The sequence below is a fragment of the Canis lupus genome, chromosome 20, assembly GCF_003254725.2.
Source record: "Canis lupus dingo isolate Sandy chromosome 20, ASM325472v2, whole genome shotgun sequence".
Taxonomy (NCBI): domain Eukaryota; kingdom Metazoa; phylum Chordata; class Mammalia; order Carnivora; family Canidae; genus Canis; species Canis lupus.
The window spans coordinates 45,405,415-45,512,472 of NC_064262.1; the positions used below are offsets into that span (position 1 = coordinate 45,405,415).

General features: G+C 51.9%; 2 protein-coding genes across 5 annotated transcripts; one reads left to right on the top strand and one right to left on the bottom strand.

The window, feature by feature from the left end:
- Positions 1–9,395: 9,395 nt before the first annotated feature.
- MAP1S (microtubule associated protein 1S) lies at positions 9,396–24,129 on the bottom strand. 4 transcript variants are annotated; one of them, XR_003140949.3, is made up of 8 exons: positions 23,983–24,129; positions 22,568–22,669; positions 21,028–21,110; positions 20,085–20,225; positions 17,080–19,414; positions 10,455–10,690; positions 10,005–10,090; positions 9,396–9,640 (listed from the first exon to the last, which is right to left on the bottom strand). XR_003140949.3 is itself a non-coding variant. In XM_049097720.1 (8 exons), exons 1-7 carry the CDS (start codon positions 24,104–24,106, stop codon positions 10,079–10,081), a joined length of 3,033 nt encoding a protein of 1,010 aa, XP_048953677.1. In that variant the 5' UTR covers positions 24,107–24,129; the 3' UTR covers positions 9,525–9,640; positions 10,058–10,078. The 4 variants fall into 4 exon arrangements, 3 of the variants coding, with proteins under 3 accessions (XP_025313780.1, XP_035558475.1, XP_048953677.1); XM_049097720.1 differs by having other exon boundaries at positions 9,525–9,640; positions 10,058–10,090; XM_025457995.3 differs by lacking the exon at positions 10,005–10,090.
- Positions 24,130–40,934: 16,805 nt separating this feature from the next.
- Positions 40,935–101,300, top strand: UNC13A (unc-13 homolog A). The gene is given in 46 exon segments (XM_049097812.1): positions 40,935–41,124; positions 50,428–50,457; positions 51,318–51,417; positions 53,300–53,417; positions 54,720–54,843; positions 55,490–55,563; positions 56,527–56,581; positions 58,680–58,715; positions 61,590–61,797; positions 65,521–66,060; positions 66,296–66,404; positions 68,773–68,819; positions 71,561–71,639; positions 71,801–71,806; positions 72,255–72,326; positions 72,641–72,860; positions 73,342–73,569; positions 74,481–74,622; positions 74,747–74,916; positions 75,528–75,643; positions 76,718–76,881; positions 77,281–77,431; positions 78,048–78,116; positions 78,649–78,738; positions 78,956–79,090; positions 81,057–81,190; positions 82,500–82,585; positions 82,773–82,899; positions 83,665–83,761; positions 84,128–84,271; positions 85,041–85,124; positions 85,625–85,702; positions 85,925–86,013; positions 86,475–86,627; positions 87,773–87,896; positions 88,847–88,852; positions 90,626–90,664; positions 91,794–91,823; positions 93,216–93,272; positions 93,635–93,715; positions 94,505–94,652; positions 95,653–95,709; positions 98,510–98,602; positions 99,319–99,478; positions 100,875–101,130; positions 101,132–101,300. Coding segments are annotated over 46 exon segments (5,193 nt in total). The 5' UTR covers positions 40,935–41,102; the 3' UTR covers positions 101,177–101,300.
- The last annotated feature ends 5,758 nt before the right edge of the window (positions 101,301–107,058 follow it).

Sequence of the window (107,058 nt, forward strand, 5' to 3'; positions counted from 1 at the left end):
GCTCTACATCTGACCAGGAGCTTAGTTCTTAGTTCCTACACAGAAGCCCTGATCAGTCTTCCTTCCAGCCCAATGATGACCCCCCAGGGTTAGGGCATTGTATTGGGCTCAGCCTCTCCCCCAACAGGCTGGAAGCTTCTTCCTGGGGGCCCTGGCACCACTCATAAGAGCCAACTGCATTTACACTCCCCATACAGGCCTCCCCCAAGCCCCAGCCAGGGTAAACGGGGTGGGGGCAGTGATTCATATTTTACAGGATAGAGGACTGAGGCTCCAGGACAAGAAGCTACTCTCTGGAGTCACACCCCAAAGACCTATCAGAGATAAGACTTGACTCAGGTGCACTGGTGCTGAAGCGCTCACCTGCCCTGACCTTGGATCCTAAAAGGATGCTGTGGGGATGAGGGGACGGGATGCAGAGCTGTCTGTTGGGGAAGGAAACCTGGGGTCCAGTCACTGCCAATACAGCCTGAGGCCACCTGGAGGTTCAGGGCAATTTTCTTATATCTGAGGTAGAGGAAGGAGGGGGCTGGGGGCCCACAGGGAAGTTAAGTAACATCTCCAAGGTCACCAGCAGCACAACCATTTCCTGAGCACCTACTGTGTGCTGGGTGGGGAAAGGCACATATGGTGTGTAGATGGGTGCCCGCCTTCTCCTGTCCTGGCAGCACCCCAGACTATGGACGAGAAGGAAATAGAGGAGGGTGACTTGCTGGCAGACACGGTGACATTTTAAAGGGAGTGGATCAAGAAGAGCCAGAGGAGGGCCTGGAGTAGGGTAGGACAGAACCAGAGGGAGAACAGGGAGGGCTTCCTGGAGGAGGGGCCCCTAGGAAGTGAGGCTTGGGAGATGAGAGCTATTGCACTGCTTTTCCTGGGAGAGGCAACCCCTCCCTCCTCCACCATTACCTCGTAAAAGCCCGCATCTTCCCAGGAAAGTGTCCGAGTCCCCAAGCCTACCGCTGTGCCCCCAGCCCCTGGAAGGGGAAGTCCCAGCTGCTCCATGGGGCATCCTGGCAGCTGTAGGGCCAGCCCCACCCCTGAGGTTCCCCTTGAGGAACTTCAGTATTACCAGTCTTCTCTCGGTTTCTTTAAAGACCAAGCCTGGGGCCCTGTGGGTCCCTCTGCCAGCTGTGTTCTCCCTCTTCCCCTAAGGTGGCTTCATCCTCAACCTCATGGGGCCTCCTCTCATCCCCAAGCAGCAGGTGGGTCCTCCTCTGGCACTGTGCTGCCCCCCACACCCGACACCATGGGTTGTTGTATCCTATGTGTCTGACACCCGCACTTGCTGGTTTGCCCCATGAGGGTGGCATCCAGTATTTGGGTGATGGATGAATGGCTGGGGGTGGCATCCAAGGTGAGGATACCGGGGGTGCAGAAGCCTGGAGGTGTGGTCTAGATGTTGAAAGAACATAGAAAAATCAGGGGACAGTCGTGGCTCAGGCTCGGGGTGCGTATCTGAGAGGGGCTGCCCAGGAGCCCGCTGTGCAGAGTGGGTGCCCGGGCCAAGGTCGCACATCCGGCTCCTGGCGCATGCTCCAGGGCCCCCAGGTGCTTGGCTGCCGCGGAGATATTTTTAGTGCACACTCGAGAGCAGAGGCTGGGCCAGACAGCTGTCAGGAGGGATTGGGGAGAGGGAGGAAGTAGACACAGAGAGACAGAAAAAAAAAAGAGAGAGAGGGAGAGAGAGAGAGGAGGAAGAGAGAGAAGACAGGAGGGAGACCCCAGGCCCCAAACCCTTCCACCTGTAGACACCCCAGAGCAGGAGCTGGCAAGCCACCGCTGAGTCCAAATTGAGCCCACAGCCCCTTTGTGCAGTTTTATTGGAATAGTCATTTCATTTTGTGTTCAGCTACAACGGGAGAGTTGAGTTGTCTGAACGGAGACTGCAGGGCCCGGAACACTGAAACAATTTACTGTCTGGCTCTACAGAAAACGTTTGCCAACTTCCCACCAAGACAAAACTATCTTCGCTGGGGGAACATCAGTGATCAGTTGATTTTTCACCACTATTTCTGATCCTCCTGCATCCAGGTACAAGGGAGGAGTGAACCTCTCAGCTCCTGAATCAGGTGGAGTCATGTGACCTGCTTTGGTCAAGGACATGAGAGAAGTGGGATGTCACTTCCTGGTAGTTAAGCCCTTAGGAACCTGTGCCTGATTCATCATGTCCTCTCCTTGCCTGGCCATCTGATGCTGTAGGTGGTAGGAGTCCTCTAATGCTGAGCTGACCGAGGGTGTTGAGAAACACAGCATCAGAAATCTGAAGGGCAGGGAAAGAACTGCCAAGTATTAAGGGCAAAAGCCCAGACTTCCTCACCTTCACCCAGTTTATTAAAATAAAAATTTGGGGGTGCCTGGGTGGCTCAATTGGTTGGGTATCTGCCTTCAGCTCAGGTCATGATCCCGGAGTCCCAGGATGGAGCTCTGCGTCGGGCTCCCTGCTCAGCCGAGAGCCTGCCTCTCTGTCTCCTTCTGCTACTCCCCCTGCTTGTTCCCTCTCTGTCAAATAAATAAATAAAATCTTTTTTAAAAAATAAAAATACAAAGTGGAGTTTTTTTCTAGGAATGTAAGGATAGATAAGTGTTAGAAAACCTAATAGGGTTAAAAGAAAGATAAACTTATCCTCTCCAGTGGTTCTTAACTTTATTTTGAGGCTCCATTATTAGATGCATACAAGTTTAGAACTGTGTGTAATTCTTGGTGAATTAAAAGCTCTAATTTGATAATCCTTATTTCTAAAAATATACAAAAATCTAACTTTATTAATATAAGCATATCAGCTTTGTTTCTTTAGCATTTCCCAGGTTTATTTTTTTCTCATCTTTTAAAATTTTCAGCATCTAAACATAAGTGTTTAGTTATTTCTTGTAGATAGCTTAAAATTTTGAATTAAAAAAAGATAACAGTCTGACCATCTTTTGTCCTTTAACTTGATCAGTTACATTTATTGTAATTGCTGGCAAATTGTATGTATTTTCATGATCTTATTTTGGGTTACCTGAACCTCCTTTGCTATGGAAGAATTATTTTGGATTAATTCTTTTTAATTCCAATTTTTTGCCCCCTACTAGTTTGGAAATTATAGACTGGCTCTATTTTCCTTGTATTTACTGTAACTATTAATATTTTCTACCCCACTCAACCAAGTAATGTGTCCTACTCCCCTCAAACAATACAGGCATACCTCAGAGATACTGTGGGTTCAGTTCCAGACCATAACCACAATAAAGCAAATATTCAAATAAAGCCAGTCAAATGAAATTTGAGGTCTTCCAGCCAGTGCCTATAAAAGTTATATTTGCACCACACGTAGTCTACTAATTGTGCAATAACATTGTGTCCAAAAAACGCACATACCTTTATTTTTTTAAAGATATTATTTATTTATTCATGAGAAATAGAGAGAGAGAGAGAGAGGCAGAGACACAGGCAGAGAGAGAAGCAGGCTCCACGCAGGAAGCACCATGTGGGACCCGATCCCGGGACTCCAGGATCACGCCCTGGGCCAAAGGCAGATGCTCAACCACTGAGCCAAGCCAAGTGTCCCGAAAAAAGCACATAGCTTAATTAAAAGATACTTTATGGCTGAAAAATGCTAAACATCATTTGGGCTTTCAGAGTTGTAACCACTGATCACAGACCACCATGACAAATATAGTAAGAGTTTGAAACATTGCTGAGAATTACCAAAATGTGACAGAGATGCAAAGTGAGCAGATGCTGTTGGGAAAAAAGTGCTGATTGACTTGTTGAACGCAGAGTTGCCTTCAATTTGTAAAAACCCAGTAAAATGAGGCATGCTTACACAAGGATTTTAAAACCTTACTCCACTCAACTGTTTTTTGCCATTGTTGCCTAATTTATTTACTTTATGTTTTTTTAAAAAATATTTATTTATTTATTGTTTTGAAAGAGAGAAAGCACACGAGCAGAGGGGAGGAGCAGAGGGAGAGGGAGAAGCAGAGGGAGAAGCAGATGCCCGCTGAGCAGGGAGCCCAATGCAGGATTCCGTCCCAGGACGTTGGGATCATGACCTGAGCCAAAGGCCAACAGTCAGCTGGCTGAGCCACCCAGGTACCCCCATTGTTGTCTAATTTAATTGAGACTTTAATCCTCCACGTTGGACATTACAAATTCTTGCTACTGAAAGTGAGGTTTCTTCAGTTGCATTTCCCACCTTTTTGCTTACTCTCTCCTCCTGCATGTCAGCCCTCCTGCCTGATCCTTTTCTTTCTGCCTAAAACAGTTCCCTTAGAATTTTGTTTAGCAAGAGGCTCGCTTCTCTATCCTTCTCAAGAGATATTTTTGCGGGGTGAGCATCTCTGGGCTGCTGCTTTCTCTCAGAGCCCTGAAAGTGGTGTCCCCAGGTCCGGACAGTGGGACTGAGAAGTTGCCTCTCCATCGTCATTCTTACTTTTCTTGGTGACTTTGGTTTTCAGGCCCAAGTCAGCTATTTTATATATATACATATGTACACATATACATATACATTCATATACACACACACACACGTATATACACCTTGCTTGGGATGTGGTTAGCTTTCTGAGTCCTGGTGAATTGGTGTCTTATCAGTTCTGGAAAATTCTCTGCCTTCACCCTCTTCAGAGTTTGCCTCTGCTCTCTCCATCTCTTAACTTTCCCTCTCTTCCCATGTTTGGGAAATTCACTGCACCCATCTTCTAGCTCACCAGTTTTCTCTTCAGCTAGCTCAAATCCAGTTAGTCGCATCCAGCGTTCAAAACCTTCATCATTTGATAATTTCTCTTAGTTCTATTTGGCTCTTCTACAAATGTCTTGCTCTTTGTTCACACCTCAGGGTTAAACACAGATTCTGGGTCTGATGATGCTGACAATGGAAGTCTCTGCTGCCTTAGTGTCCCCTGGCTCCCACCCACAGGGACAGGTTGTGAGTTTCGATGCAGGTTCCTAGTTTCTGGGATGTGATGGGGGTTGAAGGCCCATCCAGCAGACCTCCAGGGTCATCATCACCTTGGACAACTTTAAACCGTTTCGTCCACTGGAGGCCTCTGGCCACCCAGGTAACGCTGGAGCTGCAGACTCAAGCAAGCTCACCATTCACACTAGATTCTTTCCCCTCTTCCTCCCAACAGCCAGGCCAGAGACAACCAAGTTTCCTTTCCATTCCTGGGAAATCTTTTTTTTTTTTTTGAAAATCTTATTTTGATTTTGACTTCACTTTTTGTTGTTGTTAAGATATTCATTCATTCATTCATTCATTCATTCATTCATTCAGGAGAGAGACACAGAGAGAGGCAGAGACACAGACAGAGGGAGAAGCAGGCTCCCCGTGGGGAACCTGATGCAGGACTCGATCCCAGGACCCCGGGATCATGACCTGAGCCAAAGGCAGATGCTTAACCACTGAACCATCCAGGTGTCCCTTGACTTCACTCTTTGAGGTCTTGACTTAACAGACCCACCATTTTGAAGTCCATGAAAACAGAAGACCAAACCCACCTCGTGTAACACAAAAGCTGCTTCCTTCCTGGGGCTCTTGCTTCTTATCCTCTGGTGGCTCACTGACACAGTAATCAGGATTTAACTCATTTTTACCCAGCAATTTTCATTGTTTTTCTTGGATGATCAGCATGAGAATCTAGTCTACGATATGGTCAAAAGCAGAAGTTTATAATATTTCTTAAAGATTTTACTTTTTTAAGTAATCTCCACATCCAACATGGGGCTCAGATTCACAACCCCGAGATCAAGGGATCACCTGCTGTACTGATAGAGCCAGCCAGGCGCCTCTGTAGCATTTCTTTTAGCGTGTGTTTGGGCCCCTTCTGTGTAGTTTCTAGAACTCTAAGAGGAATGAGCATGTGAAAACAGCTGGGAATTTATGAAGGGAAAAAATAAAATGAAGGAGAAAGAACCTGCTGAGGACCTATTAAGACACACAGGGCTACACCAATGAAATAGCCTGGAGAGGACCAGAAAAGCTGGTGATGGATTAGAGCAGATGCAGAAACAGACGCCGACACACTAGGGTCTTATTCAGGGAGGAGGGAGTGTTTCAAACCTGTACCCAGCCTGGGGACAATCAGATGGCCCTTTGGGCTGGAGCAACCCCTCCATCTCTCTTTATTCCTATATAAGTACTAGTAGGATAAAAATAAAAGTTAAAATTATAAATAGAGAAAAATATCATGGGAGAATTTGTGCCAGCTGCAAGATAGGCCTCTCATAGTGCAAAAGACATTTAAAAACCATGGTTTGAAAACCATAAAAATAAAATGTTTACAGAAAAAAATGATCATGAAATTGAGGTCAATCTGGAAAAAAAAAAAAAAGCTTACCACAAAAGCTTAATGGTTAAGATGGTAGGGATCCCTGGGTGGCGCAGCGGTTTGGCGCCTGCCTTTGGCCCAGGGCGTGATCCTGGAGACCCGGGATCGAATCCCACATCGGGCTCCCGGTGCATGGAGCCTGCTTCTCCCTCTGCCTGTGTCTCTGCCTCTCTCTCTCTCTCTCTCTGTGACTATCATAAATAAAAATTAAAATAAATAAAAAAATGGTTAAGATGGTAAATGTTTTTTTAAGCACAATTAAAAAAAATTTTAAGTGTATTTAAAAAACAGAATTATGATGTATAAATGAGGAAAAGACATACATATAAAACAGTGGAAGCAGCTTATTATGGATAAATTCATTTTAGAAAACCTCCTGGTAATACACCAGATGAACTGAGGATGGGAGGCAGTACCCGTCACTGGACAGTTTGGCCAAAGTGCAAACTCGGCAATGTGGCCTCCTGTTTACAGAGACCCACCCTGAGGCCCGGGGCTCAGAAGCCCACCCTTACCTGGCAACAGGAAAAAGCGGGCAGAGGGCTATAGCCTGCCTGTCCTGGAGTAGCAGCAGCCATGCCGGCTTTACTGGACACGAAACACCTGGCCGGGTGTGGCACGAGCACTCTCGCTTCCCTGTAAGTGTGGTAAGAGGCAGGTGCAGGGGCAAACAAGTGGGTGCAGGGTGGCAGACCCAGGCCCCATGTGCTGAGCAGCACCCCCAGACCGCTGCTCCCTTTCCCGCTGTGTGCTGTGTGCTGAGCTTAGCCGTGGCATCACCCACGGCACCCTGGGAAGTTCCGTCCCTGGGGGGTCTGGTGTGGGCACTCCTGAGGTCCGTCTGCGCTTCCCGCCTGGGAAGCCTGGCCCCATCCAGCCCCAACATGCCACATGATGACAGCCAGACACCTGGCCCTTACAGGAAGCAGTGAGGTCCCCCACACCAATCCTTTGTAGCCATCTCCCCACCTGCTACCGCCCTGACAACTCTGGACTGAACTGTGTGTCCTGTGGGGTGCGAGCCCAGTCCATTTTTTTTTTTTCCTTCTTGTAACACAAGTGTCTGACTTAAGCTTTGAGTGCCCAGGCATCTGCTTCAAAGATGGCTATCTGGAATAAACCTGTTTGTCAGCCACACTACTAGATAAAAAGAGCCAGGTTGCCTCCCCACACTGAGGCTCCTTTATTTGAGGGGTCTTGAGTTTTTTATTTTTTGTTTTCTTAGGATTTGGCAGAGAGTGAGAACACACAAGCAAGGGGCAGAGGGAGAGGGAGAAGCAGACTCGGAGCCTGACACAGGGCTCGATCCCAGAGCTCTGGGATCATGACGTGAGCTGAAGGCAGACACTTAACTGACTTAGCCACCCAGGCGCTCCTTGGTTTTGATAACTGGCCCTTGGGGCCACTTCTTTTTTCCCCCCTTCTGGCATTTTACATTCCCACTCCTATGTTTAAGGTTTATCAATAAACAATGAGCCCTGGGAGACCCAGGCTCCCATTGTGAACCCCAGTAAAAGCAGAGGCCCAGCCAGTGAACAGGTGGCTCTCTCTCTGTTCTCCACCTCCTCACTGTGTGGCCCTGGGGTGCTGTACAATCTTCCAGGTCTTGTAAGGAATGAGCCTTTACTTTTTTGTTTCCTGATGGTTGTTGCTGAAGGGTGTCCTACAGTCAGCACCACAGAGGCCAGTCCAAGCACACACTGGATATTGACAGGTTGGGACGTAACCAGTACAACCTCCCACCTCTGCCAATTCCTATGTTTAAGCCCTACTTCCTATCGTGAGGGGGGTCTGTGGATGTGGGAACTTTGGGAGATCATCAGGTAGTGGAGGTGGGGGGCTCGCACTAGGATTGGTGCTCTAAGAAGAGGTATGAGAGAATGTGTCCCCACATCCCGTCCCTCTCCACGTGAGGACCTGGCCAGAAGACAGCCAGCTGCAAGCCAGGAGGTATCCTCAGCAGACCCCGACTGTGCTGGCACCCTGACTTCCAGCCTCCAGGGCTGTGAGAAGTGAGTGTCAGTGTTGAAGCTGCTGGGGCTTTGGTTCAAGCAGCCTGACCGTGCTGAGCCAGTGCCGGATGTGACTGCAGGGAGGAGTCGGCTGTAGGAGGCCATAGGCAGCCACAGGTGGGGATTTCAGGCCACCACATCCAGGGAAGAGAGTGGTGTGCCCGCCACTCTGGGGCCACTGTCACAAATGGCCACAAACATTTCACTCTTGAGCACTTCTGGAAGAACAACTCCGAAATCAGGGTGTCAGCAGGGTCAGTTCCTTCAGAAAATTCTAGAGGAGGATCACTCCTCACCACTCCGAGCTTCTGGAGGCTCCAGTGATCCTCAGCCTGTGGCCCCTGGGCCCAAAATCCACCTGGCCTTCCTCTCTCTGGCTGTGTCTCTCCTCTTTGTCTCTTATAAAGACACCTGTCATTGGATTCAGGGCCCATCCAGATAATCCTAAGGCCCTTCACTTAACTGCACCTCTCTACATGGTCACACCCCCAGATACCAGGAGACAGGACTCAGGCATATGCTTTCTGGGTCAGCACGCACGGCATCTTCTCTAATGTTATGGCCAGGTATCATCATACATGCAGAGAAGGGGGCCTTCAGGCATTGATGCAGTCTACCCTTTGGGCTTCAGATTCTTCTTTAAGGGCTCTCTGTAGTGTGTGACTCTCCTGCCATGAGCATCAATTATCTCTAGGAACAGAAAGTAACCTGTTTTCTAGCTTTGGAGCATGGGGCCCCTGGGGTTCAAATCTCACCTTGGTCACTGATGCATGTGTGTGTGAGGTGGGGGTCCAGCGGCTGCCCAGGGGAACAAGCTTCCCCACTGGTAAAATCAGCCTCTCACGGTCACCACCAGGTCAGGCTGGAGGCCACAGTCAGCAGCATTTCCAGAGAGGCCACCCTCCCCTGGGCCGGGGTTTTCCCATCTGCGAGGTGGAGGTCAGAGTGTGCCTGACCTGGGCATCCCCTGGCTCCTGGGGATCCCCCAACCTGGGGGCCTGGGCAGTGGTGATGACTGTCCCAGATGCTGCCAAGTCTCTTGTCAGCAGAAGGAACCAAGGCCACAGCTGAGTGGAGTACCTGGTTTATTTCTGATGCAGGGGAATCTCGGGACAGTGGCAGATTCTGGGCTGAGGGGGTGGGTGTCGGGAACGGAGCTAGAACTCCACCTTGCAGGCGGGGAAGGCCTCGTCCTGCATGGACACGGTGCTATTGCTGCCCAGCACGGTGATGCCCAGCGCCTGGTGCCGAGCATGAGTCTCCTCGTACCACTCGTGCATTGCCACTGAATCGAAGGTGGGGATCAGGGTCACCTGCGGGTGAGACAGATGGACTGACAGTGAGGGGGTGCACCCTCCCCTCCTGGCCCAGCCCCTGCTCCACTCCTGGCACCCAAGGCCCTTCTCTGAACCCATTTGCTCTGCTTCCTTTCTCTGTCGCCAGGACGATTGTAGCTGGTGGCCAGTCCATCCCCAAAGTCCCTTCTCTTCCCCACGGCACCCCAGGGACCCTCTCACAACACAGGAGACTAGGCTCCCTCTGGCTCCTCCCTTGCCCATAGCAGGCTTTTTCTACTGCCACCCCGTGCCTCAAACTCTCCCTCCCAGCTCTCTACAAGCTGCAGGAGGAGCAGGGGCCATGTGGGTTCCCCGTAAGGCTGGGAGTGGGCTCACTCACACCCTGCATGGGTGGCCAGGTGCTCGGAAGCTCCTGCTTCTTCCCAAACTTGCCTTATCCTCCAAAGATCTGCTTCAAGGCTTCCTCTGGAGACAAAGCCAGCCCACAGTCAATTTTCAACTTTGTCAACTGCACAGACATCACCTATTCCTTCTGGCTAATTCTCACAACTGGGATGATTGAGGGCCCGGAGGGTCAGGGGAGGGGATCACACCAGCCCTGCCCTGCACCCAGGCTGCTGCAGACAAAGTGGAAGCAACAGGAAGAGTCCTGGTGGGACTTTGACTCTCACCCTCATTTCTGTGGCCTTGGGGACACAGCTTTGTCTCCCTGGGCCCCAATCCCTCTGTGGGTGGGTGAAGGTCACACAGACCTCCTAAGACTAAGTTCGACAGGAAGATCAGGAGGCCTCGTGCTAAGACTGTCTGAGACCCTGGGGTGGTCACGTACCTGGAGGTCACGGTCCCACTGCTGCTTGCCCGCAAGTAGTGCATCCAGGACGGCCCGCATACCCTCTTCCTTGCGCTGGTCCTGGCCACTGATGACATAGCAGAGTGCACGCACCCGCCGGAAGAATTCCTCGTCCACTAGCCGGGCACTGCTCCCGCTGGGCAGATAGGCCAGGTCAAGGTAGACGGGGGACCCTGGAGGGGCTGCTGACCCACCTGGCCGGCTGCCAGCTGACCCTGTGGGCAAGAAGGACGGGGTCAGTCCTGAGCTCCTGGGACCAGGAAGAGGCTGAGAACCAGAGCCCAGGGAGAGGCTCCCAGCTCTCCCTACACCTCCCCCAAGTAGCTCCCCCTCCCCAGGAGAAGGCCTGATCTATCTTATAGTTGATTAGCTCTCCTTGGCATGGGAAGTTACTCAATGAACTCTGCAAATACCCATGGTCATACCCTCAGTGCCTGGACCCTCCCTGGCTAGTCTCTGGTCACAGACATACCCAGGGCCAGAGGTAAGGGAAGGTATGAAGGGACAATCAGGGAGGGCTTCCTGGAAGAGGAGGTTTTCAAGCTTAAGCTCCCAAAGCAGCCAGTACCTAGAACAATGTGCTGCTTCTGCAGCGCCCATCTGTTCAACTATTCAAGGAACATTTATCAAGCCCTCCTGGGCATCAGACATTGGGGACATGGCACTAACCGAGAGAGACAAAAATACCCGTCCTCAAGGGCAATGGGGAGATAGAGTGGGTGTGGGAGGGGCAGAATTGCAAGAGGGAGACCCAGGATGTGGCACGGCTCTCGCAAAGCCTCATCTATGGCTCTGAATCCAGAGCCTGTGCAAAGAGGATGAGGCCACCAGTCCCAGGTGTGTCTCAGAATCAACTGATTGAGGACATACCTGGATCTTGGGCATAGGAACCCGGCCAGATGCTTGGCATCTTAGAATCATAACATTGCCAAGCTCAGGGTATGCATCCAGAGGCTGTCAGGGCACTTGCAGAATGCATGAATCCCTCAGCTTGGGGCCAGTGACCTCCCTCACCCATAGCTAGGTGCAGCGGTGGTGAGGACCTTAAGACTCAGGAAGAGAAAGCCACCATAGCTATGGAAGGCACAGGGGAGACAGGAGGCAGAGAGGTAGAACAACGAAGAGAAGACTAGGGGAACATGGGTAGAAGCCTCAGCGCAGGAGGGCAGGGGTAGAGCAAGGACAGCCAAATGACAGCACTGCCTGCTTTTGGAAATGTAGTTTTACCAGGTTGCCCATTTGGTTATATACTAAGCTGCGGTTATGCCAAAGGGCAGAGCTGAGTCGTTGGGGCAGAGACCATCTGGCCCGTAAAGCTTCCGGCCTTCTGAAGACACAGTTTGCTGACATTAGCATGGAGGGTCATTCTATCGGATCCAGTAGGAGGAGGAGACCCCAAGTGGCCAAGTGCCCCGGCAGACAGGGCCTTGGAGGACTCAGCCTCCAGCTGCTAGCCTTGCCCACAGGCTGGGGTTGCCATCTGCTGCTGTGCTGGGGACCCCCGACCTGCTTAAGCTCACAGGGGCCCACTAGGTGCCTGTCTTGGAATGAGCCCAAGAAGGATAAGAGGTGGCAGCTCAGATGGACACTGACGCTAAGAACTGACAGGGCGAGAGAAGCCAGAGACATGGTCAGCTTCTGTAGGGCAGGGCCACCCACGCACCTGGAATAGGTGAGAAGCACTCAGGGACACAAGCTCATGTTACTATCACTGCCAACCTTCATCGCTGCCCACCCCCCACCCCCCACCCCCCGCCCTCCAGCAGGGGTCACCAAGCACTAGAATGGGGCAGGTACTAGCCAAGATGAGCTGGGCGTGCAAAGCACATGCCAGGCACCCAAGACTTAGTGTGGCAACAAGAAGAGGAACTAGATAGTAATTTTTCATATGGAGGACATGGACACGTTGGAATATTCTGATACAGTAGCACGCAGGGCAGACTGAACTCAGCAGGATTCAGGGATGCTGATGCGGCAGGAAGCAAGGAATCTGTCTCCTGACCCAGACAATAGTCATACGGGCAGCCCCTCCTCCTCTTATGTGAGACTGAGAGGACTGGGAACATTTTTCCTCCCTCCCACCTCCCTTCATTTTTTGTTTTCCCCCTTCGGGAGCCAAACACGTAAGGACTATGCCATTCAAAACCCACTGCATTAAATCACTGTATTGTACATCTGAAACTAATTTAACACCAAAACTAATACAATACTGGAATTAAAACATTTAAAAAGAGATTTAGGGTGGTCACCATGCACGTGGAGAAAGGTGCAGACTCAGAGAAGACTTGAGAAGACCCTTGGTTTCCACCTCAGACTGACCCTCAGCACAGAGGCAGCACACATCAATTAACCAGAGAAGCCACACAAACCTTCCTCTGGGAGAGGGGGAGATTTGGATCTCCAGAGTTAATACATTATTAAATTTGAATGTCCAGTTTTCAACAACAGCAAAAATCACAAGGCATACAAAGAAACAGGAAAGGCAAAACCTAGTCAAAGGAAAAAAAGGGGAAAAAACCCCAGAAACCACTCCTGAGAAAGGCCAAATGGCTGGCTCATTGGATAAAAACTTTAAAACGATTTTTTTTTAAAGATTTTATTTTATTATTTATTTATGAGAGACATAGAGAGAGAAAGAGAGAGAGAGGCAGAGACACAGGCAGAGGGAGAAGCAGGCTCCATGCAGGGAGCCCGATGTGGGACTCGATCCCGGGACTCCAGGATCACGCCCTGGGCCTAAGGCAGGCACTAAACAGCTGAGCCACCCAGGGATCCCCTAAAACGATGGTCTTAAAGATGCTCACAGAAAGAAAGGAAGACTGCAAGAGAATGCTGCATGAACAAAACAGAAACATTAAGGATATAGAAAATGTAAAAAGTAAATCCAAAAGAAATTCTGCAACTGAGAAGTACAACTGAAATGAAATATTCACGAGAGGAATTTGATTCATGATTTAAACAGCGATTTTTAATGACAGGACAATGGCACTGATCAAGTCTGAGGAACACAGAGAGTAAGACCGAAGAAAGTGAACAGTGGTTAAGGGACTCGTTGGACACCATCAAAAGGGCCAATACACAGGTCGGAGTCCCAGGAGAGAAAAGGGCAGAATGATTATTTGAAGAAATAATGGCCCTAACTTGCTGTAATTGATGCAAGGCGTGCGTATGAATGTCCAAAAAGCTCAACAGGTTCCAAGTGGGATGACCTCAGAGAGACCCACTGTGACCTGACTGCTGAAAGACAATCTCTGAGAGAAAACAGAGACAAAGGGGAAGTTTATACCTATAAACGTTTATATTAAAAAACATCTCGGGACACCTGGGTGGCTCAGCGATTGAGCGTCTGCCTTCAGCTCAGGGCGTGATCCTGGAGTCCCAGGATCGAGTCCCCCGTCAGGCTTCCTGCATGGAGCCTGCTTCTCCCTCTGCCTGTGTCTCTGCCTCTCTCTGTGTCTCTCATGAATAAATAAATAAAATCTTAAAAAAAAAATCTCAACATGACAACCTTGCAACCCAAGAATTAGAAAAAGAACAAAGAGAAATCCAAAGGTAGCAGAAAAAAATCAAATAGTAAAGATAAAAGCAGAAATTTTTAAAATTGAGACTAGAAAAACATAAAAGATAATCAACAAAACCGCAAGTTGGTTCTTCAAAGAGATTAACAAAATTGACAGCCCTTTACTAGACTAAGAAGAAAGAAGACTCAACTTCCGAAGATCAGAAGAGTGGGGACACTCCTACTGACTCTACAGACGTAAAGGCAGTAAGTAAGAGAGTAGCATGAATAGCTGCACAACCAACAAACTGGATGACCTGGAAGAAATATGCAAATTCCTAGAAACACAAAACCTACTAAGGCCGAATCACAAAGAAACAGAAAAGCTCAACAGATCTATTATTAGTAAGGAGATTGAATCAGTAATTAAAACTCTTCTAGGCTTGGGCACCTGGGTCACTCAGCAGCTGAGCATCCGCCTTTAGCTCAAGTTGTGATCCTGGAGTCCAGACTTCTCCCTTTGCCTACGTCTCTGCCTCTCAGTGTCTTTCATGAATAAATTAATAAAATCTTTTTTATTTTTTTTTATTTTTTTATTTTATTTTTTTTTTAATAAAATCTTTTTTAAACAAATTAATTCATTGGGACGCCTGGGTGGCTTAGCAGTTGAGCGTCTGCCTTCTGCTTAGGGCGTGATCCCAGTCCCGGGATGGGAGTCGCACATCCGGCTCCAGACCCACATCAGGCTCCCTGCGAGGAGTCTGCTTCTCCCTCTGCCTATGTCTCTGCCTCTCTCTCTGTGTCTCTCATGAATAAATAAAATCTTAAAAAAAAAAAAAAAATTAGTTAATCAAGGAATAAAATGTAAGAGCCAAAACCATAAAGCTCTTAGAACAAAGCAAAAGCTTCATAACACCCATCACATGGCTACTATCAAAATTCAGAAAATAGTGTTGGCAAGGATGTGGAGAAACTAAAATCTTTCTGCGTTGTTCGTGGGAATGTAAAATGGTGCAGCCGCTGTGGAAAACAGTATGGTGGTTCCTCGAAAAATCAAAAATAGAATTGCCATGTGATCCAGCACTCCTACTTCTGGGAATATACCCAAAAGACTTGAAAGCATGGTCTCCAAGAGGTATTTGTCCAACCATGTTCAAAGCAGTATGATTCAACCAACAGCAACCAAAAGGTAGAAACAACTCAAGTGTCCATTAACGGGTGAATGGATAAACAAAATATGGTCAGCCACACAATGGAATGTTACTCAACCTTAAAAAGGAAGGAAATTTTTTTTTTAAGACTTTATTTAAGGAAGAGAGAAACAGAGCACACGTGTGCACAAGCAGAGGAGAGAGGCAGAGGGAGAGGGAGAAGCAGCAGGGGGAGTCTGGCATGGGGCTTGATCCCAGGACCATGACCCAAGCAGAAGGCAGACACTGAACTGAGCTACCCAGGCGCCCCAGATATTTAAAAAAAAAAAAAATATATATATATATATATGTATATTTTAAAGATATTATTCATTTATTCATGAAAGATACAGAGTGAGAGGCAGAAACACAGGCAGAGGGAGAAGCAGGCTCCCTATGGGGAACCCAATGTGGGACTTGATCCCCAAACCTGGGATCACGACCTGAGCCAAAGACAGATGCTCAACCTCTGAGCCACCCAAGCATCACTAAAAAATATTTTATTTATTTGAGAGAGAGAAGCATGAGCAGAGGGAGGGGCAGAGGGAGAGAGAGAATCTCAAGCTGACTCCTCACTGAGCACTGAGCCTGATGTGAGGCTTGATCTCACAACCCTGAGATCATGACCTGAGATCATAACCTGAGCTGAAATCAAGAGTCAGACGCTTAACCAACTAAGCCACCAGGCACCCAAGGAAGGAATGTCCTTAAAAAAAAAAAAAAAAAAGGCGGAGGAGGGGCGGGTTATGACGCAGGCTACAGGATGGATAAACCACAGAAACATTCTACTAGAGTGAAATAAGACCGAGTATGAAATAAGATAATAGAGTACGATTCTACTCACAGGAGATGCCTAGAGTACCTAAGTCATAGAAACAGCCAAGTAGAATGGTGGGTGCTGGGGAGGAGGAGAGAAGGAATGGGGAGTTAGTATTTAAGGGGGACAGAATTTCAGTTTTGCAAGACAGAAAGAGTCCTAGAGAGCAAGGGCAAGGATGGCTGCACAACAATGTGAATGTACTTAATACAACTGGCGCCATGTTGCATACATTTCATCACAACTAAGGAAAACCAGGAGAAAAGTTAGCCTGGCATACCTGAGACTGCTAGCCTTAGAAAGGTCTGCTTCCAGAGTGGCCCTTGGCTGCAGTCTCGGGAATTTAAATCTCAGAGAGGTCCCCACTGAGTGACAAGGGTGGCCTGTGTGCTCACCTGTCCTGCAGCACTGCGGCTCCTGCTGAACCCCTGCTCCCCCTTTTCTGAGGAGTCTGGAATTTGGGTGCGTGTCAGGCAGAGGGTGCCAATGTAATCAGCGCCCCCCAGAAACCCTGGGCACTGTGTCTTTTACAAACCTCCCTGGTAGGCACCACTTCACATGGGTCATCTTGGGTCCCTGCTTCGGCATTGAAGCACATGGTGTGACTATGCTGGGAGATAGCTCTAGAAGCCTGTGCCTGGCTTCCCCCTCCCGCCCCCCCCCCCCCAGGGGGCCCCACCTCCGCCTGTGCCCCTTGCCCTCAATGATTCTATTCTGTATCCTTTTGCTCTAATAATACAATTCAGCCATCAGGAGAACTGTCAACCAAGTCCTCCCAGCCAATCATCGAACCTGGTGGTGGTGGGATTGGGAACCTCCACACAAAATGGTTAAATATACTATTAAAATTAATTTCACCTATTTCTTCTTACTAGGGCTCAAGTTCATGACGACAGATATGCCCACTTTATGTTTCCACTGACAGCAATGCTTGAGTGCCTAGGAATTACAAGTGCCTAAACAGTGAGGCAGAATTTCCATTTTATGTGAGAAACGGAGGCCCAGAGAGGATGGCAGGTGTGGCTGAGACCACACAGCAAGTATGGAACAAAGACTTGAGCCAGTAACACTGTAGGATGCCAGCTCTTGGGTACTCACCAGGTGGGCCCCGAGTGGTCGTCTTGGGGACTGAGGACTTTCTGGACAGAGGTGCCCGACCTCCCTTGTCACTGGGCTCACTCCGGGTGCTGAGCGGCCGACTGGCCCTGTCTCCACCAGCCAGTCCCTTGGTTTTGGCAGTGCTCGCTGCAGTGGCTTTGGGAGCAGCAGTGCTGGGGTTGGGGCGAGCCAGGGACTTCCGGGTGCGGCTGAGGCCCTCTGTCAGCCGTGCCTGCTCAGGGGGCAGCATCTCAGGGTCCACCATGCATATGCTGGGTGGGGTGGGCAGCGGTGGGGGGAACTTGAGAGGCTCGGGCAGCGGGTCACGGCGAGGGACCCCAAAGCCCTCCATGTCCTCATCTGAGTCCGCGGTGCCAGAGGCGGCAGGCAGGGGGTCTGAGTCAGACAGGGTGGGCAGGGACTCACTGACGGATGTGGGTGGCGTCTCCTCGGCCCCTGGAGCGCCCGCCCGCTCCTGGGACCGAGCACTGCTATCTGAGCTGCCGGGGGATGCGGGTGCTGGCACCATGGGCACAGCCTTTCGGTGCTCAAACTCGCAAGGTGACACCAGGCACAGGTCCACATCATGTGGGGAGGCTGATCGCCGTACCCGGGGGCCACGGAGTGGGAGGCTCAGCCCAGCCTCGCTCGCAGTGGCAGGTGGTGGCGGAAGCACCTGCTCGAAGGACACGGACAGGGACTCGTCTACCTCTGTGGAGTGTGGGGAGCCTACCTCAGCTGGCAGCGAGGGTGTGGTCACTGTGGGTGAGGCATCTGGCCCAGCCTCCCCGCCGCGCAGCGGGCTCAGTGACAGTCGCCCACTGCCTTCAGTTGGGCCCTGCTGGGCTCCAGTAGGTGAGGGTGTGTGAGGCCGGGGTGTGCCAGCATCCAAAAGCAGCTCCAGGGTCTTCTCCTCCCCGGCTGGGCTCAGCCCCAGCTCCAGGCTGCTCTCCTGGCTGGGTGTGGCCACCAGCTGGGGAGCTGGGGAACTATAGACCTCTGCTGGGGGGCTGGCCTCCCCACACCGGAAGCTGGGGGGGCTGTGGGGCCCATTCTCCATTGGTGGGGCACCTGGGCGGGGGACATTGGGTGCTTTGCGGGGTCTGGGGGCCGCCTGGGCACCCGCCTTCTTCACATTAACAGAAGCGGAGACTGCCCGGCGTACCTCCCGGGGCTGGGTCCGAGGGGCGCTTAGCTTGGGGTCCTTCTTCACCTCCCGGGGGACCTTGGCTTCTTTCTCAGCCCTGCGGGGGCCCTCAACTCGAGGCGGGTCCTTCCGGGCCACTCCAGGGCGCTCCTGGGAAGACCTGGTGAGTGCTGTTATCCGGCCTTCTCTTCTTAAGCTGTCCCGGGAGCCCACGCTTTCCTTGCTCTCAGCTCTTCGAGGCCCCGCCAAGTCCTGGGGAGTCACCACGGGCTCCCGCAAGAATCCCAAGTGCTGCAGGCGGACCAGGCCATCCAGGAGGCGGGCAGGTGGTGTGCAGCCAGGGAACAGCACGCGCACCACCTTCTCAGTGGGGCCTGCGGGGTGCCACACTAGCAGGGCGCACACGGAGGCCAGTGTGTGCTCAGCTCCAGCAGCAGGGGGGTGCAGTACATACATGTCGAGCCGGCCCACGCCCATCTTCTGAAAGAGCACAGTGGGCTCAGCTGGGAGCGGCCCGCGGTTCAGAGTCAGGGGTGTAATGCCCAGCCGGGCCAGGAGGCTCAGGGCCAGCTCTGCCTCGTCCTCGCCGCTCACCAGACGGGAGGTGGCCACGCGGGCATTGAGGAACACGACCCCCAGGTTGGGGGAGATAAGCCTGCGCAGCCGGTCATCCCCGGAGCCCCCACCAGCCGCTGCCTCCTCACGCTCTGCCAGCTTGCGCCGCAGCAGACTGTTGAGGCCTGGGAGGCTGTCGGCGCCTGCATGGGTCACCAGCACAGCATCCACCCGGTCCAGGTGCCGCACCAGCTTCCAAAAGCTCGACTTGGGGTTGGAGCCACCATTGACCAGCACTGTGAAGCCATTGACAGCGAAGAAGGCTGCATCGCCGAGGCCGCCAGGGAAGATGTAGCAGCAGGGCCGGGCGAGCCTGAGGAAGCCCACAGATGCCGGCGGCTCAAGCAGCTCAAAGGGAGATGGTGGCTCCAGGGACTCTGCCACATACTCCAGGAACTCGCGTAGGCCCTCAGACGCCGGCAGCTGCATGGGGGGGTTCCATTGCAGCTGGAGTGCGCTCTGGAGGCCAGGCACTTCAGGTGCCAGCTGGGCCCAGTCACCAAAGGTCGGGCAGGTGATAGTCAGCTTGGGCAGGTCTGCAGGTGGGGGCGAGGATGCCAGGAGATCCCGGATCTGCAAGAGGTAATGATTATTAGCCCCTGGAACCAGGCAATACCCAGCCCCTTAGGAAAACTAGGCCAGGACACCCCCATCCTGCTGCCTCCTGGGGCGGAGAATCCCTTGCCCAACCCTTGTCACCCTTAGGACAAAACCCAGCCCTCCCCCAGGTCCACAGAGACACATGGGCCTGCCTCACCATCTACTTCCCTCCCCACCCTTTCTCTTACTCTCCCTACCTCAGGGCCTTGCACTTCCTGTTCTCCTCCTACAGCACAGCTCCCTCCAGGGAGACCTTCCATGTCCCCTACCTCTGTATGCTGTTCCTATCTCACCATCATTTTGTCATTCTCTATAATGGGAAAAGATGGTTTACCAATTATTTTTCCTCATCTGCTCCACCCAGACTAAAGACTCTAGAAAGGACCCTACCCAACTGAGCCTAGAGCCTGGGGTGCCACTGAAGGTCTCTGGGAGGTCTACTGATCTACAGGCGTAGCTTCAAACCATACACTGTGGTGGGTGAGGAAACTGAGCCCCCCAAACAGAAGGGACATGTATCACTGCTACCATTCCACAGAAGAAGAGATGTGATGCAGGGGAGATATATCCCTAGGGCCACACAGCCCAATGGGTAGGAGTCAGGATTCAGAGCCAGGGGAAGCAAGATGAGAAGGTGGCTTACCTCTTTGTCCCCTAGGACCTGGAGGAAGTGGCGGGGCGAGAAGCCCCCCGTCTGGAGCAGCAGCTCCCCTGTCTCTTCCAAGCAGGGCCCAGCCAGCACCAGCAGCTTGTGAGGGGCAGGGTCAAGCAGAAGATTCCGGAGCTGAGGACGGAGACTGTTAAAGCCCCTACTCTATGTGATGACAAAGCCTGTACACACACCCATGCTGGAATGGACCCCAGCCCCAAATTTACATATAACCACCCCAGCCCAGCACTCAACTAGAAGCCAGAAGCATACCCTCTGGGCCTCCTGCTGAGCCCTGCTCCCCTCACCCCCGTACCCTGCGGCTCATCCTACAAAGCCATGCTCCAGTGCCTCCTCTTCTTAGAAGCCCACCATACCCTTTCTGGACTCCCTCTAGCCCACTTCTCTCTCTGGCCCAGCCTCAATGCCACGGGGAAGAGTATCTGTGTCTAGCTCTATCTCCTTCAGAACTCCTCAAGGACCATTTCTGATCAAAGGGATCAACCCGAACCAGGTTCTTTAGAGGGGTGTCCTGGGGCTCTAGCTTGTCCATCTTTCCCACGGATAACTGGAAGAAAGGCATAGTGTCCACAAGCTACAAGTATTAAGAAGTCAATCCACATAATTCCTGGGGCCCAGCCACGAGGGAGGCACAAGATGCAAAAGTCAAATCCTGACTTCCAGCCTCCAGACATTCCCCACTCTGTTCCTTCCTCCCAAACTCTAATCTTTCCTGACTTCACCTGCTCCCACCATCACCCCTGAGGAGGGAATAAGCTGCAGCTGGGTCCACCTGGGGAGGCTTCCTGGAGGGGGGTGATGCAATGGGGTGTCAAGAGGATTTCCAACAGCACAAAGTCAGGGAGGCAGGAAGTCAGGACTTGGGATGGCTCTGGTCCTGGCAGCCTACTCCCTACAGGAGACAACTATTCCATACCTCATCACATAGGGACTTGTCTGATGGATTTAGGAGGACCAGGGTCTCCAGGGTGTCTCCACGGTGGTGCAAACTCCGCTGGCCTGCGAGGAAATTGGGCACAGTAAGTCTGGGGCTGGGCCATGTGTACCGGGCCAGGCTGTCCCGGTGTTGAACCCTGACTCCCTGTGTGACTCCAGGCAGCCATAAACCCCTCCAGAACTCTGCTTCTCAGGGTCATCTGAGGGTCAACAGCACACGGTAGAGCTATAGGTCAGGATGAGGCAAGAACAGGAAATCTGCCTTGGCAGGCCTCAAACTGGAAACAGCAATGACAACATAGACTCTACTGCTTGCAGGCCCCAATTCACAGCAGTCAGCCCTATGGGGGATGCCACTGTCACCCCCATTTTATAGGCAAGAAGCCTGAGCCCAGGGAGGGCCAATGAGGGATACCAGGAAGAGGGGAGAACATGGGCAAAGGCTCTGAAGCAGGCCTGGGCTCCAAGTGTCTGAGGATCACAAAGTGGCAGGTGAGGTTAGAATAGGGGAGCATGGGGGCAAGGGGGCCATGAAGAGGGGAGTAAGGATGATTCTGGAATCTGAACCTGGTCTGCCCCCAGAGCCCAATGTTTCAAAAATGGAGCACCAGGACTGAGGCTGGAGAGGTAAGGACCTTTTGGCACTGGTCTACTTTTTATCAATTTATCACATGCTTATTATCATGTACGGATATTGCCCCATTCCGGTGGGGAAACCAAGGCATAGAGAGAGGAAATGGCTGCCATGGTCACACAGAGCAGATAGGATTTCCAGCCCCCCCATCTCGTGAGGGGTCAGGAAGCCACCAGGAATGGTTAGGACAATGAGGCGCGAAGGACACTTCCTTCCTCTCCTGCAGCAGCCTGGAGCTGACTCAACGGGCTGGCTGAGGCAAGAGGGACTGCAGGACACACCTGGAACCCGCCCAGCTGCTGCTCTGTGCAGTAGGTCACCCTGCACGGTGCAGAGGTGGTCCAGGCATCCCGACCCCTTTCTCGATCTTGCTCCTTTCCCAGCTCCCCATCTACTGAGCACCTACTGTGCACCCAGTCCTGTACAGGGGTCACAGACACAAGCCAGACCCAGTCCCTGCCACACGGGGCCCACACTCCACCCTCCAGGGCCCCTCAAGCAGCCCCTCACTTTCCAAATATCTTCTCACCTCACCTAGGCCCCTCCCTCCACTTGACACACCAACCCCAGATGCCTTTCATCCAAAGAACCCACTTTTGGAGATCCCCCCGGCCCCTCCCACTCAGCTGCCTCATCTGCAAAATGGGGACAAAAACAGGAGTTCCTGTCTTGTGTATAACTGATGTCCAAGGGAGTTAGCACTGGGTCAGGGCCCACCCCTGCTCTGCAATCTGTAGAGCTGAGCTGTATTATTGCTGTTCTTTACAAGTGTACCTTACCCCCCCTTCCCCCCAATGCCTGTCACAGAGCTCACACTTGGAGAACATATGCCTGGTGAAGCATATGGAAGGGGAGCAGCTGAGGCATGCGGGGTCCCCGGTCTCACCTTTCACGATGCTGGAGAAGGTGGCAGAGTGCCGGGACACAAAAACCTTGAGCTGCTCGTCAAGGCTGCAAATGCTAGGGTCAATGTCCCAGGACCGGATGCCTGTCATGGGGGGAAAGGGAGAGCAGGAGAAGTGAGAGAGGGAATCAGCTGGGCTCCCCAGCTCCCCGGAAATCTCAGTACCTAGCATCTGGCAGGTGGGAGCAATCCCAGCCCCTCCCCTCAACCTGCCTCCACTATGCAACAGCCTGGAGTTTCACAACTACCCAAAGTGCCCCTGCACCCGCATCAAGGAACCCAAAGCGTAACTCAGCATTTCAGAGAAGAGTCACATCAGTACCAAAGCTCCCACCTCCTATTAAACAGTCATCTCCTCCCCTCCATCATCTCCCCGACCCCCACCACTGGTCTCACAGCTCCTCCATCCTGCCAGACAGGCTCCTACCTCTTGGCTTTTGCACCAGCTGCTCCTGCTCTCAGGAGGCCCTTCCATCTGACTACCCTTCAGGTCCTCAGCCCCTTGCATCCTTCTGAGCACTGCTGACAGCTTGTGAGCTTAAAACCTGTTCCACCTCCTCACCCATTTTGGGTCTATCTCCCTACCAGACTGTTGGCCCTGTGAGAGCAGAGCTGAACCTGCCTGTGGTCTCCACACTATCCCTGCGCATGGGCCAGTGGGGAGGGAAGGAGGAGGACTCGGGCGCAGACTGACGACATTCCCGAACACCAGAACAAAAGTGCGCGCTGCCTTCCCATTTTACAGGCGCCAGACCGCAGGCCCTGCCCATCTGATTCGGGGGGGATGAATGGCCTCCAAACACGGTGTGGGGTGCACCACGCCCGAGCCCGCCGGTTCCACCGTGCCAAGTGGCTGCAGGTGAACCTTGCAGGTGCACCCATGACTCACCTCCCCAGATGCCAAATCCCCCGGGCAGGCCGCGCCCGCCCACACCCCAATTAGCAAGCTCCCTGTGGAGCAACGGAATATGGGCCCCGCGGCTGCGGGCCCGGCCTCTCCACCCCTGCTCCCTCCACGACGTCTAGGCTGCTAAGACCAGGGGATTCGAGAAGACCCCCGCTCCCCTCGGCCGGCTCGCTGGGCGGGAAGCGGAGCTATGGTCCGCGCTGCCCAATCACGCGGGTCCTAGAGCCGGGCGCGAGTCCCATCCCTGGGCTGCACCCGAGTCGGGGCGGGGCAGCCCAACAGGCCCGGGCGCCGCCCCCTCCGTGGGCACCCAAGGCCTCAGCCCGCGCCCTGCGCCTAACACGGTGAGGAGGCTCGAGCCTCCCGGCCTCTGGATCCCGCCGCCCCCCTCCTCCCCGCCCCCAGCTCGGCCGCCCCACCCCCCAGCCCTCGGGCCCAGACGCACGGCCGCGCCCGCCTCCCGCGCCCCGCGCCCCCAGGCCGGCCCGACCTCGCTCGAGCTCCTCCAGCACGTAGGCAAGCAGCCCCGAGCACCCGCACTCGCCGCCCACCACGAGCAGCAGCGAGCTCGGCGCCAGGGCAGCCCCGGGACCCGCCGCCGCCGCCGCCGCCATCTTCGCGCCGCACTGACGCTCCGAGCGCCCACCCGCTGGCCCCGCCCCTTAAAGGGGCCGAACCGGAAGAACTGGAGACCCCGCCCGGAAGCCCCCTCGCCCCTCGCCTGCCCCCGGCCGCCCCCCCTTCAGGTCTTGGCTGCTGGGGACGCGGGTACCTAAGTGGATCTCCACTTTGGCCACCCCGCCCCAACTGACCATTCCTTCGTCCATGCGTCCTTCATTCATTCAACAAGCTTTAACTGCCTGCCTGCCACGTGCCCTCCGGGGGCTCATGATCGCAGGGGCCCACTGGGAACCAGGCCCACATGCTCCTAGCTCCCTGGGTCAGGGCTTAACAGAGAAAAGAAAGGTATCTTATAGCTAGGGTTTTAAGGGATGTGTAGGAGTTTGACAGGTGTGAGTGGTGGGGCCAGAGCATCTGAAGCAGAAGTTAGAGCATGTGCAAAGTCTTAGAGGTAGGAAAGTACTTTTGTGTTTGGGGCACATTCCAGAGCACTCTGGGCCCTGGAGCAGGGTGACACGTTTGCACCTATGTGCCAGGCATTTTACTGCATTAGCTCATTGAATAAATTTATGAGGTAGGTGATGTTATTATGCTCATTTCAGAGGAAAAGAAACCGAGGCTTGGAGAAATTAAGTCACCAGCCCCTTAAGTGGTAGAGCAGAGTTGAAGCCAAGTGAGTCTGGTTCTAGAAGCAGCCTGTGGCAGGCACTGACTGCCTGTCTCACATGGGTACCCCTCCCTCCCCAGACAATCTCATTCAGCCCTTGAAGCTATGGTGGCCACTACTTAAAAATATTTTGTTGCATCAAACTTTTCGATGGTTGTCTGTGCCCAGGGAGGGCTGAGCTGTCTCTCTTGGAAGTGAGGTCTCCATCCCTGGAGGTATACAAGACAAATCAAGACAGAAATGGAAAGGCCTGGGAAACAGGATTGGCCTCCTGTCCGCCTTTCGTCATCTGGGGTTGTTTAGCCCAACTTCCTCTCTGGTCAGTGTGTAACAGTCACTGGCCACGTGCTGTCTAACGTTCCAGTACTCCACTTCCTCTCCCTTTTTGGCCCTGGCATTCTTCCTCTATCCCAGTCCCTCCTTCTTAGCTCCCTCCCCCGTGTCCTGGCTGCCTGTGATTTCTTACATTATTGCTTTGAGCAATAATAGGACTGGGAGTGTCTATATCAGGCTCTATTTCCCCTACCAGGCTGGGAGTTGGAGGCCAGGCCAGTTAGAGGCCTCTCTGAGCCCTGGCCTTTTGTAAGACAAGGCTGAGCATCCTGGAAATGCATGATAAAGGCTTGTGGAATGGAGATGAAAAGCCCATTAGTCTACCACTCATTTATTACTTATTCCTTCATGTATATTTACTGGTTAAGACTTGAACCCAGGACCTTCTGACTGAAGTCTATGGTCTTCCTCCTGCCTACGGCTGTGAGTTATGACTGTTGCTATCAATTCTAGTTTGTCTTAAAGGGCCCTGATGTGTGAGGATGTGTCTCCACCAGGGTGTCTGACTTGGGAGGAAAGGTCCTCCCTAAGGACTGTGGGGGCTGATGTTCTGAATGTTCTGGAGTCCTAAGGTTTTTCTGTCATCCAGGTTGATGATGCTTGTATGGGAAATGTGGGGAGCATTTCCCCAGGGATGAAGCATCTGGGTTATCACTTCTGAAATCCCAGGCAGCAGACTCAGGTTACTTCCTTCCTGCCTTTGTCTCCACCCAGCTCTATGCCTGTTTCAAGGTCATCTGTCCCTAGAGGGATCAGATGATACCATTTGTGGGGAAAAATGGAACTCAGCCTTCAGGACTGCTGGGCACTTTTGTTTTCTTACCCTGGCAATTCTTTTCTCTTTTTAACATTTTTCTTGAGGCTTAACATAAGGCATGGTCAAGTTCACAAGTGTCAAAAGTGGTGGTTGACGAGGGCGATGGCACTCTGGTCAGGATCTAGGACATTCCCAGCTCCTGGCAGTTCCCTGGACTCTACAATTGACACTCCCCTCTCTCAAGGCAACCACTGCCCCGACCTCTGTCATCATAGGTGAGTTTTACCTGGTTCTAAACTTCACATAAATGGGATCACAGAGGATGGCCACTCTTGATTCTGGTTTCTCTTATGGTAAGGGGCACGCATTGGTCCTTTTCATGGCTGCGTAGCATTCTTAGGGAATGCTTTTTTTTTTTTTTTTTTTTTTTTTACGTTGTGGTAAAATACATACAACATATAACTTCTTTTAACCATCTCAAAGTATATAATTCAAAGACAGTACAATGTCATGCAACCTTCACTAATACTAGCTCCAAACAACTTGCATCCTCTTAAAAGGAAACCCTATTTCCATTCCATTCCCTCAGCCCCTGGCAACCACTATTCTACTTTCTGCCCCTACAGATTTATCTGTTCTGGACATTTCATACACTGTGTGGCCATTTCTATCTGGCTTCCTTCCCTCAGCATATTGTTTCAAGGTACATCCATGTTGTATCCACGTCTGACTACTTTATTCCTTTGTATGGTTTTACTACATCTTGTTTATCCATTCATACATTGGTGGATGCTGGAGTTGTTTCTGCCTTTTTGCTATTGTGACAAGTGCTGCTGTGAACATTCATGGATACGTTTTTGTTGAATACCAGCTCTCCATTCCCTTGTGTATAAGCCTGGGAGTGGAACTGCTGGGTCACATGGTAATTCTATGTTTAGTTTTTTTGAAGAACTGCCAGAGCATTTTCCACGGCGGCTGCACCATTTCACATTCCCGTCAGCAATATATGAGAGTTCCAATGCCTCTGTGTCCTTGAAAACACCTGGATTTTATCATCACCATCATTACTATTATTGTTATTAAAACCTCTGGGTACCACTTTTTCACTGTTTGTCCATTTCCCCTGTCGGTGGACATTTGGGTTGTTTCCAATTTGGGGCTATCATGGATAAAACTGTTTTGAACCTTTTTTGTACATGTCTTTTAGTGACTATACCTCATTCTCTCCCAGTAAATGCCTAGGGGCAGGATGGCTGGGAGATGGGGTAAGAGATGGCCAGACTGTTTTCTCAAGGGGTTGGTGAGGAAGTCTGTGCTACATCCATCCTCACCAATATTTCAATTTCAGCCTCTTTAGTATTTGCCTTTCTTTCCTCCTTCTATCCCTCTCACCAGTGCTGTACATCTGTGGCATCCATTAAGCATGTGTGTTGAGAACCCTAGTTCTGGGTGCTGGGAAGGGGATCATAACTGTTGGTCCTAGGTGCACATCACTTCCAGTCTGGGCCTGAAGGGAGCCTGAAGTCCCTGGGACTGTATGCTTTATGTGTTCATTTCACCCTTGCAACAATTTGTGTTTATTCTCTGAGTAAACATATTTAATAAATGGACAAGTGAGATTTGGAGAGGTCAAGGAACAGATTCAGTGTTTAGCACCCTGGCCGGGATGTGAAACCCAGGACCTCTGATGCCAGGCCCTGCAATATTCATTCATCATTCATTTGTTCATTCATTCCTCTGCAAGCAATTTTTTAACAACTTCCTGTGCCCCTGAGAGGTCTCAGTCCTGGTTCCCAAGGAGATCTCAGTATGCCGGGGAAAGAGCTATCCATAGATGTTCCCCCAGCCCTGGGGCGACAGGGTTGGGCTGAAGGGTGGGTCCCAGAGCTGGAAGGGTTAGGAGTAGAGAAGTAAGGGCTTTGTCTGGGGAAACAGGGAAGGTATCCTTGAAAAAGAGACATTGGAGCGAGGCTTTTGAGGAGTGCACATAAGGCAGATGATATATTCATTAGTTCAACAAACACTTCCAGCCTGAATCCTCTGCGCCAACCTCCCCCAGCCTGGTCGCAAGGAGTCCCCAGGCTGGAGGAGTCAGAACCAGACACAGACTCCCCAAAAGGTCATGGATGAGCTGCAAGGAGAGGTGGAGTATAGAGATGCCCTGGAGGGGAGGGACATGGGTGATTTTCAGGGGCCAGCAGGTGTCTCCTGGATAGAAGCTGTGGCTCCAATTTGCTCTCCCAGAGCAGAAGCAGCAGGTACTGAATGTTTTTACTTTGGAATATATTGCTTGGGTTAAATGAGGCCAAGATGACATGGTTCTGCCCAGAGAGATGCTTGGGCCTGTTCCAAACCACTTCCTTGCAGTGGAGCTTGTTTCCCCAGGTGAAATATGTGGGAGGAAAAACAACTTTCCCCACCCCACCTCCATGGGCCTGGTGGAGTGGTGGTGATGGAGGACTGATTTGTTGCTTGTGGATAGAGGTCCATGCATGTGAGATATTTGAGACCTGTGAGTAGAACAAGGAGGTCCCAACCAAACCTGGAGACATCTAGGAGGACTTCCCAGGGGAAGCAACACTTGAGTCAGAACCTGATGGAGGAGGAATTGGGACAAGTATGGGACAGTGCAAGGAGCACCTGAGGAGGAAGAGCATTTCCTGTGGAGGAAAACAGCATGTGCAAAGGCCCTGAGGCCAGAACAGACTGGGTGTGCAGGAAGACTAAGAAGACCACAGAGTGGCTGGATGGGGTAACTAGGAAATGCAAGAGGGTGTGGCCCGGGAGGCTTGTGGGGGTTGGGCCACACAGGGCCTCCGGGTCACAAGAAGGTGTGTGGATTTTAGTCTGAGGGCTCTGGGGACCCATGGACAGTGTGGGGGCAAAGGGGACATAGAATGTGAACTGTAAAAACAATCATGAGCTGGTTCCAAGCATTTTATGAGATCAATGTGCATCACTACCCATTCCGTTGTACAGGTGGGTAAGTGACGTGCCCAGCATCACACAGCACGTGGCAGACCTAGGATTTGAATGCCCTCAGTTTTGGAGGCTGGCTGGGCTCTTGAACACTTAGCTGGGAGCAGCCGGGTCCAGACGGTGGCCCGCTTGCCATCAGTTCATCGTGCCAAATCGCCAGGGTGCGGCGGCGGGAGGGAGGCAACTGTGAGTGGGGGAGGCTGCATTTTGTTCGTTCCTAGCCCAGTCCTCCGCGAGGACCCTCAGCCCCACCCGCAACTCCCCCCAATCCACGCAAAGGCGCCGCCTGAAATGGCGATTTCCTGCGCTCGGCTCCCACCTGCCCCGGGCGCGCCCTAACTCCGCCCCCAGGGCGGATTGGACGAGGCCGCGCGGCGGGCGCCCAATGGTGGCTCAGGATGCAAGTTCCCGCCCCTTCCTCTCCCTCAGGCCACGCCCCCAGCCCCGCCTCCGGGCCGGCCCTGGGTCTTGAGCTGGTGGAGGGAGGTGGCTGGTTGGACCTGGTTAGGTCCCTGGGGGCTGCAGAGGATCTTGGAGTGGTGCTCCGAGCCAATATTGAGCACGTCATCTCCAGAAATGACGTGTGTCCCTTCCCTCCTCCCACACACGTGTGTGGAGCGCACACTGCGTGCCAGACCCTGTCCCAGGCCAGCAGCGGCCCTGCCTTGAGGAGCTCCCAGCTCAGTGTTCTCAAGAGGCCCGAGGGCTCCCTAATTGTTAATACTAGATTCGTTCATTCATGATTCCGCTTGACATGTTTCAGGAGCACCTAAGCACGTACTATACACCAGGCAAAGGGGAGACAGTATTTTCTGGGATCTCGTCCTGGCTTTTAAGGAGCTTGCTGACCTGATTGGGAGACAGACAAGAAAACTGGTATGATGTGGAGAACACAGGGAGTTCTCCACCCAGCCTTGGGGGTCAAGGAAGATTTTCAGGAAGAGGGGGCATTTCAGCTGAGAGCAGGAAAGAAGGCAGCTCATCCAGGAGAAGAGAGAGGAAGGGGGTTCCTGGCGGTGGGAACAGCAGCGTGCAAAGGCCAGCAGGAGAGTTGTGTCGGAGGAATTAAAGACATCCAGGAGGACAAGTCTGGAGGAGGATGCTAGAGAAGATAGGGAGGCCAAGGCAGAGGGGGCGAGGCTGGGCGGGAGAAGGGGGGGCACAGAGCGACTGGAGCCTGGTGGGTGGGGGGAGAGAGAGAGAGAGAGAGGCAGAGACACAGGCAGAGGGAGATGCAGGCTCCATGCAGGGAGCCTGACGTGGGACTCAATCCCAGGTCTCCAGGATCAGGCCCTAGGCTGAAGGTGGTGCTAAACTGCTGAGCCACCGGGGCTGCCCTTTTTTTTGGTTTCTTAAGATTTTATTTATTTATTCATGAGAGACCCAGAGATAGAGGCAGAGACATAGGTAGAGGGAGAAGCAGGCTCCCTTTGGGGAGCTTATGCCGGACTCGATGCCAGGACTCCAGGATCACCACGTGAGCCAAAAGCAGAGGCTCAACGACGGAGCCACCCAGTCGTCCCTGAATTTCATCTTTGAAGCCCCGATCTGATCCAGAGCAGGAGGTGACCTGCCTGGGTGGCTTGCAGTCTTGGGAGCTGGTTAGAGGGGACAGAGATGGGTCCACCAGGCTTCCCACCCCAGGCAGCACCATGTCCTTACATCCACACCCGAACCAAGTCAGACAGTCACCGTCGTACTCGCATCTCCCATCCCACTAATGACTGGACAGGAAACACAAGGCTGAGGACAACACGGAGGTCAAAGGTTCGCCCCCCAAGCCTGGTGGGTTTCAAATCCCAACTATGTCCCTCCCCAGCTTGTGACTGCTCCGTGCCTCAGTTTCCCCATCGTTTGAACCCCTATCATAACCGCCTTCACCTAGGAGGGTCTCTGTGGAGATTAAATGATTTAAAACGTGCAGGATCCAGCCCAGCATGTGCTAAACTCTCACCTGGTTAGCTATCCTGTAATTTATTGTTTTCCTTTGGAAATCGATTGGCCACAAGTAGCTCTCTTCAGTAGACAGCTGGCAGTGACCCAGCTGGGGTCTTCCCAGCAAGACCACATCCCACCCCAGACCTGTTTTCTGATGCATCAACTTTAATCCCAATAAAGCTGACGCCCTGTTCCTGAAAATTAAACATTGATTCATTTGAACTTTGCAGTTTACCTTTTGCATTCCGAATCAGTGTGTATGAGTCTCAACATTTTCAGAGGACCCTAGAGTCCTTGGGAATGCTGGGTGAGAGGGGTTGACACAGCCCTGCCTGACAGTGCCTTCATTAGTATTCCTAGAAGCATGAGAGCCCAAAGCCCTGAGTTCAAGTCCAGCTGTGCCTTATATTGCCTGTGTATCTTGGGCAAATACCTTGGTGTCTCTGATCTGCGGTTTTCCCATTTGTCAAAAGTGACAGCATCAAGGCCCCTAGTCGAATATTCTTAGCCCCTCATACCCCCCACTCCTCCACATCTGGGTACAAGTCCAGGTCATCTGTGGTGGGAAAGCAAGATCCGAAGGGGTGGCATAAATGAGGGTGCAGCCCTGGCCTGGGGCATGGCAAGGGATTTATTTGGGAGCAGTGGTGGCTGTGGGGGTTTGGAGGCTGGAGAGGGCAGAGGCTCCAAGTTCCTACTGATCCCTCCCCTGAGCTGGACCCAGGGCCAACAGTGGACGAGCCTCACATACTCTTGACATTCTCACATTGGGCATAGAACCACCTTGGCTCCCAGAGTCCTTTGTTTGTGCTTCAGTTTTCCTCATCTGTAAAATGGAAATGATTGTACATACCTGTGGGATGGCGTGTAAGGTACACAGGAAGAGCTCAATAATTGTTGAAGGGAGTCCTTGTTTTGTTTTAAACTATCATTCTAGGAGGATTTGGGAGTATAGGGATTAAGGATCCCAGTGACCTGCCTAGATTTGAATCCCAACTCTGCCTCTCACCTGCTGTGTGACCTCGGGCACATGGCTTACAGTTTTGCTCTGTTTCCCTCTCTGTAAAATCAGTTAAGGGGATTAAAGGAGTGAACACTGGTAGAGTTCTGCGCAGTCCCTGGCTCCCTTTGAGAGGGTCCCTGACTCTTGAGAGGGTCCTTGCCTGCAAGTGGCCGGCTTGCAGCCTTGCGATCGCCCTTCGGCCCAGTGCTGCCACCTGCTGGTACTCTGGAGGTGTGAGCTGAGCCCCGCTCCCACTCCCTCTGGACCTATCGTATCTCTTGATCCAATCATCCTTTTATATTGTCCGCCCTCCTCAAGCCAGTCCAATTCCTTGCTTCTTTGAATGAGTCCCTTGCTAGAGCCCTGCAGGTCACGGCTGGGACCTTGCAAAGGGCCAGCACCGCCCTCGTCCCATTAGTTCTCTAGAAAATAATTACTGTTTTTAATCCCTGTTTTATGTGATAAACTGAGGTTGCCCTCATTGATTTCTCTTTGTGACCACTGGCCTGAGGGTCCCAAGTAGATCCAGCAAGAGGTCCTCAGAGCCTCAGAGCATTTGCATTCACAGTGCCCTTTGCTGGGAATGCCCTTCCTCCAATTCCTATTGTCCCTAGCAGGATGTCCTCGCTCTACAGCTTCCACTCTTCCAGCAATAGTTTCCCAGCATCCCAAGCAGAGCCTCCTTCCCTCTAATCCCTCTCCCTTCCTTTGTCCATGCCCTGCCCTTAGATATTGGGTTCTGTTGCCCCACATCCCCTTCCAGACTTCAGATGGTCCCCCAGACCCTGGGCATTACATGCACATGGGTATGGATCCAGGTTGTGTTCATTGAATGAATGATTACACAAACAACTGTATTAAAGAAATGGCTTATTCTGAGAGTTGGTACAGCTTCATTTCACACCCTTCCAACCTCTCAGGAACTCGGTCTTCCTGTCTATAAAATGAATATACTATTGCACCCACTTTATGTTTCAAAGGATTGGGGGAAATAGCACTTATCAGGCATTCAGCACATTGCCAAGTACACAGTAGGTTTTCTGGAACCATATGAGTACTGCCTTTCTTTCCACTCAGGACACCTTTGAACGCAGCATCACCTACTTCTATCTACTTCATCTCCCTCAGTACTCCTCCACCCCCACTCACTCCACCCCAGTACCCTAGGCCATTGACCACAGAAATGTGGGGAGAAGAAGATAAGAGTATATGGTAATCACAAGGGCTCTGAATTCCATGTTCCCTGCTCTTACCATTGCCTGTTGCCCTGATATCAGGGACTATAGTTGGGGATGGACAAACATGTGGAAGTGGACCCCTCGGTTTGAAGTCTTGGTTTTGGTCCTGGAGGCCAGGTGGCCCTTCATGCTCTGTCTACATTCTGGCCCCAAGTGGCCACACTCCATCTCAGGTTGATTCTATCCCATTTGTATCACCAGCCCAACCTATCCTCTGCGTATCAGACTCAAATATCCAACTGTACTGGGTATTCTCATTGGGCGTCTTGAAGGCATTTCCAGCTCAGCAAGTCCAAAGTACAGACCTGTTTTTCACCCCAAGATCTGCCACTTCTCCATCAATATGATGGATGGCTTCACCATCTCCCAGCCTCCCAGACCCCAAATCTGGTCTCATTCTTGTCACTTCTCTTCCCTTATGCCTGCTTGTCCAGTTCATTGGCTGGTCCTTTAGGCTCAGACTCCAGAATGAACCTGAACCATTCCTCATTCTCATAGACCCTGTCATCTGCCATCTGGATGCTGCCCTGGCCTCCTGTCACCCACACTCCTGTCCCAACCATCCCTGCTCCCTTGGCAGTCTCAGACGGATTTTTTTAAATTCAATTAGCCAACATATAGTACATAATTAGTTTCAGATGTAGAGTTCAGTAATTCATCAGTTGCATATAATAGCCAGTGCTCATCACATCACATGCCCCTCTTAATGCCCATCACTGTCACCCCAATCCCCCCCAATCCCCCAACTCCCCAGGGATTCTTTTTTTTTAAAGATTTTATTTATTTTTTCATAAGAGACATCAAGAGAGAAAGAGAGGCAGAGACATAGGCAGAGGGAGAAGCAGGCTCCATGCAGGAAGCCCTATGCAGGACTCGATCCTGGGACTCCAGGATCATGCCCTGGGCCGAAGGCAGGCACAAAACCGCTGAGCCACCCAGGGATTCCCTGGAATCTTAAATCATAAATCAGGGCAGCCCTGGTGGTGCAGCGGTTTAGCGCTGCCTGCAGCCAGGGGTGTGATCCTGGAGACCCTGGATCGAGTCCCGCGTCAGGCTCTCTGTGTGGAGCCTGCTTCTCCCTCTGCCTGTGTCTCTGCCTCTCTCTCTCTCTGCATCTCTATGAATAAATAAAGTAGAATCTTTAAAAAAATCATAAATCAGATTGTGTTCCTTCTCTGCTCAAAGCTCTCTCATGGCTCCCATTGCCCTTTGAATAAAACCCACACTCTTCCCTGTGGCCAGGAGACCCCACATGATCTGTACCTCTGTATCCCTGCCCATCACCTCCTCCTTCCTTTCTCCCTCCCTCCCTCTGACATACTAGCTCATTCACATTTATGAAATACCTACTGTGTGCTTAACCATTCTTGGTACAGGGTGGTCGCCGCCCCCCCTCCCCCACCAGTGCAGGTGGGGCATTAGTAAGGAGTCTGGGGGTGGGGGAGACATGGGTAAGAATGAGGCCTCAGTGACAATAAGATGCCTATAGAGCCTCAGGTCCTGCTGGACTTATGTTCTTCCCCAAAAAGTAAAGGCCCAATCTCTCCTTCTCATTCACAGTCTCTCTCTCTTTATTTCTCTCTCTGTCTCTGCATCTTAGACCTTTACCCATATCCCAAGCCTCTCACTCATCTTCCTTTTCTCTCACTCTATTCCAGCCACACCAGCTTCTTTGATATTCTTCTAGTACACCAGGCATAGTCCTACCTTAGAGCCTTTGCACCTGCTCTGCTGTCTTGAATGACCCTCCCCCAACTCTCCCCAGGCCTGGTCCTTCTCCTCTGGGCCTCAGCTCATGTGCTATCTCCTCCCCAAGGCAATTATCCCATCCTCCACCATTCCTTTCTATCAGGGGACCCTCCTCATATTCTTCATAATTTTCCTTGATTTCTTCTGTGTATGTTTACTTGTTCGTTTCCAACTTTTGTACTAGAACCCATGTCACCCAGTGGAACCTGCTGATAAGAGTAATTCTCAGCATCCAGATGGTGCCAGCAAATGCTTGCTGAACAAATTGATTGACATCTGATTCATATCTTTCCCCCCTGTGGAGCTTTGTACAGTGCCAGAAACATCAGACATACCCAGTAAAGATTGGGAATTTATTCGATGACCAAGCATGGTTGCCCTGGGTTTGGGGCTCTAGAAGCAGCTCTGCTCATTCCCCATTAAAAAGTTGAGCTCGGGGATCCCTGGGTGGCTCAGCCGTTTGGCGCCTACCTTTGGCCCAGGGTGCGATCCTGGAGTCCTAGGATCGAGTCCCGCGTTGGGCTACCGGCATGGAGCCTGCTTCTCCCTCCTCCTGTGTCTCTGCCTCTCTCTCTCTCTATGTCTATCAAAAATAAATGAATAAATAAATAAATCTTTAAAAAAATAAAAATAAAAAATAAAAAGTTGAGCTCAATAGGTGCTGTGGGTGGGGCTATGCTAAAGCTCTTGGGATAGGAAATGGACAAGTTTGGGCTGTTGGGGATTGCCAGGAGCTCACTGGCTGGGAGGTGTGTGTGTGTGTGTGTGTGTTTGTGTGCACATGTGCACGTATGAGTTTCTTCCTTTTCTTCCTTGTGTGTGTGCATGGACTTGTATTTCTCACCAGTCTGTGTACTATCTGCCATTATATGTGTCTTTCAATGACTTTTCTCTGTGGATTCCATAAGATGGTAAAGAGAGTGAAACATCAGAAGCCAAGAGAAGAGAGATGGAAAGACAGAGAGTAGTATGAATTTGCAGAAGATCTGAGTGTAGATGCATAGTAAGAGGAGTCAGGGAAGGAAGGGGCTGCAGAGAAGAGAGTGCAAGAGAAAGATGGAGGCAGCATGGCATAATTAAATAGAGGGCTGAGATAGCTCAAATAAATAGCTTTGGAAGTAACAGAGCTGTTGGTGGAGCAAAATGGGCCAGTGGGGTTTAAAAATTAATTGGATCCGAATGATCAATTTATCAGAGGCTTTGGCAGATAGAGGGGGATAACTTATGAGCAAAAGAGAGAACAGGAGAGATTAATGCATATCAAACATTGAGAGAATATAATTCACATTAACAGATTAAAGAGGAAAAGTTATACGGGCAACCCAATTGATTCAGGAAATGTAATTGCTAAAATTTGCCACCCATGTTTGATAAAAGCAAAAAATCTTAGCAAAATGGAAATAGAAGTGGACCTCTTTAACTCGATTTTCTATTAAAACCCCCCAGCAGATATCACATTTAGCAGTGAATATTGAAATGTTCTCTTTAAGCTGGGCAGACAAGGCAAGGATGTCAGTTACCATGGTATCTGAGATTGTACTGAAGGCACTGGCCTGCATCCTAAGGCAGGAAAAAGAAACGAAAGTTCCAAGAACTGGTATGGAGGAAATAAAATTGTCTTTTATTTTCTTAACTGCAAAGGAAAAGATTAAGTTGAAGAATTTTATTTATTTATTTATTTATTTATGATTATTTATTTGACAGAGAAAGAGCATGAGCAGGGGGAGGGGCAGAGGGAGAAGCAGACTCCCTACAGAGCAGGGAGCCCAATATGGGGCTCAATGCCAGGACCCTGAGATCATGAGCTGAGCTAAAGGCAGATGCTTAACCGACTGTGCCACCCAGGTGCTCCTAAATTGAAGAATTTTAAATTAAATCCATAGACACAGAAAGCAGATTGGTGGTTGCCAGGGCCTGGGAACAGGATATGGGTAGAGACTGCCAATGGGGATATGGTTTCCTTTTGGGGTGATGGAAATGTTTTATTACTAGGTAGAAGTAGTGGTTGCACAACATTATAACTGTAAAAAATTGTACACTTCAAAATGGTTAAAATGGTAAATTTTGTTATGTGTATTTTACAGCAATAAAAAAATTTAAAATTAAGTGCTTCCTAGATACTCCTGCTCCAGGAAATGAAGCATAATTCCTCACCATGAGGGTGGGCTGGGCTTAGTGATTTGGTTATAAAGAGCAAAATAGGAAAAGATAAAAAGAATAACTTGACAGTGGATAAACTTGGCAGACAGCATGGGAGATGGCATTTGCCCAGCTTGGCAGATGATCAAAGTTAACATCCCCTGTGATGTCATGTAGGCATCAGGGACCTTTGGTGACAATGAAGGAACCTGATCTCTGTGATCTTCCCCCTAAAGTCCATAACCCCAGTCTAATAATGAGAAAACATTAGATAAGCCCAAATCAAGGGACTGTCTGCAAAATTCCTGACGAGTACTCTTTAAATACATTGAGGTCATAAATGATAAGGAAAGACTAAGAACTCACAGATAGGCGGAGACCAAGGAGATAGGATAATTAAATATAATGTAGGACCCTGGATTGGATGTTGGACTAGGAAGAGAACATTAGTGGAATGCTGTGAAACACAAAGTTTACAATTTAGTTAATAATAAGTGCAAATGTAAATGTTTTACTTTATTTTTAAAGATTTTATTTATTTATTTATTTATTTATTTATTTATTTATTTGAGAGAGAGAGCACAAGCTGAAGGAGAGGCAGAGAAAAAAGCAGGCTCCCTGCAGCCCCCACAGTGTGGGACTCCATCCCAGGACCCTGGGATCATGACCTGAACCGATGGCAGATGCTTAACCACTGAGCCACCCAGACACCCCTAAATTTTTCCTTTTGACATGTATCTCCTGTAACCACATGTTAGATGGCAACGTTAGGGCAAGCTAGGTGAAGAGTATACAAAAACACTCTATATATTTTTTAATTAAATATTTTATTTATTTATTCATGAGAGACACAGAGAGAGAGAGAGAGAGAGAGGCAAAGACACAGGCCTAGTGAGAAACAGGCTCCATACAGGAAGCCCGACGCGGGACCCGATCCCGGGTACCCAGGATCACACCCTGGGCAGAAGGTGGCGGTAAACCACTGAGCCACCCGGGCTGCCCCAAAAACACCCTATACATTTTTACAACTCAATACCTCTACAACTTTTCTGTATATCTAAAATTTTTCCAAAATATAAAATTTATTTTTGGGATCCCTGGGTGGCGCAGAGGTTTAGCGCCTGCCTTTGGCCCAGGGCGCGATCCTGGAGACCTGGGATCGAGTCCCACGTCGGGCTCCCGGTGCATGGAGCCTGCTTCTCCCTCTGCCTATGTCTCTGCCTCTCTCTCTCTCTCTCTGTGACTATCGTAAATAAATAAAAATTTTTAAAAAATATAAAGTTTATTTTAAAAAATTAAGAGCTTTTGTTTAGAAAATGATACCAGAAATAGAATGAAAACAGGACACAAAATTGGAATTTTTTTAAAGTACACATTAAACCAACAAAGGATTCATATCATTTTTTTAAGGATTCATATCTAATAAGGTTAATGAACTACACATCAGTAGGAAATTATTATTATTATTTTTTAAAATATTTATTTATGAGAGACACAGAGAGAGAGACACAGAGGCAGAGACACAGGCAGAGGGAGAAGCAGGCTCCATGCAGGGAGCCCGACCTGGGACTTGATCCCGGGTCTCCAGGATCACACCCTGGGCTGAAGGTGGCGCTAAACCGCTGAGCCACTGGGGCTGCCCCAGTAGGAAATTATAACCACATTTCATTTATTTTTTAAAGATTTATTTATTTATTTATTTGAGAGAGAGTGAGAGAGCATACAAAGCAGGGAGGGGCAGAGGGAGAGGGAGAGAGAATATTAAGCAGACTACCCTGCTGAGCTGGGAGCCCAGTGATGCCGGGCTCTATCTCACAACCTTGAGATCATGGCCTGAGCTGAAATCAAGAGTCAGACGTCCAACCTACTGAGTCACCCAGGTGCCCCAATAGTCACATTTTAAAAAATGGATAAAAAGGGGCGTCTGGGTGACTTAGTTGGTTAAGACTCCGACTCTTGACTTTGGCTCAGGTCATGATCTCAGGATTGTGAGATTGAGCCCTGTGTCAGGCTCCATGCTCAGCATAGAATCTGCTCGAGATTCTCTCTCTCTCTCTCCCTTTCCATCTACCCCTTCCCCACTCTGCTCACATGTACTCTCTCTTTCTCTAAAATAAATAAACAAACAAATAAATAAATAAAAAAATCTTTTTAAAAATGGATAAAAAACTTGAACAAGCATTTCACCCTAAGTAGAAATCAATAATTACGTGAAAAGGTCCCTCTCAAAAGCAATAAGAAAGCAAATCAAAACCAAAATGAAGCACCAGTTCTCCCCCTCCATTTTGGCATGATCCAAAAACTGAGAGTATTCCAAGTGTTGATAAGGGTGTGGAGCAACTGAATGCTTATATGGTACGGGTGTGATAAAAATAGTTGGAGGCATGTCAAAAAACAATTTGATGTTATCTCGTGAAGCTGAGCGTGTGGGTGTCCTATGATCTAACTGTCTAATCCATGTGCACCAGCCTACATTTCTGAGAATGATTATAAAAGTTTTTTTCTAAATAAACTCAAAGTGGAAGCAATCTTAAGGTTCCCCAACTAGAAGATAGATAAATAATCAAAAGTATAGTAAATCCAGAGGATACTGTAAAGCAGTGAAAAATTCATGTATTACAGCCCCATGCAGAAATGTGGATGAATATCAGCAAAATCATGTTGAACAAACAGAAAAGGTTAGTAAGATATGTAATAATTTTATTCTAGTTACATAAAGTCCAAAAACACACAAAACTAAACCACGTGTTGTTTGTTGATAAATATGTGGTAAAACTGTACAGAAAAATAGAACAAAAAACAAAATTTGGGATAGTTCTTTCTGAGAGGAGGGACAATGAGATAGAGGAGAGGCCATGGGGTCTTTGTGGTGATAATGTTCTTTATTCAAGCGTGTCATTGCTACCCCTTATTCCTTACCTAGAGATAATTGATACGTAATAGAAATTGAAAAAGCAGTGAGAGTTAACAATAAGTGACAATATACATTACTATTCCAAGTTCTTTCAGGTATTAGCTTACATAACATCTGTAATTCTGTGAGGCAAGTCCTTTTATTGTCCCCATTCTGTGGATAGGGAAAATGAGGCATAGAGTGGTCACATGACCACTTGCCCAAGATCATGTTAGGGATTAGAGACAGAGTTGGGTTTTAAGTATAGGCCTCATTTGCAACTGACAAGTCGTATTCATTCTGTATTCATGAAGCTCCTTCACGTGTGCTGGGGGCAAAGGACTCTGTGGGGTTCAGCTTCTAGTGCCATTCTACATAATGAAGATGACACAGTGAACAGGTTTGTAGGACACTGGCACACATGGATCTGCCCAGGTAGATAAGTGGGGACAGGGCTAGAGAGCAGAGATGTGTGGGGGTCAGGGCTGAGCCAGGGGAAGAGTTGGGGGGCTGGGGGAGTCCAGAAGACAGGGTCAGTGTGGGGGAGTCAGGGAAGGCTTCCAGGAAGAGGGGGTGTTCAAACTGGGTATTGATGGATGAATAGGAGTTTGTTAGTTACACAAGGGAGTGAAGGATGGAATCCAGTATGAGTGTGTGCAAAGATCCACAGGCTGAGTGGCTTAAAGAGTGAAAGATTCTCAGAAGGAGGCCTAGACAGGGAGTGGCAGAGACAGAGACTGGATAGAGAGAGGCTCAGAGGGAGACACATGACCAAAAGAGACGAGGAGACAAAAAGAGTAACAGAGAGACGCAGGGAGAGAAAGAGAGAGAGAAACAGGCAACAAGACAGACACAGAGTTAGAGGCAGAGGAAAAGAGGGAAAGCCAAGAGACAGCAAAAGACTCCAGAGAGAGCCAGAGAACCCACAGAGAGACTCCAGGAGAGATGGCAACACGCAGAGCCAGTAGGGAGGCTGAGGCTGAGTGGGGCCGTTCTCTGTCCTTTCGGTCCCGGAGCCCTGGGGGCGGGGAGACCCCACCCGGCGCCGGCCCTTTAAAGCTCCCCCAAGCCTGCAGCGCCCCCGCCCCATCAGGCGTCCCCGGCTCCGCCCGCCGGCCCCACAGCGGCACCACGTCAGGAGCTGTCCGCACCCCCGGTGCTGAACCAAGATGGCCGGCGGCGGAGGCCGGGCCCCGGCGTGAGCTGAGCGCGGGCTGCAGCCCCGGCCATGCCCCAGCCCAGGGACTGCTAAGCTCTGCCTGACGGAGCCGGCCCGCCGGCGACCCCGGAGACATGTCTCTACTTTGCGTAGGAGGTAGGAGGCGAGGCCGTGGGGCTGGGAACCCGAACTGGGCTCGGGGTCCGTGTGGATGCGGCTGGGCTCCAGAGAGGATGACCCGAGTCCACGCGGCTGGACTTTTGAGAGGGGCGCTAACCCTTGTAGACGCGTCAGGGCGCCGGAGGGGGTGATCCGTGCAGATGTAGCTGCATTTTCAGGGGGTCCTGGTGGGGGTCGCTGGGGGTCCTACGGACGTGGCTGAACGCGGAGGCCCATGTGGACGCCAGCAGGCACCTGAGCCTCTATCCGGATCCCTAGTCTAGACTGGGGAGTCTGTGTAGACCAGGTGTGGAAGAGCTGGGTTGGGTAGTTCGAATGGGTCCTGTAGGGTACTTGGAAGGAGTCCTGTGCAGTGAGCTGGGCTGTGGGTTCTCAGCGACGTGGACTGGGCTCCGAATTCGAATTCGAAGAGGAGTGCAGAGGGAGGGGTCTCCAAGCCCTGGGCACGTAAGATTTGGGTAAGGAGACTTGACCATCAGGACCTCGGGGAGCTCTAGGAATCTTCCAGCCTTGGGTGTGAGGAGTCCTGCGGAGGGGCTGGGGAAGACCCCTCCGTCCTGAGAGGGTTGTGATTGGGGTCTGGGGGCGCTTTTCCCATTAACTCTTCGGACTCCCGAGTGGGGGCTGGGGAAATCGCCTGAGGGCCTCCCCACTCCCCGCCCCCTCCAGCACTCTGGGAACGCGTAACGGGCGGGCCTTCTTCGTCGGGAGCCGACCCCTCCAGGGTGCAGTGCCCGTCTGCGCCCCTCCCGGCATGCTCACCTCACCCACTTTGCGCCGAAGGGAGGGAGGGAGAGGTGGGGTGGAGCTATTTTGGGGCCTGAACGCCATCTGCACCGAGGCCCACGCCCAGGCCCACACTCTGCGTTGGGGTTGGGGGGGAGGAGAACGACACAGGAGGGGGGCATGATCCCTGCCCCTCACTTCTGAGGCTGGAGTGGGAGTGAAGTCAGCCCACCGGTCAGGCGTTCCGGGCATTCCTGCTGAGAACTCAGGCTCTGGGAGACCTTAGGCGGCGACGGTGGTGGCAAACAGGGGCTCAAAGCTTATAGAGGTCTCAACCTTGGGTTTTGAGGACTGGGGTCCATCCCCCCTCATTCACACCTACTCGCCCCAAGAAGGCTGAGGTCGGGAAAGAAGTGTGATGGTCAGGCCTGAGATGTCAGGCTTCGGGAGATCTTAGGCAGCGGGGACTGTGTTGAGACAGAGAGAAAGAGAGAGAGAGGGAGAGCTGAACCCCGGTTTCCGCCTGGACCCCAGGGAACAGGCCCAGAGCTGGGAACCGCCCCCGCCGCCCCTCCTCCTTCCTCCCCTCCCCCTCTGTCGCTCCATTCACAAACCCGGCCCCGCCCGCCGGCTCCCTGCCGCGGCGACTTCCAGAGTGCTGTCGCGCGGGGCTGGGCAGGCGTGGACGCGGGTGTTCTTAAAGGGACAGGGACCTGCTTTCCCTGAGCTCATTCCTGACCGTGGCTGATGGCGACAGAAGGGCCTATAGATTGAAAGCAAACTACCCCCTGACCTATGGAGTTAAGGGAATGGGGAGGTGGAGAGGACCCCCTGGAACCGCCACGGGCTAGGCCTAAGAGAAGGCCGAGGTGAACGTCCAAACCGTGTATTGGCCTCTCTTCCCCTCCTCTAAGTCGTCTAGCAGTGAGGGCGGGGCGGGGCGAGGGGCTGGCCCGGGAGGAGGGGGCCCACGTGAGTGTTCCTGGCTGATTCTCTCCTCTGCTCCTCCCACCCCACCCCATCCTGCCTCACACCCTCCAAGTTGGGTTCCTCTGGAAGGTTTGCCTAGTTGTGTGTGTGTGAGGGAGGGTGAATCTCACCCTTCACTCTGACGCAAACTGGAGGCTGGACTGCGGGGGTGGTGCGAAGGGAGGGGGGAAATAAGAAGAGTGAGGCTTCCAGAAATGGAGGCCTGGGGGAAGAATTGTGTTGGATGATTCTGTGGAACTTACAGGAAGGGAATCACCAGCAGAGTGGAGGGGTGTTGCTGGGAGGGGCAAGGCCATGGGTGGGGTGGGAAGTAAAGCCCTGAGATATATGAGGGATGGAATAACGCTGGGAGAAGCAGAAGGGGAGATCAGAGAAATGGAGAGAGGGTGAAATACAGGGAGGGATGGTGCCCAGAGTGGAGAGGCCAGGGGGCTGAAGGGGTGAATGGGAAGGGAGAGGGGGTAGGGGAGCAGTGGAGCTGGGCTGAGAGGGCTTTCCATGGATCTGAGCTTATTCTTGGGGATGGGGAAATACCTACATCCCCAACCAGAGGCCCATTTACGTTTGCCCATATCTGTATACACATGCACTGAAACGTTCATACACACACTCATTCCATGTGGACAGAAATGCCCAGGATCCACTATGGCTCCAGGAAGACCACATGCCTGTGAATGCAAGCTCATGGACACATGTGCACATTCATATGTGAACACACACATGTATACAGAACACAGCCATTCTTCCACACAGAAGAAATATATGCATGTGTGTCCACCTGCATGTTTGAGGACATGGATGTATCCAAACATGTTTGATCTACTCATGCCCTGACATACAAGCATGTACTTATGGAAACCCGTTAGGGCCCCCAATCCCAAAAAATACACATGTGTACACACAAGCACATGCCAAGGCCACGTGTATATGTGCATGATGACACTTGCCTGGACATTCAAAGCAGCCCCTTTGAGCAGGTGAATGATGATGTATACACACAAGTAAATAAATACACTTTCCATACAAGTGTATAACACGAACACATATACACACACCATGACATATGTTTCTAATTAACATATCACCTGCAAGCCCTCACATACCTAAACTCATGCATACTAGCATGTCCCACATACTGTCCCACATACTGCACCCCCAACACATCTACAGATCATCACCTGCATTCAGAGGGTATAGGTAAGCTTATGACCTTATACACACACACATACACGTACACATACACCTGCCTGCCCTGGTAACGCTAGCAAATACACACAAATGCAAACTCTTGCATATATACCTGACAGCAACACATAGGAGACCACCTTTTACAGGTCTTGCCTCTGTCCCCTCTCATTTCTTTGTCTACTTGGAGTCCCATTGCCTCCTCCGCCCACCATCCACTTGCTAGGGCTTGGCAGAGTCCTGAGGCTGCAAATACCAAGTGTCACCTGGTTCCTCCACGAATTCATTCATATATTTACTCAGCAAGAATTAGTTGAGCACCTACTCCATACTAGGCACTGTTTCTGGAGACCCAGGGCTATTCCTGGCCTCATGCTGGAAGGGTCAGAGTGGGAGGGACAGGGACAATCTGAGGGAACCAGGGAAGGTGGTGTCCAGGGTTCTGTTCCTTTGGGAAACCTCCTTTTACCCACCCCCACCCTCACCCAACACTTGCCTGTGTTTCAGAAGATGAGGGGGAGCTAAGCAGAAGGGACATGGTGCTCTAGGTGGAGGGAATAGCACACACGAAATCATAGTGGTGGGAATGCTGGTCTAGAGCTTCCTATATGCCTTACAGCATTTTGCCGGGCCACTCAACGTTTTTAAAGGCTCCATAAATATTTGATGAATGAATATTGCATATAATTAGCAGATGCATGTGAGGGTGAGTTTGCCTCAAAACTAATAATATCAACAACAAGCCCCATTTATCCAACAGTCTACAAGTATGGTGTTGACGACTTTAATCTCCATTGCCTTATTTAATCCTCACAGGCACCCATTTTATAGATGAGGAAAACTGAGGCTCAGGGAGGTTCAACAACTTGCTTAGTGCCACAGAGCCAGAGAGGTAGCTGTCTGACTCCACGGCTTACTGGGAGTTGGGGGTGAAGGTTGAGCTTCTTCTTGGAAGAGGGAAGCCAAGTAAGTCTGTTTCATGGGTTAAGAATCTGTCCTGGAATCACCTTCCTTCACCCACTCAATAAAGAGACGTGTCATTTCTCCCCATTCACTGTGGCTTTTCCTCTCTCCTCTCCCAGGAAGGCTTCACAAATCCCTCTGCCCCTGGCTGCCCTGTTTCTGATACCATGTAGCCAGGGGAGTGGGTATCTGGGTCTTTGCTCTCACTATACTCATAGGATAGTCTCCAGGGTTGGCTCTGATTCATCTTCAGGGCTGCAATCTTAGCCCCTTCCCTAACCTGTACCTCGCTTTCCTCCCACATATAATGGGCTTTCTCTGTGAGGTGCCAACCAGTATATCCCTGATCCAGAAGGCCTGGGTTTGAATCCCTAAAACCACCACTTCCTGGCAAGTCCTGTACCCTCTTCTTGCTCAGTGTGCCCATCTGTAGATTGGACACACTAATAACACCCATTGCTTAGGTTTGCTAGAACTCTCCAGTGAGATGAGGCACACAGAGCCCTTGGCCCAATGCCTGGCCTGTGGAAAGGTTCCGTAAGTGTGAGCCAATGACAGGAAAAATCAATGATGGTATTTTTATTAATGGGGACTAAAAGCTTTCTGGAAGGAGGTCCGTGGGTGTAGGACATTTCCTGAGAGCTCACTGCGTTCTCAGGCCTGAGGAGAGCTCAGTAGTATACAGGAGATAAAAAGGCGTGCCAAGTTCATTGGAGGTAAGCGGGCGGGGCCGGGGGTTCAGCACCGTGGACAGAGCAGGGACAGCGTGTGCCGCACCGTGGACAGCGCCCGCCCCGCCCGTGCAGAGGGGTCAGATCTCAGGACAGGGCCGTTGGAGGAGGAAATCACGTCATTATTTCACTGAACGCTATTTAATGAGCACCTACTATAGGTCAGGCTTAGTTCTAAGTGGCGGCATCTGGTAAACAACACAGAAAGAAATCCCTGTCAAGGGTCTTGGTGCATTTGTGTTTTACACTGAAGTCTTCTGTCGGGCTCTGGCTTATTTCTGTCAATGGAGGGTAAGCGTCCTTGCTCTCACATGAAAGCCAGTGGGGCCAGTGTCTTTATCACAAAGCTCATGTAGGCCATCGACATCACATATAAAACGGCTCAACATCTTAAAATCAATTTCTAAATTCTTAAAGATTCTATTTATTTTTTAAAGATTTATTATTTTTTTTAAGATTTTATTTATTTATTCATGAGAAGCAGAGAGAGAAAGGCAGAGACACAGACAGAGGGAGAAGAAGGCTCCATGCAGGCAGCCCGACATGGGACTCTGGGACTTGATCCCTGGTCTCCAGGATCACGCCCTGGGCTGAAGGCGGTGCTAAACCGCTGAGCCACCCGGGCTGCCCAATTTCTAAATTCTTGATGTTTCCCTTCCCTCCTCCCCAGTCTTGTGTCTTCCGACACCCCATAAGCACATCACGAAGGGGGGCTTTCAGATGCTTCCCTCGGTTGGAATCTACTCTTCACCCGCCCCCATCCCAGACCTGGCAGGTCCTCGAGGAGGTGCCCAAAGACTGGAATTCACCTCAATTAGAATCTAGTGTCATCCAGACCCGGGGCACAACCAAATAATACAAATAGTAATGATCCTGGTAATGGTAATGGTAATTGTAAATATAGTGGTCATGAGAGTATAATAATGCCGGTTCTAATAATGATAAAAAATAGAAAGGGGAGCAAGAAGAGGAGAGAATAAGAGGGGAGGAGGTAGGGATGAAGGCTCTGCTTTGCTCCATTTCCCAGATGCAGAAACTGAGGCCCAGAGCCTAGCAGAGCCTGTGGGAGTCCCGAGCCTGATCCCCTGCTCCCACCTTTCACCAATTCTGCCCTGGCCAGCAACTGCCTGTGTAACCACGTTAATCAGTCCTAATCAGTCCGCGCGGATGCTAATGGGCCCCCCAGGGCCGTGCAGGCAGTGGGCACCTCCCCCACCCGCCACTCCCAGCTGTCGCGTCGCCCACGCCCTCTGTGCCCACTTTATAAATAGCCCTGTGCGTGTGACCAGGAGCTCGCGGGGGGGAGGGGTGGTGCTTCCGCCCCGGTGACCCCGATACTGCAGCTCCGTGCCAGCAGCGCCACGAGAGAGAGCAGGGGGAAAGTGGTAGGGCAGAGATGTGACGACTATGGTGGTGAAGGCGACAGTGACTCGTTTGCTGACAAGGAAGACAGAAGGAGAGGGACTTGGTTCCTTCTCGGAGCCCCACCAGCCCTTCCCTGAGCCCCCTCCTTCCTTTAAACCCCCTCCTCCTCTGAGCCCCTCCCCGATGACACCCGCTCCTCTGCCTTCCTCCACCAAGACCTTCCTCCAGCTCCGGAGCTTCCTTCCCTAGTCCTCTGCCCTCCACCCCTTGCTCCATACCCCACACCCCCTCTGCATCCTCCTCCCCATGCTGCCGAGCCCCTTCCTCAATTCCCCATTTCTCTCTGAGGTCCCCTCTCTCACCCTGAGTCTCCCCCTCCTCCCTCTGAGCTCCCAGTGATGAACATACACTGATGTCCTCATCCTGGACTCACTGAAGCAGCCTGGGAGCTAGAGCCTGGCCTCAGCTGTCAGAGCTAGAGCCCCCGGCAATCACTCCACTGCTGGTGGGCCCCCGTGGAGCTCATTACCTCTGGCCCACTGAGGCTTAAGGAGGAGGAAAGTGGGTAATCTGAGGGAGTGAGAACAAGACAGAGACTGAGACAGATGGGGGAGAAGGGGAGGAAGAGAAACAGAACCAGGAGGAGGGAGACAGAGAGACACTCCATCCCCCACCAGGAGGAGTTGGAGGACAGACCTTGAATGACTGACCTCCCCTCTGAGCTCTATCCCTGGTCTGTAAAAAGGGACACAGAGTAGGAGCTGCAGGCCAGGGCCCAGGCCAGGCTAGGCTAGACACCAACCAGCCCCTCATCTCTCCCTCCAACCCTTGTCTCCCAACTCTGCCTCTCCTTTTTGCTGGCCCTCCCTAGTGGACATCTCCGTGTCTCTTTCTTTCTTTCTGTTTCTCTATCTCTGGTTCTCATGACTTGTCTACCCCCTCATCCTCCTCCCTCTTTTTATTTCTTTCCGCATGTTGATCCCTCCATGTGTTTGTGTCTTCCTCCCTGCCCAACCCCTGCCTCTGCACCACCATCACTTCCACTTTCACAGTCACCAGGTGTTACAAGTGGGAGCTCCCCGAGAAGGGAGGTCTGTAGTTCCTGCTGGGTACAGTCCTAAAGATCCCTGAGCTTCACGCAGCCCCAGGGGTGAGAGGCTGGGTGCTTGAGCTCCCTATGGGCTGAGTGGGGCTGAGGGTGTGAGGGGAGGCCAGTGGGATAGGAGCTGAGCATGCCTTCAAGAGAGGGGCCTTTGCACTTGCAGCTATGTACCTTGAATGAGAAGGTGAGCAAGACAGCACATGGTGACTGATTTTCAGATGCGAGAGAAAGGGAGACAGAGACACAGAGATAAAATACAGTGGGAGATAGAGAGGTAGAGGGAAAGCTAGATCTAGAAAAACAGAGAGAGATGGAGTGAGAGAGAGATGGAGGCCCAGAGAGGGGGATTCACTTGCCTAGGTTCACACAGCACTATAAGCAGAACCTGGCTTCACCTGATTCCATGCTGAACTGGCGCTCATCTCTCCCAATGTCCAGCCAAGGGCTCCCTCTGCACGCTAACCTCCCAAACCCAAATCTGGATGTGAGAGTATGATGTACAACCCATTTGCATGTCTTCTTGGGAGGGGTGTTGGCATTGACATAGAAAGGTGATCGTTCTCTTTCCTCTGCAACTCTGGGGAGCTCACTTGGTGCTTCTGGAGGCCAATCCCCCCCACCCCACCAGACACACACACCATCTGTCCGCAACAGGAACAAACAGTATTTACTGAAAAGTATTTAGAACTACTCTACGTCCCCCACCCTTGATGGGAATTCTCTCTTCACCGGTTTCACTCGGGTGCTTTTGCAAGACAGAAATTCAAGCAACGAGGACAGACAAATGAACTCAAGATGGGAAGCCATGGCATTTGCCCAGAAAAGTGCTGAACTTGACTCTCAAAAGAAAAGAAAGAATAGAAACACAATTTTGCTTCCAGGAATTTATCCTTCAACTTACTTGCACGTACTCTTCAAGACACACCAAAAAACAGAACGTTTCCACAAAGCGTGTAGAATACTGTCATTTGTGTAGGAAATTACGCACACATGCATATGCGCTTGCTGAATCAGAAACTGTCTATCTCTAGCACTACGAGGAGCTGGTAGTGCTGATTGCACAGGGTGGGATCGTGAGGGTTGGGGTAGAAAGAGCCTTATTCTCATCGTATGCCGATCTCGTTTGCCTTGGCTTTTGTGAAATGGGCGTGTATCGCCTCCCCAAACAAAAATGTTCATTGAAAAGGAGAAAGGGAGATGAATTGTGGAAAGCAGGAGAAAGAGCTCGGTTTGGGAGCAGATACAGAGTGAGGGGTGGAAAAAGATGCTGGGGGCAGCTGCAGGGTGCAAGAAATTTTGAAAGTTTAATATCCTGTGAGAAAAGCCAGTAAAGAGTGGAATTGCTTTAAATCACTTGGGACTGTGGGATTATGTGAACAAGACTGGACCACGTGGAACCCTGACATATATTTGGATTTTGCCTTTCATAAGCAAGTTGGGCTGGGCAGGCTCTAACAACCTTCCAGCCAGGGGTGGGATGTCTCTGTGTGTGCTATGGAGCCACCTCTCTGGGCTGCTCTGTTCCACCTAGCCCAGTCCCCTATGAATATTAGACCTCAAACTCCTGGAGCATTTGGTAGGACAAACTGAGCTGGATAATTGGGGGAGAAGTCTCACTGGCCTGACAGGGGGAGGGGGTCACTGGAGATTGTCTTTCTCCTCTCTCTCCCCACCTCTTTCCCTCCCCAGCTGTTCTCTCTCTCTGCTGCAATCTTGGAGGACTTCCTGTGGGAGGCCTCTCCTGTCCCCTACCCAGCTCCTTCTTTTGAATCTTGTTCAATTGTGGGTAAAGGCACAGCTGGAGGTGGGGGAGCTTTGGAGGGGTTTGATGGGGAGGAAGGAGGGGGAGAAATTACTCTTAGGGTCCAAATTTCCTTCAACCCCTAGGTCTGCCTGTGCTCATCTATCTGATGGCTTCTTTTTCTCCCTCTCATCCCTGCCTGTCTCTTCTCCTTCCTGTTTCTCCTCCTCTTCTTGTCTCTTTGTCTCTGTCTCTGATCTGATCTCATCTCTCTATCTTGCTTTTGTTTTTGTTTTCTGTTTGGTCTCTTGATCTGTCCCTTTACTCTCTATCTTTGCTTTTCCTCTTTGTCTCTTTGTTTCTATGTCTCTCTCCTCCTGTCTCTCTTGTTATATTTCTATTTTGGTGTGTCTCTGTCTCTCTCTTCTCCCTACTCTCTCCCCATCTCCCTTCCCTATCTCTATCTCTCTCCACAGTAAAAAAAGCCAAGTTTGATGGTGCCCAAGGTAAGTGCCTCTATTCCTGCTCTGTCCTGTGTTGTCTGTCTGTCTGGGTCTTGGAGAGATAGGGGAGGAGGTCTGAGCCAGTGACAGGGGACTTGGGCTACATGTCTTCTGAGCATCACAGAGTGTCAGACTTGGCCTATGATCCCAAAGTCTCCCCAGCCATCTCCTGGAGAATCCAGCGGAGTGGTGCTCACCCTGAGTCAATGGCTCTTCCCAGGATCCTAAGGGACAGGGTGGGGGCTCTTAGATCAGGCTACAGGTGGGAAAAGTGAGGCTCAGAGAAGTGAGGGTAGTTTCTCACAGTCAATTTTCTTCCACTACCTGGGGCCTGTCTTCCCAGCTAAAAACCAAGGTCATTGTACATAGTCATTTCTTAAATTTTTTTTTAAATTTTTATTTATTTATGATAGTCACAGAGAGAGAGAGAGAGAGAGAGAGAGAGAGAGAGGCAGAGACATAGGCAGAGGGAGAAGCAGGCTCCATGCACCGGGAGCCCGATGTGGGATTCGATCCGGGTCTCGAGGATCGCGCCCTTGGGCCAAAGGCAGGCGCCAAACCGCTGTGCCACCCAGGGATCCCTACATAGTCGTTTCTAAGCAGCAAGATTAGGCATCCCAAGAGTCCACATCTTCCTGAACCGAGGCCCTTCCCTTGTGCTCTGAGGGACTGGACGGGAGGGACTTGGGGAGCTGGCCTGGGGTATAGGCATAGAAACAGCTCAGTATATTGGATCTGGTTACTGGACTGTGGTCTCAAGCACTCAGAGATCCTGAGGGATCATAGCAGGGTCATCTAGAGCTTAGGAAGGGGCATGGGGGGTCCCTGAGCCACTGTACTGACTCCTGTTCTCACCACCACAGAGAAATTCAACACGTACGTGACCCTGAAGGTGCAAAATGTCAAGAGCACGACCATCGCAGTGCGGGGCAGCCAGCCCAGCTGGGAGCAGGATTTCATGTTGTAAGTCTGCAGTGACCAGGCTAGCATGGCCTGGCACCTCGATGGTCCCACAGAGCAGAGCTGGACACCTGCATGTCGTCTGGGACTCCACTTCCTCCTCCCTCAGTCCCATGTCCAGCCATCAGCTTTGCCTCCAAAGCACTTCCTAAAGCCAGTTGCTTCCCTTTATCTCCCTGGCCACCAGCCAGGTCCCTGCTGCCCGCCAGCCTCCGCCCCTGGCCTCCTGCTGCTGCCTGCCTCCTGCCTCCTAGCAATCTGTTCTCCTCCAGGCAGTCAGGGGGATATTTTTAAAACTGCAAATCACATCCTGTCACTCTCTAAACTGGCTCATGGCTCATGGCTTGTGAACCTCAGAACAAAACCCACACTCCTCTCCAAGATACCCTCTTTCTAGGCCTGGCCCCTGTGACCTGCCAGTACCTCCCTCCATCTCTCCTGGCTCACTTGCTCCAGCCACCTCCACCTCTGGACCATTCCTCCTACATGTCCAGCTTGTGTCTGTCCCAGGGCCTTTGCACTTGCTCTTCTCACCTCACCCCCTCCCAGCAGGCTCCTTTTCATCCTTCAGGTCTCAGCTGTGTCCCCTCCTCAGGGAAGCCCTCCCTGACCACCATACCCAAAGTGCAATTAGAGAGTAATTTCAGCCCTAGTCACCAATTATTATTTTAGTCATCTGTGTAATTTCTTGACACATTTCTGGCCTGTAGCCCTGGACTGTGAGCTCTAGGAGCCTAGGGTCCAGTTGGTCTCTGTCTCCACTGTGAGTCCCGCTCCACATGCCAAGGACAAGGCCTGGCACACAGTAGGTGGTTCAATAAATATTTGCCTGATAACTAAATGAATTCATGACCTGGACCCTCCCCCCAACCTGGAGCCACTCACGGCCTTGTATTACATCCCATCTTCTCTGATGATGACCAGCAACCTGTGCCATGTCTTCTTCTAAGGCTTTAATTAAATCAAACTTTCCCACAGCCCTGGGATGGAGGATGCTATTCTAATCCTCATTTTACAGAAGAGGAAACAGAGGGCCAGAGAGGCAAAGCCAACTGCTCAGTGTCACACAGCCTATACTTGGCAGAGCTGAGATTTGGACCAGGCATCCCACAAATCCATCCCTGAGCAGAGTTTACCTGGGCACTAGTAGTGGTAGAGGCCATGAGACAACTCAGTTGGAATCTTAGAGCAAATTGGGGAAAGAGGGGAGGAGTTGGCCCTACAATTTTAGGGAAGATGTGAAGGGAGAGAGGCAATGTGGTCCCCAACTCCCTGAAAGCCAGTTACTGAATGATCAGGTCATAGATATATGCAAGGAGAACATTCCTTAAGGTAAATCTTTGGTAAATTGGTGAATTCAGTGAACTGGATGTTCACCAAGGATTTCTCCCAAATCTGCATATTTCCAGGGTGTGGAAAGTGCTTAGAGGTGGTATCATTCATGTTCTCAGGAATGTCCCATGTGATTGGATAGAGGTGAGCCTGGGAAGGTTGGAGGCATCCTGAATGCCCTTATCCTGGGGTGACAGGGAGCCACAGGGGGTGTTTGAGCCTCTTCCTCACTTAGCCAGTATGCTCAGGGTCTGAGGGCTCAAGGAAGGGCCAAGGGGAGTTGGGGGTGCAGGAGATGTGTGATATCTTCCCCCACTCCTTCCTCCCAGCTTGTAGTCCTATTCTGCTGTGATACCCTGAGCATGTAACTTAACCCCTTGGCCTCAGTTTCCCTCTATAAAACAAGAACCACTGTGTTACCTTCCTGATAGGACTCACCCAGGCCTGGGTTTGAATTCCAGTTGGCCATGTGTCCTAAGGCAGGTGAACTGACTTTTCTGAGACTTCACCCCTTCACTCCTACCTCTTCATGCTCCTCCCCGTCTCTCCACAGTGAGATTAACCGCCTGGATTTGGGGCTGACGGTGGAGGTGTGGAACAAGGGTCTCATCTGGGACACAATGGTGGGCACCGTGTGGATTCCCCTGCGGACCATCCGCCAGTCCAATGAAGTGAGTGGTGGACCAAGGGTTGGGGAGGAGTGACTTGGAGGAGCCCAGAGGCCAGTGGCCTACACAACACGAATGTGTATCTCTATCCTCCAACAACATTTGTGATGGTGGCTCTGAAGTAACCAGGGCCTGAACTCCTTCCATCTTGTTGCTCTGCCTTTCTCCCTGGGCAGCTCAGGATGGCTGCTGGAGGATCCCCATGACATCTGCATTGCTGTCAAGGGAAGAAAAGGTGGCGGGGGCGGGGCGGGGGGGCAGGCACCCTCTTGGTTAAGGACCTAACCTGGAAGCTGCTCACAGCACTTCACTCACATCCTATTGGCTAGAACTTAGTCATGTGGACACTTAGCGGCAAGGGAGTCTGGGAAATGTAGTCTTAAGCTACACAGCCCTGGGTCCAGCTAAAAATGTATTTCTATGGAAGGGAGGAGAAGGGGTATTGTGGGTAATTAACACTTTGTGCAGGGGGAAGGCTACAACAGACTGAAGGTAGTAGACAATGACCTTGGCCTCCTCTCTGGCCTCCTGGCCTTTTGTTTCACCCCTTCCACTCAGACCCTTCATGCTGAGCTCAGCAGGATCTTACCACTCTAGGACCTTTCCTTGCTGTCCCTGTTCATCTCCTTTGGGAGGCCCTCTTGATGGCACTCGCCTGCATTGCCAGCCTCATCTCCACTCCCCACCCAACATTCACCCTTTGTAGGCCCCAAAAAGATGACCTCTGAACCTTCACATGTGCTGTTCCCTGGGCTTCAAGTATCCCTTCCCATCATCCCCTGAGCCCAGCTCCCATGCTTTCTCCTCCAAGAAATCTTCCCTCATTTCCCTCTGAATACCCCAACCCCCTTCCTCTCTCTGGCTCTGTCCTGACCTCTCCAGGCTGGAGGTATCTATATCATGCTCTGTCTCCTGTGACTGCAGGACTGGTTTGTTCACTTGGAGTGGGGGGTTCTCCCCTGGATGGAGATCAAGGATTTTATTTGAAGCCAGGGTCTCATATGTCCATGAGAGATGAGGAATGGCTGTGTAAGCTTGGGACTACCCCTTTATGGCCCCACAGGGCCTTCTCTCTGGGTCCTTGCCTCTGAGTTCCTTGGATTCACCATGTTGTCCTGGACTGGAACCTTCTCTCTGAGTCTCAGTTTCTTTGTCTGTAAAGTGTGAGCATGACCCTGCCTCTTGGGGTGTGGGTGAGATGAGGGGAAAGGCATCTTCTGTGAGAGTAGGGGCCCTGTCAGCATACAGCAGATCCCTGCTCCCCCCGCATCACTTTGGACCCTGTCACCCCACCCCAACCCCCAGGAAGGCCCTGGAGAATGGCTAACATTGGACTCTCAAGTCATCATGGCAGACAGTGAGATCTGCGGCACCAAGGACCCCACCTTCCACCGCATCCTCCTTGACACCCGCTTCGAGCTGCCTTTAGGTGAGTGTGGGGCGCACAGGACCCTCACTAGACCCAGGAGCATGGCCAGGCCTGAATGGGTTCAGATTGACCTGCATTCTGAGGACAAAGTTTCTTGTCCCCAGAGGAGAGAGTTTCCCAGCTGCAGTGAGTCAGCGGGTCATGAGCCTGCCATGTGCAGAGTACGCCCCTGCCACCCCTCTCCGTCACCAATGCTTCTTAACCCTTGGGGCTTAGGTCTGAGCTGCCCTAGGCTGATCTTTGGTGAGGTCTTAGGCTGTGGGGTCAGCTGGGGGTAGGACAAGAGGCAAACAGGGACAAAGAGACATGTAGAAATAAACAGCAGCAGAGACATAGTGAGGCCTGTGGAAGCAGCTCAGTTCTCTCCACAGCATCTTTCCAAGAACCCATGGCTTCCCCGCCCTTGTAATGCTAGGATCTGGCTCCTCTCTCATCCTCTCTCATCTCTCATCCTCCATGCATTCCCAAGGCAGCTCTGGTGGGACGGTGGGGGAGGGGGGGCAAGGGGGGGAGTGGGACACCATGCTGCCCTCCCTTCCTCTTCCTCCACCCCCTTGAGACCAGCCCAGAGGCCCACAGGATGCACTGGATGAAGGCTGAGGGGCAGGGAGGGGTTCCGGACTCACAGCCAGGGCTCTGCTTCCAGACATTCCTGAGGAGGAGGCGCGCTACTGGGCCAAGAAGCTAGAGCAGCTGAATGCCATGAGGGACCAGGATGAGGTGAGCACTGGAGGGGGGAACGCTTTTCTTCTTGTGCTTATCTCTCTGTCTCCCCATGTCCTCTACTCTCTGTATCTGCTTCGCTCTCCACTTGTTGCCCTCTGTCTGTGTCTCTAATTGGACTAAATCAGGGTCCCATCTCAAAGCAATGATGGCATCAGAGAACATACAGTCCACCACGGACAAACTATTTCAATCGGCTCAAGTCCTGCCCTTCCCAGGTACCCTCATGGAGACACAGGGGCCCCACACCCCTCAACTCCTTGAATTTCACTTTCAGATTTTTTAAAGATTTTATTTATTCATGAGAGACACACACAGACAAGCAGACACATAGGCAGAGGAAGAAGCAGGCTCCCTGCAGGGAGTCTGATGCAGGATTCAATACCCGGACCCGGGATCATGCCCTGAGCCAAAGGCAGAAGCTCAACCCCTGAGAGACCCAGACGTCCCCCACTTTCAGACTTTTTAAACTTCTCCCCCACCAGCCCTGGCCTCTGTACCTGTTCTTCCACGACATTTCCCTTCTTCTCCTTGGCTCTGGATCATCACAGGGCAAAGACCCAGTGGGGCCCAGAAGATAAAGGCCAGGAAGAAAGAAAGGCAAGACCAGAGCTCTCTTTAGTGGGAGTTGGAGTGTCAAAAGGCAACACTCACATGATAACAGAGCAATTTTTGTGTAACCTCATTTCTGACCTTCTTCTTTATGCTGCTCCCTGCCTCAGTTTACCCCGCTGCCCTCTCTTTCTCCTACTTCTATTTGTTTCTTTCCTTCGTCCGTGTTTCTCACTGTGGTGTGTGTGTGTGTGTCTTTCTCTGTGGACATCTGTATCCCTTCTCCTGCAGACAGAGCGGATTTGGGAGGCAGGGGGTAGTCAGGATGGAACAGAGCAGAGGACCATCTTGGTCCCCTGCACTCTGGCCCCTCCTGAGAGGAACCCTCCCTCCTTCCCTCCCTCTCAGTATTCATTCCAAGATGAACAAGACAAGCCTCTCCCTGTCCCCAGCAACCAGTGTTGTAAGTACCTCTTGATTCCTCCCTGGGCATCAACCGAAACCTCCTCCCTCCCCCACCCACGAGGGTTCTGTGTAACAGGCCACTCCCCTCCAGAGGAACAGGTCCTAGGAGTGCACAGCGTCTGCTCACAGTGCAGTGGAAAGAAAAGATCTGGGGCTTGAATGTGAGTCCTGCCTTACTCTGTGGTCACAGCCATGCCAGTGTCCCGCTCTGATCCGTAGGGTCCCCACTCTGAGAGCTGTTGAAAGGAGTCCTTCTAGATGTTTGAAAAACACTTTGCAGACTCTTTAATTCCATTCATCAGATCCTGGATGAGGACCTGTAACTCATTCAACAAGCTTTCACGGGGGTCCGCACGGACTCCCCCAAGCAGCCCACAGTCAGATGGTGCAGACAGTCCTGCTAACACAGGTACAATAGGCACACCATCCTGGTGTGCAGTGGATGAAGGCTGTTTCATTTGCCTGTTTTCTTAGATAGAGAAACTGAGGCCCAAGAGGAGAAGCGACTTGCCCAAGGTCACACACCCAGTAGGAGGCAGAGCTAGGATTTGAACTCAGGTCTGAAGGACTCCAACTGTGCTTCTCTTTCCACTGCTCTGCATCTATTGATAATGATGATGATGATCATGTTCCTCTGACTGTCCCTCCATCGAGGCTAAGGCTAAAGTTTTCAGGAGTGTTTATCTTCCTTGGCCTTGTGGTTATTCCGACGCACCCAGACCAGTTCTACATGGGCCAAGGAGATGTCTGTCCGCTGAGAAGTGCCCTCCGAGTCCTCCGGAGTGGGAAGGAAGTGTCAAACCAAACAGCCTCAGGACAGAGCCCCCACCCCCAGACATTTTGACTCCACCCCACCTTTCGACTTCTTTCTCCTCTTCCATTTGCTTCCCCATCCCCCTTTCATCCCCCTTCACAGTCTCCCCTGTATCCATTGTCAACCCCCCTACATGCCCAGGATGGTAATGATGGAGCCTGGTGGGTGGAGGAGCTGGGGGACTGCAGTTGAGGGGCCCCGTTTCTACCTTAATATGGGGGTACTATTGAGAAAGTCCTCTGACTTCTCTACCGGGGAAGGAGTCCTCACTGCCCTGAGTAATTACTAATCCCCTCCCTGGTGAGTGGAGTCACTGAAGGATTGGGGTGGAGACAGTAAGAAAGTGGAGGCAGGAGCAGATGACAAAGAACAAACACCTGGAGAGGTGGACTGAAGTGAGCGGTGGACTCAATTTGAGAATGGAGACCTCCTCCCAGCATTTACCTCTGAGTTCTTTCAAGAATGTTTCATCACCTCCATTTCTATTTTTTTTAAAGATTTTTATTTATTCATGAGGCACACACACAGAGAGGCAGAGACATAGGCAGAGGGAGAAGCAGGCTCTTCACAAGGAGCCCGATGCGGGACTCGATCCAGGATCCCCGGATCAGGACCTGAGCCAAAGGCAAATGCTCAACCGCGGAGCCACCAAGGCGTCCCTCGTCACCTCCATTTCTTGGAGGGGGCAACCAAGCAGCAGAGGAGATAGGATTCCGGTCCAAGGCATTTTTCCCCCCAAGATGCCAGGTTCTGAGGATGAACAGATGGGGGAAGATGTGGTCCTCTCCCTGGTCCTGATGCTTGAAGGCTGTGTGACTTTAGGCTGCTCACTCTACCTCTCTGGGCCCTGTTTCTTCACCTGCAAAAGGAGCAGAATGATTACAACCCACCCATCACGGGTGTTTCCAAGTTTAGATCGCCAGTTCAGCGTTTCTTTCCTTGTATTCCAGAAGGGGCAGGGAAAGAGTAGGGCCTGCTGACTCCAGAGTTCAGAGTTGGAAAACCCTGGACCCAAGTGCCCCCTTTATTATTTTCTGGCTGAGCTTGCAGCCTCTGTGCAAAATGAGGCTATTCTGACTCCCTTCCAAGGTGATGATTGAAGGTGTCACGAATGTCAGGGGTTGAGGTGATATTCTGAGAAGATACTCAGGGCAGGAGGGGATCGGGGTCCTGGGGTGTGAGGAGGAGATGGGGAAAATGAGGAAGATGGGGGAGTACCCCTCCCCCTACCCCCCCTCCGCCTCCTGCTCCCTTTTATTATCTCTGCCCCTTCTCTTTGTAGGCAACTGGAATTATTTTGGCTGGGGTGAGCAGCAGAGTAAGTACTCAGTTTGATGTTCTGGGAGGCCGTGGGGAAGTGGGTGCCTTGGCAACCCTGAGGCCCCCATCCCGCCACCGGGGAAGCAGGGAATCTATGGTGTGCACACCAGGGCCTGACGACTGGCAAGGCCCCTCCCGTGCCCGCCTGTCCCCTGACCATTAACGTCTGTCCTGGGGGTCCTGCTTTGTTTTGTGGGGAGTGGGCACTATTACTGGGGTGGGAGGGATTCAGCTGGGAGGAGTGGGCATTTAGACCAGAGACCTGCCTGTCTCCAGCTGGGCGCTGTGACCCCTTCCCCCACTCCCACCCGCGTTCCCCATGTATAATGTCATCTCCTCTCCTGTGACTCCTTCCTCTTTTTGTCTCCCTGTCTTCCTCTTCCACCTGGAAATGAGCCCCAGTGTCACTCAGAGGATGGTAGATAGGGAGTGAGAGGGTATCAGAAGGAGCAGCAGGCACATAGCATTCCAGAGACCTCAGCTCCCAAACCACCCCCACCCCATCTTCCTCCAATTTAACCCCAGAGGAAGGAGTCAAGACACCTCCTACCCCACAACTGGAGGCTCATTTACCTCCCTGAGGAATCGCTCCCTTTTCTCCATGTCCTGCTCTTCCCAGAGAAATCCAGTCTTCTAGCCTGAGCATGAATCTTCCTCCTTCCCTCTACCCCACCAGCTGGGAGCTCCTCCACCCGGTGCCCCCCCCCCCATATCCTGATGGACAACCTCCACTATGCCCTCCCTCCAGGACCAGGGAAACTGTTCACAAATACTTTGATCCAAAACAATTTGTCAAAAACCAATTTAGCCAAAATAGGCATTTGGCAAACAAGAGGGCTTGGTAACAAACAATTTGCCACCAACAAATAGTACAGTTAAAAACGAAGACAATTTTGGCTGAAACCAGTTTGGCGAAAGCTGATAAATTGGATCAGAAAGAACAAAGACAATTGGGTCAAAACAAGAGTGGTTGAAAATACCTATTGGGAAGCAGGCAATTTGGCAAAAAGCTATTTGGTAAAAAAGCAGAGTCTGGGTAGAAGCAGAAAGAATCCAATAGGAAGCAATTTGCTCCCAAAACAAGACAGCTTGTCAGAAAAAAATTAATAATACACCCACAGCCTCATGCAATTTGGTTGGAAATGTCTTGGCCCGGTCAACAACAGTTTGGTAGGAAGAATGCCCATTTGCCTAAAGACTATACACCCAGGTAATTGGATAGAAAACCAGTTGGTCAAGGGAGCAATTTGGTGACACTGACAAATTGTCCAGACTTCCAGGGGGTACTGTCTGGGTTTCAGATCCCCCACTCCAGGCTCTTATGGCCTCACAGTTCCACCCCAATGCCTGCGGATCTGAACCATGGAGATTCACATCTGCTTCTGCCTAAAATGCCAGCATTGATGATGGCACAGAGCGCATCAATCAGATGCTGGCCACGTATGACAGGGACAGGATAAAAAGCTTGTAGGTCACAGTGGTCCAAGTCAGATGAGAAACCAGGAAGCCAGAATCACCTTGGTAAGGCCAGCTTTGCTAGCTGAAAATGAATGTAAGGTTTCTCAGAATGCTAAATAAATAAATAAATAAATAAATAAATAAATAAATAAATTTGATGTGGTAAACATTAAAAAAAAAAAAAGGACCTGCTTGTCAAATATATAGAAACAGACACGACTAGCTGGAAAAAACTTAGAAGGTTAAAATAATAAGGCAATAAAAGCACACAAACATCTGGGAAATGAGCCAAAAAAACTTAACAGGCGTAAAAAGGGGCAAGCAACCTTCTTGGTATTTAATATCACCAGTAAATTGATGCCATTGCTGAGAGTACCATAGACCACCTAGTCAGAGGTTTAATTTAATTTTTTTTGCAGCCCATTTATTTTCAAGTATTGCTTTCTATTTTTTTTAAAGAGAGAGCATGCACACGCACACGTGCCCAGGGTGGTGGTGGGGGGTTGGTGCAAGGAGGAGCAGAGGGAAAGAATTTCAAGCAGACTCCCCACTGAGCCAGACACAGGGTTTGACCTCACAACCCTAAGATCATGACCTGATCCAAAATCAAGAGTGGGGTATTTCATGACTGAGCCACCCATGTGCCCCTCAAATGTCACTTTCTAAATAAATGGAGTCTCTCCCGTCCCACTACAATCTAACATCCTTCCACACTGTTCTTTTCTTATCAAGGAAAATAAACCAAACTAAAATGTCCCTTAATTCTCATAAAACACTTGAAGTTCAGCAATTCCACCCTTTTCCATTTTAGTGATAGATTCTGAGTGTGTGGCGGTCTTGCTAACTAAGAATGCAATCCTTTTTGAGGACTATAGTATCTGTCAGAGCCCCTTCTTTCTTCCCACACGTGAGTTCAGACCTAAGATCCACACCCTTGGATATCAGGAAATCTCTGAGAGTTAAAGGAAATTTATACTCCACCTTGTCCTCCTGACTTCCCTCTAAACTTTTCCCTGAGTGTGTGACTCCTGCTATGGGAAGCTCACCGTCTGATGGAAAAACTCCTCTTGTTTTCAGAGAGCTTGGACTTTAGCAAAGTCCGTGCTCACATTTGAGCTGAAGGACACCCTCCAATTTGTCCTTATCCTTCTCACATTGTAGGACCTACTTTGGACCCAAAACTCTGAGTCCAGTCTGACTGGCAGAGTTTTCCCCTCCCTTATCCTAAAGCTTCTACTTCTATTAACAGGACCCAAGGTCTTTTATTCATTCTGGCCAAGATTCCCCTGCTTGGGTTAGCAGCCACTGAAGATTTCCCTAGTCTGAGGAGTCTGAGAGATTGGGATTGGCTTTCATTGTGTGTTCTCTCTCCCTCCCCTCCTCACTCTCTCCCCTCCCCTCCTCTCTCTTCTAGATGATGACCCTGACAGTGCAGTGGACGATCGTGACAGTGACTATCGCAGTGAGACAAGCAACAGCATCCCGCCACCCTATTACACTACATCCCAGCCCAATGCCTCAGTCCACCAGTACTCTGTCCGCCCGCCACCCCTGGGTTCCCGGGAATCCTACAGTGACTCCATGCACAGTTATGAGGAGTTCTCCGAGCCACGGGCCCTCAGGTAAACACCGCGGAGAAGGGGATCGATGCGTGTGCATGTGCGTGTATCTGGCTCTGGGCCCCAGAGTGGAGAGAGGGGTAGAGGACCCAGGGAAGCTGGAGGTGGAGGTAAGTGGGTTTAGGAAAGCAGCATTCATACTTTCTGGTGGGTAATAGAGCCCTTTCTTTCTTTCTTTTTTAAAGATTTTATTTATTTATTTATGAGAGACACAGAGAGAGAGGCAGAGACACAGGCAGAGGGAAAAACAGGCTCTCTGAGGGGAGCCTGATACGGGACTCGATCCCCGGACCACAGGATCACGACCTGAGCCAAAGGCAGACGCTCAACCATTGAGCCACCCCGGTGCCCTAATAGAGCCCTTTCTTTACTCTTGATCTTGTAAGAAAATCTCATACGCTTGGTAAAAGATGATCCGTTTTGGCTGAAGAAAGAGGGCTAAGTCAGAAGGCCCCTGAGAGCTGCCCCTGAAAATGGGGGTGCCTTGGCGCTCCCTTTAAGGGCACTGTGTGCTCTCTGACTGGGCAGGGGAGGGGTGGGTGGAGGAAGAGACGAACATTCGTGGAGGGTGGTGAAGCATAGTGATGTTGGAAGGACGCCCAGCAAGCAGCCAGCTGGTGGTCCTGGCATGGTCCTGCCCAGCCCTCCCTAATGGCCTGACTCTGGGTTTCTGAATGGGAGCCATGGGCACGGTGACTTGGAGCTGCCCCTGTTCAGTCTAGACATCATCACTAGTCCCTTGAAAGTAGGCTGTCCCTAGATCTGTTCAGTAGGTGAGTCCCCTGGTGCTCATGGACCATGGCACCTCTCAGTGCAGGTGCTGGTCCTCAAGCCTGAGAGGCTGACTCTTGTGCGGGCCCTCCTCGCTGACCTGATCACCCCAGCCCTGGTTTCCAAACAGAATGATGACGAACATGATATTAAGCAGTTTGAATATTTGTAAATATTCCACTTAGGGTGGTGTCTGAAAGTGCTACACAGTGACCGTTAGGTACACAGCACAAATAATGGCGTTTGGAGCTAACCATGTGCCCAGTGCTGGACCAACGCACCTTCCCTTTGTCATCTCACTTAATTCTCTGAGTGGGAATACTATTAGTCCTATTTGGCAGATGGAGAATCAAGGCACAGAGAGGTTAAGTCCTTTGTTTGAGGTCACAACAGCTGATAAGTCATAAGGACCAGTGTTTATTTTTTTTAATATTTTATTTATTTATTCATGAGACGCACAGAGAGAGGCAGAGACATAGGCAGAAGGAGAAGCCTCTTCTGTGGGGAGCCCGATGTGGGACTGGATTCCAGACCCCAGGATCACACCCTGAGCCGAAAGCAGATGTTCAACCACTGAGCCACCCAGGTGTCCCAGGACTAGTGTTTAGGGTGAACCAACTGGGTACCAAGTAGTGGCCTGGTGTGGTTTTTGGCTGTGGATCTTTTTCCAAAATATTTGTTCCCCAAAGAATACATTTCCTTCACTAAAGCATCACTCGCATTCATTCGCATACTCGAGCTGGCTTTGACATAAGCGATTATGGGAACAAAGTTTCAACATGTTGGAAATAGCTAAGAGTAAGATATCAAATATTAATAAACTATTAACTTTTTAGAAGAAGGAAAAGTCTTGTTTTGGAGAAAAAGCGCTGGAGAATGACCCTAGCAGCAGACCCAGAGAAAGTGCCAGGAAGTGATTGGTTGGAGGAGTCTGTCTACTGTGGGCATTCCTAGGAGGGAATGGGGGGGCAAGGTTGGGGAAAGAGGAGTCCCCTCCTCTCATGCTGTGGTCAAGCCACACAGGGATGAGGGGAGACATTTCAGAAGGAGAAGATGCAGAGGCAGAAATAGCCTGCGTTCCCCTGAGAGTGACTCAAGCTGCACTTCCCGGGCATCCTGGCTGTGCTGCCTGGTGCTGGGTGTTCTGAGAGGCTGGGGACACAGGGCCAGACACAAATATCCCAACCCACAGGTCAGGCTTGGCTGGAAGGAGGGACAGGAATGGACACTATAACAGTGGGCAAGGGTAGGGAGGGCTTCCTGGAGGAAGGCGCCTGGGAGATGGTCCTTGAAGGATAAATGAGAAGTCCGATGAAGGGAATTTCAGGCAGAGGAAACCGCTCAGTCACAGACTGGAGAGATTCGAGGTGCCAGATCATGCAGAAGGCCCTTGGGTGGCTAACTCAGGGGCATGGGAGCCAGGGGAAGCATCCGAGTGGGGTGAGAGCTGTGTTGGGACTCAGTATGTCAGAGCCAGACTGCGAGGATGAACCCAAAGCCACACCTGAGGCAATTTCTGTGGTGCCTAGGGTTGCAGGTGGACCTCAGGGGTATTCATCAGCAGAGAGAGCTTGGAGTCCTTTCCAGCAAGGAAATACCTGCTGATCCCCCACCTGTCTCCTGCCATCTACAAGGATGGGCACTAAAAAGCAATCAACTAAACTCATAAATTACTAAACAATGGCTAGAGGGAGAAACCCCCTTTTGATTCCACAGCATCCCTGGAACTGGGAAAGAGGTCCCAGTCACTGAGAGTGGAGTAAGTATTTAAGACAAGGAATGATGCCTGTTGAGTGACTGAATGAATGATTAGATTAGAGGGATGCATGGTGGCCCATGTGTCACGCTGCCCACACTCAGGCAGAGATAGATGTTTCTTCTAGTCATGTCCAGCACGATCCAGGGGGCATATTAGGATCTGACTTGGCCAGAGGGTGGGGGAAACTCTCTCAAAGAAGTGACATTTTGATGGGCACCAAAGGATTTTGCCAGATAAAACAGGTGAGGAGAGGGGTTCCTGGCAGAGAGCACAGCCAGGGCAAAGGCCCAGAGGGGGGCACGAGTGTAGGGTTTTGGAGGAACAGTGAGAAAGCCGATGTGGCTGGAGCAGAGGGGAGGGCAGGCAGCACGGAGAGAGATGAGGTTGGGAGGCTGGAGGGTTTGGGCCACACTGGGTGTGGGGCACGGCACAGATTTTATTCCCAGGGCTCTAAGGAGCTACAGTGGGGTTTGGGGCAGGGAGGTATGCGATTGCGCTTGTGATTCCAAGAAGCTCCTCTGTGGTTCCATGGGAAGCAGGTCCTGTTGGGGGCAGGAGTGGACGTTGGGGCTGCATCTGGTGGAAGTGGCAGAGCCTGGACTAGGGTGGGGCCCAAGGCGCCAGGCAGTAGCTGCATTTTGCAAATGTTTTTGAGGTGGAGCCGAGGAGCTAGACTGCAGGGTGGGCTGTGAGTGGAGGTGGAGGCAAGGAGTGGAGGCAGGGAGGCATGGGTCCCTGGTGAATGGAGGAGGCTTGGTGGTAGGAGGACTGGGTTGAGGTTTGGGGACATCAGGAGCCAGGCGAGGCATGTTGAATTTTCAGGAGCACGAAGCCTCCAAAGACTGGAGGTGAGGGTGCTGAGTGGGGTCCCCAGCATGTGAGAGGAGCATTTGCAGCCTCCACAGTGCGTGGACAGGATGAGGCACCGTGGGTCATCAGTGATCACTGATGTCACCCTTCCAGTTTACTGCCTGTACCTCCAGACGGGAAATGCCAGGAGTTTTTGTTTCTTTTGTTCATGGCTGTGTGTCCGTGTCCCCCCAGCCCCACCCCCCGGTGCCTAAGGCACAACCTGGTGCACAGCAGGTGCTTAACCGATGCTGAGTGGATGTCTGGGTGACGGAACCTGTGTGCCTGGGGCTGGGTCAGGCGGTGGCTCCGTGCCTCCGCTGCTGAGCCCTGGCTCGTCCCCACAGCCCCACTGGCAGTAGCCGCTATGCCTCCTCGGGAGAACTGAGCCAGGGCAGCTCGCAGCTGAGCGAGGACTTCGACCCCGACGAGCAGAGTCTGCAGGGCTCCGAGCTGGAGGACGAGCGGGACCGGGACTCGTACCACTCCTGCCACAGCTCAGTCAGCTACCACAAGGACTCGCCGCGCTGGGACCAGGACGAGGAGGAGCTGGACGAAGAACTGGACGAAGAGCTGGACGAGGATCTGGAGGACTTCCTGGAGGAGGAGGAGGAGCTGCCCGAGGATGAGGAGGAGCTGGAGGAGGAGGAAGAGGTGCCTGATGACATAGGTAGCTACACCCAGCGTGAAGAGGTGGCCGTGGCTGAGCCCAAGGACTTCAAGCGTGTCAGCCTCCCGCCGGCGGCATCTGAGAAGGAGGAGAAGGCTCCGGCTGTACCTGCTGAGGCCCACGACGTGGCCAAGGCGGCCCCTGAACCAGCGGCACCGGAGGAGGTGCCCACAGCTGAGCGGGCACCTGAGCCGGAACCCCCCAAGTCCGAGGAGAGGTAGTGAGAGGGGACCGAGGGGCTGTCGCGGGGTCAGCGGTGCTGCGATGGGGTCAGCATGGACCTGGGGAGTGGAGGGGAGTTTGCCACGGGGTCATGGGTTGGGGAGCGGAAGGGGTACTGAGGCCCATCACAGGGGAAGGGCCAGAGAGGCCACGGAGGGCCTGATGTCACTCGGAGGGCGGAAGGTCAAGGGAGGGCCGTTCCCGGAGCCTCACGACGCCCCTTGCCCCAGTTTCAGGCGACGAGAGGATGAGGAAGGCCAGGAGGGTCAGGACTCCATGTCCAGGGCCAAGGCCAACTGGCTTCGAGCCTTCAACAAAGTGCGGCTGCAGCTGCAGGAGGTGAGTGAAAGCAGCCGCCCCCGGGGTCAGGCCCATGCCCGCCCACACCCGTGCGGGGTCGGGGTGGGGGGGTGGGGGGGTGAGGTGGGGGGTAGGGGATCAGTGCTCCCACTTCTCCAACACGCCCATCATCCACCCGCTCTGGTCCTTTCCCAGGCCCCGCCCACACGACCCATGACACGCCCACGGAGGGCTTGGCCACGCCCACTCCCATGCCCCACTCTGGGCTTTCCATGGCTCCGCCCACGCCCACCTGGCCCCACCCACACCGTCCTAGTCGTCCCCCCATTCCTGGCCCAGCCTCTGTCCGATCGGACCCCTCCCTGGCCCTAGCTACACCTTGGCTTCGTCTGTTCTCACCCAAGCCTGCCTGTCCTCTTCCCCAACTAGTTGCCCCCACCAAGGCCCAGCCCAGCCTCCCCCATGCCATGCTGGAATTCTGAGTGGGAAAGAAGAGGTGAGCTGGAACCTGGAGCCAGGTCATAGTTACAGCCATTCAGAGGTCAAGTTCATGGATAGGGGTAGCAGTTAGGGGTAGGAATAGAGGTCAGAGTTAGGGCAGCAGTCCTAGATCAGAGGTCAGGGTTAAAATTGGTGTTAGGGGGAGGAATCCATGCCTGGGTCACATTGGGTGCCAGTGTCAGGGTTGGGGAAAGGTCTGCGGTCTGGTCAGAGAAGAAATTAAGTGAAAGATTAGCGTTAGGGTCAGGGTGACTGCTCAGATGGGCAGGAAGATTGAGGCCATTCATATATCTCTTCAGTTGCTCAAGCCACCCTGGGTTGGCGCCAGAACAGTGCCCTTATGCAAGGGGACCTTCCAAACTAGGGTGGGGGTGGCAATAGGAGGTTCTAAATAAACTCCCAAAGTCCTAGACCATCAAACATCAAAGCCACAGAAATTTCAAGTCAAATTTCTTACTTTTTTAAAGATTTTATTTATTAATTTGAGGGAGAGACAGAGATGGTGACAGAGATAGCGACAGAGTTAGCGACAGAGATAGTGACAGCATGAGCAGGGAAGAGAGGGAGAAGCAGGCTCTCTGCTAAGCAGGGATCCATCCCAGGATCCATCTCAGGATCCAGGGATCATGATCTGAGCCAAAGGCAGACGCTTAACCCACTGAGCCATCCAGATGCCCCAAATTTCTTATGTTTTTTCTTAATTTATGTTTTAAAACTGAATTTTAGGGGTACCTGGGTGGCTCAGTCAATTAAGTATCTGTCTTCGGCTCAGGTTATGACCCCAGGGTACTGGGATCGAGTCCTGCATCAGGCTCCCTGCTCAGTGGGGAGCCTGCTTCTCTTTCTCCCTCTGCCATTCCTCCTGCCTGTGCTCTCTGGCTCTCTCTATCTCTCTGTCAAATAAATAAAAATATCTTTTTTAAAAAACCCAGAATTATATTTTTTAACTAAATAATAGGTTCACATGATTCTAAATGCAAAGGGGAGAAAAGAAAACACAGCATAAAGTCTGTTGAATAACTTTAAGTCAGCAAATTAAGTGAAAAAAACAGCAGCTACCCTTGTAATGAAATCAGTAATATGACAATAAATAAATAAATAAACATGGGCAGCCCTCTGGGTTTCACAGAAGGGGTGTAAAGCTATTCCAAGACAGGAAAACTTCCTGGAGGAGGTGATACCCAAAATACTTCAATGATACTTCAGAAGAGAGAGCTGGACCCCTCCCACTCTTCCATCACCCTGCCACCCTTTAGTTATATAGGAGGTGGGGGAGTCAGCCCTGGGTCTACACTGAGATCCGAATGATAAATGGAAGCTGGTCAGGTGCAGTAGGTGGGAGGGCATATAAAGAGCTAGCACAGGGACACCTGGGTGGTGCAGCGGTTGAGCATCTGCCTTTGGCTCAGGGCATGATCCTGGGGTCCTGGGATCAAGTCCTGCATCGGCTCCCCACAGGGAGCCTACTTCTTCCTCTGCCTATGTCTCTGCCTCTCTCTTGAATAAATAAATAAATCTTAAAAAAAAAAAAAAAAAGCTAGCACGGTTCAGGCAAAGGCCCTGGGGTCTGAGATCAGATGAGCAGGTGAGGCTGGAAGAATGACACTATTATGAGTGTTTGAGTCAGCCCCGGAGAATCCCAGAATAGAGAGCAGGAGCTCTTGTTGGAGTTGATACCAACACATCCCCGTTCTGATAGACAAGGAGACCGAATTCTACTGAGATTGGTGATAAAGAGGTGCTCTTCTCTCCCTATTTTACAGATGGACAAACTGAGGCCCAGAGAAAGCTTAAGAACACACAATGAGGACTAGGACCCAGCCCAAAGGGGAGACAAAAGTGGGTGGGGAGCCTAGTCTGGCCTGAGGAGAGGCTGTCACACTGATCATATCTGTCTGTCCCACAGGCCCGAGGAGAAGGAGAAATGTCTAAATCGCTGTGGTTCAAAGGCGGGTGAGTAATGGAATTGTGGGGGTAGAAGAAACTTTTGAACCTAGAGCTTGAGACTGCTTTACCTCATAGCCTCTGCCCCATGAGGGCAGCAAGGGGTTCCATTTAGACAGGGGACAGACTGAGTGACAGGTCAGGTGAAATAATGTGCCTCTATCCTAAGACATTCACTATAGACAGAAGCCAAAGACAGTGACACATTGAATCCTCATAACACACCCACGGGAGGCCGGCTACTCCTATTTTACGGGTGGGGAAACTGAGTCCAAAGAGGTACATGCCTCACCCCAGCCGCTTGTATTACTCAAGACCATTCTCCCCTAGAAATAAATATAAGATAAAGGAGGAGCCTATTTCCGGCGGCAATACCTCTGTAATCCTGGAGTGCATTTTTTGCTTTGATTCCGGTTTTTAAATATCCCAGATCATCGCTGTGGTTGCTGGGTCTTTAATGAGAACCATTTGGGCTTCCATGGAGCATTTTGTCATATCTGACTTCTTAAGTTTCTAATTTTCGGGGCTTTCTTTTCCTTCAGCATCTGAGTGGTGAGGTTAGAAGATGTGAAAGATATTTTTAAATTCCACTAATGTTTTAAAATTAGCAGCAGGAGGGTGACCGCCTTCCCTTGTACGTCCTCTGCACACAGAGGCGCGGAGACACAAGCTGTGACTCCCAGATGAGCAGGTGTGCTGGGTGGGGAGCCCCGGAAGCAGGGACCGACACGGGGATACACACATGATTTATGGAAGAAGCGCCCTCAGGAGAAATGTGTGAGGGAGGCAGGGGGAGGCAGGGGGAGCAGCCAAGCACAGATGTCGTTCAGGAGTCACTGTGCCTCTGCCTGATTCTGCAGGGAGCTCTGGCACGTAAGTAGCACCCCAGGGCTTGTCCAGAGTCATTGGCTGCCAGGCACTTCTCTCACCGGCCCATGGGAAGCTTCTGGAGAGGAGCCACCCCTGAAACTTCTTTGGGATGAGAGCACCTCTCAGTAAAGTGAATTTGTACAGGCCACAGTGGCCTCCGCCGCAGGGCTCATTCAGATCCACCAGCTACGCCAACACTGCCAAGAGGCAACAGCGCACATTTCCAGCTCCCTTGTTCCCATGAGCTTTGAAGTCACTCCTTCCAGAATAGATTTTAAAATTTCATTTATTTATCTGAGAGAGAGAAGGAGAGAGCGAGCATGAGGGGTCGGGGAGAGAGACAAGCAGACTCTCCGCTGAGCAGGGAGCCCGACGTCTGGGGATCATGACCTGAGCCGAAGGCAGATGCTTAATCGACTGAGCCACCCAGGCGTCCCGTTCCAGAATAGATTTTATTTATTATTTATTTATATATATTTTAAAGATTTTGTTTATTTACTCATGAGAGACACACAGAGAGAGGTGGAGACACAGGCAGAGGGGGAAGCAGGCTCCATCCAGGGAGCCTGATGTGGGACTTGATCCTGGGGACTTCAGGATCATGCCCTGGGCCGAAGGCAGATGCTCAACCACTGAGCTACCCAGGCGTCCCTATTTATATATATTTTTAAAGCTTTATTTATTTATGAGAGACAAAGAGAGAGAGAGAGAGAGGGCAGAGAGAGAAGCAGGCTCCCCGCAGGGAGCCGGATGCGGGACTTGATCCCGGATCCTGTTATCATGCCCTGAGCCAAAGTCAGATGCTCAACCGCTGAGCCACCCAGGTGTCCCCCAGGAGATTGTAAATCTACATACCTATTTCCAATTTTGAGCAGAGGAAAAGACTTCATGAATATTTTAGTATATTATTTAGATTTGCTTTAATTCAAATTTTCATTCAACTTGGGCAACTGGGGCACCTGGGTAGCTCAGTGGTTGAGCGTGTCTGCCTTTGGCTCAGGTCGTGATCCGGGGTCCTGGGATCGAGTCACGCATTGGGCTTCTGGCAGGGAGCTACTTCTCCCTCTGTCTATGTTTCTGCTTCTCTCTCTGTGTCTCTGTGAACAAATTTTTTAACAAATTAAAAAAACAAAACGTGGGCAACTGCGTCATCTCCCGTTTCCCAGATGAGGAAGCTGGTGTCCAGTGTCTTCATCTCCTAGGGCCACTAGGACAAACTATCACAAATGAATAGCTTAAAACAACAGAAATAGGGACTCCTGGGTGGCTCAGCGGTTGAGTGTCTGCCTTTGGCTCAGGGTGTGATTCCGGAGTCCCAGATCGAGTCCCACATCGGGCTCCATGCGTGGAGCCTGCATCTTCCTCTGCCTGTGTCTCTGCCTCTCTCAATCTGTGTCTCTCATGAATAAATAAATAAAATAGAAAAACAGAAATAGATTCTCTTATAGTTCTGGAGATCAGAATTCCAAAGTCGAGTTGTTGGCTGGCCCACACTCCCTCTGACACCTGTACGGGAGAACCCGTCTTTGCCTTGCTAGCTGCTGGTAACTGCTGGCAATCCTCAGGGTTCCTTGGTTTGTAAATGTGTCACTCTAATCTCTGTCTCTTGTCACATTGCCATCTCCCTTTTTATAAAGACACCAGTTATACTGGATAAGGGGCCCACCTACTCTAGGATGACCTCATCTTAACTAATTATATCTGCGATGACCCCACTTCCAAATAAGTCCACATTGTGAGGTTAGTGGGGGGGGACTTAAATGGATCTTTTCCGGAAATACGATTAATCCTGGGGGAGATCAAGTGATGTCCGGGCCTCAAGTGATGTCTATTGGAGGAAGAGGGAAGCCTGGGTTCTTGACATCCTGTGTGTGTTGCAGCCCTGGAGGTGGCCTCATCATCATTGACAGCATGCCAGACATCCGCAAGAGGAAGCCCATTCCACTCGTGAGCGACCTGGTGAGCCCCTGGCCCTCTCCTCCCCCAGCAGAGGAGGACTGCCATAGCAGTGCTCAACCTATACAACTGCCCATGGCAGGCCTGGGACTGGGAGCTGGCAAAGTGTTCTCTGGAACTAATGTAATCTGATTTCTACCCTATCTGCTGCACGGACACCTTAGGCCATGGTGAGTGATGGTAACCTGGGCCTCCAATCTCCATCTCTTCCCCAGACCACCCACCCTGCCACTAGGATCTTTCAACTGGCCCCAACCCATGGGTTTTGGGGAGAAGGACCCTCCATATCCTAAAGTTTATGGGTGGGGGAGAGAGCAGGTGATCCCTGACCTTGGTTCATGGGGTGGCTGGTAGTTTTGTTCTGTGGCTGGCAATCATGCCAAGTGCAGCTCTTGAGTCTGGTGGGGGATGGGTGAGTCAGGGGTGTGAGGCTGCACACTTCTAACCCAGAACCTGTAAAACTTTCCAATTCTTTCCTGGTTCTGCTCCTGCTGCTCTGACCTGTTTTTCCTATTCGCGGCTGTGGCCCCAAACTGTGGCTGTGGATTCTGCTTGTGGTGACAACCCCTTGGGTGTGAATCGACCCCTGTGACTCCCTGGATGATCTCCCTGCCCCAGTCCCTGGTCCAGTCCAGAAAAGCAGGCATCACCTCAGCCTTGGCCTCCAGCACTTTGAACAACGAAGAGCTGGTGCGTGAGGGGCCTCCCATTCCACTGGTTGAGGGCTGGGCTGGGCTGGGGGCTCCTGGAGGAGGAGGAGGAGGAGGAGGAGGAGGAGGAGGAGGAGGAGGGGGAGGAGAGTGTGGTAGAGACGCGCATTCCTCGCTCTCCAGAGTCTGGTTTCCAGAATTGGGTTGTACAACATCTTGCCAACTCGATCTGTGCAGGGAGCCGTGGTCCCACAGCCTGGGGGCAGGGGGAGGGACTGAGACTTGACTATACTCAGCAAGGGGATGAGCGCGAGGCAGGACAGAGCCCCACGCCGCCCCCCTCCCTCCCCTCAGAAAAACCACGTTTACAAGAAGACCCTGCAAGCCTTAATCTATCCCATCTCCTGCACGACGCCGCACAACTTCGAGGTGTGGACGGCCACCACGCCCACCTACTGCTACGAGTGCGAGGGGCTGCTGTGGGGCATCGCGCGGCAGGGCATGCGCTGCACCGAGTGCGGGGTCAAGTGCCACGAGAAGTGCCAGGACCTGCTCAACGCAGATTGCCTGCAGCGTGAGCGCTGGGCTGGAGGGGCGGGGCCCCGCGGAGGTGGGGGCGGGGCTTCCTGGCTGCAGGATTGTGGGGAAGAGGGGGTAAGGGATGTGACAGGGTCCGAGAGGGGCGGGGCGGGACCCAGGAGCTAGCTAACCTGCAAGGGATGGCCTTACTGAGAGTCAGCGGTTCCCCTGGAGAAAATTGGGTTAGGGTTAGGGTTGGCTCCCGAGGAAGGGGGTTCAGAGTGGGGGGAGGAGTCGCCGAAGGGGCGAGGTCTAGGCAGGGGGGACTGAAGGGTGGAGGGGTAGAGGATTCAGAGAGCAAGTAGAAAGCTCTAGCAGCTCCAGCTTTGGGGTGAGGGTGAGTCACCTGAGCCCCCATGGATTAAAGCACCCTTCGCTTTAATCCATGCCGCCGAGGAAGCTCTGGAATGGGAGTTGGGGTTCTGGCTCCTGAGAGGGAGCGCGCTCTGGACGGTGAGTGCTGTGTGCGTCCGCAGGGGCTGCAGAAAAGAGCTCCAAGCACGGGGCGGAGGACCGCACGCAGAACATCATCATGGTGCTCAAGGACCGCATGAAGATCCGGGAGCGCAACAAACCTGAGATCTTCGAGCTCATCCAGGAGATCTTCGCCGTGACCAAGACCGCGCATACACAGCAGATGAAGGCGGTCAAGCAGAGCGTGCTGGACGGCACATCCAAGTGGTCGGCCAAGATCAGCATCACTGGTGAGGCCGCGGGGGCTGGGGTGGCCACAGGCTCCCTTCTTCTCAGTCCCCTGTGCGTCCTCCTATGGCTCCTTTGCTGAGTGTACTCGAATGTGTCCATGTCTTTTCCCATGTCCATAAGTGAGTGTGCTCACAGCGTGGGTGGGCATGAATGCCTCCAAATGTGAGTGCATGACTCTCTGTCTGGATGAGTCTTGGTTGGTGCCTTCCCAGAATCAGACCCCAAAAAGAGGAATTGAGGGCACATTGTTTATTTGGGGGTGATGCCATGGGAGTTGAGAAGTGAGCCTGGGAGGGAAGGAGACCCATACAGGGTGCCAATGATCAGGCAATGCTGTGGAGGATTGGGGCTCAGTTCCCCCCGGGGACCACTGGGGGACAGTGTGGAGCTCACACAGTGGAGTGGTCCTGCCCAGGGGTGGGAGTCTTAGGCTGTTTATCCATGCCCAACCTCATTCAAATTTCCCTGAAAGCAGACCTCGAGATGAGGATTTCAGGGCAGATGGATATCCAGGAGGTGGCCCCAGGAAGCCGCAGTGCTAGTGGAGACATGAGTCTGGGAGCAGGAAGGGAAGGAGCCCTGCAGGGGACACCAGTAAACAGGTGACTCCATGAGCAACTGTAAGCTCAGTCCTGCTGGAGATTTCAGGACAATGTATAGAATGTCCTACCTCGGAGTGACCCTGGGGCACCTTCGCATTCTGCATCAGCTGAGGGCTCCTTGAGTGTTAACTCTCTACCATGCCCTTCACGTCTTGTGGGTGTCCCCATGGACTCCTTTGATCAGAACAAAGCCCTCAAGCCATGTCACAGGTGTCCCCAGTAAGCAGCCTGAAGCCCATGGCAGTGACTGTTCTCAGCATGTGTCACTCCTTGAGCTCATATTTGTATTTGTCCTTTGTGTCTTACAGTGGTCTGTGCCCAGGGTTTGCAGGCAAAGGACAAGACAGGATCCAGCGACCCCTATGTCACTGTCCAGGTTGGGAAGACCAAGAAACGGACAAAAACTATCTATGGGAACCTGAACCCTGTGTGGGAGGAGAACTTCCACTTGTAAGTGCCTGGTTAAACCCCTGGCCCCCTCAGCGGAGCTCTCTGCTGGGGCAGCTGCAGGGGGCTCCAAGAGCAGCGTATGCCGGCCACCTGACTCCAGCCTCTGCCTCCCCCCACCCTGCAGTGAATGTCACAACTCCTCAGACCGAATCAAGGTGCGGGTCTGGGATGAGGATGATGACATCAAATCCCGTGTGAAGCAGCGGTTTAAGAGGGAATCTGATGACTTCCTGGGACAGACGATCATCGAGGTGCGGACACTCAGCGGCGAGATGGACGTGTGGTACAACCTGGGTGAGCATGGGTGGTGTTCTGCAAGGGACAGGGAGGGTGTTCCAGAGAGCCAAAAAGGGAAACCAGGGTCAGGAGGAATTAGTCTAGGAGCCCAGTCTGAAGAGGGAGGCAGCGTCTATGAATCCCAATCTGATGTGGGAGACAAGGACTGTGAGGCCCAGTCTGATGGAGGAGGCAGGGTCTGTGAACCCAATCTGATGGGGCAGAAAGCAAGACCTGAGGATCCTAGTCTGAGGAGAGAGGCTCCAGCCCAGGAACCCTGTCTAAGATGAGTGGACTCTGCAGATCTTGATCTAATGGGAGAGGCAGGGCCTGAGAGCCCAGTCTGGGGGGGGAGAAGCAGGGTCTAGGGCTCCTGGTTAAAGAGGAAGATGAGGACTCAGGAATTTGACCTGAGCAAGGAAGAAAGATCTGGAGTCCTAGTTGAAGGAAGAGACAGGGCCTAGCGAATTCTAGGCTAATGGGAGAGGCACAAGCCTAGAAAGCCAATCTGAGAAGTTACCCAGGTCTTAATCTCAGGGAGTCCAGGAGGGCTACAGTCATGCATACATTAAAATATCCCAGGCCCAGATTGGAAAGTTCTGATGCAGCCACTCCTTTCTGTTCTGCAGACAAGCGGACTGACAAATCCGCTGTATCGGGTGCCATCCGGCTACACATCAGTGTGGAGATCAAAGGGGAGGAAAAGGTGGCCCCCTACCATGTCCAGTACACTTGTCTGCACGAGGTGAGGCCCACCACTCCTCCCTGCCTTCAAAGCTCACAAGATCTCCCACATTGCCCCCACTTGCCATTTCTGCCTGCCCTAGCCCCACTTTCCTCTTTCCAGCCACACCATCTACACTCCCTGGGCCTCCAAGACTGTCCCCCATGCCATTCCTTCTGCCTGGAAAACTACCCCCCCATCCGTCTAGTTTCAGGGCTGCCTCCTCTGGGAAGCCTTCCCTGACCTCTAGGCAGACTCTCACTACCCAGCTCCAGGCCTTCCATCTGTCCCAGACCCGAACAGGGGGCCTCTGGAGAGAACTCAGTTTGTTGAATGAATAAATGATTAAATGGACAAATTGATGATGAGTGGTTAAAAGGATAAGTGGATGGATAGATGTGTGGTTGAACTATTGGAAGTATAGATGGATGGATGAGTAAATTTGGGGGTGGTTGGATTGGTAGTTGGGTGGAAAAATAGATGTCAGATGAATGGATGGATGGATGGATGGATGGATGGATGGATAAATTGATGGGTAGATAAATAGGAGATGGATAGTTGGATGGGTTAATTGCTGAATGGACAGATTAAGTTGTGGGTAGATATATGGAATGGATGGATGGTGGTTGGATTATTAGAAGGGAAGATTAGTGCATGGATGAAGTTTTGGGTAGATGAATGGTGGGTGGGTGGATGAGTGGATGAATGGGCAGGCAGACAGATGGAAGTTTAAATAGACGGGTGGGTGGATGGATGGATAAAAGGATGGTTGGATGAAAGGATAGAGGAGTGGACAGGTGGATTGGGGGTAGCTGGATCAATGGGTGAATGAGTAGATGGATAGATAGATGGATAGGTGGGTAGGTGGGTGGACAGATGGATGGTTGTATGGTTAAAGTGTTACAAGGATGAGTGAGTGGATGGGTGAAATTTTTGGTAGTTGAATGAATTGGTGGGTGGTGGATGGATGAAAGAGTAGATGAATAAATTAATGAATAAGTGTATGGGTGATGTAAGCTGCCCTGGACCTGGGATCTTTCTAACCCCTTGTGCCTCAATGCACTCTCCATGATGCCTTCTCCCTCTTGGTGGCAGAACCTGTTCCACTTCGTGACAGACGTGCAGAACAATGGGGTTGTGAAGATCCCAGATGCCAAGGGTGACGACGCCTGGAAGGTTTACTATGATGAGACAGCGCAGGAGATTGTGGATGAATTTGCCATGCGCTATGGCGTCGAGTCCATCTACCAAGCCATGACGTGAGGCTGCAGGCTGGGGTGGACATGAGGGCAAGGTGCAGGAAACTGGGGTGAGGGGGTCACCAAGTAAACACTGGCAGACCTAGTGGTGGAAGGGTTCTTGGGAGAAGGATCCAAAGAGGGTGTGGGTGTGGTGGGCATTCTGTAATCCCTTGGAGGTTAGGAAAGTACCACTTCTGGGAGTTGAAATAACAGTGTGAGAATCAGAGTTAGAGGCAGAGCTAGGACAACCCATAGAGGAGACAGAGAAACTTGGAAAACAATCTGCCAGAAAGAATGGTTTGGAGGTTAGAGGGGGCCACTCACAGATGCTGTCTTGGAGGTATTCTGGGGGGAGGGGGGATCACTGCCTGTCCTGGCTGGATGCCAGGCCTAATTTCTCCCATTCCCTCCCACCAGCCACTTTGCCTGCCTCTCCTCCAAGTACATGTGTCCTGGGGTGCCCGCCGTCATGAGCACCCTGCTTGCCAACATCAATGCCTACTATGCGCACACCACCGCCTCCACCAACGTGTCCGCCTCTGACCGCTTTGCTGCCTCCAACTTCGGGGTCAGTCCCAGAGACCGGGGCTGCAGGAGGAGGGAGAGCCCAACGCTGTGCTGGTCATACCCTGTGTGACTCCCTGGTCTCCAATCTGGACCTGACTTTTTGTGTGACTTTGCACCAGCCACTTGTCCTTCCTTCCTTCCTTCCTTCCTTCCTTCCTTCCTTCCTTCCTTCCTTCCTTCCTTCCTTCCTTCTCTCTCTCTCTCTCTCTCTCTCTTTCTTTCTTTCTTTCTTTCTTTCTTTCTTTCTTTCTTTTCTTTCTTTTAATGTATTCATGAGAGACACAGACAGAGAGAGAGGCAGAGACACAGGCAGAGGGAGAAGCAGGCTCCATGCGGGAGCCCGATGTGGGACTCGATCCCGTGACTTCAGGATCATGCCCTTGGCCAAACGCAGGCGCTAAACCACTGAGCCACCCAGGGGTCCCTCACTTGTCCTATCTAAGCCTCAATTTACCCCTCTGTAGAATGGAAATGAATATTACAGGGGTTCAGTTCTATGGTGGTTGGGGGGCACTTAGTATATAGTAAGTACTCACCCAATATGGCAGCCACTTTTAGCTGCTACACTTGACCCCCATGTCCCTGCTTCCATCCGTCTTTCTCCTCTCCTTCCTCAGAAAGAGCGCTTTGTCAAGCTCCTGGACCAGCTGCACAACTCCCTGCGGATTGACCTCTCCATGTATCGGGTAAGAAGTGCATGCATGATGACTTGCTTGCTTTTACACATATGTGTGTGCCCACTGGGGAGAGCTCCCATCAGGCGTGTACATGGGAGGACCCATATTAATATGTGGAATGTGTTCCTTTGACATTTGTACACATATGTGGGCAGCATCTGCCCAACATGCTAGATACATCCAACCAGACTCCCCCAGTTGCTTCAAGATATTCTCATGGACCTTCACATATTTCCTGAAACTTGGGGGGGCTCTTGTATTTCCTCTAAAACAGTGCTACCCCACCAGACTCCCCCAGTTGCTTCAAGATGTTCTCATGGACCTTCACATATTTCCTGAAACTTGGCGGGGGGGGGCTCTTGTGTTTCCCCTAAAACAGTGCTACCCCACCAGACTCCCCCAGTTGCTTCAAGATGTTCTCATGGACCTTCACATATTTCCTGAAACTTGGCGGGAGGGGGGGCTCTTGTGTTTCCCCTAAAACACTACTACCCCACCCAGCCTTCTTCCATAATCTTACCCCTCTTCTCCCTTCCAACAGAATAACTTCCCAGCCAGCAGCCCAGAGAGACTCCAGGACCTCAAATCCACTGTGGACCTTCTCACCAGCATCACCTTCTTTCGGATGAAGGTAAGAAGGAGACCCAGTCCCATCAGCCCCCTGAGGGGCATTTTCTAGCACTCTTAGCTCCTAATCAAGCAACATTTCACCTGGAGAGTAGTGCCCTTTTTCAATGACCCTCTGCTTTCATGCTGCTACATTTCCTTAAACTCATAACCACTTGTAGCCACTTCCTGGGTCCTCCTGTCCCAGACAGGCCAACTTGTGCCTGTTTCCCTCCCTCTAGGTGCAAGAACTCCAGAGCCCACCCCGAGCCAGCCAGGTGGTGAAAGACTGTGTGAAAGCCTGCCTCAACTCTACTTATGAATACATCTTCAACAACTGTCATGAACTCTACAGTCGGGAGTACCAGACAGACCCGGTAAGGACTCCAGATAAAGCAGAAAGGAATAGGGGTTACCAACCAGACCCCAGCCCAAATCCCAGGTCTGCCCCTTCTAAAGTGATTTAACTGAGCCGCAGTATCTCCCTCTGTAAAATGGGGTCATGAATCCATATCTCTGGATTGAGGAGAAAATTCAAAGATGCTATCTTTAGATAAAATGTAGGTAAGTGCTTAGCACCTGATAGACAACAGATGAGCAATAAATTCAGTTTTAGTTAAACTCAGTTGAGTTTGGCATACAGTGTGCTCCCATAGAATCACTAATGGAATCGCTATTCAATAAATGTTGAATTTAATTTCTTGAGTAGAGGTCAGTTTTGGTCATTTCAACTCAATTTATTTGAGATTTTTTTAAGATTATTTATTTATTCATGAGAGACAGAGAGAGAAGAGGAGACATAGGCAGAGGGAGAAGCAGGTGCCTCACAGGGACCCCAATGTGGGGCTCGATCCCGGGACTGGGATCACACCCTGAGCCTAAGGCAGTTGCTCAACCACTGAGCCACCCAGGAGTCCCTATATGAGATCTTTCAACATGTGTTTATCTACACATATAATTCCAGGATTGTCAATAAGGTTTCAAGGAGCTTATTCCCTTTTAAAAGGGAAAGATAAATAGATTGAAACTCAACCTAGGGTGATTAGCCCTGGGATGGAGGAATTGCAGGAGACTGTGGGAGCTAAGGTGGCCCCTTCCTCACCTTGGGTTTCTGATAGGAGATAACACATTAGCTCAATTTAGTGAGATTTTTATTTCATTCTGTTAATTTACACTCAGGTTGACTTCAAGTTGAAGTCAACCTGAGTTTAAATCAAGTCACTTTTATTTATTTATTTTTATTTTTTTATTTATGATAGTCACAGAGAGAGAAAGAGAGAGGCAGAGAGAGAAGCAGGCTCCATGCACCGGGAGCCTGATGTGGGATTCGATCCCGGGTCTCCAGGATCGCGCCCTGGGCCAAAGGCAGGCGCCAAACTGCTGCGCCACCCAGGGATCCCAAATCAAGTCACTTTTAACTGAATTGGGTTGAGGTGCAGTGGATTAAATTGGGTTGGGTTTAGTTCAACTATAAAGAGTTGAGTCCCATTTATTTCTATTCAGGTGATTCAACATTGCTCTTGGCTAATTACTGAGCAAAACTGAGTTGGATTAGCAGGGTTTAATTGAATAAAAATCCATTTATTTCTATTCAGTTGACTTGAAGTTATTCTTGACTGGGTTGAGTGGGCTTGAGTTAGGATGAGATGGGTTGTTAGGTTAGGCATAGTTGAGTTCAAATTAATTAGTTTGAGTTGGACTCATTTCAGTTGAATTAGCTACATTCATTTTCACTGATTGGCTAAAGTTGGATTGAACTGGCCTGAGTATGTTAGATTGGGTTGAATAGATAGCATTGGATTGGATTGATTCAGTTGACTTGAATTAGATTGTTAGGTTGGGTTGAGTTCAAGTCGATTTATTTCCATTATTCTGACTTAGGATGATGTTGATCTTGGATGAGTTGATTAGGTTCAATCCAATTGAATTCATTTGAGTTTAATTCAATCCAGTTAAGTTTAATTCCACTCCATTCAGTATAATTGGCCCAAGTTCCGTTTCATTGAATTAATTCTGAGAACCTCCATCTGTTAAGCTAAATGGGCCTGATTGGCATTCATTTCAGCCCCATTTGGTTTAGTGGGCTTCAGTTTTTTCCAACTAAATTCAGTTCTATTCACTTTTATGAGTTGAGTCTAATAAAGCTTTGTTGAGCTGCATGGACATGACCTCTGTTTGGGCCAGTTTACATGAACTCAGTTCCTTTTCATACAGCTCTCCTACCTGAACCACACATGTGTTAATGGGACCCCTTCCTCACTAACCTCCTGTCTCACAATAATGAACTAACCAAGGCACCTATCCCTGAGCCCCTTTGGCCAATGTCTCCACTGCCCCTTCTAGGCCAAGAAGGGAGAAGTTCCCCCAGAGGAACAGGGACCCAGCATCAAGAACCTTGACTTTTGGTCCAAGCTGATCACTCTCATAGTGTCCATCATTGAGGAAGACAAAAATTCCTACACTCCCTGCCTCAACCAGTGAGTTGTGTTATCTGTGCAGTTAATTTTCCGGAGGTCATTATGTGCGTACGTATGTGTGCACAATTTTGTGTCTTATGTGTAAAGATGATCATGTCTAATTACACATAATATGATGTCTATCTAGAGGCAACTGTAGGTATGGTTGTGCCTGAATGAAATATGGCATAGTTTACAAACATATACATGAAACTGTGTGTATGTATACAATTGCTGGTGTAATCAGGCATATATTTTGTATGTATTGATTTGTGTGAATAACACTGTGTACATATGTATATAATTTTGAATGTGTGTGCAGGTTCATAAGTAACAATAGACATGTTGCTCAAGTATTTACTATATGCTAGATACTCTACTAAATGTTTTACATTTAAATTGCATTATATCTTGTGTGTAGATCTAATTCATTGTATATTGTAGCCTATGGGTTTAATTGTATATATGCATACAATTGTGGAATGCACTTCAATATACAATATTGTATATTGTGTAATTGTGTGTATGTACATAGTTTAGGTTTGTAGATTTATACATTTGTAGAGTTTTCATCTCTGTTAGCTAAATGAACTGCTGTGTCTTATTTCTCTCTGAGTGCTAGAGGGGCTCCTAACTCTGGTGTGCCAATATCTCTTGGTTAGTTAGATATTCAGTTAAGATCAGGGATTTGGAATGGATGGGCTAAGGGTGGATGCATAAGGGTGGGCAGATGGATGGAGATATGATTGAATGGAGAAATGAACAGATGGGTGGGTAGATGGTTGGATGAATAGGTGGATGGATGGATGGATGGATGGATGGATGGATGGATTGGTTGATGGAAGGATGAATGAGTACATAAAGGAATGGATGGATAGCTGATTGGATGGAGAAATGGATGGATAGATGGATGGATGGATGGATGGATGGATGGATGGATGGATGAGTGGGTGAATAGGTGGATGAATGGATAGATTGGTGGAAGGATGAAAGGGTAGATAAAAGAATGGATGGCTGATTAGATGGAGAAATGGACTGATGGATGGATGGATGGATGAGTGGATAGACAGATGAGTGAGAGAATGGATAGGTAGAAAGGTGGATGACTGGGTGAATGAATGGATGAAGGGATGGAGAGATAGATGGGTGGAGGCTCATGGAGAAGCAGGGCTTCAGTTCAGAGTCACTCAGCAAGTCAGTGGCTTTGAGGGAGCTTGAACCCAGATCCCCCTGTCTATCCTGCACTACCCTCTGGGATGGGAAGGCCAAAGCAGCCTGTGCCATCTTGCTTCCATCTGGCGAGGTTTCATTGTTCTACGACCTTCACCAGGTTTCCCCAGGAGCTGAACGTGGGTAAAATCAGTGCCGAAGTGATGTGGAACCTGTTTGCCCAGGACATGAAGTATGCCATGGAGGGTGAGTACTCTCATCCCCATGTCTGCCAATCTAGCTATAAAGGTAGTTGTGCTTCAGTAGTATCCCCTCCGAGGCTGTGAGTGCCCTCAGGCTTGAGGTTGGACACCTGTGATGGCCAGGGTAGGTGCTGCCAAGACAGAGGGTGGAGACCCTCCTGACTGAGCCACTTCCATTCTCACCCTACCAGAGCATGACAAGCATCGCCTATGCAAGAGCGCTGACTACATGAACCTACACTTCAAGGTTAAGTGGCTGTACAATGAGTATGTGGCAGAGCTTCCTGCCTTCAAGGACCGCGTGCCTGAGTACCCTGCGTAAGTCCCTTGCCCCAAGCCAGAACTATAGCACTGACAGATAGACTGAGGCCCAGGGATGAGAGCTGACCTACTCAGGGCTCCCTGGGCATCAAGGGCATAGTGGGGTTCAAACCTAGTAGTCTCTATTTTCAGCCATTGGACTATGGATTCCTATAGCCCTGACAATTAATATTTATAAGTATCAGAAACTGCACTGAGCGGTCCTATGTGCCTTTTCTCATTTAATCCTTTTGACAATTCTATAAGATGGGAGCATTATAATTCCCATTTTGGGGATGAGAAAATGGAGAGTTTAATGCTGAAGGACTTGCCCAAGGTGACATCCAATAAGTGACGGAGCCAGGATTTGAACTCTGGATGTCTGACTCACGGGCTGTGTTGGAGAGCAGGATGGTGGTCACCATTTACCGAGGACCTACTATGTGTTGTGTCATTCACTGCTCACAGCAGCACTGTGGGATAGATACTCCTCTGTTGTACAGGTAATGGGATCCCACAGAGGGAATCCACTTGCCCATGGGTAGTTTATCTGAACCATGAGCCCTGCGAGTATGAGCCTTGCCCTAACAGTGGCCACGAGGTCAATTTCGTGGCTGAAGTAACCGAGGCCTGATGGGTTAGGGAAGCAGGGGGGTACCCACCCAAGGCCACAGGATGAATTCAAGGGAGAGAAGGACCTGCCCAAGTACCGTTAAGAACCAGGCAAAGGAGAGGGTCAGGGGATGAGAGGTGGCAAGACCCCACTCCTGCTCTCCATTCCAGGTGGTTTGAGCCCTTTGTCATCCAATGGCTGGACGAGAATGAGGAGGTGTCCCGGGATTTCCTACATGGGGCCCTGGAGCGAGACAAGAAGGATGGGGTGAGGACACTGGCCCATGATCAAGGCCCTAGAGTGCCCACAGTGGTCTCCCTCTGAGGCCCATTGGGATCCAATATGAGGTCAAAAATTGCCCTTGGGATGAAGCCAGTCTGAAAGATGGCCACCATTTTCATCTTGTTCATAGTGTTGAAAGTGTTCATTCAACAAATGAATGAAAATTCATCAAGCTGGAAGCCCCACACTCCCCATAGCCTCTGTGTCCACATCTAAGTCACCCCTGCACACTATTCATTTCACTCCAGGGCAGTTGGTCTCTGGCTTTCCCCATGGAGAGCAGGGGGGTTGGATGCTGGGACTGTCTGGCTCTGACCCCTCTCTTCCTTTCTGGCCTCCCTCCCACTACAGTTCCAGCAGACGTCAGAGCATGCCCTATTCTCCTGCTCCGTGGTGGATGTCTTCTCCCAGCTCAACCAGAGCTTTGAGATTATCAAGAAACTCGAGTGTCCTGACCCCCAGATTGTGGGGCACTATATGAGGCGCTTTGCCAAGGTATGGGAGTGCAAGTGGGATTAGGGATGGAGTCCAGATGAGGAATTGGGATAGGGTCAAGGTTGAGGTTGCAGTTGAAATTGCTATTGGGATCAAGGTCAAGACTGGGGTTAAGGTTGGGATTGAGGTCAAAGCTGGGGTTGGTGATATCAGTGAGATAGGGGTTGAGGTTGAGATCAATGTTGGAGTTATGATTGGGAACAGCATTTAGGTTGAGTTTGGAGTTGATGTCAGGGCCGTGGTTAAAGTTGGAATTGAATTTGGAGATGGGGTCAAGGTTGAGGATGGGATTGAGCTTGGGTTTGGGTTTAGGGTTACTATTAGTATAGAAATTCAATTTGGCATTGAGGTTGGAGTGAGTGTTGGGATTAATGTAGAATTATGGCGGGCCTTGGGGTGAGGTTGGAGGTCGGGACCATCTAACTGGCATTGAGGGTTCCAGCTAGTTGGCTTTAGGCTGAGTTGAACTTGAGGACTGTAAGTAGGAATTGAGATTCTGTCTGGGATCCAGTCATGCTTGTTCTTGGAGCTGGGTTAATATGATGGTTGATTGCTCTGTGAAAGAGCTGACTTTACATAAAATAGTCATCCTTACCTGGTGGTGTCTCCTCTTGGTTGTGAGGGTCATCTTGGGTAGAGAATTCACCCATTCAAGTGGTCCATCTTAAGTTCTCTTAGGGGTTTGGGCTCATCCCTGATCTCACTAGTGACTCTTGATGGGCTTGCCCAGCCCCAGCCCCCATTCTCACTCCATCTGTGTCCTCCCCAGACCATCAGTAATGTGCTTCTCCAGTACGCAGACATCATCTCCAAGGACTTCGCCTCCTACTGCTCCAAGGAGAAGGAGAAAGTGGTGACCTGTGGGGGACCCTATCCTGTCCCCTCTCAGCCCCATTCTGTACCCCCAAGGCTCCATCCTTCCCTGGGCTCTGTGTCTATGTGTCCAGCTGTGTGTCCGTGTACCTGACTGTGTGTGTCTGGGGGGATCTGGAGGTGAGGGCACATGCCTTCAGTGTGTCATTGTTGCGAATGAAGCCTTCAGGGTGTATGGATGTAAGTGTGCAAAGCTTTGAGCCCATGTGGGAGAATATGGGTGTGTGACAGGAACTCTCCCCCTTCCTGCTACTCCCAGAAGCCTAGCCCACCCTAGGGAAGTTACTTAGCCCTGTTTCCCTCTGCCAGTCTCGAGACACTCCCTTCCCCAACATTCCCAGAAATCTGGTCCCAAATGCTGTCTTTCATTCTTCCTCCGGACTCAGACCCTGAAACCATCCTGGGGTCCCTGGCAGTGGATGGGGGAGGCTCTGGGGAAGGGTACTGAGCCCTGACTCCCTGCTCTTTTTGCATCCCTAGCCCTGCATCCTCATGAACAACACTCAGCAGCTCCGAGTGCAGCTAGAGAAGATGTTCGAAGCCATGGGAGGGAAGGAGGTGAGGCGAAGCCCAGGCAGGGTCATCACGTACCCTGCATCCCTGTAGGCCCTTGATGAATTCCCGCTCAGCTACTCCCTCTAACCCAAGCAAGCAGCTTCACCATCTGTGCCTGTTTCCTCCCCAGCCCCTTGGGATCTCTTTCCCTGTGTTGGATGGGTAAATACCCCATTTATGTGGATGCTCTATAAACCTGACCTGCTATCCTTTTTCCCTCCTCAGCTGGATGCCGAGGCCAGTGACATCTTGAAGGAGCTCCAGGTGAAGCTCAACAATGTCTTAGATGAACTCAGCCGGGTGTTTGCTACCAGGTGGGGACATCTCCAGGGCTGGGAGCAGACAGGAGGGGGTAGCCCCACACCTCTAAACCTGGGGCATCCAGAGACTCAGCAGATGTAGTGGTGAGGACTTCAGGCTCGGAGTTAGAGCTGAGTTCAATCCTGGCTTCACCACTTACTAGCTATGTAGCCTTGGGTGAGTCATTTAATTTCTCTGAACCTTAGTTTACTCATCTATAAAATGAGGATGATGATAGTAATAGTACCTGAGTAGGACTGTGCAGTGAGATAAATAGCACAAGTGAATGTCTCAGCCCAGTGTCCAATTCTGCTATTACACACCACATCATCCCCTGCTCAGTTATATGCCATGGCTCCTTGATGCTCAGGATAAAAACATAAAGGTCCATGGGTCAGCTTTTGAGACCTCATCTGGTCCTTTCTCTGGGAGGCCTGAAGAGTGTGGTCTGAGCTCCTCCCTTCTATGCCCCCAGCTTCCAGCCACACATTGAGGAGTGCGTAAAGCAGATGGGTGACATCCTCAGCCAGGTGAAGGGCACAGGCAATGTGCCAGCCAGTGCCTGCAGCAGTGTGGCCCAGGATGCTGACAATGTGCTGCAACCCATCATGGACCTGCTGGACAGCAAGTAAGCCAGGCTGGGTAGATTAAGATGGCCAGGAAGAGTTTAAGGATGGGGCCTCAGAGACCTAGGGCTGGCCTGGAGAGGACATTCAGGGCATGTTTGCCGGGCAGTGGTTGTATGGTTTGGAAGGGTGGGTGGGTGGAGGTATGAAGGGATAGAAATATGGGTGAGTAAATGGTTGGAAGGACTGTGAGTAAATATTTGTATGGGTGAATGGACAGTGGTTGGATGGATAGATGACATGAGAAATGAGTGCGCTGATTGATGGGTAGATTAAAAGATAAATGCTTGGAAGGCTAGATGGAGGGTAGATGGATAAAAGGAGGGATGGATGGGTAAATGAATAGTTAGGTAAGTATTTGGATGGATGGATGGATGAATAACCAGATGGATGGATGGACGAGTGGATCAATAGATTGAAATAAGGAAAAATGGATGGAAGTGTAGATGAGAGGATGGATGAATGGGTGGAAGGGAGGGAGGGAAGGAAAGAGGGGATGGAGGATGGATAGAAAGTTGGATGGGAAGGAGGGAGCAAGGGAGGAGGGGAGAAGAAAAAAGATGGAGGGGTCATTAAATTTGGGGGGAGGATAGTTTGGAGGATGGGTGGGTCAGTTGTTGGATGGATCATGGTGGATTGATTACTCGGTCTCCTTGAACCCTCATATATCCAGTCTCGAATTCTTGTTTTCCCTCTCAAGTTTGCCCTCTTCCTATACCATCCCTTCCCCTCTGCCTGAACATGGTCCCAGCCCACTCGCAGTCCCTAGTCTCCAGCCTTCCTCTTCCAGCTTACCCTCCACGCTTCTTTCGAACAGAAAAGTCTGACTATGTATCTCATGAACACTCCATGGTTCCTCACTGCCCTCATGCTGAGGCCCAGGCTTTCCTCCCAGCCAGTGTTGAGTCCTCTTCCAGCCTGGCCCCTGCTGACCTGTCCAGTCACCATTTACTCCTCATGTGTGTCATGCTTCATAGCCCCATCAGATCATTCTGGTCAATGGGATCCATCTGGCCCCATTCAGGGGTCCCTGTACAGGCTCTGTGCCCTCTGGAGCATTTTCCCACCTTGCCCATTTGTTGAGGAAAGGGGGCTCTGCAGGTTAGAGCCAGCTGGGCCATCTCTCAGACCTGCCCTTCATCTCCAGCCTGACTCTCTTTGCCAAAATCTGTGAGAAGACAGTGCTGAAGCGGGTGCTAAAGGAGTTGTGGAAGTTGGTCATGAACACCATGGAGAAGACCATCGTTCTGCCGCCCCTCACTGACCAGACGGTGAGGCCCACAGGGGGCCAGAGGGGATTCCTGGGCAGCCTCCCCTGTGGGAGCCCAGAGAACTTGATGCCAAAGGCAGTGGGGCTCAGAGGTCAGTGGGGCCATTCAAAGATTAGAGAGGTCACCTATGGATTAAAAGTCACCAAAGAGTCAAATAGGTCATTCATGGGTCAGATATATAAATGTCAAAGAGGTCACGTAGAGTTAAGAGATGTCTAAGGGACACAGAAGTCATATGTGGATCAATAGGGCATACAAAGGTCAGAGATCACCCAGAAAATAAAGAGGTCAACTTGGGGATCATGGAATCCATGGATCACAGAGGTCATATGGGTCAGTGGGTTCATCAGAGGGCTCTTTGGGGTCAATCACGAGACAAGGAGGGGAGATACCATGGACTTGGAAGATCAGAGACCAATAGAACACAGGGCTCCCAGAGGTCAGCCAGAGGTTACAGAGAGCATCCAAGGTCAGAGAGGTCAAGCAGAGGTCAGCATTCATCTACAGGCCAGGACCATGCCTCTAGAACCCTTTGGGAAAAGCCCAGAGACCGTGATCCCCAGGGATCAGGCTTCCAGGTGGGATTGGGTGAACCACAACATCTGCGGAGGGGTGTGGCTGGGTGTGGGTTCCTCCAGGGAGGTGTGCGGGCCTGAGGACGGCAATGGCACATGGGTTGATGGCACAGTACAGAGTGAGAGGACGTTCCTGGGTGGTTGGGGGAGGCTCGGAGAGGGTGGGCAGGGCCGCCAAGAGGCACCGATGGTGGGGGATGGTGGGGGAGGCTTTAGACCTCCCGTCACCTGTCACCTGCCTGTCTCCTCTGGGCTGGGCAGGGGCACGGGGTCCGCCCCTCGGTGCTGTCTCCGCCCCCTCCCTGGCCTTCCTGGGAGACTCATGGTGACTTATTCCCCCCTCCCCCACCGCCCCGCCCCCATCTCGGCTGACAGATGATCGTAAGTAGAGGCCCTTCTGTCCGTCTGTCTGTCCGTCCGCTCTGTGTCTGGACTCGGCCCACCGCGTGGCTGCACCCACCCCACCCAGTGCCCCCTCCTCACCCACCGGCCTCCCACCCACTGTCCCACTTCCCGCCTAGATGTGCCTGTGTCTGTCTGGGGCGGGGCATGGGGAGGGGGCGGGGCCTGGAGGGAGGGAGGCCACGCCCGCCCACCCCGCCCCATTGTTAAGTACCCAGGAGGTGCCTTCGGGCTCCCAAACCCCGAAGCCTAAGACCAGCATCTTCACATCTGACTTCATCCCTTACTTGGGATTCACCCTCACCCCCATGCTCAGACTCCAGCAGGATACTGGTCCCTCTCTGAAGCTAGAAGGAGGCTAAAAGTCAACGGAGTTCTCGAACGTCTTCGCTGGCTCTCAACTGTTAACAGCCACACAAAATACAGGCCCCCACCCCCCGAGTCCCTACTCAGCTGTTAGGCACAGACCCCAACCCCCACCACCACCACCCCTGCCTTCCCACTCCCACCGCAGGATCACATGAATCCCAGACACACACCCAGGCACCCAGGTGGGAGACAGCATTTGTGACTTTGGTGGCAGGCAGACCTGGCGTCAAATCCCAGCCCAGCCACTCTGTGACCTTGGGAAGTCACTTCACCTCCCAACCTCCGGTTCCTTGTCTGGAAAAAGAGGTTACCTGTAGTAACTCTCGGAGGGTTGTTGTGAGAACCAAACGGGATGATGCATTAAAGTCTCATCTCTGTGACTACCTGAGGCAGTGCTCACTAAATTAGAGCTGATATTGTTGGTGATGGTAGTAATATGTAGACACACAGGAGGGCAGAGATCAATAAAACCACTTCAGAGTCCCCCCCCCCCCCTTTGTGGACAAGACAATTATAAGATTTCACCTGTCAAAAGTTCACGAGCGTTCATCTCACTTCTTGGTGGCTGCAGTCTGGGTCTTTGGCTGTAACCATCTGGTGGCAGGATACCCAACAACAGTGTGTTTATGGGCAAGGAGCTAAAGGGATTCACATTTATTGATGATTCTTTGTGGGTTTTTTGGTTTTTTTTTTCTTTAAGATCTTATTTTTGTTTATTCACGAGAGACAGAGAGGCAGAGACATAGGCAGAGGGAGAGAGGTACAGGGAGCCTGATGTGGGACTCGATCCCGGGACCCTGGGATCACTCCCTGAGCCAAAGGCAGACGCTCAACCACTGAGCCACCCAGGCGTCCCTATTGATGATTCTTTGTATGCTCGACCTCGTAGTTGCTGTACAGCCTACATTCATGACAACCCTTTGAGTGAGGTGGATATTATTATTCCCGTTTCACAGAAGAGGAAAGCTGAGGCTCAGAGAGGAGGAGTCACTTGCTCAAGGCCACATAGTAAACATGCCAGAGTCAGGTTCCAAATTCAGACCTACCTGAATTTGGAGCCTATTTGATCACCTGTTGACCCAAGAAACAAGATCCTCATATATACAGTAAACATAAACGGATCATACTTTGGCAGTGACTTCTTTCTCTCTGGCTCTGTATTTCTATTTCTCCTCTTTCTCTTTCCTATCTCTCTGACTCTTATAGCTTTTAAGAGTTGGTCATAAAGGTACACACACATCCCTCCATGCAACCCAGCCATCAGCGCCCTGTGCGGTATAGATGCCCCTTACCTCCTGTCCCCGTGAGTACATGTGTGATCACCCTGGGTTCCCACCACACATGGCTTGCCAGGTTGATCACCCTGTGACGTTGTCTCTGCAGGGCACCCTCTTGAGAAAACATGGCAAGGGATTAGAAAAGGTAATGAGGGCCTCATCTGTGCTGAGGTCCTGAGCTCTGGTGTCTGGGTGTGTGTGTGCATGTGTGTGTCCGTGTACATGGGTAGGAAGGTCAGCTGGGATCACAGGTAAAGGCAGGTGTCTTAGCCAAGTCCCAGAAAACCAGAAGTTAGAGATGAGTTGATTCTCCAGGGTCATGGCTTGGAGTAGGTGTCCATGTGTGAGCAAACATTGGCACAAACGGCTCCCACCCTCTTATAACAAAACCCAAAGGGCTTATCTCAGCCCTGGGCTCAGCTGAAATTCTGTGGCTTTGAGAAGGGCCCGGACCCTGGACTACTGCCCTGGACTGAGACACGTGTTGTTTTTCATGTAGATTGTTGTTGTTGTTGTTCTAATGGGTATTTGTTGTAAGGAGATGGGAGCTGTGGCAACACATGAACAGTTGCCCTTGCTGTGCATTCATGTAGGAACTATCATACCTGTGAGCACACAAGCTTCCCTACTCACTCATTTAGCCCTTTGAGGAGGGGCGCATATTCAATGTGCCAGGCACCATATACATGTAAGTGCATCCATGTAGGGGTGAGTGTGTGAGCTTATGTGTGTGACTGTGCACACATGTGGAAGTGTTTAGGGGTCCATGTGTGTATTTTAATGTGTGAGTTCTTCTGTGTGTATGTGTTTTTGTGTGCTGATCCAAGTGTGTATGCGCGTGTGTGTTAAACTTTCTGCACCTGTGTGGATGTGCTCGGGTGTGTGTCTCCACATTGAGGGAACTTGTGATACCTATAAGTACATTTCTTTTAGAAGCAGCCCTGTGGGAAAAAGTCTTGGGAGTTGGGGGAGGAGAGAAACCCAAGCCCTTTCTCTTCTCTCCCCCTCTCCAAGGCACCCCATCCCTAGGCAGGCTGTCCCCAGGTGATGGGCTGGTTGTAGCCTCCTGGCAGTCGGGGAGTCCAGCCAGAGCCCCCAGTGGGAGACAAGGGAAGGTGCCTAGCTGGGGAGGGGGCCCAGTGTTAGACTCAGGACCTGGGGGGGCAGCTTGTGGGCTGGGGAGTGGGACTGTGCTTTGAGTGGGCAGGGAAGCCCCAGTGAGCATCCTCCCAACAGCCACCCAAACTCTGACCTCCGCCTGATTCTCTCCACAGGGCAGGGTGAAATTGCCAAGCCACTCAGATGTAAGACCAGCCTCTCACTGTCTGTCTGGCTCCCACCCCCGTCCCCCTCCCCACCCCGTGCCTCCTTCCACCTCTGTGGTCCTTGCCGTCTGGGGGCGCACTGTGAACCCATCTGTGGTCTCTTCTTCCTTTGTCTGTCTGGTTTGCTCGTGAGGGTGGGTGGGGGGGGAGGCAGGAGGGGAGGAGGGTGTGGCAAGGGAAACTGAGGACCAGATAGCTGGGCTCCTAAGTCGCTGTGCTTCAGGACAGCCTCAGGGAATCACAGACAAGGATCAAAAAAGTGGCCACAGCCAGGACGATAGTAAGGATGTTAGTAGGGGCAGCTCCCACTGGCCAGCTGGTAGACCGTCAATGTGATTCCAATCATCTCAGCTGTAAATGGGCCTCCTTCCTGCCTAGCCCTGCTCAGGACCCCAGACCACCCCAGAGTCCAGTAAATGCAGGACCTCATCGATACTTAGGCCTACCCCAGCCCCCGAGCTAGTGTAGGTGCCCCTGTGAACCAGCGAAGGAAACTGAGACCCAGAAAAGTCCAAGGACATGCCTCAGGTCACCTAGCACAGTGATTGGAGGAGGCAGGACTTGTGACTTCCAGGCCGATCATTGCCCCCCAGCACTGCTCATGACCTTGAGGCCAAATGATAATAACGACAGTGAACATTGAACAAAGACACATTTAGCCCCAGCTAAACCATGAAGTAGATATGATTTCCCCCAACTAGATGAGAAAGCTGAGGTTCAGAGAGGTTAAGTGACTTGCCCAGGGCCACATAGCAGAGCTGGGATTTGAACGCAGCCCACCCAGGCTCATTGGAGCCATAACCAGGATGCCATCTTGCTGGTGTCTGTTTTGGGTGGGTGGAGGATGGGTACTGAGGTGTGTGTTGCTTGGGGAGGATTCTTCCTTTTACAAGGTCATACTAACAGCCACCCAGATTACTGGGGGGAAATTCTCCTACAGGGGCATGGGGCCCGGGGAGTGGTGGTGCTGGGGTCACCAGAACCCATCCCACAGTTTTCTTGAAACCCTCTGACTTTGGGCTGCCCAGCGTGTCCCATACTGACAAACACCATCTGGGGCTCCCTGCACCCATGGCTCCTCACTGCCTGCTCTCTTTCTTCTCTGTCCCACAAACCCGGGGTCCTGGTAGAGGTGAGAGGGTGGGTAGTGCGCCCACACTGGGATTTGCAGGGACAAAGTCATCACCTCCTCCCACTCAGCACTTCCTGAGGGGAAGCTCCAGATCTGTCTCTGGGACATAACCATTGCCCTGCCCAGAGCTTCTGGACAAGAACCAAGGTGGTGTCCAGGGCTAGGGTGTCAGTAGGGCTGTGGGGATTGGTCTGGAGGACCGCCCCCCTCACCTCGGCTGTGACTGTTGTTACCTGCAGGGAACCCAGATGATCTTCAATGCAGCCAAAGAGCTGGGTCAGCTGTCTAAACTCAAGGTGAGGCCAAGTGTGGGGGCAGGAGGTTGGGGTGGGGACATTTCCTGGGGGAGAGGTCCCAGAATGGTGACATGCTTAGGGGACAGAAGCCCCACTCGGACTGACTTAAGCACAATTTATTGGATCCAGTGTGTTGGAAAGATGTGCAAAGTTCAGCTTCAGATACAGCTTGATCAAGGGTACAAATCGTTTATTTGACAAATATTGAGCACCTGCTGTGTGCCAGTCACAGGCAAGGCACCAGGCACACAGCAGACCCACTACCCTACTTGTCAGAGTTTTCCATGAGGCCCACCCCAGACAGGCATATCCCTAAGGTGGGGTCTGCTCTGCCCACCTGGGCCCTCTCTCCATCCATCCAGGACCACATGGTACGAGAAGAAGCCAAGAGCTTGACCCCAAAGCAGTGTGCAGTCGTCGAACTGGCCCTGGACACCATCAAGGTGAGAGGTCCCACCCCTGTCCCTTCCCAGGTGGAACAGGCAGAGGGTGTGACTGGTGAGGACATGGACCTAGACTCCCAACCCACCTTACTTTATTCAATTTATAAACACTCCCTGATGACTCCTCTGTCAGTTCCAGGCTGGCTGATGCAGGGTCCCGCGGAGCCCTAGGTTCAGGGGGCCAGCCAGATACAGACACCCCCAGCTCTGGGGTGTCAAGCTCTGGGTCTTGAGGAATGCATAGGAGTTCCAAGCCAGAGCAAACAAAGCATTGTAGGTAGAGGGCCAGCCCATGCAAGAACCCGGGGGCGGGGGAGGGGGCATGAAAGGGGCCGTGGTCTCCATGAAATGAAAAGCATGAAAACTACCCTGAGGGCAATTTTTTTTTCTTAAATAATTATAGTGAAATAGGGTTGGCAAAGTATTAAGGAGGGTGGTCAAGGAAAGCTCCTTGCGATCTTAACCAACGGAGGGAGGACAGGGAACCAGCCACGGCAAAATTAGGTGTTTGACTTTGGGAGGGAGGCCGTCCCATCAAGGAGCGCAGGAAGTGCAAAGACCCTGAGGCAGGTACCACAAGGGGCTGGAGGAGAGGGAGAGGCATGGGTGTTATTTTGAGACTGCCGCTGGCTTTGGGGGCAGGGCTGGAGGTGGGGGAGTAGCAGAGCCGACCAGTGTTCTGAGGCCCCGGGTCATCCAGCACGTCACCACTGGAGGGCAGCGGGGGTGGGGAGGGGGGTATCGGGGCTGCCTAACTAGACTCACCTCTCCCCGCCCTGTCCTCCACAGCAATACTTCCACGCAGGTGGCGTGGGCCTCAAGAAGACCTTTCTGGAAAAGAGCCCGGACCTGCAGTCCCTGCGCTACGCCCTGTCCCTCTACACGCAGGCCACTGACCTGCTCATCAAGACCTTCGTGCAGACGCAGGCGGCCCAGGGTAAGCGGCGGCCTGCTAGCTGCGGCCACCCAGCCCCTAAGCCAGTGAGGCCGCCACCGACTCACCTCCTCTGTGACGTCACGGGCCGGGGCAATTGACAGCCCCCGGGAGCCCGCGAGCTCCGCGCTGGCTCGGGGCCAACGAGTGATCGCCTACTCGTGGGGGCGGGACCTCGACGTCACTGGGCCAGGAGGTGATTGAAAGCTGTGGGGCGGGACCTCTTTGAAGGCCAGGCCCCGGGAGTGATTGAAAGCTCCTGGGGGCGGGACTTGGAAGGATGGGATCCAGGGAGTGGTTGACAGCTCGGGGGAGGCGGGGCATATGACGTCATGCGGCAAAGGAATGATTGACAGCCCCGGGGGATGGGATGGGAGGGACCCCCGACCCGGAGGAGCGGACCGAGAGGGAGTTTCCGTTTCTCAAATTCTGTCTTTCTCTCTCTCTTCTCTTGCCTCTGTCTCGTGTCCCTCTCTGAGTTCACGCACAGCAGCTGGGGCTGGGGAGAGCAGGACTCTAGGGTCCTAGTTCCCCTCCCTGGGGACACCCCCCGCCCCCCCATTCAAAACTGGCCCTAGACGCGGGAGAGAAGTTTGGCCGCTGACCCAGGCGTAGTTCCGGCAGCGGGGTGGGAGGGAGAGCGGCCATCCGGCCAGAAGCTGGGGGGAGGGGAGCGCCCCCCACCCCCATCCCCCCCACCCCGAGTCAGCCCAGGGCCTAGGGCCCTCCCTGGGCGCCGGGCTCCCGTGCTCAGCCTCGTGCCCAGTCCAAGCTGCTGCTTTTAGTGTCCCTGGTGTCCCCCCCGGAGCGGGAGGCTGTCCGTCCGTCCGTCTGCAGCTGACGTTTCTCTCTCTCTTGTTTCTCCTCCCTCTCACTCGCCGCCCCCTCTCCGCGCCTCCCCTGCTCCCCGCCACGCACACTCGCCCTCCATCCTCGCCTCTCGCTCGCTCGTCTCTCCCCCACCCCTCCCTCCCCTCCTTTCTCCACCTTCCCCCGCGATTAGTCCATGGTGGAAAAGGGACTAGGTTTACCCTTAGTGAAGACATTTATCCTGAGAAGGGTACGTGCCTCCGCCGCCCGCCCGCCCGCCCGCCCGCGCCCGGTGCCCGGTGCCTGCGCCCCTCCCGGCCCGGCTAGTAAAAGGCCCGTCCTTCCGCCTCCCGGCCGCGCCCGGGCCGACCGGCTCTGGGGGCCTAGGTGGACGAGGGGGAAGGACGGCTTGCTGGTTCCACGGGGGGAAGGAGAAGCGATTCGAGTCGGAATCCGCTTCGCCCTAGGTGCACCTCCTAAGCAGGATCCCGGGAGCCCCGGACAGCGCCTGCACGGCTGGGAGTGGGCTCGGATGCCAGTGGGCCCCTCCCCCAGCTCTGCCTCTGGCGGCTGGGCGCCTGCGGGAGTAGCTCAGCTTTCCCATCTGTAAAAGGGGAACGGTCAAGGGCCCTCATACAAAGATTATTTTTAGGATTAGCTGAATTAAATTTATTTTTTTTTTTTTTTTTTTTTTTTTTTTTTTTTTAGCTGAATTAAATTTAGAGCAGTTCCCGACCTGTAATACATGTGGTAGCTCCCAGGAAGTGTATTGTTGCTGTTACTGTATTATTATCACTAATGACTATTATTACCGACGTCATGCTTCCAAGCATAGAAAACGAATTGTTTTCAAGCTCTAACTCTGAGCCAGCGCTTGTGTCAAGAAACATTTCTCAGGGATTTTTTAGAAAAGATTTCTCCCAATTGCCCCACAGGGCAGTCCATCATTCCACAGATGAGGAAGCTGAGTCTCAAAGGAGATTAAGCCATTTGCCCAAGGAACCTTCCTTTATGAAGGGGCGAGGGGCAGGGACTCAGGGAGGGGCGGGATTGGGGTAAACAGAGAGGCCCGAGAAAGACCCTTCCCCTTGGAGCCAGCAAACCACGGGATGGGGGCGCCCAGCAATGCCCTCCTCCCCCTTCTTACTAGCTTTGGCCATGGTCTGACCCCTCACCCCACCCACCACTGTCCAACTCCCCACCTGGCACCCTCAGTCTGGCCCGGATTGAGCTTGCTGTGAAGCATCAGCCTTGGGGTTGGGGGGAGGTGAGGCTGAGCATGTGACTGGTTGGGGGGAGGGGGGAGCCGGAGCCTGAGATGACAAGGAAGGTGGCCTGGGGTGGGCAGTGAGGATTTGGCGGGGGGGGGGGGGGGGTGCACGCCCCAGTAGTGGGGTGATGGGGGGGTCTCCAGGCCTCTCTGTCCCCTGAGCCTCAGTCACTTTCCACCCAGTGCCAGGTAACCCTGATTAACCTTGGATACCCACCCCTGACTCCCCCCTTCTTCCCCCTATGCATGGGGTGCTCAAGGTGTGGGGAGCTTTCTGAGGGGCAAGGGAGGGGCCTGGTGGGGGTGCTGGCGGTCACAGGTCCCCAGGCCCCACAGGATGCCCTTTCCAGAACCACAGAAAGAGGGACAGGGACAAAGCTTTTAGGTTGCCCCTTCAATGACCCACCAGAACCAATCAATCAGGGCATCGTGGTGGCCACAGAGACACACCTTACCCAGGCTCAAGCAGACTAGGGAATTTGTGGGCCTGGAACGGAAAGATTAAGGGCTGTGTCGACATCCATAATAGCTGGATCTGCGGTCTTGGGCAATGTCATTGGTCACTGATCTCTGCTGAGACATCTGTGACGAAGGCTTTCCCCTCGTTGGGCAGAGACAGACTTGCCAGCTTAGCACCAAAGACTCTGTTCTCAGAGTTATGGCCAAAGTCCCAGGGCTAACTCTGATTGGCCCAGCACGGATCACATGACCACTCCTGAGCCAATCATTGCAACAGTGGGCAGGGCATGACCTGACTGGGCAGCTGTGGTTATTTCGCCATGTGTGCAAGATGGAGCCCCTAGGCTTAAGATTCTTGACGCTTGAGATTCTCTATGGAAAGAGGAACAGCCTTGAGGCAGGGAAAATAAAGATATCCCTACAAGCTGTCGCTTCAGAAGAAGTGAGGACTCTGGGTCAGGTTCTCACAGTGTTTTGGAGAAGCAGTGAAGGAGCCTGTGTGGCTGCAGCAGAGTGAGCAAGGGTGAGCGTGGACAGAGGTGACGCGGGAGAGGTAATAGTGAGGACGCACTGGGAGGGACACTGCAGGTCACCAAAAAGACTTTGATTATTTCAGAGGGATTTGGAAGCCACGGAAGTGTTTTGACCAGAGGAGGGAAGTGTGCTAACCTAATAGGATTTTCTGTGGGTGGTGTATGGAGAGAAGCTGAGAGGAGGATTTGGGGGACAGGGTATGGGTTACTGCAATAGTCCAGGCGTGAGATGATGGGCGATGGAACCAAGGAGGTGGGTCAGATTCTGGATGTATTTTGAAGATAGAGCCAGCAGACTTTTCTAGTATGTACTTAGAGAGGGAGTGAAGACCGAGAAGGGAGTCCCAACAGTTTGAGGATTGAAAGAGAAGGTGACAAAAGAGTGTGAGAAGGAGCGGCTAGTGTGTAGGAGGAGAACCTGAAGAGTGTGGCATTGGTGCAAGCAAGAGGAGAAATGAGGCCCCGGAAGCCAGGATATGTAAGATGAGGACTGAGTTTTGACAACGTGGCTGTCAGCAGAATGAGAAAAATGGGGGGGGGGGGGCAGGTGCATTAAGCTCAGAGAAGTTAAGAGAGCTGAGATCACGCAGCAAGGTAGTGAAAGGCCAGACCCCAGCATTCTTGGCCTCCTAAGACCATTTGCCATCCCTGCCCCACCCTCAGTGCCACCCTGTCAGGGCTGATGACCTGGTGCCGCCAGCACATGGTGGGTGGGAGGCGGTCCAGGTCCCTTAGAGTGGGTGGGAAGAATGGAGCTCATGCCAAGCATCCTCCCCTTCCCCGCCCAGGCTCGGGTGTGGAAGACCCCGTGGGTGAAGTTTCAGTCCACGTTGAGCTCTTCACTCATCCAGGAACCGGGGAACACAAGGTCACTGTGAAAGGTGAGTAGTCTGAGTTGGAAGGGGGCATGGCTTCACCAGGATTCACTAGGTCCTGTGACAGAAACCAAACTCAAACTAGCTTAAGCAAGAAAAACATTTTTCATTAAAAAAAAAAAAAAAAAAAGTTTTCATAAAACTGAAAATTCCAGAAATAAATTACCTTCAGGCATGGCTGGATCCAGAGGCATGGACAGTGTTATGGGACTTAATTCCACCTTCCCCATCTTTCAGGTCTGCCTTCCTTTTGTTGGCTTTTATTTTTTTTTATTAGAACACAGATTGAGCTGTTTCATAAGCCCTAAAATAGCAATGGCTTAAACAAAACAAAATAGAATGAAGTTTCCTCTGAGGTAACTCCAAGAACAGTCATCCCAGAGCTGACAGGGAGGCTTCACAAATTTGGGGGCTCCTGTCATCTTATGTTGCACTTTCACCCCCAATATGCTTTCCTCCTCTATAGGGCACCAAAGAACTCAGTACCCACCAGCATCCCAGCCAGCAGCTGGGAAGGAGAAAGTTAAGCCCATTCTCCCTGCCTTTTAAGCTACGATCTGAAAGTTGTACAGATCACTTCCTTTCACTGAAATTTCATTGGCTGGAACTTAGTCATATAGCCACACTTAGCTATAGGAACATTCTAGGAAATGTATTATTTCAGACAGACTTCGAAAACCACAGCTTCGTACCTTACCTTACCCTCTACTTCCCCTTCACAGTCGTGGCTGCCAATGACCTCAAGTGGCAGACTTCTGGCATTTTCCGGCCATTTATCGAGGTCAACATCATTGGGCCCCAGCTCAGTGACAAGAAACGCAAGTTTGCAACCAAATCCAAGAATAACAGCTGGGCCCCCAAGTACAACGAGAGCTTCCAGTTGTGAGTCTAAGGATGGTTTGGGGAGCATGGGGAGGGGACATCCTCCTGGGTGACCTCAGGATCCACCAGAAGAGGGATGTCTGGTGGCCAGTGATACTTGGGTGCAGGAATGAGAGGGGTCACATCCTAGGTGAGGGCACTGGGAAGGAAGGCACCTTAGTGCAGGAGTGACCTTGGTGAGGGGATGGGATGAGTAATCACTTTGGAAGACAAGCAGTGAATGAAATGTAACATGTTGATGAAGCTTGTGAAGAGGAGAGGAAGTCTGGGCAGAGGGGGCCTGTTGGGCACAGCCATTTCTGGGGCTGGAGACTCAGGTCTGGTTAAGGGCCATGAGTGGTCATGATGCGGCAAGGAAGGTGTGGGTGAGGTCTCGGGGGCATCAGGGCAGGTCTGGAGGAGTCACCGGCAGGGGACAGGAGTGGTGTGGTCCAGGGCTAGGGATGCCTGTCCAGTGGGTGAGAGTGAGGTCACATCCATGTGGGACTTCCTGGTGAGCATAGTCGGAAGCATCAGGGCCCCAGAGGAGCAGATGACAAAGCACAAATGCGTCTGATCAAGGTGTTACTTGGGGTGGGCAGATATTTGGATCAGGCGCAAACCTCACTGGGGCAGGTTATGTTGGGAGGTGTTCTTGGGGGACAGAAGAGCAGAGGGGTAGGGGGGCATGAGAGCTGGGAGAGGACAAGAAGAGGGCTCTTGGTGAGAGGATTTTGGAGGGGTAGGACAGCTGATGCAATGCTTGGGAGCAGGGGCTTCCTCTAGTAGCCGCGCAGGTATCTCCTGGGGTGGGCGGAGTACAGCGGCCGCGGTGTGGGCGTGGCCCTCCAGGGCAGGTCCCCTGGGGACAGAGGCCAGCACTGGGGACAGAACTTGGGGGCTGGGGAAGGCACACTGGAGTGTGTGGGGGGGGGAGTTCACTCGTGATGAGGCATGAGGCAAGTCGTGTGGAGAGAGCACCTGAAGGGTAAGAGGTGTGCTAGGGAGTATGGGGGAGGGGCCACGTCAAGGAGAGAGCTTGGGTTCAAGGGGGAGCCCGGTAAAGGGGCTTCTGGGCGCGGTATCTGGGTTAGGATGGTGGGAGCAGCAGCTCATCCGGCCAAAGGTGCGGGCGCCCATATCACGGGGCGGAAGCCTGGTCTAGCCAGGGGGTCTCGGAGGTGTCACCTGGGTGGGGGCGTGGCTTGGCCTGGGGCTGGCAGTAGGACGGTGGGGGTGCTGTCGGCTAGAGATGGGGTGGGGGGCAGAGGAGAGGAAGGAGAGACAAGAGATATTCCCGAGGGGGGCGGCAGAGGTGCGCATCCGGAAAGATGGGCGTGGCCCCGCTCTGGGCGCCCCGGGGGCGGGGCCACCGGGGGCGGCGGGCGGGGCTGTCCTCACGCCCCGCCCCCCGCAGCACGCTGAGCGCCGACGCGGGCCCGGAGTGCTACGAGCTGCAGGTGTGCGTCAAGGACTACTGCTTCGCGCGCGAGGACCGCACGGTGGGGCTGGCCGTGCTGCAGCTGCGGGAGCTGGCCCAGCGCGGGAGCGCCGCCTGCTGGCTGCCACTGGGCCGCCGCATCCATATGGACGACACGGGCCTCACAGTGCTGCGCATCCTGTCGCAGCGCAGCAACGACGAGGTGGCCAAGGAGTTCGTCAAGCTCAAGTCCGGACACGCGCTCCGCCGAGGAGGGCGGCGCCGCGCCTGCGCCCTAGCGTGGGGCGCGCGGGCGGGCAGCGTTGCGACTGCGCACGGGGCGGGGCGACGTCTGCGCTGGGGCCTCCCAGAGGGCTCTGCGGAGGGCTGGCTGTGCCTGCGCCCTTGACCTCGCTGCCCCCTCTAGGGAATTGTGAACGGACGACGCCCCGCCCCCTCGAGAGGCCACGCCCTCGGGCGCGATGAAGGAAGAAGCCACATCCCCTACTAGAAGCCAAGTCCCCAGCGCCTAGGGGACCTTTGGAGCTGGGATGGGAGGAAGTCCCGCCCCCTGTGGAGGAGGCCAGGTCCTGGGGCTCTGGTACGGGGAGGCCCTGCCTCCTGTCCCCTGGAAAAGCCATAAGATGGGTCCCCAACCCCTGGGGCCCAAGACCAATTGCCAAGTATGGAACTCTCAGCTCCCTCGAGGGGCGGGCCCTGGGCGAGGGGCGGGGCTTCCTGGAGCGCCCCCTGGGGTGGTCTAGGGGTTGGAGGCACTAGGATGCAAGTTGGAGGGCCCAGGTTGGACCAGAGTGTCTTTTCATGTTTGTGCAAAAAATAAACGGGGAGGGAGGGTAGGATGGGATTTCAAAAGCACATGCGCCCTCGGGCGCCCAAACCCTGGGGGCCAAGTGGATGGCTGTGAAGCACCCGCGCTGCCCCCACTTCCCTATGGGGGTTTGCCTCTCCTGTTCCCCCAATATACCCCATCCTCATATCATAGAGTTCAATCCACCCATTTAACAGATGGCAAAACTGAGGCCCAGAGAGCTGCTTGAGGCTTTGCCGAAGGTCCCAGTGCCATACCCTCTCCCCACTCCCTTTGGCCTGTGTGCCCCATTTAAAGGTGGGCTGAGATCGGATGACCGACACAGCTCCCCATTGCTGCTAACCCCTCCTCAGGGGACCTCCCCCAATCCTTACAAGGGATGGGGGTTCTGGGCCAATCCTCCACTGCCCCCCCTCCCACGTCTGGCTGCCAAGTGAAACCCCTGCCCTCAGCCCTTTCCCCTGGGACCCTGTGGGGAGGTTCCCTGGACCCAGGCAGTCCCCGAACCTCTTCTCCGGGCAGGCAAGAAAGAGACCAGAAACTCTAGGTGTGTGTATATGTGTGTGTGTGTGTAAATACACAAACATGCTCGGAGCTTAGTCTCCAAAATCTCATTCATTCATTCAAACACCATGCCACAGGATACCCCCGGTGGGGCCTCTACCTGCCTAAAGCTCTTCCTCCAGCAGGCAGTAGTGGGGCGATCTGGCCAGAGTCAAGTTTCCCCATTTTAGTTCATGCAGGCAGAACCTTTTGGGAAAGTTTGTCATGGCTTGACTTTGCTCAGAATCTGCTTCTCCATGTTGGACAGGAGCTCGTGTGCCATTTTTTTTTCCCTGCCAGATTAGCAAGTACAGGATTCTCTTGTGCTGGGAAGAAACTAAAACAGGGGTGAGGTGAGGAGTAGCTGGTCTCCTGGAGTGGTAAGGGCTGTGTCAGACGGGAAAGCAAGGGAGGGCTTTCTGAGGAGGTGAGAAATGAGAAGGAACCACCCATTCGAGAGAAGAAAGCTCCAAGCAGAGGGAACAGTAGGGGCAAAGGCTGAGGTGGGCAGGCTTGAAGCACAGTGAGGTCCATGTGGCTGAAGAGGGGGACAACAGGGAGGAGGTGTTGATGTCGGGCAGACCTGCAGAGATATCAGACCAGGCAGGGCCCTCGGGAGTTTTTACGCTAAGAGACTTGGAGAGCTTCAGGAGATTTTAAAGCCGAGGAGGGTCTGGATTTCAGGTTTTAAAACCTCCATCTGGCCACCTTATGGAGAATGGACCAGTGCAGTTTGGGGGAGAGACAATGTGCTTTTGGGACACTGAAATTAATTCCTGGAGGGATTTTAGAAGATCTATTTTAAAAGAAAAAAATAAACCCACCCCTTAGATGAGCCCTGGGCCACTGGGTACAGTTGTCCCGTTGTGCACTGCCCAAGGGTTTGACACTTCTAAGGAGGCCATGTGCAAATCCTAGGGATTGAGAGTTGTATTTTTATATTGATGGTTTCCTGGCACTATTTTGTAAGTTACCCAGAGGTGCTCTACGTCCTCTGGATTTAGGCAGGTTCAGGTACCTGAAGGTTCTGAACCAGAGATTAAGATGCAAGTTCTCCCACAGGTAGGTGGGGGAGGCGACAGGGGCAGGTTGGGAGGTGGCAAGGAGGGAGCTTAGCGTCTCTCTCACATGAACTGAGAGGCAGATTTTAAGTTCGGACCATCCATGAGGTAGGTAGGAGTGAGGTGGATAGAGGATTCGGGTTGAGAACACCAGCAACACCCAAAGGGGAGGTAATGTGACCTGGGGTGAGCCCTGAAAGATTTATGGATGACCAGTAGGAAAAGAGAAGAGGGAGCTGAGCTTTTCTCTGAAAGAGCAAACTTATTTCCCAAAAGAGTCCTTGGGAATCCCTGGTCAAGGCCTGCCAGGTGTGTGTGTGTGTGTGTGTGTGTTTGGAGTTCCCCAGCGCCAGCCCAGGCACATGGAGGGAGCTTCAGGGAGTATTTGTTGAAAGACTTTTTCTGACTCCCAGGCTAGAACTGTTTTGGAAATTTCCTCCCTCTTCTTTCCCCCAGAGAACTCCTATTTATCCCTCAAAACCCATCACAAATATCCTCTCCCATAGAAAACCCTCCCTGCTCTTCCTCAGGACTTCCCCAGCCTCTGTCCCCGATGCCTGGGGGCTAGGGGTATCTGCCATAGTCCCCATTTCCCCCAGACTGGGGATGTGAGGCCTCTAGAGGGCCCTAAGTTCACCTAGCACAGACTGGGTACAGGAGGATGATAGGGAAGGTATGCCTAGTTGAAATACGTCTTGGGGTCGGGGGTCCACATGCGTGTCTATCCATGTCTGTTCCTAGCAACCTTCCCCTCCCACATAGACCTGGGCACACAGAAGGTGTTCCAGCCAGACTGTGGCTGAGTCACAGGACACGGCGTGGAGAGAGGACGAGAGCAGACGAGGAGACAGGGAAGGAGTCTAAGGGGCTGGAAGCCTTTGAAACTAGGACGTTCCTGTATTGGAACAAGGCTCAGAGAGGAGCAGGGTCTTCCGCAAAGCCACTCTCCGCCTCACCTGGGGTACCCTAAGCTCTGAGCCTTGGTGGGGTCTCAGGGTTGCATTTAGACCTCATTTCATGCCAGGAGCTGGCCCTAGATTTCCATGGTCAGAGAACGGAGGAGGTACGTTTGGCCCATGGTGGGGCAGGGAGAGTGCGACATTTGAGGGGCATCTTGGACAGAGTCGATCCCGTCTCCCTGTGCGCCCACCCCACAAGAGGGACAGTGTCCCAGAGTAAGGACACGAAGAGAGAAGAAGAGGGAAGGTTGGAGAGAGAGAGAAGGGGAAAAATCAGGAGGGTGAGATCATCCCCAGGGAGACCTTGAGGCGGAGAGAGAGACTCAGAGATGGGGAGATGCAGGAACAGAGGGGAAAATGAAGCTGGGGATCTAGAAGGAAGAGGAACCCACCGTTCTCTCTGGCTCTCCCCGTCCATCCTGGAAGGATTTCTGTAAAAGGAGCAGGTGCCTGGCCGCGACCGCAATCCCTCTCAGGCTCCAGTCTGAAACCTCACCGTGCCCCCATCAGAGATGCAAAAAACTTAACACCCAACTAGAAATCTTTGGGACCTCAGAGACCTTTCTGTCCCCCACACCCTGCGCTGTTCATTTTGCAGATGGGGACACCGAGGGGCGGGGCAGAGCAGGGACAGCCCAGAGTCGCCCCAAACTGCTGCCCCGGTGGAGCGGGAGGGGAGCTCACTGGGGGTTTGGTTCGGATCACGACACCGTCTGCCCCCCCTGAACATCCTTTCCTAAGAATTGTCAAGGACCAAAGTCGTCTTCGCTGACACGTGTTGCTTTTCTCTTTGCCTTTTTTTTTTTTTTTTTTTAAGAGAGAAATCAAGTTGACGCTGTCGAGTAAGACCTCTCCCGATTGCCCGGCCCCCGCCTAACCATAGTGGCTCTCTTGAGGCACAGGTCACAGGCGGAGGTCCCCCCCTCACCCTTCGCTCCCATGCATCCCAGGCCATGCAGCCAGGGGGACTCACACTTCACCCCTGGCCCCGGCCCCCTGGGAACCCCCCCCCCCAAACCCGGCCACGCAGTCCAGGGAGGTTCTTCCTCCACACACCTTCTCTTAGCATGTGATTGCAAATGTGAAATCAAATGCTGTTTGTTTGTTTGTTTTAACTCCATCCCGTTGGTCTGGCATCTGCGCAGATGCCCCCATTTCTCTGTAAATATGTGACTTGGAACAAATGTTTAAAACCAACGAGAAGTGGTCATGAATGCATGGTGTTGAGATGTTTTGCACTACTCCAACTTTTTGGTCTCTGTAAAAATATTTTATTAACAGCAGACATTAAAAAAAGAAAAAGCACACAGCCTCAGATGCGTGGTGGCTTCCTTGCATCCCCATATTGGCGAAAAAACTCACATTGCCCTTAATACCCGCAGACGCTGTTGGACACACTTCCTACCCATGAACGCAACTCATCCATAGGTAGCTTCGTAGAAGAAAAAGGGAGACCCAGAGAGGTGAGGTATTGGGGGGGGCAGAGGGAGCCAGGATCTGAACCTAGGACTTTCGGCAGCTGTTGCTCAGCTCAAGCAAGTTGGGACATGCTCGTAGTCAACCTACAGCCCCATGTGTGTCCGTTTTGTTTTGTTTTTGCTTTTCTCGGCTTAAGTATAAATTTATTGAGAATTCCTGGGCTGGTGGTTGTCGCCTCCCAATGTGGAGGGAGGACTCAACACTAGGAAATTACTCAGAAATCACACTGTCCCAACACTTCTGGCCAACATGGGAAGGAGCAAAATCGTTCCCCACCCCCCAAATTGGTCAGGCTTTTGTTCATCCAAGAAGGGGTGGGATGACAGATGCAGAAGGGACCATCACATGGATGGGGGTGCGCAGGACCCCAAGCTGGCTCCTCAAAACCCAGGGGAGGAATGCCTGGGTGGCTCAGTGGTGGAGCATCTGCCTTTGGTTCAGGGCATGATCCCAGGGTCCTGGGATCGAGTCCCGCATCGGGCTCCCTGCATGGAGCCTGCTTCTCCCTCTGCCTGTGTCTCTGCCTCTCTCTCTGTATCTCTCATGAATAAAATAAAATCTTTAAAATAAATAAAATAAAATAAATAAAATCTTAAAAAAAGTCTTTTCTTAAAAAGAAATTACATTCAGCTGCAGAAAAATTAAGTTTTAATCTTTGCATCTTTATTTTTTTTAAGATTTATTTTTATTTATTTATTTATGATAGACATAGAGAGAGAGAGAGAGAAGCAGAGACGCAGGCAGAGGGAGCCATGCCGGGAGCCCGACGCGAGACTCGATCCCGGGACTCCAGGATCGCTCCCTGGGCCAAAGGCAGGCGTGAAACCGCTGAGCCACCCAGGGATCCCCCTCTTTGCATCTTTAAAATTAAGAAATGAGATTCTCACCTGCTACATTAAAACAAACAAAAAACCAGGTGGGGACCAGGGTGGCACTAGGCTGGAGCTCTCTGAGCACAGTTTTGGACTAACAACCAGAGAAGAGCTAGAGTAGTAAGGATGGGGCCAGGGGTTGAGACCTTTCACCCCAACCTGCTCACCTTGGAGGAGCCCTGAAGAATGCTGGCTATACCCAGGTGCACAAGATCCACACAGGGAGCCTGATGTGGGACTCGATCCTGGGACTCCAGGGTCACGCCCTGGGCTGAAGGCGGCGCTAAACCGCTGAGCCATCCAGGGCACCCCAGATTTATTTATTTTAGAGAGAGAGAGGGAGAGCATACAAGCAGGAGGGGCAGAGGGAGAAAAAGAGAATCTCAAGCAGACTCTGCACAGAGCCGGACACGGGGCTCAACCCCACAACCCTGAGAT

Excerpts from the sequence above, each read along its gene's own strand:
- MAP1S (XM_025457995.3), bottom strand. The coding sequence starts at position 24,106 with ATGGCGGCGGCGGCGGCGGCGGGTCCCGGGGCTGCCCTGGCGCCGAGC. Across the intron at positions 22,670-23,982 it reads GCTGGAGGAGCTCGAGCGAG|GCATCCGGTCCTGGGACATT; the intron begins GTCGGGCCGGCC and ends CCCCCATGACAG. Across the intron at positions 21,111-22,567 it reads CTTCTCCAGCATCGTGAAAG|GCCAGCGGAGTTTGCACCAC; the intron begins GTGAGACCGGGG and ends ATTTCCTCGCAG.